Source organism: Oncorhynchus tshawytscha, linkage group LG33 (assembly GCF_018296145.1).
Source record: "Oncorhynchus tshawytscha isolate Ot180627B linkage group LG33, Otsh_v2.0, whole genome shotgun sequence".
Classification (NCBI taxonomy): domain Eukaryota; kingdom Metazoa; phylum Chordata; class Actinopteri; order Salmoniformes; family Salmonidae; genus Oncorhynchus; species Oncorhynchus tshawytscha.
The window spans coordinates 32,656,661-32,778,556 of record NC_056461.1 but is presented as its reverse complement, the minus strand read 5'-3'; the positions used below and the strand labels follow the sequence as shown (position 1 = coordinate 32,778,556).

The window sequence follows — 121,896 nt, the reverse complement described above, 5'->3', positions numbered from 1 at the left end:
CTTCAGAAGTCAATTAAAGTCCACCTGTGTGCAATCTAATTGTCACATGATCTGTGTGTGTGTGTATATATATATATATATATATATATATACACCTGTTCTGAAAGGCCTCAGTCTGCAACACCACTAAGCAAGGGGCACCATGAAGACCAAGGAGCTCTCCAAACAGGTCAGGGACAAAGTTGCGGAGAAGTACAGCTCAGGGTTGGGTTATAAAAAAATATTGAACTTTAAACATCCCACGGAGCACCATTAAATTCATGATAAAAAAATGGAAAGAATATGGCACCACAACAAAACTGCCAAGAACACCATCCCCACAGTGAAGCATGGTGGTGACAGCATCATGCTGTGGGGATGTTATTCATTGGCAGGGACTAGGAAACTGGTCAGAATTGAAGGAATGATGGATGGTGCTAAATACAGGGAAATTCTTGAGGAAAACCTGTTTTTCTTCCAGAGATTTGAGACTGGGATGGAGGTTCACCTTCCAGCAGGACAATGACCCTAAGCATACTGCTAAAGCAACACTCGAGTGGTTTAAGGAGAAATATTTAAATGTCTTGGAATGGCCTAGTCAAAGCCCAGACCTCAATCCAATTGAGAAGCTGTGGTATGACTTTTTACAGATTGCTGTACGCTAGCAGAAGCATTCCAACTTGAAGGAGCTGGAGCAGTTTTGCTTTGAAGAATGGGCAAAAGTTCCAGTGGCTAGTTGTGCCAAGCTTATAGAGACATACCCCAAGAGACTTGCAGCTGTAATTGCTGCAAAAGGTGGCTCTACAAAGTATTTACTTTGGGGGTGATGAATAGTTATGCACACACAAGTTCTGTTTTTTTGTGTCTTATTTCTTGTTTGCTTCACAATAAAACATATTTTGCATCTTCAAAGTGGTAGGCATGTGTAAATCAAATGATACAAACGGTTGTGAGGCAACAAAGGGGGGTAAATACTTTTGCAAGCCACTGTATGTACATACCCAGCGTCCAACAGAGCTGCACGAGTTGTGACCCGTTTTTGTTGGTTATGTTGTCGTAGTTGTGTCTATGGGGGCATATGGGAGAGGGAATGCTGTCCCCCCCAGGTACCCCCTGTGTGCTGAGGGTATCAGGTTCTTGTCCAGTTCTGAGATTTAGGTCACCACAGACTAGTATGTGTCCCTGGGCCAGGAAATTGTTGCTCTCCCCCTCTAGGATGGAGAAGCTGTCATCCTTAAAGTATTGGGGGTATGTGGGTAGCCTATCAGGTGTAGGCTATATCATACTTCCAAATGAAGATAGCCTAAACAGAATACAAACGTAAAACATAATAATAAAATAATAATAATATCCACATGTTTTCTAATGGCAGCTGTTTTTCAGAGATGTGATCAACATTAATCAATCAATTGATCAATAAATCAATTCCAATTCTCGTTAATGCAATATACACTCTCCCACCACCATTTGCTACAGAAGTGTTTCTTAATCCTGTTCCTATGGAGAGCTGTGTACTGCTAGGGCAAAAACACAAATGTGCACCCACTATACAGTCATTAACAGAGGTTGTTCGGTGAATAACGCTCTGGTGATTAACCTCGTCCATCTGAGACCTGAAGACTTGTGTTAGCTCCCTGAGATGATGCCTTGCCTTTAGCTCAGCAGACTTGTGGCGCACAGGAGATCCTGGTTAGAACCACAGTCAGTCACATGGCGCCGTGACCCAAATGGGTGTCTGCAAGAAATAAAGGGAAAGGGAAAAGGGGATACCTAACCCCTTTGAATCAGAGAGGTGCGGGGGGCTACCGTAATCAACCATGTCATCGGCGCCCGGGGAACAGTGGGTTATCTGCCTTGCTCGGGGGCAGAACAACATATTTTTACCTTGTCAGCTCGGGGTTTCGATCCAGCAACCTTTCGAGATCAATGGTTGATGTCACTATGTGTTGGGGCCAAAGATCAAATTTAGCTTTAGGGCCACTAAAAACCTTGATCTATGGACCCATGATCTGTTAAGCAGTAGGCTTCATAGGAGCAAAGGGATGTGATATTAACCTCAGCAACGAAATGTAATCCACCATTTATAAAATTGTGTAGGATTTGGCAGAGGGAGACCTCGTGTGGCAGTCGTTGGAGCTTTTTACAGTCTGTGTTGGAGTCATTCGAAAAAATGTTAATGTTTTATTTCAGTGTAACTAGCTAGACACATTTATTTATCTGAATGTTTTTTTATATTTTTATTTCACCTTTATTTAACCAGGTAGGCAAGTTGAGAACAAGTTCTCATTTACATTTGTGACCTGGCCATGATAAAGCAAAGCAGTTCAACACATACAACAACAGAGTTACACATGGAGTAAAACAAACATACAGTCATACAGTAGAAAAATAAGTCTATATACAATGTGAGCAAATGAGGTGATATAAGGGAGGTAAAGGCAAAAAAAGGCCATGGTGGCGAAGTAAATACAATATAGCAAGTAAAACACTGGAATAGTAGATTTGCAGTGGAATAATGTGCAAAGTAGAGATAGAAATAATGGGGTGCAAAGGAGCAAAATAAATAAATAAATACAGTAGGGGGAGTGGTAGTTGTTTGGGCTAAATTATAGATGGGCTATGTACAGGTACAGTAATCTGTGAGCTGCTCTGACAGCTGGTGTTTAAAGCTAGTGAGGGAGATGTGTTTCCATTTTCAGAGATTTTTATGATGTATTTTTTATGGGGGAAAAAAATCATTCTGTTTGCGTTTGTCCGCTTTTGGTCCACCCGAGGGTATGCCTGGTTAATTTCGCAACGTTTTGGTAAATTTCGCAACGTTAATAACGTTGCAAAATTTGCATGTTTGAATGCATCTTTGGCTTGGTTGACGTCTACAGAATGCATAATGGCGGCTTCCTTGGTGAGACCACGAGTATCTTTACCATACGACAATTCTGGTGTTAGCCCGCTTTAAACAAGTTTTTGTCAATGGCTAAACGTGATTGTGACTTATCAATGGTGTTATTTTTGCCTACATTATTCAGGGAGTCGGGGCTATTTCGATAATGGCTGGTTCTGATGATTTGAAAACAGAAGATACCGGGGTAGCTAAGTTAGCTAACCATTCATACATGCTTCAGCTCTAGTCCGAATGTGTACATCACCACATTTAAACTATTTTATTAAGCCAATCTGACAGTCTTTTTCTGTCCCATTCTATAGGACGAGTCGGTAGAGGACACAAAAGATGATTTGAAAAAAGATCAAGGTTCTGAGGTAATTAACAATCATGCATGCAACTAGGTTATAAGGCTTATCCGCGCCTAATGTGCTTCGGTATCATCACATTTAATGACAGCCTATTATAGTAGTCTTTTCTTTATCAAATTCTCCTAGGAAGACGAACCGGCAGAGGAACCAAGAGAGCCAAGGATTCGTGAAACGCCAGAGGACATCAAACTCGACGCAATTGTCAACACATTGGCCTTCCATCCAAAACAAGATATTTTTGCTGCCGGGGATATTGACGGTGATATTTACGTGTAAGAAATATAACCACTTGTGATGCTTATGAACATTTACATAAATGTAAGTGCCATTGTGGACGTGAACGTCATTGTTTTACATCCCCAGATACTCCTACTCATGCACAGAGGGGGAGAGCAAGGAGCTATGGTCGTCTGGACATCACCTCAAGTCCTGCAGGGAAGTTGCATTCTCTCATGATGGACAGAGTAAGTGTGATCACTGGTAGGGTTTGGTTGCCTTGAATTTATTTTGCTTGTGATACATTTTTATCATCATGTTGGTCAACACAACTTGCTGGGCCCTTCTGTCTGTTATGTTTTAAATGGTTAAACATCAACCAGTAGTTCCTTTTCTGTGTATGTAGAACTGTTCAGCGTTTCAAAAGACAAGTCAGTCCATCTCATGGATGTGGAAGGGGGAAAACTTGTCACACGCATCGCCAAAGCCCACAGGTAAAGTCTCTTTAGTCCATTGATGTCACTAGTTTAGGGCTTTTTGTTTCTTTTTCTACACCATCACTTGTTCAATGTTCTGTTGTCCAATTGCTTAACTCTGAGACTGTCCGAAGCAGAGTTTGCAATGTCTGGTTTCCTCACCTTTACCCATATTTGACCAGTGTCCCAATCAATGCACTGCTGCTGGTGGATGAGAATGTGCTCGCCACCGGGGATGATGGGGGGACACTGAAGGTTTGGGACATGAGGAAGGGCACATCGTTCATGGACCTGAAGCATCATGATGACTATATCAGCGGCATTGCTATTGACCAGGCCAAGAGAATGCTTCTCACCTCCAGGTAAGAGTTCAGTTCAGACATGGGATGGGTATGGATAATTGAATAAGTGTTTTCAGTGGCTCTATTCATTGAGACTAGCATGTACAGATATGACTTGTCAACTGACATGAATTATGTTTTATGTCACAGTGGTGATGGGACGATGGGGGTCTTCAACATCAAGAGGCGGCGATTTGAGCTCCTGTCAGAGTTCCAGAGTGGGGACCTTACCTCGGTGGCCATTATGAAAGTGAGTGTCTCATCCTCTTTATCTGAAGGTTCAGGACTGGCTAGTCTACTGGCTGAGACACTTGAAATCCTTGCATTATCTAAAAAGAAGTTCAGAGTCAATAACTTAAGTTGTCCACTGTTCCCTGCCTCGTCACACAGCGGGGGAAGAAGGTGGTGTGTGGCTCCAGTGAAGGGACTATGTACATCTTCAACTGGAACGGCTTTGGAGCCACCAGTGACCGCTTCGCTGTGAAGGCAGAATCCGTGGACTGCATTGTTCCCATTACAGACAGTATACTGTGTGCTGCCTCCATGGATGGAGTTATACGGTGTGTTATACAAGTGTTCAGTTGGATTTTATATAGGATCTAAAGAGTTTAATGGTTTTGGAGACTTTAATTATTTAGAAGTAATATGTTAAGTTGTCATCTGCATTAGATGATAACATGCAAAGCACAGATTTGAGGGAGATTCTTTTGCAAGGCGTTGTTCTTCAAATCTCCTATAGAGGGCAAGAGTATGCCAAACATACTTATGACATGGCTTGATTTTCCCTTGGGACCATTTTTAGTTTTCAGTGATAAAGTACTGAAGTTTTTACTTAGACTAATTAGAATCTATCTCTCCCTCTTGACAGTGCCATAAACCTCCTGCCCAATCGGGTACTGGGCTGCATAGGGCAGCATGTTGGGGAGCCTATTGAGCAAATTGCCCGCTCTCGCGACTCACGTTTCCTGGCGAGCTGTGCCCACGACCAGATGATCAAGTTCTGGGACATTTCAAGTCTCCGCGACATGACAGTCAGTGACTACCGGAAGAGGAAGAAGAAAGATGGAAACCTCAAGTCCCTCAGCAAGAAAGCCTATGGGGGTGGGGATGACTTCTTTTCTGGACTGATGGAAGAGACTGAGGCAAAACAGGAAGAGAAAGAAGAGGATGAAGGAGACAGTGACAGCGACAGTGATTAAAAGATACTTGTGGAAGTCATGCCCATCATATGTTGCCAGAGGTGTTGTGTGCTATTGGTCAAACAACTCCTGGCCATTGCACCAATAAACTCTTCTCAGCCGGCACTGTTGAAAGAGGCATCTTGGCAGAGTGGAAGCTTTAGACGGTGTATGCTTGGGGCATAGCCTTGGAGATGAGAACAGCCTGTTTCATCCACTGCTTGCAGTGTGGTTTTCTCCTGAAACATGACTCTTCAAAAGTCTGGTGCAATCCCAGGTTAAAATAAAAAATGTTTATTAAATGTAGAGCCCTTAGAAATGTAGTCCCATAGATCTGGTTGGATTCTGCCATTGGAGAGCTGAGCTATGGGAACTCAGGATCAAGGAAGAGTCTGGGGCTGGTTATGGGGTCAGAGGTCACTGTTCAGATTCGTCTTGCAAGAGGAAACCCCTCGGCCTGGTTTGCTGTAGTATCTTTGCCTTATTGCCGGTATTGTAGCATGACATCATGTATAATGTACAGCATGACATGGAAATAAAATGTTTTTTTAAATTTTTTTTACATTCGATTGATGTATTGTTTTAAAGTATGACTCATTGGCATCTTGTACAAAATATTATTTACAATTTAGGGACCAGGTAAAGTGATGGCAGAAGTGTGGTGTTCTGTTGGCTGTTGGAGACCGCAATAGTACTAAAGAGAGCAGTGCCAGAATAGAAGACACATTCCAAGAGCTTTGTCTGTGCAAATAGACAAACTGACAACCAGTTCTTAGAGGACACAAACTCGGATCTACAGGACAACAGCATTTTCACGGTCCCATAAGGCTCCCTCAATAGAGCGTCTCACCATCTTGGTTTGTATCACATGGCCCAGAATTTGTTAAGGTGGCATCGTAAATCAAATTTTCAGTTTTGTCTAATCTACACTGTTCTTTTTTTTTTAGGGAAGTTTGACCAATGTTAACTAGAACAGATGTTTCTCAAGAATGGGGTGCCAAGTGGATACTCTACCAGTGGTGTAAAGTACTTAAGTAAAAATTTGTGGCGCAGCGGTCTAAGGTACTCCATCTCAGGGCTTGATGCATCATTACAGACACCCTGGTTCAAATCCAGGCTGTATCACAACTGGCTGTGATTGGGAGTCCCATAGGGCGGCGCACAATTGGCCCAGCATCGTCCGGGTATGGCCGGTGTAGACTAACATTGTAAATAAGAATTTGTTCTTAACTTACTTACCTAGTTATATATATATTTTTTTTTATACTTGAAAGTACTACTTAAGTTGTTTTTGGGGGTATCTGTACTTTGATATTTTTGGCTACTTTTACTTCACTACATTCCTAAAGAAAATAATGTACTCCATATATTTTCCCTGACACCCAAAAGTACTCGTTACATTTTGAATGATTAGCAGGACAGAAATTGGTCCAATTCGCACACCTATCAAGAGAACATCCCTGGTCATTCCTACAGCCTCTGAGCTGGTGGACTCACTAAACACACATGCTTCATTTGTAAATTATGTCTGTTGGAGTGTGCTTCTGGCTAGATGTAAATTAAAATAAGAAAATTATGCCATGTGGTTTGCTTAATATAAGGAATTTGTAATGATTTATACATTTATTAAGTATGGTATATTTGAGCAGTTCTAAATACTTTTGATACTTAAATATATTTAAAACCAAAAACTTTGACTTTTACACCAGTAGTATTTTACTGGGTGACTTTTACTTGAGTCATTTTCTATTAAGGTATCTTTACTTTTACTCAAGTATGACAATTGTGTACTAGTTCCAGCATTGCTCTCTACTTAGGACAAGGGGGCACCTAAAAGTAGGCTAAGGTAATTACATTTGCCCTGAGGGTGGATAGAGAGAGGGAAGTGAATGAGTAGAGTGCTTTGGTGTGTAATGACTCCTAACTTTTCCTGGGTTAGTAACGATTTGGGGGAGCTGGGTATGACTTAATCTGACGAGTGGGTGGACCCTGGCCGTGTTTCCTTAGGAACACAGCACAAAGACAGCAGTCATGATGCTGAGGGGGGGCGGACTAGTGAAATCACCCAGCACCGTAACACGTCAACAATGAGTGTTTTAGAATATCCTTATTGAACAGCACCACGGTTTCTTAGCATACTACTACCGTAATGTGTATGGAATGAGGGACTACGATTGGGCTGTGAGACAATTCCCATGGCTTTTATTTGCAAATGCGTACTTACGAGCCCCTCCCAACAATGCAGAAAGAAAAATATAGAATAACAGGATATGAGACGTACTGTTTTTCTCTCCACCCAGCTGAGTTACTCGCTCTATAATAACAACGGGAAAGGACACTGCTGTGGTCTGTGCATGTCTGGTCTCAAATTAAGCTGGGTTGTGCCTCGCGGTTTACGATTAAATCATTACGATGAGTGGATTGCTTTGGTGACACTGTTACAAATTCCACTGCTTTTCTATGCTGTTCTCCATTCATCCGTCAGTGTGATGGAATTGTATTATCATTGGACTAATATAATATAGTACACTCCCACCTCCCATATCAATCTCATCAATTTCCTTCTGCTATAGTTGTCTTTTGCTCAGCTTCATGTTTTGTCTCCAAGGTTTATAAATAATACTCAATATGTGAAATGTGTTTTCAATACATTTGCAAATGTTTCTGTCACACCCATGTACTAACTAGTGATAGGCAATCAATACTTAGCCTACATGAATTGGATCTCAAATAACTAAATCCTAAACCTCTTCGAACACGATTTTTCAGCCACACACTGGCATAACAATGTAATTACCCGGTAATAAATTGTATAATATGAACTTCTGTAACTTTGTGCCATAGACTGAATGGTTGCGTCTTCTTAAATTAACACATTTCTGGTAAGCATCAGTGGGGATGTGACGCTAAAGGAATGTGAAACCCCGCCGCCCTGTTTGAGATTTAGATAGAAGTCTCACGGTGGCACTCAGCATACCAAACTCTTTTCACTGGAGCATGCGTCCACACCACTTCTGATCATCATCACCACAGACCAGCAATCATACCCCTGGAAGAAAATAAAACGGAATCACTTTAATGTGGTTGATAGTCTGTGAAATTGTATTCGGTTGAACAGCGCACCCATCATTAAACACTGGTAAGTGTTTAGTGGGCTAGCTAGTTAGCCCCACCAAAATAAGCTATCCAAGTTGGCTTTGTAACGTTAGCTAGCTAAACACATTGATGATCGACTAGATGGGGATACATTCATGTAAATAACAGGTATGGATAAATTATAGGTGGCTGGTGTACAGGGGCAAATTACCGAGATACCGTTAGGTAGCTAGCTAGCAAATAACATCGAAGTGTTGGCCCCCACCTGAAACGTGTGGCCAAGTTTTAAACTAAATTACCGTGTGGGAAGTTTTAAACCCACAGGTTTATACGTTACAGACTCTAGTTGGTTCCGGAATTGGATCCCTTGATAAAGATGTTGAAATAAGACTGTATAAAATAAATACAAATACTGAGCTACAGTAGCTATATTGTATGCTCAATTTTATTTTATACTTAAACAAAATCTTTCTCGGAGCAATTGTATAACAAGTTAAGAGTCTCTCCTGTAATCGATACTTCAGCACCCTCCACTTATGAGGACAACCACGCGGAGCTTTTTTCTGAAAGGTTTTATGAGATTGGAGAACACATAGGGAGAAATCTTAGACCATTCAGAATCTTTCCAGATCCTTGATATCCTTCGCCTGCGCATATGGACTGCCCTTTTCAATTCATACTACAGGCTTTCAGTGGGGTTCAAGTCCGGATACAAATAACCATAGCGAAATATAGGTTTTTGTGACCAATTAACCATTCTTTGTAGATTTAGTTGTGTGCTTGGTTCCTCACCGGCCACAAAAGGGGTTCTGATTGTGAAATGCAGTTTTGTTCACTGAATCATTTTCCATGGTTTCTTTTGGTCGTTCAATATCCAGATCTGTTCCTAATCATCCCTCGAAAGATTCTTGACTTTGGTCTGGTTACTGTGATGATTGGTCTCCCGAGTGGTGCAGCAGTCTAATGCACTGCATCTCAGTGCTGGAGGCGTCACTACAGACCCTGGTTCAATTCCAGGTTGTATCACACCCGTCTGTGATTGGGAGTCCCGTAGGCCGGCGCACAATTGGCCCAGTGTCTTTAGGGGTAGACCTACATTGTAAATAAGAATTTGTTCTTAACTGACTTTTTGGAAAAGTTTTGAGATCCTGTACACGGTAAAAGTTGGGAATAATGTATAATTTGTATCTAGTGCGGTGGAGGGCTAGGGGCCAATTATGTGTGCGCACGGTCGTGTGTTGACTGACAGTAGTCCCAGGAAGGTCCATCTGACTGCACATAGAGCCCTCTGTGATTTAGAGACAGCGTGGCAGCATAGGTAGAGTGAGGGGAAAACTGGTCAAATAGAGGTGGCTTAATTTGCTACACAGAATTTTCCTTTAAATTCCATTGATACCCACTGGGGAATTCAACTCAATCTTGAAGGTATTGCCATGAAACATTCAGATTATGCTTTGAAAATCATTGTAGTTTTGATAGTCAGTATTGACTTTCAAATAGCACAGCACATAAAGCCAACCAGGGTTCTCACCAAAAAATGAGAGGCACTGTGCCATCTTTTGGACTGGCTGTGCCACTAAGTAAAACAGCTATTTATATGGCAGGTGTTCAAAAACACAAATCTCTCGGGCCTCCACCCCAGCCATATTCGGCAGCACCACCTTGTTAAAAAATCCCGGTGAGAACCCTGCCAACGTTTTGACCTCGAGGCTGGAGCCCTTCTCAATGACGTGCTGGATACCAGACATCCTTGGGAAAGGACAAACTCAAAGGCTTGACTGAAACCATGGGTTGATGTGCTGGTCTAAAAAATATATATTTTCGAGGCTTTAGTTTATTACTTTGTTTATATAATTATTAAGGCATGGACTGTACACTGCAATTCAGCTCTTATATTCCAATGTTGTACACCATGACAAACTAAACTTTACTATTACGGCAAGTTATTAGAAAATGCATATACAGAGCATTCGGAAAGTCTTCAGACCCCTTGACTTTTTCTAAAATGTAGTAAATAAATGTTTTTCCTAATAAATCTACACACAAGTTTTGCAAATTGATTAAATATATAACAGAAATACCTCATTTACATATTCAGACCTTTTGCCATGAGACTCGAAATTGAGCTCAGGTACATCCTGTTTCCATTGATCATCCTTAAGATGTTTCTACAACTTGATTGAAGTCCACCTGTGGTAAATTCAATTGATTGGACATGATTTGGAAAGGCAAGCACCTGTCTATATAAAGGTGACAGTGCATGTCAGAGCAAAAACCAAGCCATGAGGTCGAAGGAATTGTCCGTAGAGCTCAGAGACAGGATTGTGTCGAGGCACAGATATGGAGTACACCAAAAATGGCCTCATCATTCTTAAATGGAAGTAGTTTGGAACCACCAAGACTCTTCCTAGAGCTGGCCGCCTGGCCAAACGGAGCAATCGGGGGAGAAGGGCCTTGGTCAGGTAGGTGACCAAGAACCCGATGGTCACTCTGACAGAGCTCCAGAGTTCCTCTGTGGAGATGGGAGAACCTTCCAGAAGGACAACCATCTCTACAGCACTCCACCAATCAGGCCTCTATGGTAGAGTGGCCAGACGGAAGCCACTCCTCAGTAAAAGGCACATGACAGCCCATTTGGAGTTTGCCAAAAGGCACCTAAAGGACTCTCAGACCATGAGAAACAAGATTCTCTGGTCTGATGAAACCAAGATTGAACTCTTTGGCAGATGAAAACCTGCTCAGGACCTCAGACTGGGGGCGAAGGATCACCTTCCAACAGGACAATGACCCTAAGCACACATCCAAGACAACGTAGGAGTGGCTTTGTGACAAGTCTCTGAATGTCCTAGAGTGGCCCAGCCAGTGCCCAGACTTGAACGTTACAAGCTTGTAGCACCATACCAAAGAAGACTCAAGGCTGTAATCACTGCCAAAAGCATTTCAACAAAGTACTGAGTAAAGGGTCTGAATACTTATGCAAATGTGTTATTTCCGTTTTTTTTTTTTTTTTTTTTTAATTAAGTGGTTTTGCTTTGTCATTAAGGGGTATTGTGTGTAGATTGAGGAGGGGAAATTATTGTATCAATTTTAGAGTAAGGCTGTAATTTAACAAAATGGGGAAAAAGTCAATGGATCTGAATACTGTCCGAATGCACTGTATGTAATTGACACCCTGCTTGGTAAAGGATGTCAGTTGTGCCAGGGGTTAAAATAAATGACAGGCCCATCTGTATTTGCTTAGTTTCTGTTCAATGGAAATGTTGGAAAAAATAGCTATTTTATCACTCAATCCATTGAAAAAATCTGTATGTAGACCCCCGTCTTACATGATTGTATTTTCTTTCTCGAGAGGGAGAATGATGGAGGTGAGGAGGATCTGTTGTATTGGGGCTGGCTACGTGGGCGGTCCCACCTGCAGCGTCATCGCCCAGATGTGCCCTGAAGTGACGGTTACCGTGGTTGACGTGAACGAGGACCGCATCCGTGCCTGGAATTCTGATAGCCTTCCCATCTTTGAGGTGGGTGGGAGACAAGATTATTTCAAAGAAACTATCGGAATAGATCTCAACTTAGTAGAATTTGTCTCAACTGCAGGAAATTAAGTAAAACTATATTACTCATTCATATCCAGGTTTCTCAAAGATCTGTCCTAACTTGTATCGGTCTTTCCAATATTTCCAGCTTCTAGTGTTGCCACGTAAAGTCATTCATTTTGTCCACTTGACTTTTGATCTCTCATGATACTTTTGACACTTGTGCTCTAACAACCTCTCTCTCTTTCTAGCTTGGACTCCAGGAAGTGGTGGACTCATGCCGTGGGGTCAACCTTTTCTTCTCCACAGACATTGATGAGGCCATAAAAAATGCAGACCTGGTCTTCATATCAGTAAATACTCTTTTTCTTTCTTATGTCAATTGCTTTCATTGGAAGTATTGTTGAGACATGTGTCTCAGTTTTGCTTTCTTTGAAGGTAATAGTAATCATTTGGTGGTTGTTTATATTTGTCCTACTTCACACATGTACAAGTGTATATTTATTTATTTTAAATAAAAAAAAGTTTTTTTTTTTCATATCTCTCCCTAAGACAACCTCTGGGGGTCACGACCAGGGTCAGCAATTAGGGTTAAGTGCCTTGCTCAAGGACACAGACAGATATTCCACCTTGTCTGCTCGGGGATTCGACCTAGTGACCTTTAGTTAACTGGCCAAATGCTCAAACCACTAGGCTACCTGCCGCCCCAAAATGCAGTGATGGTGAAAGATCCATGATTGAATCCACCTGAAACATTTCCCCTTTCCTTTGCCAGGTTAATACGCCTACCAAGACATTTGGGATTGGTAAGGGTCGAGCAGCAGACCTGAAGTATATAGAAGCATGTGCCCGGCGTATTGCCGATGTCTCCAGTGGCTGTAAGATTGTTGTGGAGAAAAGCACAGTTCCTGTACGTGCTGCTGAGAGCATCCGCCGCATCTTCAATGCCAACACCAAGAGTAGCCTCAGCTTCCAGGTGATTTCAGGGGACAGGCTTGCATGGGTGGATGGACTGCACATCAAACGTCTACTTTCATCTACCTGCCATGTCTTCAGGTCTTTAAAAGTATGATCTTGTTCTCCTGCAGGTTCTCTCAAACCCAGAGTTTCTTGCTGAGGGAACAGCCATCATTGATCTGAAGAATCCAGACAGGGTATTGATTGGGGGGGATGAGACCCCTGAGGGCCAACATGCTATTCAGGCCTTGCGGAGCATCTATGAACACTGGGTCCCCAAGAACAAGATCATCACCACCAATACCTGGTCCTCTGAGCTTTCCAAGCTGGTATTTATATGTCCTTCTATGTCCTGTACATTACTGTATAACAAATCTCAGGTCCGCAGCATTACGATCTGAGACTAGAGGTCGACCGATTATGATTTTTCAATACCGATTATTGGAGGACCAAAAAAAGCTGATACCGATTTAAAATTATTTTTTATTTGTAATAATGACAATTACAACAATACTGAATGAACACTTATTTTAACTTAATATAATACATCAATAAAAATCAATTTAGCCTCAAATAAATAATGAAATATGTTCAATTTTGGATAAAATAATGCAATAACGTGTTGGAGAAGAAAGTAAAAGTGCAATATGTGCCATGTAAAAAAGTTAACGATTAAGTTCCTTGCTCAAAACATGAGAACATATGAAAGCTGGTTGTTCCTTTTAAACATGAGACTTCAATATTCCAAGATAAGAGGTTTTAGGTTGTAGTTAATATAGTATTTAAAGGACTATTTCTCTATACAATTTCTATTTCATATACCTTTGACTATTGGATGTTCTTATAGGCACTTTAGTATTGCCAGTGTAACAGTATAGCTTCCGTCACTCTCCTCGCCCCTACCTGGGCTCGAACCAGGAACACATCGACAACAGCCACCCTCGAAGCAGCGTTACCCATCTCTCCACAAAAGCCACGGCCCTTGCAGAGCAAGGGGAACAACCACTCCAAGTCTCAGAGCGAGTGACGTTTGAAACGCTATTAGCGCGCACCCCGCTAACTAGCTAGCCATTTCACATCGGTTACACCAGCCTAATCTCGGGAGTTGATAGGCTTGAAGTCATAAACAGCTCAAAGTTTGAAGCACAGCGAAGAGCTGCTGGCAAACGCACGAAAGTGCTGTTTGAATGAATGCTTACCAGCCTGCTGCTGCCTACCACCGCTCAGTCAGACTGCTCTACCAAATATCAAATCATAGACTTAATTATAACATAATAACACACAGAAATACGAGCTTTTGGTCATTAATATGGTCGAATCCGGAAACTAATTTAGAAAACAAAACGTTTATTATTTCAGTGAAATACGGAACCGTTCCGTATTTTATCTAAACGGGTGGCATCCCTAAGCCTAAATATTCCTGGCATCCCTAAGTCTAAATATTCCTGTTACATTGTACAACCTTCAATGTTATGTCATAATTACGTAAACTTCTGGCAAATTAGTTTGCAACGAGTCGGGCTACTCAAACTGTTGCATATACCCTGACTCTGCGTGCAATGAACGCAAGAGAAGTGACACAATTTCTACTGGTTAATATTGCCTGTTAACCTGGATTTCTTTTAGCTAAATATGCAGGTTTAAAATATATACTTCTGTGTATTGATTTTAAGAATGGCATTGGTGTTTATGGTTAGTACCTAACGACTGTGCATTTTTCGCAAATGCCCTTTTGTTAAATCATCCCCCTGCTTATATGCAACGCAGGACACGCTAGATAAACTAGTAATATCATCAACCATGTGTAGTTAACTAGTGATTATGTTTGATTGATTGTTATTTATATGATAAGTTTAATGCTAGCTAGCAACCTACCTTGGCTTCTTACTGCATTCGCGTAACAGGCAGGCTCCTCATGGATGAGAGGCAGGTGGTTAGAGCGTTGGACTAGTTAGCTGTTAGGTTGCAAGATTGAATCCCGGAGCTGACAAGGTAAAAAACAAAAAATCTGCCAAATCGGTGTCCAAAAATACTGATTTCCGATTATGAAAACTTGAAATCGGCCATTCCGATTAATCGGTCGACCTCTGAGACACCTCCTGCAATGTTTCCTGCCTTTATTCATTGGCTCACTTCTCTATCCTTGGTTTTCCCCAAAAAAAATTATAGGCAGCCAATGCCTTTCTTGCCCAACGTATCAGTAGCATCAACTCTATCAGTGCCCTCTGTGAGGTAACCGGTGCTGATGTGGAGGAGGTGGCACATGCCATTGGGACAGACCAGAGAATAGGCAGCCGCTTCCTGAAGGCCAGCGTAGGTGAGTGGGAGAGAAGCAAGGCGGGAGTGGTTGAGTTGTGGGGTAGTAACAGTTAAGTTGTGGTTGGATGAGATCATTGGATGACTGAGTGATTGTGTTTCAGTTATGGAAAAGTGGGATGTGAGTGGATGAGTTCAGTCATGATACATTCTGTGTTTTTGTTTCACAGGATTTGGTGGCAGCTGTTTCCAGAAAGACGTTCTCAATCTTGTGTACCTATGCGAGGCGCTGAACTTACCCGAGGTTGCAAGATACTGGCAACAGGTGTGCTTTTATCAACAACTCAAAGTATTGCAATACAGAACTCGCTTCTCATTTGATAAGACATTCCTGTAACACTTTTTTGTTTTACGGTCAGTAAAATACAGTATCACAATGACAAATGTTGAACATCTCATTGTGTCTCCCAGGTTATAGAGATAAACGACTACCAGCGAAAACGATTCTCCTCACGGATAATCAACTGCCTCTTCAACACAGTGACAGACAAGAAGATAGCCTTGCTCGGATTCGCTTTCAAGAAAAACACTGGCGATACAAGGTATGGAGGGGCATTTAAAATATTTCTGCTTACATCCAAAGCTCTGAGCGTATTGTCCTGTTGCCCCCTCCAAGCTCATATACTCATATCCTTGTGTGCATTTTGTTTTTAGGGAATCCTCTAGTATCTACATCAGTCGCTACCTGCTGGAGGAGGGAGCCTGTCTACACATCTATGACCCAAAGGTTAAAGCTGAGCAGATCATGCAGGACCTGACTAAGCCCACACCCTCAGAAAGACATGACACTGCCACAGGTAGCCACAGTGTTCTTTCTGTAAATTAATATAACAGTAAATCCTAAAGAAGATTAACAAGAATACCTTTATTGAATACATGATATTTCAAGGGGTGTTATGTTCTGTGTTAGGTGTTAGTTGCCATAACGTGGGAGACTTTTTTCGCTCATTCTAATGAGATGGGATTAATGTTTGTTGTTCAATTGTGTGAAAAAGTTGTATTTATATGCATGAAGTAATCCTTGTTTATTCTCGCTCATCCTAGTTTCTCGTCTAGTCACCATCGTCACAGACCCATACAAGGCTTGTGAGAATGCCCATGCAATTGTGATCTGCACAGAGTGGGATATGTTCACGGTGTGTATTTACATTTTTAAGCTACTCACTCATCAAATGGCAAGGAGATGACTCTGGCCACACAGATATTTTGGTGCCACTTATATAATAACATTCCGTTGCACTTTTCATTGATGAAAGGGAGCTCTCAATGTAAACCATGAAGTCTATATTTGTATTGCAGGAACTGGACTATGAGAGGATCCATAAAGCCATGCTGAAACCTGCCTTCATCTTTGACGGCAGAAGGATCTTGGACAGCTTGCACGACCAACTCCAGCATATTGGCTTCCAGGCGAGTAACCACGGCCACAGTAAAAAGTATATGTTTTGTAACATACACAGGATAGGTGCAGTGAAATGTGTTGTTTTACAGGGTCAGCCATAGTAGTATGGCAAATTAGGGATAAGTGCCTTAGTCAAGGGCACATCGGCAGATTTTTCACCTTTTCGAACTGGTCCAACACTCTAAGCGCGAGGCTAATAGTCATCCTACAGTAAGACGTGAACAATGTCTAGGACTCTGATGAGATTATGAAAACACCCTAAGACCAAAAAAAGGTTGTCTTTTCTTTTGGAAGGCTGTGCTGACAAAAAGCCAAATATCCATTCACAGCAGCATGCTTAGTGAGTCCCATTAATATTTGAAAAAAGTTGAGTAATAGACAGTCCAGCAGTTTCCAAAGTAACTGTTTTGTCCTTTCCAGGTGGAGACTATTGGGAAAAGAGTTAACCAAAGAATCCCTTTCACTACCAGTGGCGACAGGTCAGAAATGGACCAACCGCAACCATTGAAGAAGAACAAACTGTGAAGTGTTCTTTACAGGACAGCAGCGTCAGAGCAGGCTCAATGCAGTAGTAAATTAAACCAAGTTATAATTTTGCTGTAATATTAAAATCAGTCATTTCAGCACCTGCATCAACTAGATGGGATGACTTCAAACAAATAATTATGTTAGCTACAATGAAAGAGGCCTGGATAATGTTTTGGTTAGGGTTCAAGATCTGGTTTGTCGGCTACATGCGGCAACAATATCCCTCCAAACTTATGCTTAATTTCTTTGTTTTGTGCATGTTGGACAACTACCAGGGTTTGGATGTTTTACTTACACAAGGGGTAAAACAACTTAAACTGATTTCATAACTTTCTGTATTTGCCCTTTTTTCAAGTTTTCTGCCTAAAAGTATTCCTGTATGAAAGCAATTTTTAAAGGACAGATTCCATTTTTCTTACTGAAGATAATGTATTTAGTTTTTATTCATTTCAAAGCAACTTTTATACAAGATGGTGCTAGTTGAATGTGAACTTAAGCAGTGTGAACATGAACCCGAAAATGCAATATTCTAATTATATCTATTATCTTTATGCATGAACACTGTAAAGTAAAACATTTATCTATAGTTTTTACATGCAGAATAAAAAGCATTTTTAGTATCTGGAATTTAAAAAATAATAATTTGCAGGCCCAGAATCAATAGTACTGTACAACAATTATGTTACTTTCTCTCAAGTGTTGTGTACTATGTAGTGGTGTCCCCCTCTTTATTAGTTAGAGGTCTCATGGATGGTCAGGCATTCGCACGGTCATTCTGTCAGCTAATTCTAGGACACTGCATACGGAACTGCATACCTCGGTCGACAGTCTTGATGCACTGCTGGGTTCTCCATGGAGCAGCGGCTTTATTTGACACATGAACCTAATCCTCAACCTCTGTTCTGCTCTGACAAATGCACTTTAGCAACAAGGCCCAAATTATGACGCACATGTAGTGCCTTCAGAAAATATTCATACCCCTTGACTTATACCACATTTAGTTGTTGTTACAGCCTGAATTCAAAATGGATTCAATATTTTTTCCCTCCCCCATCTACACACAATACCCCGTTATGACAGTGAAAACATGTTTTTAGATTAAAAAAATAAAAAAATGAAATACAGAAATATGTAAGTATTCACACCCCTTTGCTATGGCACTCCAAATTGAGCTTAGGTGCTTCCAATTTCCTTTGATCATCCTTGGGATGTCACTACAACTTGATTGGAGTCCAATTCAATTGTTTGGACATGATTTTTAGAAAGAAACACACCTGTCGTGCGGTTAGGCAAGGTTAGAACGTGGGCCGGTAACCAAAGGTTGTTGGTTCAAATACTGGAGCTGACGAGGTCAAAAATATATAATCTGTCACTGTGCCCTTGAGCAAGGCACTTAACCCCAATTGCTCCAGGGGCACTGTACAATGGCTACCCATACTGTGACCCCAGAAAACAACATTTAGATTACACACTTGCCTGCAACAGGACAGATGTAAGCACCCCCCAAATTGTTATTATATAGAAGGTCCCATAGTTGTCAGAGTAGAATCTATACCTTGAAGTCCAAGGAACTGTATGCACAGTACCAGTCAAAAGTTGACACACCTACTCATTCAAGAGTTTATTTGGACTATTTTCTACATTTGTAGAATAATAGTGAAGACATTAAAACTATGACATAACACATATGGAATCATGTAGTAACCAAACAAAAAGTGTTAAATAAATAATTTATATTTGAGATTCTTCAATATAGCCACCCGTTGCCTTGATGACAGCTTTGCACACGCTTGTCGTTCTCTCAACCAGCTTCACCTGGAAAGCTTTTCCAACAGTCTTGAAGGAGTTCCCACATATGCTGAGCACTGTTGGCTGCTTTTCCTTCACTTTGCGCCCCAAATAATCCCAAATCATCTCAATTGGATTGAGGTCAGGTGATTGTGGAGACCAGGTCATCTGATGCAGCACTCCATCACTCTCCTTCTTGGTCAAATAGCCCTTACACAGCCTGGAGGTGTGTTGGGTCATTGTCCTGTTGAAAAACAAATGATAGTCCCACTAAGCTCAAACCAGATGGGATGGCGTATCGCTGCAGACTGCTGTGGTAGCCATGCTGGTTAAGTGTGCCTTGAATTCTGAATAAATCACAGACAGTGTCACCAGCAAAGCACCATCACACCTCCTCCTCCATGCTTCATGGTGGTAACCACACATGCGGAGATAATCCGTTCACATACTCTGCGTTTTACAAAGACACGGCAGTTGGAACCAAAAATCGCAAATTTGGAATCATCAGACCAAAGGACAGAATTCCACCAGTCTAATGTCCATTGCTCGTGTTTCTTGGCCAAGCAATTCTCTTCTTATTATTTGTGTCCTTTAGTAGTGGTTTCTTTGCAGAAATTCGACCATGAAGGCCTGATTCATGCAGTCTCCTCTGAACAGTTGATGTTGAGATGTGTCTGTTACTTGAACTCTGTGAAGCATTTATTTGGGCTGCAATTTCTGAGCCTAGTAACTCTAATGAACTTATCCTCTGCAGCAGAGGTAACTCTGGGTCTTCCTTTCCTGTGGTGGTCCTCATAAGAGGCAGTTTCATCATAGCGCTTGATGGTTTTTGAAACTGCACTTGTAAGAACTTTCAGAGTTCTTGAAATGTTCCAGATTGACTGACCCTCATGTCTTAAAGTAATGATGGACTGTAGTTTCTCTTTGCTTATTTGAGCTGTTCTTGCCATAATATGGACTTGGTCTTTTACCAAATAGGGCTATCTTCTGTATACCACCCCTACCTACCTTGTCACAACACAACTGATTGGCTCAAATGCATTAAGGAAAGAAATTCCACAAATTAACTTTCAACAAGGCACACCTGTTAATTGAAATGCATTCCAGGTGACTACCCCATGAAACTGGTTGAGAGAATGCCAATAGTGTGAAAAGCTGTCATCAATAAAAAGGGTGACTACTTTGAAGAATTTCAAAAACAAAATATATTTTGATTTGTTTAACACTTTTTAGGTTACTACATGATGTGTTATTTCCTTGTTTTGATGTCTTCACTATTATTCTACAATGTAGAACATAGTAAAAAAATAAATAAAAACCCTTGAATGAGTAAGTTGACTGGTACTGTACATCTCCGAGATTGTGATGAGGCATATATTTGTGGAAGTGTTTAAAAATATTTCTAGTGTTGAAAGTTCCAAGAGCACAGTGGTCTCCATCATTGGGAAGTTGAAAAAAATATGGAACTACCCAGACTCTGCCTAGTGCTAGCTGTCCGACCAAACTGAGCAACCAGGCAAGAACGACCTTGGTCAGGGAGGTGACCAAGAACCCAATGACCACTGACAGAACTACAGAGCTCCTTGGCTGAGATGGGAGAACCGGCCAGAAAGACAATAGTCTCTACAGCACTTCACCAATCTGGGCTTTATGGGAGAGTGGCCAGACGGAAGCCACTCTTGAGAAAAAGCCACATGACAACAAACCTGGAGTTTGCAAAAAGGATGTGAAAGACTCAAGAGCATAAGGCAAGATATTCTGTGGTCTGAAGAGACAAACATTTAAATATTTGGCCTGAATGCAAAGCGCTGTCTGGAGAAAACCAGGCACAACATCACCCGTCTAACACCATCCCTACTGTGAAGCATGGTGGTGGCAGCATCATGCTATGGGGATGCTTTTCAGCGGTAGGGACTGGGAGACTGGTAAGGATAGAGAAAACAATGAATGGAGACAAATACAGGCAAATCCTTGATGTGAACCTGCTTCAGAGTGCAAACGACAGACTGAGGGCAAAGATTTACGTTCCAACAGGACAATGACCCCAAGCATACAGCCAAAGAAATGCTGGAATGGCTTCAGAACAAGAATGAGAAAGTCCTTGAGTGGCCCAGCCAAAGCCCAGACTTGAATCCTATAAAAAATCTATGGAAAGACTTGAAGATTGCTGTTCACTGCCACTCCCCATCTAATTTAGCAGAACTTGAGAAAATCTGCAAGGAAGAATGGGAGAAAATCCCCAAATCCAGATGTGCAAAGCTGATACAGACATACCCAAGATGACTCAAAGCTGTAATCTCAGCCAAAGGTGCTTCTACAAAGTGTTGATTTAGGGATGTGAATACTTATGTAAATTAGATATTTCTGTATTTAATTTAATAAATTTGCAACCATTTCAAAAAACATGTTTGCACTTTGTCATAATGGGATATTGTGTATGGATGGGTGGTGAAGAATATTTAATACATTTTTAATTCAGGCCGTAACACAACTAAATGTGGAATAAGTCAAGGGGTATGAATATGTTCTGAAGGCACTGTATGTGTTGTCCACTAATCATAACCATAAGTATGCAATTTCCTTTCAATAACAGCGGAGCAAAAACCATTGATGATCATGCCAAAGCAGATTGAATGCATTCAGTCACCACAGTTTATATTGCTCATGCAAAGAGGGGAGGATTTAAACTTTTATGCAATCACTACCACTAAATATTCAGAGACAAACAGTATTTCAATTTCATGTAAGCTATTCATGCCATTGGTATTTACAAATACTCAAAATACATCCCTCATAGGGACTGGGGGGGGTGAAATAACATGTAGCTAGCTAATCTTCCTCTATTTCTGGACTCAGGTGAGAGTATTTGTACTGAAGTGAATGGGAAAACAAACTGAACAAAATATATCTATATATATATATATTTATTGCCATTATTAAATTTGTGATTGTTTTAATAGTTGACACAATTAGTACAGTTAATATATTGTTTTTGTTGAATTCACAATTAATTAATTTGGGGGCTTTTATTTTGAAGATGTCATTCCGGATATTCCGTCAGCAGAGAAAACAAATGAACGTTTTGTCCATCCACGAATTTTGCTTTGAACGATGGCGTGCCCTTTTTTACGAGATCCAATTGACATCGGGGCACAAGTTGTGAGAAAAACAATACGAACTAAGCGTTTGTTCAAAGACAGACAAAATCCTCTAAGTTTTTCCGAAGAATACATTAACGAGAGGTATCACTTCTCGTCTCATTGTATAGTATTCCTGGCGGATCTGTTGACACCTTCATTGAGCAACGATACACTCCGCAGCTGTGCGCTTACAGTAATGCAAACACTCTGCATCGGTTTACATTTTTTCGCATGTGGAGAATATATGCATGCAGTCGGTGACGCTGAAAATTTGAGCGTATCCACAGTTTGTCGAGCCATACGGAGAGTATGCATCGCACTGACGAGAATTCTCCCGGATTTCGTGAAGTTCCCTGGTCATTGTTCTCAACAAGAAGTTAAAGACGGCTTTTATAGAATAGCAGGTTATGTATATCATAGTAGGCCAATGCTTTTGTTAGCTTACAGTTTAACTTACTAGTACTATCTAAATAATTTAACGCCTGTGATCGTTGCAGGACTACCTAATGTAATTGGTGTGGTGGACTCCACTCACATATCCATCAAAGCGCCTTCAGGACCAGAGGTATCTGATTATACTAATCAGAGATCATTTCACAGCATAAATGTGCAGGTAATACTGGGGAAGGTGTAAATGCTTAACTGTGATAAAGAAATCATATTTAAAAAATATATTCCTAGAGAATGTAATTTGAAAACTCACTGCATTGTAAATCTTTTCCAGATGGTTTGTGATTCGCAATGTCTCATCACAAACATTGAGGCAAAGTGGCCTGGATCTGTGAATGACTTCCACATACTCCAAAAGAGTGTGCTGTACCATCAGTTTCAGCAAGGTGACATTACGCAATGACAAATGTTACAACTTCCAAGTTCTATGATTTCAGCATGTCTCTCTTACCTCCCTTACTTCTCAGGTTGTTTTGATGGGCAGCTTGTGGCTGACAATGAGTATCCCTGTCTTCCATTCTTGATGACGCCATACCTGAATCCTAAACCAGGCGCAGAGAGCTGCTTCAACGAGGCACTGTACGAGACAAGGGCATGCATTAAGACAACATTCACCACGTTACGGTCCCGATTTGGTTGTTTGAAGGGTCTCAGAGTATCGCCACAGAGAGCTTGTGACATAATAGTGGCATGCATGGTCCTTCATAACGTTGCAATCATTCGTAAGGAGGCTCCACCCTGTTTCAGTTGGATGCCCCGGAAAAACCCAGAGCCTGTTCACTGTGATTACCAAGATGGTACAGCAATCAGGGATAGCATTGCTGCTCAGCTCTTTTTGTCATGCAGCCAAGTGTTATGACAATTTCACACAATTACATTTTCTCCCCTAAGTGATTGAACCACAGTGGCCTTTTCTCAATTGGATTTGCTCAACTCCTGGATCCCATGTCCTCTGTTCTCTCTGGCCCCCATTTTTTTTAAAGTTAAAAGCTAATGAGATTTGAAAATGTGCTTATATGAAATGATTCCTCCAATCATGCATCATCAGGCAAATTACATTTACAGGGTGGAATCCCAAAATACATGTAGCTAGTTGTACAAGCTATTTTATAGATAAAAGGATAGCATATTGTTTTTAAATGTTTGCATGCTTTTCTGATTTTAGAAAACAATTGGTGATTCATAGGGGGTGTGGCAGATGTCAAAACTTTTCTGAAAAGGACTCCGGTAAGCTACACTTGTGCTTCCTTGCCAAAAGGAGGCTATTGAGGAGGGGAGGACAGTCTTCCGTTTGCCTACTAACAAATTAACATGCTCCTCGACCACTTTCTGGGTCACGGGAGGAGGGTAGACTTCTGCCCAAATGAGAAAAGGCCACTGACTACATATAGACACTGCACCACTCCAGAGATATGCCCTCCAGAGATCAGTAAATGGAAGAAGGAATCTGACACACCTTTTTTTTTGGGGGGGGGGGGGGACATTTATTCAATAAGTAAAACTGAAAGATTGCAATAACTGTACATAAGCATGATTCATTTCCGTTCACGACTGCAAAGAAAAGAGAAACATGTAAACATGAGCTAAGGTTGATAGATATTTCATGAATAAATCCAAAATTTGGTTAAATTAGAAATATGACAACTGGTTGTTGAAGTGATGTGGATGGTTTTAGGTTAATTTACATTCTGAACAGCCTTCCTGTTAGTTTTCCCCAATCCTGGGCCTTTTACCACCAAGTTTGACTTTGTTTATGCAAAAGTTCTAAGTTGATTGTTTATTTAACTGTTCTACAATTCTACTAACATGATGCTGCTTGTGTGACATGACATCTTGTAAACATTAAGGTGTGGAACTTACATTTAATTGTTTCTCAAGTAATTTCATCTCCAAGGACATCTTTTGCATCTTTAATCTCCTGTAGTCAATCTCCTGTTGCAAGTATTTCATATACAAGTCCTTCACTTTGACATTTGAGGGCTTTCTTTTTTTGTCCCCCTTAAAAACATTGAGATTTAATCAAATGCATAATTTGTATTAATGGCTGCCATTACACCCATAATTTTCTCAGTATATTGTATTCATAATGTAGAAATATTAGACCTTACATGGCAAACACTTTTTTTTGGTGTAATCTTACCTCTCTGTCCCATGTTTTGGAAGTGGATGGTGTGGCCTCAGGTGACGTCTCGTTTATGCCTGGACCCTATGGAGGTGTAATGTTTAGGCCATTATCTTTATCTATGAAGTCCGATAACTGATTAGGCCACTTCCAGAATACTTTATATAATAACTATATACGCATCAAATACATTAATTTAACACATTCCACTTGAACATTTTCCAACCACACATCTCTTCTGAATAAACCATATTAGGCCTACCTCATGTATAGACGAATCTGACGTGATATCTTCAGCATTGTCAATGTATACGACTGGTACCTGAAACATACAAAGTAGTCAAATTAACAAAAGTACAGTAGGCTGAGAAACAACTGCTTGAATGTTATCTGTAGCTTTTGACAACTCACATTATTCATTGACACTTCGGACCCAGATTCTGCAGTGATCTCCTCTGATGTCATGTGGTTTGCTAGCACTGCAAATGTATAATGCTTGTGTTAAAAAAAATGGTGAGATCAATGCCAGATCTAAAAAGATGCAGTGGTGATCTCAATGGATTAGACTTGCCTCTCACAAAGTTTGAGCAGGAGAGTGTTGACTCGAGTTCTGTGGAAGAGGTTTCCTTTGTGATAGTGTCTATAGTGGAACAGAATTTATGGGTTTCAGCCATCAGGTCCTCTGCAGCAGAAAAGACAGGTTGCAGTGGGCCTTCCTTGATCTTCCGCCTATCTGCTTTTTTGGCTGGAATCAGAGATTACATTGTAAATTAGTATCTTGACAAAACGTCACAGTGGAGTCTATGGGGCAGTGCACGGACTGTGCAGCTCACCTGTTTGTACCATGTTCTTGTATTTCACCTTGACCTGCAGCCAACTTCGTTTTACTCCAGATGGATTAACCCTGTCAGGTAGGTGAAATAGTTTAATCTGAATCAATGAGTAGTTACAACATCTTCTCTACACACAACAAATAGCCTATCCAAAAACTGGATTGTTTACTTTGTGTTTATGTTTAACTTTCATCTCCACTGACTGTTTGACTTGAAATTGCAATATTGTCGCAAGCCATAGGTTGACATCTTGCAATTTCAATGGATAACCACAGATGAGATGGATGAGGGAAAGCATGTAACCTTAACAGTAACCGTTATCTTTAGAATAATGTTAGCTAGCTAGCTATACCAGCTGTTCGAAGATGCTGGTCAGACAGCTAACTTAGTTAGCTAAATTTGTTATCAGACAGGAATTACAAAGCCATTCATGGTTCCTTGTCAGACTGTACTGTAGCTAATGAACTACTGAACGTAGCTAGAGTAACAAGCTAGTTAGTCAGCCCACTTCTTTACCCAGAGAGCTATCAACCAATTCATCACGCTACACTCACTGGGTACTGTATTTAAAATCTATGGCAGCTCACGTTACTTACGCGTTGACTGAATCGGCAATTTTCTGCCATGCTGCCTGTCTCGCTTTACCAGCAGCAGTTGTATTATTTTTGTGATTGAAAATATGTTTTAGGTCCTCAAAACGCTGAAGTATAACTTGCTGCTCTGCAGCACTGAAAAAGGCTGCCCTATCTCCTTTTTCCATTTTTTAAAATCACGTGGTGTGGTCGTTGTCATGGAGACTTACACATCCTCCTAGCTCAGGCTATTTATTTATCTTTATTTGTTTATATTATTTGAATATGATGCCCTACCTAAACAGATTCTGAAAATGAGAGAAAAGTAGATGCATATGATATTGAGAATAAGAACATTATGCCCTCTAAGAGGTCTTGACCTTTATGGCACACGTGCAAGCCCTGGCCTGTACAGGGTTAGTCTGAGACATTTCAAACTTTATGTAACATTATTTTGTTTGTTATTTTTAGTTTATAATTTTGTACAATTTTTTTTGTCTTATTATGTATTTATTTTTTATTTATTTTTTTACCCTTTTTTCTCCCCAATTTCGTGGTATATTGGTAGTCTTGGACAGTCTTGTCTCATCGCTGCAATTCCTGTACAGACTCGGGATAGGCGAAGGTCAAGAGCCGTGCGTCCTCTGAAACACGACCCAACCAAGCTTCTTGACCCAACCACTGATTCTTGACACAATGCCCGCTTAAACCGGAAGCCAGCCAATGTGTTGGAGGAAACACCTGGTATACCTGGCAACCGTGTCAGCGTGCATGTGCCCGGCCGCCACAGGAGTCGCTAGAGCAAATAGGACAGGGACATCCTTGTCGGCCAAACCCTCCCCTAACCCAGACAACGCTGGGCCAATTGTGTGCCGCCCCATGGGTCTCCCGGTCACGAAAGAGCGTGGACTCGAACCAGGATCTCTAGTGGAACAGCTAGCACCTGCGATGCAGTGCCTTAGACCACTGCGCCACTCGGGAGGCCCAAACTGTAAAGTTGTTAATGTGGGAGCCAGTCCTTCTGCCTAGGCCTAGGGAGACTAGCCTAGAGGTTAGAGTGTTGGGCCTGTAACCAAAAGGTTGTTGGTTCGAATACCTGAGCTGACAAGGTGAACAATCTGTCGATGTGCCTTTGAGCAATGCATTTAACCCTAATTTGCCTCGGGGGCGCTGTACTACTATGGCTGACCCTGTAAAACAACACATTTCACTACACCTATCCAGTGTATGTGACAATGAAAAGAAAACATAAATAAACAGATTTAGTACACAACTTGTTTCAAGCAGACCACCATAGTCCTGTGCCCAAGAACGCACTCACATCTGTAGCCATGAAAGGCTGGTCATGGCTCACATCAACACCCTCACCCTGGACCCGTTCACTCCAATTTGCATACCGCCCTAACAGATCCACAGATGATGTAATCTCTATTGCAACCAACACTGCCCTCACCCATCTGGACAAAATACCTATGTAATAATGCTGTTCATTGACTACATACAGCTCAGGAATTCAACGCCATAGTCCCCCCCAAGCGCAGGACCCTGGGACTGAACATCTTCTGCAACTAGATCCTAGACATCCTGGCAGGACGCCCTCAGGCGGTTAGGGTGGGCAAGAACACATCAGGGGTGTGTGCTTAGTCTCCTACTGCACTCTCTGTTCACCCACGACTGCAAGGCCACATAAATCAAACACAGGGCATGCGCCAGAATGAACCAGTTGGAATGGCCTTTGACTTCCATAGGTGGCAAACTTTTTTCACAGGACCTCCTATGTGTGCACAGGCTTGCTTGCACAGGCGGGTTCACCATTTTTTAAATGGATGTAATAGTAAAGACCATAGGCAGTTTGTCACGATCATCGTAAGAAGCGCGTAAGAAGCGGACCAAAGCGCAGCGTGGTGTGAATGCATCATTTAATAGATGACGAAAAACACGAACAAATACAATAAACGACCGTGAAGCTATCATAAGAACTGTGCTGACACAAGTAACTAACATAGACAATCACCCACAAACAAACAGTGAAATCCAGGCTACCTAAGTATGATTCTCAATCAGAGACAACTAATGACACCTGCCTCTGATTGAGAACCATACTAGGCCGAAACATAGAAATCCCAAAATCATAGAAAAACAAACATAGACTGCCCACCCCAACTCACGCCCTGACCATACTAAATAACGGCAAAACAAAGGAAATAAAGGTCAGAACGTGACACAGTTCCTGAGTTTCAAGTTTGTGGAAGCTTACAATTTAATTTACCATTTCAACCGATCTGTGTGCCAGTTATGATTATTTTTATATGCGTATTTTCGTGGAATAGTTTCATTTCAATAATAATGTTTCAAAATCATTGTCACGTGGTTAATCATATAAATCTGAAGTCAAATGATAAAAATCTAAAAGTTAAAATTTAACTAAGCTGAGAGAACCAGCCTAATATGGACACATTGATACACTGTGGTCCATTGTTGGCTAAAGAAATAAAAGAATAGAACTCAGTGATAGCCTATGGCCAATGCAGCAGTAGGGCTATAACGTATATGGTCAACTAAGTAAAATACATAGGCCTAAAGCCAACAAATAAAAAAAGTAGAAAATATTCTGGTTCTTTCAATCACATTCATCTCTCGACTCTGCCTGTCTACTTCCCTTTCTATCTGTCTTAACTTGAGCTATTGCTAGTGAAGTGCAACATTGTAATAAATATTCACTGGGTTCGCCAGAAGCTGTCGCTAGCAAATTTGACATTTTTATCAACTAGCCTATTCCGGGTGCTCAGAATCTCCTGTGTCAGTGAGCTCAGGACAGACATGTGTTTTTTATGACGTTTCCACTGGATATATCCCGTACAAAAAGCTAGTTTTGAAACTGCAGTAAAAAAAAAAAAGTGTTATTGTGGACGCAGTATTTGCAGCAATACTGCAGTTATAATGCACTCATGATATTTTGGTCTTTCCCACTGAGGTTTGGTGATCATCGAGGTCGGGAGTGTTGGCTAAGTCATCCTCCCTGGTGAAGTATTTTGAATGATTTTATTTAGACAGGAGTAATTATATAATTTTGGCGAAACATCCATTTACTTTAGGGCAATCCAAGCATCCTGACAGTGCACTGATCATCCGCTAACTATCTTTTCCAATTCTGACTCTTTAGGTCCAAACAGCATCAGATACGTTGTCTACACATACTGAGAGAGAAGGGCGCCGTTTCCCTTGCTGGAATGCTTTAACAATGTCTGGTTTCTCTGTCCTAATAATGTTGAGGGAGTGTGTGCACCTGAGCACGCACAGAAGTAGGCCTGCTGCATACAAAAGTAGGAAAAGTGCCATTTTTTTAATGTTATTCTTATTTAACTATTTATTCAAAACAAATTCTTATTTACAATGAAGGCCTACCAAAAGGCAAAGGCCACCTGCCGGGACCGGGGCTGGGATAAAAAGAAGAAGAAAGGACAAAACACACATCATGACAAGAGAGACACCACAACACTACATAAAGAGAGACTAAGACAACAACACAGCACGGCAGCAACACATGATAACAACACAGTAGCAACACATCATGGCAGGTGCACAACATGGTAGCAGCACAAAACATGGTACACACACTATTGGGCACAGATAACAGCACAAAGGGCAAGAAGGTGGAGACAACAATACATCACACGAAGCAGCCACAAGTGTCAGTAAGTGTGTGCATGATTGAGTCTTTGAATGAAGAGATAAAACTGTCCAGTTTGAGTGTTTTTTGCAGCTCGTTCCAGTTGCTAGCTGCAGCAAACTGAAAAGAGGGGTGACCCAGGGTTGTGTGTGTTTTGGGGACCTTTAACAGAATGCGACTGGCAGAATGGGTGTTGTATGTAGTGGATGAAGGCTGCAGTAGGTATCTCAGATAATTGTATAAATAAGCATCAAACAGTAGGTCTTGCGATGGGTATACAGAGATGACCAGTATAGAGTGGAGTGATGTGTCCTATAAGGAGCATTGGTGGCAAATCTGATAGCCGAATGGTAAAGAACATCTTGACGCTCGAGAGCACCCTTACCTGCCGATCTATAAATTACGTCTCCGTAATCTAGCATGGGTAGGATGGTCATTTCAATCAGGGTTAGTTTGGCCCCTGGGGTGAAAGAGGAGCGATTACGATAGAGGAAACCAAGTCTAGATTTAACCTTAGCCTGCAGCTTTGATATATGCTGATATAACAGTATAACTTTAGACCGTCCACTCGCCCATACTCGGGCGCGAACCAGGGACCCTCTGCACACATCAACAACAGTCACCCACGAAGCATCGTTACCCATCGCTCCACAAAAGCCACTACTTCAAGGTCTCAGAGCAAGTGACGTCACAGATTGAAACGCTATTTAGCGCGCACCACTACTAACTGGCTAGCCGTTTCACATCCGTTACACTGAGAGAAGGACATTGTACCGTCTAGCCATACTCCCATGTACTAGTATGAGGCAATGTCTGATTTCTGGTTGTCATAGCTCCCCATGTCCACCACTAATAAGGTGAGCTTCTCAATAATGTTTTCTTCACCTCACACAGTAAATCAACAAAGTCTGTTTGTTTTTTACATCCATTGGCAATGATAGTTCCTCAGTATTTGAAAAATCTTTCCAACACCAAGCCTCAGTGTGAAAGAGCAAAATATATTGATCTGATGATTCCATATATCCAGCGAAAACTTCCTAAAAAGAACAGCTGTCCTGAACTCACTGGTGTGAGAAACTCAGAGTGCCGGAATAGGCTAGTTGATACAATGTTGCAAGTTCGCTATAGTGACAAATTCAGGCTGGACCCAGTTGATGATTTAAAACAATGTTGCACTTCACTAGCAATAGCTCAAGTCAAGAAAGATGGAAAGGAAGTCAGACAGGTGGAGTAGAGAGATGAATGTGATTGAAAGAGACAGAATTTTCATCAGGGTATTTTATACTGTTTTTACTTGTCAGCTTTAGGCTTTAGTTGAAGATGGATCACAGTGTATCAATGTGTCCATATGGCAGAGGTTGGTGCTCTATCCTTAGATTACTTTTAATTTAGAGATTTTTATATTTTACTTCAGATTTGTATTATTAACCACGTGACAACGATTTTGAAAAAGGTCAATTGTATTATTGAAATGAAGTTGTTCCATGAAAATGCATATATAAAAATAATCATAACTGTCACTCAGATCGTTAGAAATGGTAGGATAAATTGTAAGCTTCTCCAAACTTGAAATTCACGAGCTGCCTGGTCTTTACTACAACACTTTACTACAACGTGCCAGCCTATGGAAATCAACAGCTCATTCAACTGACTTGTTCTGGCCAGATATAGTCTACACATACTGAGACAGAGGGGCGCTGTTTCGCTCGGTCGGATACTTAAACTAAGATTGATGCGTCTTTCTGTTGGCGGGGTCAAATAAATTATCAATAATTCAATATTTTATTTGGATGGGCAAGAAGGTACAGTAGGGCAGACAAGGCCCCCTTATACCCACCCATAATGCATCATCAAGTTTGCTGACCACACAACAGTGGTAGGACTGCTCACAGATGATGATGATGATGAGACAGCCTATAGGGAGGAGGCCAGGACAACAACCTCTCCCTCAAAGTCAGCAAGACAAAGGAGTTGATTGTGGACTACACAAAACGGAGGGGCGAGCACACTCCCATCCACATCAATGGGGCTGTAGTGGAGCAAGTAGAGCTTCAAGTTCCTCGGTGTCCACATAAATAAGGAATTAACATGGTCCGCACACACCCACACAGTTGTGAAGAGGGCACGACAGCGTCTCTTCCAACCTCAGGAGGCTGAAAAGATTTGGCATGGGCCCTCAAATCCTTAAAAAGTTCTACAGCTGCACCATTGAGATCATCTTGACTAGCTGCATCACTGCTTGGTATGGCTACTGCAAGCCACTACAGAGTGTGGTGAGTAAGGCCCAGTACATCACTGTGGCCGAGCTCCCTGCCATCCAGGACCTCTATGCCAGGTGGTGTCAGAAGAAGGCCTAAAAAAAATGGTCAAAGATTCCAGATACCCAAGCCATAGACTCTTGTCTCTGATAACGCATGGCAAGCAGTACCAGTGCCTCAAGTCTGTAACCAACAGGACCCTGAACAGCTTCTACCCCCAAGCCATACGACTGCTAAACAAGACTGCTTAATAGCTAATCAAATGACTACCTACTGCTGCCACTGTCTTATCTATCCTGTTGCCTAGTAACTTTAACCCTACCTATATGTACATAGCTACCTCAATTACATCATACCCCTGTACATCAACTCTGTACTGGTACTCCCTGTATATAGTCATGTTATTACATCATACCCCTGTACATCAACTCTGTACTGGTACTCCCTGTATATAGTCATGTTATTACATCATACCCCTGTACATCAACTCTGTACTGGTACTCCCTGTATATAGCCATGTTATTACCTCGTACCCTTGCATATCAACTCTGTACTGGTACTCCCTGTATATAGCCATGTTATTACCTCGTACCCCTGAACATCAACTCTGTACTGGTACTCCCTGTATATAGTCATGTTATTACCTCGTACCCCTGTGCATCAACTCTGTACTGGTACTCCCTGTATATAGTCATGTTATTACATCATACCCCTGTACATCAACTCTGTACTGGTACTCCCTGTATATAGCCATGTTATTACATCATACCCCTGAACATCAACTCTGTACTGGTACTCCCTGTATATAGTCATGTTATTACATCATACCCCTGTACATCAACTCTGTACTGGTACTCCCTGTATATAGTCATGTTATTACATCATACCCCTGTACATCAACTCTGTACTGGTACTCCCTGTATATAGTCATGTTATTACATCATACCCCTGTACATCAACTCTGTACTGGTACTCCCTGTATATAGTCATGTTATTACATCATACCCCTGTACATCAACTCTGTACTGGTACTCCCTGTATATAGTCATGTTATTACATCATACCCCTGTACATCAACTCTGTACTGGTACTCCCTGTATATAGTCATGTTATTTTTTACTCGTCAGTGTTATTCGTTATTCACTGTGTATTTATTCCTTGTGTCATTATTTATATATTTAAAAAAATCTTTAACTCTGCATTGTTGAAAAAGGACCCATAAGTTAGCATTTCACTGTTAGTCTACACCTGTTGTTTATGAAGTATTTGACCAATTCAATTTAATTTGATTTGAGGACCAGACTCTAGCCCTACCTGAACCTTTCATTCCTGCTAGAGTTTAGAGTAGGGATGTGCGACTGGTGGCTTGTGCTCCCCTTTTGATGGCAAATGTGGAAAAGTGTGTGGAATTGCAGCACACTATACTGTAGCTTATAAATTGCAACAGTTTCATGCAACAGTTTCAAATATTTTACTGAGTAACAGTTCATATAAGGAAATCAATCAACTGAAATAAACGAATTAGCCTCTAATCTATGGATTTCACATGACTGAGATTACAGATATGCATCTGTTGGTCACAGATGTCTTAAAAAATGGTAGGGGCGTGGATTAGAAAACCAGTTATCTGGTGTGACCACCATTTGCCTCATGCAGCGCGACACATCTCCTTGACATAGAGTTGATCAGGCTGTTGATTGTGGCCTGTGGAATGGTGTCCCACTCCTTTTGGCTGTGGGAAGTTGCTGGATATTGGCGGGAACTGGAACACACTGTCGTACACGTAGATTCAGAGCATACCAAACATGCTCAATGGGTGACATGTCTGGTGAGTATGCAGGCCATGGAAGAACTGGGACATGTTCAGCTTCCAGGAATTGTGTACAGATCCTTGTGACATGGGGCCAGGCATTATCATGCTGAAACATGAGCTGATGGCGGCAGATGAATGTCACGACAATGGGCCTCAGGATCTTGTCACGATATCTCTGTGAATTCATTTTGCAATCAATAAAATGCAACCAGGATTCATCCATGAAGAGCACACTTCTCCAGCATGCCAGAAGCCATCGAAGGTGAGCATTTGCCCACTGAAGTCGGTTACAACGCTGAACTGCAGTCAGGTCAAGACTCTGGTGAAGAAGATGATAACGCAGATGATCTTCCCTGAGATGGTTTCTGACAGTTTGTGCAGAGATTCTTCCGTTGTGCAAAACCACAGTTTCATCAGCTGCCCAGGTGGCTGGTCTCAGACGATTAGGTGAAGAAGTCGGATGTGGAGGTACTGGGCTGGCGTGGTTACACGTGGTCTGCGGTTGTGAGGCCGGTTAGACGTACTGCCGAAATCTCTAAAATGACATTGGAGGCTGCTTATGGTAGTTAATGAACATTCAAATCTCTGGTAACAGCTCTGGTGTACATTCCTGCTGTCTGCATGCCAATTGCATGCTCCCTCAAAACTTGAGATATCTGGGGCATTGTGTGGGACAAAACTGCACATTTTAAAGTGGCTTTTTATTGTCCCCAGCACAAGGTGCACCTGAGTAATGATTAATGCTGGTTAATCAGCTTCTTGATATGCCACACCTGTCAGGTGGATGGATTATCTTGGCAAAGGAGAAATGCTCACTAACAGGGATGTAAACAAATTAGCTTGCAGAATTTGAGAGAAATACGCTTTTTGTTGTTGTGCATATGGAATATTTCTGGGATATTTTATTTCAGCTCATGAAACCAACACTACATGTTGCATTTATATTTTGGTTCAGTATAGAATGAAAGTCTATTGCTTATTTTGTGACAGTCTCTAACAAACACAAGACTGCACCTTTTGGAGATTGGACAGCACTGCCTGAAATGGTCTATGCATATTTTTACCATTAGCTTATAACATTACATTGTAAAACTTTTTGTTTGACACATTTTTGATTTGATGATGATGAGTGATTTTCACTGACAAATCGATGAGTCTGCAACACGGAAGTGACGTTTGATGCCATGCCATTGGTTGTTTCTTTGGTGACACATTTAAAATCCATTTGTCTACTCTCTTTAGCTACGGATATTGTTGAATCGTAAGTTATTTAGCTTAATATATTATGTATCATTTTTGATTATATAACATAACTAACGTTTTATGTAATAATTGTGTAATGATGAGTAAGCTATAGTAGCGCGCTAATAATCTCTAGCTAGCTAGACAACAAATCTACAGTAGCTAGCTAGATAGCTAACGGTAGCTAACTACATCACTCAGTATCTATCTACGTTTAACTGAGGTAGGTCTGCTCCTGCTCTAATGAAAATATTTAGCTAACAACATAATGTGTTTCCCCCTTCTCACGAAGCCTACCGATGGATGGTTACAGTTTATCTATGCCTGGCCCTCACTCACCGGACTACCATGCCTCCCCAATGTCAGAACTCGCCAACTGCTTTACGGGACTCCGCGCCTTTCACACAGGGTAAAAGCTATTATCCTCGAACTACATTAGTTGGCTAACTGATTTCAAGTGTAGGTGGCTATCTGACACTCGAGGGAAAGGCTACTGGACACTCATACTCTGCCATGATCATGTACCATGTTTACATGGATTGTGAATAAGATTAGGCAAGGATTGAGAGTCCAAAATGCCTTGCAGAAATAAACCACACCCATGGCCTTTATACTACTATATTTACCCATGTGTATCTTATGCATTACTCAGTGACACTCCTCGGAGATGTCTGGACCTGTCCAACCTCAGCACTGGGAGTGTAGACGATGCTGCTGCTGCACAGGGATCACCACACAAAGGTGAGCAATGCTTTTTTTACATACTGTAGGTATATTCATTCATAACAACAACAACAAAACAACCCAGGGGGACACCCCAAAGAAAAATCAGAGGCGACAATGGCAAGGCAAAACTCCCAAGGTTAGAAACCCTGGGAGGAACCAGGCTCCTCTTGACTGGGTAGAAGTTCAGTGTGACTATTTTATCTATGCTGGTGTGCAATGCATATTCTCTCCACCAATTTAGCTAGGTACTGTTGCAGAGGCTTTTCAGTTTCAGCTACTTTTTGCACCATTTTTAATTTCAGTTGACACTGCTTTTAAACTTTTGTTTGTCTTTGATTGTCATTGCATTTTTGAGCTCATCGCGACATATTGTTTTCACTCCGTCCTCAACATTTTTATTTGCACATTATTTCCTGCTGGTTTGCAGACAAGCCTACTTCTCCAGTGGCCTTGGACTCTCCTGCACCAAGGTACCAGGCTTATTCCTCTCACCTTCAAGAACACTAACTTGAAGCCTGTGTTTAAAATAAAAATGCCATTTAGCAGACACTTTTATCCAAAGTGACTTAGTCATGCATGCACACATTTTACGTATGGGTGGCCCCGGGAGTTGAACCCACAAACCTGGCATTGCAAGCCCTGTGCTCCAAACATTCTGGAAACACAAATATAATTGTTATAATTTGTTGAGGGATGAGTACCTGCTCCCCATGGGCCCTGTGGATGACAGTGGTACTGTGTTGCTACCTGCATCATCCAAAGTAATGTTCTCCTTTGTTCCCTGGAACAGTCGCATGAAGACGTTGCAGTCCTTCCTGGTAAAGAACAGACTAGATTTACTCTCCATATCAATGGGTTTTGTATGATTATCTCAGTGTGAGTTTAATTAACACACTCTTTCCTGTCTCTTAGCCCAGATTGCTGTGTAGCAGTCCAAAGCTTCACCCCAGTGAACGTCCATTAAGTAACAAGGAGAATGTGAGCGGATGTATTTTCACATTCAGGATTATTTATGATTAACTTATATTCACATGCAAATGCTGTCCAGTTTCTTCTACTACAATACCCTATTTCAATTGTGCCATCAGTGATTGCACCTCTCAAGGGCATATACTGTACAAGATTTTTTAAATCAATAAAGGGGGCGGCAGGTAGCCAAGTGGTTAGAGCATTGGGCCAGTAACCAAAAGGTTGCTGGATCAAAACCCCGAGCTTATAAGGTAAAAATCTGTCATTCTGCCCCTGAACAAGGCAGTTAACCCACTCTTCCCCGGTAGGCTGTCATTGTAAATAAGAATTTGTTCTTAACGATCTTGCATAGTTAAATAAAAAAGTGTCTAGTGACAGCTCAGTGCCCTTTGTGGCTTATTCAATTATGGCCACTAGATGACAGTATGTGATTGCTCAATTTTCTCACTTCTTGCTCTTGTATAGCCATGTGACTTCCAGACCTAGAGCAACAGCACTATGTGGGAACATTCATTGGTAACATTGTGGGAGGCAACCTGTCTTTCTAGAGACTACCTCTTGTTGTATGTAACAGAGAATTGCATGTGGATGTGTTTTTTGAGGACTTACTCAACGCATTCTCTCTCTCTCTCACCTGAATTACAATTACTGCATTGCTGTGTTTAAAAAAAAAATGTTTAGGTGGCCCCAGGGCAGAGAGCGCAGGGCAAGCCGGAGTGTTTGCTGCCTGCTCCAGACTCCCAGCTCCAAGGTGACGGTGAGCCCTGTGCCCTGGGGAGCCCCATCTTCCCTGCACCTCCCTCCCGAACCCAGCACTCCCCAGGGGATGCAGATGGATTCATGGAAATCCTGGAGCAGGAAGCTGATGAGGTGATTTGGGTCTCATAGACGGACGTCTTTACCTCTTGTCCCATTCTGTTAATCCATGTCACTGAACGGTTCATGCAGCGAGGTCTGCACCAGTGTGACTCCTGCTCCTGTATTCAATGCACGGTTCAATCTCGGTTGCTACATCTTTAATGCTTCCTACTACTACTTTTTTTTTTTCTGTCTTACAACATGACTCCTTTCTTTATTTTGAATATCTCCACTGCCCTGCCCTTTCCTCATGTACATTCTCTCCCCCAGGGTTCTATTGCTGTCGCCATGTCATGTAGCATGGCACAGTTGCTGTCTGAACCCCTCATGAACCAGGAAGTGGATCTCTCCTCTGTAAGTCTCCTCTTCTCACATCCACAAACTTGCAGTTGGTTTGAACTTTACTTGGGTGCGAGGAGTAACAGGATATGTACCGTCACTAGGTTTCAGTGTGTCGCCAGGGGGGACGCCGTCTCTTCCGATCCCCTTCCATGCCAGAGCGGTTGGCACGTCCACTGAAACGCACCTCCACCTCCCCCTCCCCAGCCAACCCCCAGCCACTCAAACGACATTGCACCTTCTCCGCCGTCTCAGAGGAGGTGGGCCAGGGAGAGGGAGACCAAGGGGCTGGAATCAACAATGATAGGAAGGTAAGGGTGGGTCAGGAGTGCTATGCTGTATATTGGTAGGGGAGGAGGGTTGTGAAGGTAGGGGTGGGGGAAGGAGGGTAGAAGGGGTGGGGGTTGTGAAGTTAGAGGGGGGTTGGAAGGGAGGGTTGTGAAGGTAGTTTATTTTCTGACTCGTATTCCGCTCACTAGCACCACCTGCATAAGAGGACCCACTCTTTGTGTGATGTGGAGCAGCAGCTGGGTGGGGATGGGATCAATGCAGAACTCATTGGAGACTTCAGCAAGGTAGTATATTGAGACTACAACTAGTTATCCACACTAAAAACAGTTTCACAATCACATGGTCCTGTGAATTAAAATTACTGTTGCATTTTAGGTGCATGCCCTACCCACTGTGACAGGGAGACATCAAGGCTTGAAGTACATCACGGTTGACACAGTAAGCCCAATGATATGTAGTGTGCCAAACAGTGCATGTTACAGGAAGAGCAATTATATTAACAAAAAAATGCAATTCTCTCATTGTCCCAGATGAGTGCTCTTCTGGAAGGGAAGTTCAGCTGTTTGGTTGAGTCTTTTGTTGTGGTGGACTGCCGCTACCCATATGAGTATCAGGGAGGACACATTAAGGTGAGAGATGAACAGAATAAGTCCCTGGACAGTTCTGACTTTTTATCTCAATGTGGGAGATGGTACTGTGTGTGTTCTTCTGAGGTAGTGTTATCCCTGACTTCACCTGCAGGGGGCGCTGAGCCTTCCCAACACAGACAAGGCAGTGGATCAATTGCTATCCCAGAGGCTAAAAGCCCACTCTCCTGATAAGAGGCTTGTGCTAGTGCTGCACTGTGAATTCTCCTCTGAAAGAGCACCCAGAACGTGAGACATGCAGACCTTTCAGTCACGTGTGTGAAATCAGCAGAAATGAGGCTTTTCTGCATGTATTCCATTTGAGATGAAGTCCTTCCTCATGAGTATCCGTCTCACTCTGTAGGTGTCACCTCCTGCGCAGTGTGGACCGCAGTATGAACGAGTACCCAGCCCTGCACTACCCTGAGCTCTATGTCCTCAAGGGTGGCTACAGAGACTTCTACCACTCTCACCAGGTATGGACCTGACCAATACAGAAATGGACTGTGGTCTGTTGGGCGAGGCTGTAGTCAGTTTATTTCTCACTCCTCTGTCTGTGTGTCTGTCAGGAGCACTGTGAGCCCCAGGCCTACTGCCCCATGCACCACGAGGACCACAGAGAGGAGCTTCTGCGGTGCCGCACACACAGCAGAGCCTTGGCCGAAGAGCGCCGCAGACGCCACCACATTCAAACTCTCGTCAAACTCTGAGGCAGTCATGTTGGGGGGGCAGGAGAAGAACAGCCACTCAGAGGGACAGCTGAGTCAAAACGGTGACCTAGAGATTGTCAATTTAATTATCTTTGTCAAAAGAACATATGTGATAACAAATTGGCTTTTTGTTGTTTGATAGCTTTCCAAATATAACCTTTTTCATATGCTGCCATGGAAACTGTGCATATGATCACTGCTGCCTAGTTTTGTCTATTTTCTTTGGATGGCCATGAATAATAACAACACTGGCCATGCATATTCATTACTGCCTGCCAGTTGAACAGGATATGTAATCCACTAATCTCACTGTAGTACCTTTTAATTACAGTAGAGTCCACCGGTCAAGGGCTTTCATTTTTCAGCTTTTGATATGGTTTTAATTTCATTTCCACCTTGTAGAGCAGAAAGGGTGGCATTATTTCCAGTGTCAATCATGGATCTATATATTTGTATTATTATTGGGGATCATGAATCATGATTTTATTTTAACTGTTCTGAATAATACTTTTTTTTTTTTACCAGGGTGAATGACCTTGGAGTTTAGGTTTAATATTTGTTAAATAACTCTGTTTTTAATGTTTTGATTGTCAGGTAGTTGAAAATGTAATTGCTGCATTAACGATTAACGAATGATTTATAATTAAAAAAACACAACCAAATGTAACTATTTTAATGGGTATCATATGAAATGGTCCCTGGACTGTAGAAACCATAACATAATAGAGAAAAATCTTGAGTGGTATTTTTGAAGAAGCTTTGTTGTGTGAATATGCTTAGTCCTGATCCCTCCCTGCCAGTGCTGCAGGTGTGTCTAGTTTGCAGCTGTGATTCCTCCCCCAACACAGCTGGGTTAACTCTATGCCCCTCTCTGTTAAAATCTCCTCCCCCTCTTCTTTGCACAGCAGCTGTAATGCGGAACTGTGGGATTTCACAGGCCCCAGAAAGTGGGATCTGGCTATGCTGAAAGCGGATAGGGTGGGAATGGCCATGATTCAGACTTCAGACCTGTCCCAGGAGGAATGAAGTGGTGCTGGCTGTTGGAGTGGTGGGCCTTTTGGCAGTCAGAACTTTTTGTGGGTTTTTAATACCACCTATGGGGCTGCCTACATACTCCGATCCCTGATTGCTGCCAAAAGTCACTGGCAGCAACAACTCCGAGTCCCAGGCTAGGCAGTCAGAGGATGGCCTTGTTGAGTGGGGAGATGAGGATATTGGTGGAAAGGATTGTCAATTATGAAATCGCATGTTATCAACCTTTATGTCCAACAAATCATCCTGAAGGCTACCATGACTGTCTGTCTAATAGTGCTTTTTGGCATAGTGTAATGTATGGAATATACAAGCGGAGTTCCACTGAGCCAATGGATTTTGAGAGTTGCTTAATCCCTGGTCCACATGCCCTGCAGTCCAGAATGGAGCAGTAGGGAAAGGGAAGTGATCCATTCCATTTTATTAAAGTGGCATTATTACTGTGGCGGTGATGGAGAGATTAGTTGTCCATCAGCACAATATGCAGGAAGCCCAGTTGAAAAGCCCAACTGCTAACAGTGAGAGGAAATCCAACCTAATAGCTGGCTACAATTTGCTAGTTTTTTTTTTTCTGCAGGGTCTAATTACATTTCAATAGAGAAGGCCATCATGTTTGTAATAATTGTAGACGTCCCGTATGTAAGATTTTACTATGGCCTCTGCCAAGAGGTTCAAGCCCTGCTCTTGCTGTTACACCTCAATCACTAGTTGATTGGTGGCAGTGGTGTGATAAACCTGTATGGTAGTTCCACCTCAAAAAGCACAAGAAAAAGTATTTACACACCCTTCATCTCAGATTGTTCTGAAATTGTTTCTGTTAGAAACCAATAAGATTATCATTCCTGCAACATTTTTTGTTGAAATATAACTTTCTCTGTTAAATTAAGTTAATTCATTGTGCCCAGACTGGCCATTTTTAATTTATAGGATTCATATAATATTCAATTATTATAGTACCTAACATCTGATTTGGACCACACTTTTTTTTCTAACAATGAGCTAGACATTCCAGAAGAATCCAAAGAAATGGTCAAAAACTACCCATGGAAACTCCCATACCCCATGTCAATCACACCTCAAAAATGAATATATCATCTCGGTTCTCTGTTTGGCAAGTAGTATAGAGCTGTGGCTCTGAGTGTTGTTTTTTCATACTATGTAATGCATTCTTAGTGAATTTGGTGATGTGTGTCCCCCCCCCGTCCCCAGTCATTGAAGCTATTGGATTCAATACTCTGAGCCGCAGCAATGGACAATGATTACAGGTAACTTATGAGATATTTTGTAGTCATGTGGCGCGAGTTGGAACCAGTGTTTTTCTGGATCAAACGCGCCAAATAAATTGACATTTTGGATATGTATAACGACGGAATTAATCGAACAAAAGGACCATTTGTGATGTTTATAGGACATATTGGAGTGCCAACAAGAAGCTCGTCAAAGGTAAGTCATGAATTATATCTTTATTTCTGGGTTTCGTGTTGTGCCTGGTGGGTTGAATTATGATTGTCTTTGTTTTATGGGGTGCTATCCTCAGATAATAGCATGGTTTGCTTTCGCCGTGAAGCCTTTTTGAAATCTGACACAGCAGCTGGATTAACAAGAAGTGTATCTTTAAGATAATGACTCAAGTAAAAGTGAAAGTCACCCAGTAAAATACTACTTGAGTAAAAGTATTTGGTTTTAAATGTACTTCAGAACAAAAGTAAATGTAATTGCTAAAATATACTCAAAAGTAAAAGTATAAATAATTTCAAATTCTTTATTAAGCAAACCAGACGGCATGATTTTCTTGATTTTAAAAAAATATTTTTTTTATGAATAGCCAGGGGCACACTTCAACACTCAGACCTCATTTACAAACAAAGCATTTGTGTTTAGTGAATCTGCCAGATCAGAGGCAATAGGGATGACCAGGGATATTCTCTTGATAAGTGCATGAATTAGACAATTTTCCTATCCTGCTAAGCATTCAAAATGTTACTAGTACTTTTGGGTGTCAAGGAAAATGTAAGGAGTAAACAGTACATTATTTTCTTTAGGAATGTAGTAAAGTAAAAGTTGTAAAAAATATAAATATTGAAGTACAGATATCCCAAAAAATGACTTAAGTAGTACTTTCAAGTATTTTTTACTTAAGTACTTTTCACCATTGGCCAAAATAGTTGGGGTTAGGGGAAGGGTTAGCTAACATGCTAAGTAGTTGCAAGTGTAACGGATGTGAAACGGCTAGCTTAGTTAGCGGTGGTGCAGCGCTAAATAGCGTTTCAATCGGTGACGTCACTTGCTCTGAGACCTTGAAGTAGTATTTCCCCTTGCTCTGCAAGGGCCGCGGCTTTTGTGGAGCGATGGGTAACGATGCTTCGTGGGTGACTGTTGTTAATGTGTGCAGAGGGCCCCTGGTTCGCGCCCGGGTATGGGCGAGGGGACGGTCTAAAGTTGTTACACAATGTAGAAAGTAGTTGATAAAATGCTAAAGTTGTCTGGTGAGATTCAAACTCCCAACCTTTGGGTTGCTAGATGTTCCTGTTATACGCCCACCTTGACCAACCACCCTACTTTAGTTTTTGCCTTAAGTGACAATCTGTCTCATGCAACCATACCAAATGTAACATATCATACACATTTGAGTGTTCCAGATTTACGTTTACTATATTACGTCTAGTCTATGAGACCAGGCTGCACATCGGGGTATGCCTATTCACACTTTTTCTGTCTGTGTATTACATTTACTTGGGGGCCAATCACAACACTGCTTGATGTTTGAGATGCGCCATGCAGTCTGACTAATCTATTGCAACCGCAACTACGGACCGATAAGTGCAATTGATAATTATTCATAACGAATTCAAGTGGACTAGCCTCTGTGTCGCTTGACAGCTTCTAGAAACTTTGGAGGGACATTTTTCTAAATTGGTGGTGACACAAGACCACGGAACGCTTGCACGGGTTTTTGAGTATTCTTGACCACTGCAGGCTAATCAAAATATACATGTAATTTATTTTACTGCCACCCTCTCTTAAAAAAAAACACGTGACAACTGCAATCACTGCATTCCTGCGAGTCCAGGTTTAGGAATTGTCACACATTTGCAAGTATCGGCTACCTTGTTTCAGTCGATCCTGGGACAAACGCGGTGTGGCTGGATGTTGCAGGCGGTGGGTCAGTGAGCGCGAGGACCTCTACGAAGTCCCCAACTCCCGACCTATCTTACCTGATGCCGTGCATGATGATTGTCCTTGGAATACTTATGAATGTCCTCAGTCATGGTAAGCGAAATTCGACACACTCAGCCACAAATAGTATTTTTTTTCTCCATCTTGTACTTGTGTATTCTGAATTGATTAAAAAATTACCCAGCGCATTTTGCACTTCAATGTGCACCTCGTTGAGAAAATCCAGTCTTTCCTAAACTGTTACGCTGTAAAAGCCTTTAACACCATTTCTGGTTGTCTGTCACTTTCGAATATAGGGGTTCAACCGACGGACAGTCGGTCAGGGGACACATTTTTTCTAAGGGATCTCCAGAGATCATAATTGCGGTGCTTCTATTTCCAAATATAGCAGGTCAATGGTTCAGAAAGCACTCATTGGATGAGACAAAAAGTTAAATAGGCTACAATGGTTTTACTTTACTTTTTAACAATGCAGGCCTGGCTAGAGTATTGACAATCCTTTATAGTAAGACGATATGAATCATTTACAGTAGGCTAGGCCGATTATTAGTCTTAGCTAAACCAATATCAATTTAATTTAAGCCCATATATATATATATATATAAGCTTTATAATTTGTACTCTTTTTGGAGCAATATGGATAAGTGTTACATTTTTTTTTTTAAAGGAAATTGCAAGTCACATAAGAATTTTATTAAGTGTTGTCCTTAGTTTCAAGTTCATGATGCCTATACAAAATTGCATTCACTATTGTGCTCATTTTAATTTAGCATATTCTATGTCTAGGAAACTCATGTATGTGTCCCCTCTTTCTATTGGTGACAAATTAGCTATATATTTAATTGCTGGTCCTATAAAACGTCATCTTTCATACCAAGACTCTGTATCTGAAACGGAAGCACTTAAATCAAGGCATGCGAGATGGGGTGATCTATGGTTATAGATATAGTTATGACCATAGCTCGATGACATCATTTTGAAGGTTTATCCTGCCCTTATCCTTAAACAACCACACAGGAACAAGTGTTCTGCCTCATCCTTTAACCGTTTTACCCTGCTTTTCTGTCTTGTTTTCATGGCGTTGTTTTACTGATCTAGATAGATACCAGATAGATATCAACATTATACACCTACCTTAGTTAATTGTGATTTATTGGAAAAACCACTGGCTTGCTCTTCCAAGACAAATTCTCACAAAGGTGTGAGCCAGAAGGCTGGTATAATTAAGCAATAAGGCCAGAGGGGATGTGGTATATGGCAAATATGTTATGTATGAAGCAACGCAGAGTGCTAGGAGACAGCCCTTAGCCGTGGTATATTGGCCATATATCACAAACACAGAGGTGCCTTATTGCTATATTATAACCTTGTTACCAATATAATTAGATTAGTAAAAATACATGTTTTGTCATACCCATGGTATATGGTCTGATATACCACGACTTTCAGCCAATATGCATTCAGGGCTCGAACCACCCAGTTTATAAAACAATTTAACTGCATTCTGCCATGAGGCCTGCTCTTATTGTATTGTGACTTAAAGAGAAAGGGGATACCTAGTCAGTTTCACAACCTAATGCATTCAACTGAAATGTGTCTTCCGCATTTAACTCAACCCCTCTGAATCAGAGAGGGGGAGCAGGGGTGCAGTTGTTGGGGTTAACTGCCTTGCTAAGGGCAGAATGGCAGATTTGTCCACCTTGTGGATTTGAACCAGCAACCTTTTGGTTACTGGCCCAATGCGCTTAACCACTACTACCTGCCACCCCAAAACAAACTTACTTGGAAGCACTGCTATCAGGCGCTTGCCAGACGGATCGTTTAGATTGTGGCTATAAATACAGCCTGGTGAAGAATGCATTATAATGACCCAATAAATCACATCCCTTCAACATTCACATATTTTAGAGTATTCAAATTGCTGTGTTTGTTCAGGATGTTTCTCTTGGAATGATTACAATTTGTCTTGAAGAATAAACCATGTTGTCGTTGTCATTATTCTTTGATCTGGAAATCAGTCACTACCCTACTCTGAGATCAATATAATAAAGTTAGAAGTATGCTTGAATCAAACTTAGAATACCTCCAAACGGGAAGGCACGTCACCGTGCTTCGACTAAACTCAGCCCCCACATGCATCCCGGGCTGTGCATTCCCATTGGCCATGGCCACCATCCCACTTCTGATGCCAATATAGCAAACAGCGGGAGTGGGGTGCAAACCCGGGTCACTGGTGTAAAATGCAAACACCATACGCAAGTTCGCACCAATACGGTTAACCCAGTTGTAATGTGGGGCCTCTGGAGTGGAGCAGTGGTCTAAGGCTCTGCATCACAGTGAAGCTGTGCCACGAGAGATCCCGGTTTGAGTCCAGGCTCTGTTGCAGCCGGCCGCGACCGGTAGACCCATGGGGCGGCGCACAATTGGACCAGCATCGTCCGGGTTAGGGGAGGGTTTGGCCGGCAGGGATGTCCTTGTCCCATCGCGCACTAGCAACTCCTGTGGCGGGCCGGCGCAGTGCACGCTGACATGGTCGCCAGGTGCACAGTGTTTCCTCTGACACATTGGTGCGGCTGGCTTCCGAATTAAGTGGGCATTGTGTCAAGAAGCAGTGCGGCTTGGTTGGGTTGTGTTTCGGATGACGCACGGCTCTCAACCTTCGCCTCTCCTGAGTCCGTACGGGAGTTGCTGTGATGAGACAAGATTGTAGCTACCAATTGGATACCACGAAAAAGGGTAAAAAGAACAAAAATTAAAATAAAGAATAACCTCACAACACTACCACCTTTGTTTACAAAGTCCTGCTCCACAAACGTCAGACTTCCCTAACATCACTGTTAAGATTTGAAATGACAAGTTATCAAACCCGTTCACAGGGTTGGTTCACTTTGGACACTTTGGTGTCTGGAGAGGAAGGTATCTTCCTTGCACCTTATGTTTGGAATGATCGACAATACACTTAGGGGATATTTTTACTGAAATATGTGTCCGTTTTTTATGATTATGTTTGCTTTTCTTGTGTTGTGTATAATAATGTTGATTTTATTGTGTATATGAAAGTGTAGTTTTAATGAGTATATTGTATTTTGATGTGTATTGTGGTGCTGTATAGGGCTTATCTGGAAAAGAGACCTTGGTCTCAGCATCGACTCCCTGTCAAAATGAAAGGTTAAATAAAAGTACAGTCAGCACAACAACACTACCACCTCAGTACACCGTCAGAATAACACCACAACAACAATACCACCTCAGTACACAGTCAGAATAACACCACAGCAACACTACCACCTCAGTACACCGTCAGAATAACACCACAACAACAATACCACCTCAGTACACAGTCAGAATAACACCACAGCAACACTACCACCTCAGTACACCGTCAGAATAACACCACAACACTACCACCTCAGTACAGTCAGAATAACACCACACCAAAACTATCACCTTAGTACTCCATCAGAATAACACCACAACAACACTACCACCTCAGTACACAGAATAACACCACAGCAACACTACCACCTCAGTACACCGTCAGAATAACACCACAACAACACAACCACCTCAGTACACAGTCAGAATAACACCACAACAACACTACCACCTCAGTACACAGTCAGAATAACACCACAGCAACACTACCACCTCAGTACACAGTCAGAATAACACCACAACAACACAACCACCTCAGTACACCGTCAGAATAACACCACAGCAACACTACCACCTCAGTACACAGTCAGAATAACACCACAGCAACACTACCACCTCAGTACACAGTCAGAATAACACCACAGCAACACTACCACCTCAGTACACAGTCAGAATAACACCACAGCAACACTACGACCTCAGTACACCGTCAGAATAACACCACAGCAACACTACCACCTCAGTACACAGAATAACACCACAACAACACTACCATCAGTACAGTCAGAATAACAACACAGCAACACTACCACCTCAGTACACCATCAGAATAATACCACAGCAACACTACCACCTCAGTACAGTCAGAATAACACCACAACAACACTACCACCTCAGTACACAGAATAACACCACAGCAACACTACCACCTCAGTACACAGTCAGAATAACACCACAGCAACACTACCACCTCAGTACACAGTCAGAATAACAACACAACAACACTACCACCTCAGTACTCCATCAGAATAACACCACACCAACACTACCACCTCAGTACACTGTCAGAATAACACCATAGCAACACTACCACCTCAGTACACCATCAGAATAACACCACAACAACATACTGTAATTGTGTCTTGTCAATATCTCTTAAAGTCAAACCTGTTACAGAAAAGTAGACTAACATAAGCAGCAGCGGCAGTGTGTGTCCATCGTATCCGATGAGGACTTCCTTTGTATCTATTTGTTGTTGTTGTTAAACAGTAATCTGACTGCATTCATACAGGCAGTCCAATTCTGATCTTTTTTTCCCACTAATTGGTATTTTGACCAATCACATCAGATCTTTAAAGATAAGATATTTTTCTGAGCTGATCTGATTGATCAAAAGACCAATTCGTTTAAAAAAACATCTGAATTGGGCTGCCGGTCTAAACGTAGCCGTAGTGACTAAAAATCCCATCCGTAAACCCCTTTGTCTATCGCAGACAGGACATGTCAAATCTTGGTTTGGTGGGGCGCGCACACACACTGTGATACGATTACTTCACTGCACGCTACCAGGAGCCATGTACAATATGCACTAATCTCTGGAGATTGATACACAGAATGATGTCACCTTTAAAGAGTGCCATCAAAGACTTCTTGGACACCACTGAGTCACAAACTGGGTGGCAGCTGGCAGTAATGTTGATATGATGTGTAAACCAATAAACGCAGATGTTTGAAAATGAGTTAACCAGTAGAGAGAAAAAGACATACAGTCAGTCAGGCATTCAGTCGATAGAGGGAACATTTGCGTGTGTATTTTGTTGATAACCTTGATTTGGAACTCTATCCATGGTTGGGAGTGTAGCCCAGAGTGGCTGTGTGTGTGTGTGTGTGTGTGTACCTTCTGTGTGTGTCTTGCATTTGTATGTGTTTGTGCGTCAGGTGTTTTCTGAGAGATGTTTTGCCATCTTTGCGTGTATGTATTTGTGCACATCACACACTGCTCACAGTTTAGGCCTAGGTGAGTATTTGTGCGCTCTTGTGAGTGTGTGCCAGTATTTGGCTATGTATGACCCCCCCCACAAGATGCACCCTACATTCCCTGCCCTATCAAGGGCTGCTGTAATGTCTTGGCCAGTCTTATTAAAACCACAAGTCTTGTATGTATAACACTTACAAGAGCACAAGACCAACTTCCACAAATCCCAGTAGATGTATTTTCATGTTTCTTTTCATCTGACTAATCATTGCATATTTCCTCCCCTTTTTTTAAAGACCGTTAGGAACACAAAGTAAAGGAGTAATTATCTTTTTACCCTTCCTCTTATCTCTGTCCCTCTTATCTTCATCCTTCCGTCTTTCTTTGTCGGTATGAATAAGCAAATAGGCCATATTGGCTTTGCCTGTAAAATAAAATGAATGATCAGTGATTACAGGATGCGGTTTTCTTTTCCATTCAATCATTTTTCAACGTCCTTATGGTTCAGGTCAAAATGACAAAACAAATGATCTACCTTTTGTGTATATGTCTACAGGTTTAATGACTTTACTTTGCTTTTCTTTTTGAAACCAAATAACTCAACTCACCCTAGGTATTTGAAGGCTTTGCTATAAGAGGAAGGACTGCTTGTTCTGCTCATTATTGTATATCTATGTCTTTTCCCACGACAAAGAGTTGTTATTGAAACCTCATACCGACCTTGTAGCCCTGTGATATGTCAACCCCGGGAGTGGGAACCTCTGAAGTGGACCCTCCCAACATGTTTGTCATCATCACCACTTTACAGAGTTCACTAAAGTTGGGCGAATTTCTTTCATTTTGTTTCTCTTTCACCGTATGTTTGTAGCAGTTATTATCCAATAGTCAACCCTCAATTACTCCAGAACAACAAGGCTGATGTGCACTGAGCATATTAGATCCTGAAACTCCTCCAGTGTTTCCATGTTACCAAAATGCCTCCTAAGGAATTGTTGTAGACGAGAGAAGCTCAATGGTGGAATCCACAGGTTGCAGAACTACTCCCTTTTTCAATTGTTATTTTATTTATTTCACCTTTATTTAACCAGGTAGGCTAGTTGAGAACAAGTTCTCATTTGCAACTGCGACCTGGCCAAGATAAAACAAAGTATATATACAGTGAGTGCAAATTAGGTCAAATAAGGGAGTTAAGCATGCCTATTTAAGATGGTGAGGAAGGCACTTTTAAAGAATAACCAGGCATCCTCTACTGTCAGGATGAGTTCAATTTCATTCCAGGATACCCCGGCCAGATCGATTAGAAAGGCCTGCTCACAGAAGTTTTTTAGGGAGCGTTTGACAGTGATGAGGGGTGGTCGTTTGCTCGCAGACCCATTACGGATGCAGGCAATGGGCAGTGATCGCTGAGATCTTGGTTGAAAACAGCAGAGGTGTATTTGGAGGGTGAGTTAGTTAGGATGATATCTATGAAGGTGCCCGTGTTTACGGATTTGGGTTAATATCTGGTAGGTTCATTGATAAATTGTGTGAGATTGAGGGCATCAAGCATAGATTGCAGGATAGCTGGGGTGTTAAGCATGTCCCAGTTTAGGTCACCTAGCAGCACAAGCTCAGAAGATAGATGGGGGGCAATCAAATCACATATGGTGTCGAGGGCACAGCTGGGGGCAGAGGGTGGTCTATAGCAAGCGGCAACGGTGAGAGACTTGTTTCTGGAAAGGTTAATTTTTAGAAGTAGAAGCTCATTGTTTGGGTACAGACCTGGATAGTAAGACAGAACTCTGCAGGTTATCTTTGCAGTAAATTGCAACACCGCCCCCCTTGGCAGTTCTATCTTGTCGGAAAATGTTATAGTTAGGAATGGAAATTTCAAGGTTTTTGGTGGTCTTCCTAAGCCAGGATTCAGACATGGCTAGGACATCCGGATTGGTGGAGTGTGCTAGGGCAGTGAATAAAAACTTAGGGAGGAGGCTTCTAATGTTAACATGCATGAAACCAAGTCTTTTACAGTTGCAGAAGTCAACAAATGAGAGAGCCTGGGGGATGGGAGTGGAGGTAGACACTGCAGAGCCTGGATTAACCTCTACATCACCGGAGGAACAGAGGAGGAGTAGGATCCCTCTGTGACTAGTCAGTGTAGTTTTTTTTGTGTGTTTAACTTACTGTGTATGGGTAAGAATGGATGAATAAATAAATAAATGTGTGTGAACTTCAAATGATGTGGAACAGTGTATGTGTTGATATGTGGTTTGTGGCTGCTCTTATGACATTAACCTCAAGCGGGTCACTGAGCTAGAAAGCCATCAGCTTTGCCTCACAAATTCTATAACTCGCCCCACTGAGAAATCAATAGAGCGCATTAAGCCTTACATATCACAGGTATTCATCTCTCCTCCTCACTCTTAAGATGTTCAGTCCTTTCCTCTTACACCTTACCTTTCCCCCATCACACCCCTCCCTCCCTCCACCCATTTTGTCGTCAGTGAAACTGCCCAATGTAGCGTGGCGACTGTTCATCATTGTGTCAATAAAGAACGCTCAAGTCATTATCATAATTATCACTTCTCTGCCTGACAAGATTTAACCGAGCTGGTCTGTACCTGATATAGGTTGTAATGATGTGTTTGTGTATTAAGATAGGCCCTCTGAAACAAAAGTTGCTGATGGTGTCTATCTTGGGCCTGGTCAGCCTTAGGGAGCGTACATGCTGGAGTGGAGAGTAATGAACAAACCACTGTCCATAATGGAGATTACTGGCAGGCTGTTTAATTGCACAACCTAAGCCGGGGGCCATGCCTGCTTTTCTGTGATTCTACTTTATTATGGAGGTGTGTGTGTGTGTGTGTGTGTGTGTGCCACATCTCCTAATACTCCTCATCCACCACATTTTTCACGGGGACATGAACATGGCAGTAGCTAAAAGACAACAATAACAATGTCTTCTCCAAATTGACGAGTTAAACTCTTTGGGAATTAATGTTCTTCACGTTTCAATTTATTCAATAACTTCTCTCTGTAACCAGAAGACTTTGAAAAGGGCAGCGCTCTCATCTGTATGAACATGCTGGCTGCCCCACAGGACTCCATATTCCCCAACATATCAAATGAGCTTAGAATGCATGTGATTTATTCCATTGACTGTGCTTCATTAGGATGTATATGGCATTTTAGATGTTCATAAAAATGCACATTTTGCAGTTAGTTTAATATTAATGTATTTAAGTGCTTGGTGTCCTTAATATGATCCGTTACACTTACATTCTGGATCTCATTACCATATAATGTTACATGGCTCGTGGTCCTGTATCTTGCTGGGAGAGCCAGAGTTTAAGCGCTTGCCTTGCCAGTCTCGTCTGCAAGGGTCCCCTGCCTGCAGTGACGGACCGTATCCCTCTGGTTTTGATGTGTCTCCTGCCCGATTGAGATGTGGACCTCATGGGGCGTCTGTGATTGTAACCACACGCCACTGGAATCTGATTTCAGCTGTACTGTGCGCTCCCAGCCAGCATGGGCTTAATTGAAGCGTGTGACCATTTAATCAGGATGCCCCTTAGTGTGTGAGTGTAGGAGCGTGTGTGTGTGGGCCTATAGCTATATACATGGTTTGTTTGTTTGCAGGTATGTGTGGGTGTGAGCAAGAGAGAGAAAGAGTCTGAATAACATGTTGAATGAGGATATACAGTGCCTTGCGAAAGTATTCGGCCCCCTTGAACTTTGCGACCTTTTGCCACATTTCAGGCTTCAAACATAAAGGTATAAAACTGTATTTTTTTGTGAAGAATCAACAACAAGTGGGACACAGTCATGAAGTGGAACGACATTTATTGGATATTTCAAACTTTTTTAACAAATCAAAAACTGAAAAATTGGGCGTGCAAAATTATTCAGCCCCTTTACTTTCAGTGCAGCAAACTCTCTCCAGAAGTTCAGTGAGGATCTCTGAATGATCCAATGACTAATGATGATAAATACAATCCACCTGTGTGTAATCAAGTCTCCGTATAAATGCACCTGCACTGTGATAGTCTCAGAGGTCCGTTAAAAGCGCAGAGAGCATCATGAAGAACAAGGAACACACCAAGCAGGTCCGAGATACTGTTGTGAAGAAGTTTAAAGCCGGATTTGGATACAAAAAGATTTCCCAAGCTTTAAACATCCCAAGGAGCACTGTGCAAGCGATACTATTGAAATGGAAGGAGTATCAGACCACTGCAAATCTACCAAGACCTGGCCGTCCCTCTAAACTTTCAGCTCATACAAGGAGAAGACTGATCAGAGATGCAGCCAAGAGGCCCATGATCACTCTGGATGAACTGCAGAGATCTACAGCTGAGGTGGGAGACTCTGTCCATAGGACAACAATCAGTCGTATATTGCACAAATCTGGCCTTTATGGAAGAGTGGCAAGAAGAAAGCCATTTCTTAAAGATATCCATAAAAAGTGTTGTTTAAAGTTTGCCACAAGCCACCTGGGGGAGACACCAAACATGTGGAAGAAGGTGCTCTGGTCAGATGAAACCAAAATTGAACTTTTTGACAACAATGCAAAACGTTATGTTTGGCGTAAAAGCAACACAGCTCATCACCCTGAACACAGCTCATCACCCTGAACACACCATCCCCACTGTCAAACATGGTGGTGGCAGCATCATGGTTTGGGCCTGCTTTTCTTCAGCAGGGACAGGGAAGATGGTTAAAATTGATGGGAAGATGGATGGAGCCAAATACAGGACCATTCTGGAAGAAAACCTGATGGAGTCTGCAAAAGACCTGAGACTGGGACGGAGATTTGTCTTCCAACAAGACAATGATCCAAAACATAAAGCAAAATCTACAATGGAATGGTTCAAAAATAAACATATCCAGGTGTTAGAATGGCCAAGTCAAAGTCCAGACCTGAATCCAATCGAGAATCTGTGGAAAGAACTGAAAACTGCTGTTCACAAATGCTCTCCATCCAACCTCACTGAGCTCGAGCTGTTTTGCAAGGAGGAATGGGAAAAATGTCAGTCTCTCGATGTGCAAAACTGATAGAGACATACCCCAAGCGACTTACAGCTGTAATCACAGCAAAAGGTGGCGCTACAAAGTATTAACTTAAGGGGGCTGAATAATTTTGCACGCCCAATTTTTCAGTTTTTGATTTGTTAAAAAAGTTTGAAATATGCAATAAATGTCGTTCCACTTCATGATTGTGTCCCACTTGTTGTTGATTCTTCACAAAAAATGCAGTTTTATATCTTTATGTTTGAAGCCTGAAATGTGGCAAAAGGTCGCAAAGTTCAAGGGGGCCGAATACTTTCGCAAGGCACTGTAGCTGCAAATCCGGATCCCATTTGTAGTCGGACCTTTAAAACCATCTGGGAAAAAGCTGCATTTGCCACTTGGCAAAACATTTTTCAATACTACCATGAATGAGCTGAATTGACGTTCCCCTTAACTGAACAGTTGTGAATTAAACAACGTTGCTATCCACTCTTTTACTTAACCTCTTCAGTCTGTGACTCTGCCTGACCTTTATCCTGACAACTGATGGGGCTGTCAGTTCTTCACAGAACATAATCAATACTCTAAAGTGTTTTATACACTGTCACTCGACTCCATCTCTGACGTCTACACGGTCACTCGACTCCATCTATAACTGGTCAGGACCACCGGTGACCAACTATAATCATGTTCCCCATCCTCCACCTCTTCCAGGCAGCGTGCTGTCAGGCTCCATAGACTGTCAGGAGGCTGAGCGAGGCTGTGTACAGGATCAGGACTGTACGGCAGTGTACAGGGTGCTGGAGTACTGTGCTGCTGAGGAGGCCGTGTCGCCCCTGGGCCCAGACTCCCGGGGGGAGTGTCTGGAGGCCCAGAGCGCCCTGCAGCAGTACCGCCCCCTCCAGGCCTGCAAGTGCCAGCGCGGCTCCCGCCGGGAGGAGCTGTGCCTCAGGGTCTACTGGACCGTCAGATTCGCTGGTGAGTTTCACTGTGTGTGTTTTTTGTATTTTTATGTGTTTCATTGTATCTCTGTGTATGTGAGATGTTTTTCTCTTGAATGTCTTTGTGTTGTTGCTGCAGTGTATAATGAGTACGAGGTGTCTCCGTATGAAGATCTGGAGGTGGAGTTTGTGAGGCACATAGAGATGTCACGCATGGCCTCCATCATGGCAGGTACTGCTTCACACCCGTCACTACACAGCTCGCTCTTATTGGAACATCTGCCTCCTCTCTGAAGAATGACTAGGACAGTCTGGGATGTCCAGAATCATGTATTTCATGATTTTGTCTTCCTTTCTCTCTTATTCATGGCCCCCTTTTTCCAAACCCCCACCTTCCTCCATTCTCCTCTCTGTTTTCTTCCTCTCCTCACCCTACCACTCCTCCCTCCACCCAGCCTCCTCTTTTCCTCTGGATGGGCAGAACCAGTGTCTGAAAGCAGCCCAGGACTGTGGTCTGTATGAGAAGTGTGGTTCTCTGAGGTCGGAGTATGTTGTAGCCTGCACCAAGCGGGCTCCGGGCTCCGACGGCAGCTGTAACAGACAGAAGTGCCACCGGGCACTGCGGCGCTTCCTGGAGCGGGTACCAGAGGAGTACAGCTTCGCCCTGCTATTCTGTCCCTGCTCTGATGCCCTCTGTGGGGAGCGCCGGCGGAAGACCATCGTACCATCGTGTTCCTATGAGGAGAGAGACAGCAAACCCAACTGCCTCAGCCTGCAGGGCTACTGTGCCAGGGATGAGCTGTGTAGGTGAGCTGAGCTGGTTGGGGAAACATGGTTTCTGGGAGGTGTGTGACATCAGGCTAAACTTTTCCACTCCACATTAAGTCCTGAATCGAGGCACATTAACAGTTATAATCACAATGCAAATAGGTTATAGAGTGTGAGGTTAGACAGAGGCGGAGAGGACAGGATGTATCTATTTCATCAACCATTTGAATGTTTGTAATCCTCTCAGCGCAAGAGGTTCAGACAAATAGTTACAGTACAAACAGTTCCGAGGTTTGAGTTCCCTATAGGGAAGAGGTTGTTCACTAATCTTCATCATTGATAACATCCAGAATAATAAGGACCAATGATACGTCGATAAGGCTCTGCAATGACTCAGGCTGCAGTGTTTTTATCCCACTGGCTACTCAGTGGTGTTTTGTATGGTTGAGTATGCCTGTGGAGCAGGTGAGAGGTGTTCATGTGACCTAGATGAAAATTATGAATACACAACTGGGTTTGACTAGCAGACTCTAAGTCCAAGTGTGCTTATCAAGTCAAATCAAATCAAATTCAATTTGTCACATGCGCCGAATACAACAGGTGTAGCCCTTACAGTGAAATGCTTACTTACAAGCCCTTAACCAACAATTAAGTTAAGAAAAATACCTACAAAATAAGAAATAAAAGTAACAAATAATTAAAAGCAAGTCTATATTCAGAAAATATGATACATATATATATACAGTGGGGAGAACAAGTATTTGAAACACTGCTTATTTTGCAGGTTTTCCTACTTATAAAGCATGTCTGCAATTTGTATCATAGGTACATTTCAACTGTGAGAGACGGAATCTAAAACAAAAATCCAGAAAATCACATTGTATGATTTTTAAGTAATTAATTTGCATTTTTTTGCATGACACAAGTATTTGATACATCAGAAAAGCAGAACTTAATATTTGGTACAGAAACCTTTGTTTGCAATTACAAAGATCATACGTTTCCTGTAGTTCTTGACCAGGTTTGCACACACTGCAGCAGGGATTTTGGCCCACTCCTCCATATAGACCTTCTCCAGATCCTTCAGGTTTCGGGGCTGTCGCTGGGCAATACGGACTTTCAGCTCCCTCCAAAGATTTCTATTGGGTTCAGGTCTGAAGACTGGTTAGGCCACTCCAGGACCTTGAGATGCTTCTTACGGAGCCACTCCTTAGTTGCCCTGGCTGTGTGTTTCGGGTCGTTGTCATGCTGGAAGACCCAGCCACGACCCATCTTCAATGCTCTTACTGAGGGAAGGAGGTTGTTGGCCAAGATCTCGCGATACATGGCCCCATCCATCCTCCCCTCAATATGGTGCAGTCGTCCTGTCCCCTTTGCAGAAAAGCATCCCCAAAGAATTATGTTTCCACCTCCATGCTTCACAGTTGGGATGGTGTTCTTGGGGTTGTACTCATCCTTCTTCTTCCTCCAAACATGGCGAGTGGAGTTTAGACCAAAAAGCTCTATTTTTGTCTCATCAGACCACATGACCTTCTCCCATTCCCCCTCTGGATCATCCAGATAGTCATTGGCAAAATTCAGACGGGCCTGGACATGCGCTGGCTTGAGCAGGGGGACCTTGCGTGCGCTGCAGGATTTTAATCCATGACGGCGTAGTGTGATACTAATGGTTTTCTTTGAGACTGTGGTCCTAGCTCTCTTCAGGTCATTGACCAGGTCCTGCCGTGTAGTTCTGGACTGATCTCTCACCTTCCTCATGATCATTGATGCCCCACGAGGTGAGATCTTGCATGGAGCCCCAGACCAAGGGTGATTGACCGTCATCTTGAACTTCTTCCATTTTCTAATAATTGCGCCAACAGTTGTTGCCTTCTCACCAAGCTGCTTGCCTATTGTCCTGTAGCCCATCCCAGCCTTGTGCAGGTCTACAATTGTATCCCTGATGACCTTACACAGCTCTCTAGTCTTGGCCATTGTGGAGAGGTTGGAGTCTGTTTGATTGAGTGTGTGGACAGGTGACTTTTATACAGGTAACGAGTTCAAACAGGTGCAGTTAATACAGGTAATGAGTGGAGAACAGGGGGGCTTCTTAAAGAAAAACCAACAGGTCTGTGAGAGCCGGAATTCTTACTGGTTGGTAGGTGATCAAATACTTACGTCATGCAATAAAATGCAACTTAATTACTTAAAAATCATACAATGTGATTTTCTGGATTTTTGTTTTAGATTCTGTCTCTCACAGTTGAAGTGTACCTATGATAAAAATTACAGACCTCTACATGCTTTATAAGTCAGAAAACCTGCAAAATCAGCAATGTATCAAATACTTGTTCTCCCCACTGAATATATATATATATACTGTATATATATACATACATACATACATACAGGAAAAATCGAATATTCAGAATAATATTGCAGCACCTCGAGTCTCATGTTTCAGGTCAATGTTTTGAAAAATGTGTATTAAGAAACATTGCGGGTGCTCACACAATTCCAAGCTTGAACGTTCTCCTCCTCTATGTTTTCCTGTGCTTCAGATTCTGCCTTTCGCTAGGTACTGCATCCAAAAAACATAATTGTAAAGACGCCCTCAGAAAATTACACTGCCAAGTTGCCAACCCAGTATTGGCACCTGTGTACAAATATGTTTTTCTCTTTTTGTGTGTCTGTGTGAATGTGTGTGTTGGTGTGTGTGTGTCTATCAGATCTCGTCTGGCTGATTTCCAGCACAACTGCCAGCCCTCGTCACATTCTCCCTCTGGCTGCATGAGAGAGAGTGGAGCCGTCTGCCTTAAGGCCTACGCCGGGCTCATAGGTGAGCTGGAGAGAGAAAGGGATTGAGGGGGAGGCAGAAAGGAGATGGAGGGAGAGGATGGAAGAGGGATTAACAACACAAGGAAGGAACAATGTTAGAGAAGAAGTGCTGAGTTGGCTTCAAGGGCCTTTTAATCATGTCATTGTTGTTAGCTTTTGCTAACCTTAAGGTGTAGGTAGGCACTCATTTCATTTCCAATTGGCTTGTTTGGCTTTTCATCATACGCTCCAAGTTTGTATGGAAGTCAGGTCTGCTGACACATCTCTGTGAACCCAACCTGCTCCTGTGTGTGTCTTTATCAACCAGGCACCATCATGACCCCCAACTATGCCAACAATCTCAGTATGGACGTGTCCCAGTGGTGCACCTGTGAGGGAAGTGGGAACCAATGGCAGGACTGTCTGCGCATCATGAACATGTTCCACAGAAACGTCTGTCTGCGTGAGTCATACTCCCTCCCTCCCTCACCCACCCACAATGACACCCCCTACAGGCTGCTGCTGCAGCAAGAGCACTGGTCCTGTGAGCCTACTTGAAATCAGCAGATTACACACATACATTAGCGGGCGGTCTGTAGCCCAGTAGCCCTAGAGAGCTGCTTACTTTTTCTGTATGGTATACTGTAGCACAGCGCTTAATTACAAATGTTGATGGACAGCGTTGATAAATGAAAAAGTTTTATTCACATGATATGTGAATAAAATATGTGATTCATATGGTTTTACACATCGAGCGCAGCACAACGGTATATTCTGCACAGATCCTACCGAAAAAAAATAACATTTATGAAGAAAACATAACTAACCTGCAACTGAGGTAAATAACGAAATAACTTAATTATTGCCAAGCCTTATTAAAGAGCGACTGCCCCTAAAAAACAACTTCTCGTATTGAAAAACGGCCTATGTGGCATCGATATGAGCCAGAAGTATTTATTCTAGTGTCAAAATGTACTACAAGTAGTAATTGGGTTCAATTTGGTCATAAAGTCAGTCTCGTCCAAAACTGAGATGTATAAGATGATAGAAAGAAATGGTATGTCACAGAATGAAGGGTACTGCAACAGAATGAAGGTTACTGCAACAGAATGAAGGTTACCGTAACAGAATGAAGGGTACTGTAGCAGAATGAGTGTGCTGTAACAGAATGAAGGTTACTGTAGCAGAATGAAGGGTACTGTAGCAGAATGAAGGGTACTGTAGCAGAATGAAGTGTGCTGTAGCAGAATAAAGTGTGCTGTAGCAGAATGAAGGGTACCGTAACAGAATGAAGGGTACCGTAACAGAATGAAGGGTACCGTAACAGAATGAAGGGTACTGTAGCAGAATGAAGTGTGCCGTAGCAGAATGAAGGGTACCGTAACAGAATGAAGGGTACCGTAACAGAATGAAGGGTACCATAACAGAATGAAGGGTACAATAGCAGAATGAAGGGTACTGTAGCAGAATGAGTGTGCTGTAACAGAATGAAGGGTACTGTAGCAGAATGAAGGGTACTGTAACAGAATGAAGGGTACCGTAACAGAATGAAGGGTACCGTAACAGAATGAAGGGTACCGTAACAGCATGAAGAGTACTGTAGCAGAATGGGTGTGCTGTAACAAAATGAAGGGTACTGTAGCAGAATGAAGGGTACCATAACAGAATGAAGGGTACTGTAACAGAATGAATTGTACTGTATCAGAATGAAGTGTACCGTAACAGAATGAAGGGTACCGTAACAGAATGAAGGGTACCGTAACAGAATGAAGGGTACCGTAACAGAATGAAGGGTACCGTAACAGAATGAAGGGTACAATAGCAGAATGAAGGGTACTGTAGCAGAATGAAGTGTACTGTAACAGAATGAAGGGTACTGTAGCAGAATGAAGGGTACTGTAGCAGAATGAAGGGTACCGTAGCAGAATGAAGTGTACCGTAACAGAATGAAGGGTACTGTAGCAGAATGAACGGTACCGTAACACAATGAAGGGTACCGTAATAGAATGAAGGGTACCGTAGCAGAATGAAGGGTACCGTAGCAGAATGAAGGGTACCGTAACAGAATGAAGGGTACTGTAGCAGAATGAGTGTGCTGTAACAGAATGAAGGGTACTGTAGCAGAATGAAGGGTACTGTAGCAAAATGAGTGTGCTGTAACAGAATGAAGGGTATCGTAGCAGAATGAAGGGTACCGTAACAGAATGAAGGGTAACGTAACAGAATGAAGGGTATCGTAGCAGAATGAAGGGTATCGTAGCAGAATGAAGGGTGCCGTAACAGAATGAAGGGTAACATAACAGAATGAAGGGTACCGTAACAGAATGAAGGGTACCACCGTAACAGAATGAAGGGTACCATAACAGAATGAAGGGTACCACCGTAACAGAATGAAGTGTACTGTAGCAGAATGAAGGGTCCCGTAACAGAATGAAGGTAACAGAATGAAGGGTACGGTAACAGAATGAAGGGTCCCGTAACAGAATGAAGGCAACAGAAATGGGTACCGTAACAGAATGAAGGGTACTGTAACAGATTGAAGCGTACCGTGACAGTTTTCCTTTGGTTGGGTTTATTTCAATCCTGCCCACAGCTGGCAGCATCCAAATACGACTGGATCATAAAGCCCATGGTCAATTTGGTTTGACATAAGATATCCTTATGGGGCTCGTTAGGGACCATAAGTAAATTACACAATGTACATGGGACAATACTTTAAAATGTCAATAGCTCCAAATTTCTATGAAAACCTCAAACCAACTGTATATTGTAGAAATTCATATACAAATATTTAAAGGATTTAATGAGACAGCCAAAAGATGTGCAATATGAAAACATTGTCTCATTTACATTGACGGTGCCTGACTAGCCCCAGAGATAGACTATCCAATGTTAAACCAACTTTGCCACGATCACACACCAGCCAGCTGAAGCTAATTGGCGAAGGAAGTTGGCTATCACTAGCTATCCTAGGCGACTTCAAGACGCAATACCTGTTTAGACTGTTTCAAGTTATCTAGAAGGGTGAATGACTGTAACTGTGCTGTTTAGGCAGAGTGAATGTACAAATGCTTGCCACACCCATGAGTGAACACACCCATTAACCCCCCCCCACCTTTAAGGGTTCAATGCCCAGTTGATTAATGAATTCATGACTACTATGAATAATTCTGAGGACATTTGCATCATCATCAGTGGGTAAAATAGAGGTGATGATCATTTTTGCACCTTTATTTAACTAGGCAAGTAATTTAAGAACAAATTCTTATTTTCAATGACGGCCTAGGAACAGTGGGTTAACTGCCTGTTCAGGGGCAGAACGACAGATTTGTACCTTGTCAGCTCAGGGATTTGAACTTGCAACCTTCCAGTTACTAGTACAAGGCTCTAACCACTAGGCTACCCTGCCGCCCCAGGGTGGCCTGGTGGTGATGATGGTGATGTGACAATGATGGTGGTGACGATGATGATGATGATGTGATGATGGTGACAATGTTGATGGATGGTGATGGTGATGATGGATTGTGATGATGATGGCTGGTGATGATGATGATGATATGGTGATGATGGATGGTGATGATGATGATGGATGGTGATGATAATATGATGATATGGTGATGATGGATGTGATAATGGATGGTGATGGATGGTGATGATGATAATGGATGGTGATGATGATGATGGATGGTGATGATGATGATGGATGGTGATGATGATATGGTGATGGAGATGATGATATGGTGATGATGGATGTGATAATGGATGGTGATGATGATGATGGATGGTGATGATGATGGATTGTGATGATGATGGATGGTGATTAAGATGGATGGTGATGATGATAGTGGATGGTGGTGATGATGATGGATGGTGATGATGATGATGATAACGGATGGTGATGATGATGGATGGTGATGATGATGTCTGTTGTATTCTCAGGTAATGCTATCAGTTATTTAGGTGGCTCTTCCCCTCGCCCTGTGGAGAGCACCACCCTGCCCCCTCGTCACCACGCATCAGCCACCCCCTCTCCACACATCTTTCAGGACAAGGACAAGATCAATGTCAACGTCAACATTTTATCAGAACGCAACAGTGTAAGTACTCTTCATTGCCTTACCAAACCCAGTCTGCATAAAGTCTGTACACTAACTTAAAAACAATGGTGGACAAAAAGCTTGTTCCGTGGGTTTTTCTAAAGTTTCTTCTCACTGGGTCAGGGATGCTCTGTGAACTGCATGATGACCTATGGTGTGACATGAGTGCCAACGGAGCTGCCTGAGTGTCAAAGCTCACTTACTGACCTGACCTGAGATACACTCCCAACACATCTGTCTCAACACAAGGCTCACAGTCAACACATTACTGACGCATTGAACAGAGACCCAGGATTTCCTTCTTACCTTTTTTCTCACTATCTCTCTGTCCCTAGCTTCCTCTCACTCCCTCTCTCACAGTGTGTGAGGATTAGGCAGAGGTGTTTGCAGGAGGGAGCATCAATCCTCTTGAGTTGTTGATATTCATTTATTCACACCCATCTGTCTCCTATCTTCCTTTCTCTTGCCATCCTAATCCTCCTCACTCCCTTTCTCCTCTCCTTTACACAGTTCCAATCCCTCCTTCTCTTCTCTACTGCTAACCTCTAAGTCTCTATTCCCACAACAAGATATGAAGGAGCATCTGAGGAGCGGAGTGGCGAAAGAGAATTCTACTTTTCAATTCACATTACCTCCTTGCCTTACCTTTCGTTGTCACTGACAACACAACATTCTTGGTATGCAGCTCAAATTGACTGTAAATATCACAGTAGCCACAAGCCAGTAAGCACAAACTATTCAACAATGACAGAAACTTATCTTGTAAAACATATTACACTATTGAATAATGCAACCAAACCATATTACACTCTTCAATAATGCACCAATTCAAAGCATGTATGTGCAGACAATTAAAGGGTTTATTTTTGTTGTCTGTAGGCTAACCCTAACCCTTACATTTTAACTTCAAGACAAAGGCACAGAGTTACTATGACAGCCTTCATCAAGTACGGTTAGCCTATCAAAAATGAATGATTGATTGATTATGATTGATCACACAAATAGAAAAGTACAGTAGGCCTACCTTACAACAAACCAGGCTTCATTTAGATTAATATGGGTCTTTCGAGTGGTGCAGTGGTCTAAGGCACTGCATCTCATTGCTAAAGGTGTCACTACAGACCCTGGTTTGATTCCAGGCTGTATCACAACCGGCCGTGATTGGGAGTCCCATAGGGCGGTGCACAATTGGCCCAGCGACATCCGGGTTACGGTTTGGCTGGGGTAGGCCGTCATTGTAAAAAATAATTTGTTCTTAACTGACTGAAAACATGGTTATAAGTGAATTCACCACGACAAGCTATTTTATATGGAAGCCCATACCTGCCACCAAAAATATAAATAAAATAAAATACCTCATGATTTGCCAACTTGCACAATTAGTCTGTGATTCAGTCTGATCAACTGTAGCCTACTGTTAACAACTACAGCTGCAGGCAGCTGAGAGAAGCCAAGGCACTCTGATCCTATCTGGGCCTGGCCAGGGGAAACGTAATGTGATATCTTTATAGCCTAAGCTACAGTTGAAGTCCGAAGTTTACACACACCTTAGCCTCAAGGTGTTCAAACTCAGTTTTTCACAATTCCTGACATTTAATCCTTGTAAAAACCCCTGTCTTAGGTCAGTTAGGATCACCACTTTATTTTAAGAATGTGAAATGTCAGAATAATAGTAGAGTGATTTATTTCAGCTTTTATTTCTTTCATCACTTTCCCAGTGGGTCAGAAGTTTGCATACACTCAATTAGTATTTGTTAGCATTGTCTTTAAATTGTTTAACTTGGGTCAAACGTTTCGGGGTAGCCGTCCACAAGCTTCCCACAATAAGTTGGGTGAATTTTGGCCCATTCCTCCTGACAGAGGAATAACTGAGTCAGGTTGGTAGGCCTCCTTGCTCGCACATGCTTTTTCAGTTCTGCCCACAAATTTTCTATAGGATTGAGGTCAGGGCTTTGTGATTGGCACTCCAATACCTTGAATTTGTTGTCCTTAACCTCTCTGGTACAAGTGGGATGCTAGCGTCCCACCTTGACAACAGCCAGTGAAATTGCAGGGCGCCAAATTCAAAACAGAAATCCCATAATTAAAATTCCTCAAACATACAAGTATTATACACCATTTTAAAGATAAACTTCTTGTAAATCCAACCACAGTGTCCGATTTCAAAAAGGCTTTACTCCGAAAGCACACCATGCGAATATGTTAGGTCAGCACCTAGTCACAGAAAACCATACAGCCATTTTCCAGCCAAGGAAAGGGCTCACAAAAGTCAGAAATAGCATTAAAATTAATCAATTACCTTTGATGATCTTCATCTGGTAGCACTCCCAGGTCTCCATGTTCGACAATAAATGTTTGTTTTGTTCGATAATGTCCCTCTTTATGACCAAAAACCTCCTTTTTGTTTGCGCGTTTTGTCCAGTAATCCGAATGCTCAAGGCGCGTGCACTAAGTCCAGACTAAACGTTTTTTAAAAGTACAATAAAGTTAGTAGAAACATGCCGAGCGATGTTTAAAATCAATCCTCCGGTTGTTTTTCTCATAAATAATCAAAAATATTTCAACTAGACAAAAGCTTCATCAATAGAAAAAGATAAACAGACTGTTTATCGCACATTCCCGATCAGGCGCATGGCTGATGTCTGGAAATTTCCACTGGCCACTGATTGAAAGTACTGTATCTCCCTAATATTTCAGAGTAAAAGCCTGAAACAATGCCTAAAGACTGGCCACATGGTGAAGAAGCCATAGAGCACGTGAACTGGATCCTAAGTCTTTATATGGTGGATAGGCTTTCAATGGAAAAACAGCCTTTCAAAATAATAGTACTTCCGGTGTCACGCCCTGGACATAGAGAGGTTTTTATTCTCTATTTTGGTTAGGCCAGGGTGTGACTAGGTTGGGCATTCTAGGTTATTTATTTCTATGTTGGTGTGGTTCCCAATCAGAGGCAGCTGTCTATCGTTGTCTCTGATTGGGGATCATATATAAGTTGTCCTGTTTCGCTTGGGTTTTGTGGGTAGTTGTTTTCTGTTTAGTGTCTGCACCTGACAGGACTGTTTCGGTTTTCCTTCTTTGTTATTTTGTTTGAGTGTTTTGAGTATTAAATTTATCATGAACACTTACCACGCTGCGTTTTGGTCCACTCCTTTATAAGATGATCATTACATCCTGGTTGGATTTTCCTCTGGTTTTCGCCTGCCATATCAGTTCTGTTATTCTCACAGACATTATTTTAACAGTTTTGGAAACTTTAGAGTGTTTTCTATCCAACTCTACTAATAAATCTACTAATCTACTTATATGCATATCCTATCTTCTGGGCCTGAGTAGCAGGCAGTTTAATTTGGGCATGCTTTTCATCCAAAATTCCAAATGGTACCCCCTACCCTAGTGAAGTTGAGCCATTTTGCCACAACTTTGGAAGTATGCTTGGGGTCATTGTCCATTTGGAAGACCCATTTGCTACAAAGCTTTAACTTCCTGACTGATGTCTTGAGATGTTGCTTCAATATATCCACTTAATTTTCCCCTCATGATGCCATCTATTTTGTGAAGTACACCAGTCCCTTCTGCAACAAAGCACCCCCACAAAATCATGCTGCCACCCCCGTTCTTCACGGTTGGGATGGTGTTCTTCGACTTGCAAGCCTCCCCCTTTTTCCTCCAAACATAACGATGGTCATTATGGTCAGGTTATGTCGATATAGAACTCGTTTTACTGTGGGTATAGTTACTTTTGTACCTGATTCCTCCAGCATCTTCACAAGGTCCTTTGCTGTTGTTCTGAGATTGATTTGCACTTTTCGCACTAAAGTACATTCATCTCTAGGAGACCAAACGTGTCTCCTTCCTGAGCGGTATGATGGCTGCGTGTTCCCATGGTGTTTATACTTGTGTACTATTGTTTGTACAGATGAACATGGTACCTTCAGGCATTTGGAAATTGCTCCTAAGGATGAACCAGATATAAATTTTTTTTCTGGGGTCTTGGCTGATTAATTTGGATTTTGCCATGATGTCAAGCAAATAGGCACTGAGTTTGAAGGTAGGCCTTGAAATAAATCCACAGGTACACCTCCAATTGACACAAACGGAATTTCTGGAATTATCCAAGCTGTTTAAAGGCACAGTCAACTTAGTGTATGTAAACTTCTGACCCACTAGAATTGTGATACAGTGAATTATAAGTGAAATAATCTGTCTGTAAAACAATTGTTGGAAAAATTACTTGTGTCATGCACAAAGTAGATGTCCTAACCGACTTGTCAAAACTATAGTTTGTTAACAAGAAATTTGTGGAGTGGTTGAAAAACAAGTTTTAATGACTCCAACCTAAGTGTATGTAAACTTCCGACTTCAACTGTATGTATTTATAGCCTAAAATAGGCCCAGTTATTTGTATTCTGAGAAAATGTGAATTTGATCAAATGTGGTTTATATTCACACTTCGGGGGGCTAGGCGACCTAGGCCTTTTTAATCCAAAGTTATTGACTGGAATGAATCAATCGTAAGCTATAAAAAACAAAGAGAGTCGCACACTCCATACATATATAAACTCCCAGTAATTTATTGGGTAAATCACCAACGTTTTGGCATCACTGTGCCTTCTTCAGGGTGATGTCATGAGTGCTTGTGCAACCAATGACAATAGTGAGGGGTGTGTCATAATCATTAGATTGATTAATTCAATCAACACAATAGTGATGACATACTGTATGAGTGTCTTTTTAATTACCGATCAAAGACCTAACGATGCAACCCTGCATACAGCCAGCTCAGCCCTGTTCATTTTTTGTTTGTTTTTGTCCGATCGCAATTGTTGTCTTTTTGTCTGTGTAAAGGGTTTTAATGTTTTCGTCCTCCCTTGGACGAGGAGTTTTTCCAGGAGTTTATTAAAAACCATATAACCTGATTAGAAAAGTAATCTGGTCCCATCATAGCCCGTATCACAGCCCATATAAAATTGTTGTTTTTTTTACAGCTGATTTATTACTATGACCTATGCTGTAACTAGGGTCCGGAGTTGGTTAGGTTAGCCTACGAACAGAGCAGGAAAACAATTTCCCCCCCTACCGCTCGCTCCAGGACCTGCCACCTCTGAAATCACCACACAATGTTACAAATGAAAGTCTCAAAAATAAGGAAATTGTCTAAACATTGCTGCTGTTTCAAAAACATTGCTCTGCTTTTACCATTTATACTGTAGGAGTGTTGGCTCAATGAGACAATTCTTTTTACGCTGTCCTGCTTCAAGGGAGCAAGTGTCGGGGGAGTGTCGTTCGCTACCTCCGGCGGTAGCGTTCAAGACATAGCAAGTACACAAGTTTACATTTGAGTAATATGTGTAGCCGATGGTTTTACCCTACTAGTGTATTAAGTGTGAAGAGGCTGTAAGCCTCCCTCCCCCTCAGTGCAGGTTCAAGATCTTCCTTTGTAATACACTTCTCACTCGGTTGATCCAATACCATGACCAAGATTCTCACCTTTCTTTTTAATAAAAAAAAGATGCTGACACCTTTTGGATTCTGAATTCAACACCTAAGTACAACATGTTTCGTTTAATGCTGAGTTGCCATTCGTGTCTTTTAGGAAGCTCATGACTACTCACTGCAAATAATGGATCTTATTTTCTTCCAAGCTTGATTTTCTAATCCAATTTTCTATCACTATTTAGTTCTACCAAGCAGATACAGCATGCACAATATGCGGTAGTTACCTGCAAGTTTATTTTAAACTAACTGCCCAGTGTTTCCAGATTTCCATGAATTAAAAAACAGCTTTTCTGTGTTGGAATGTTGCGGACGTATACCGGTTGTATTAACGCGAGTAGACTAGTGATTGGCCAGCTCATCCTCTAGAGCGCTGATTGGCCAACTCATCCTCCTCAGGGAGATGACATGTTCTATGAGGAAATAGCAAACCTTTTTTAAATGGTAAGTTTGAGATACATGTTTGAGTTGTTGTTTTTTTTAATGTGTTTTTTCTCCAATTTATGCTTTGGCCACAAATACGAGTATAGGATGAGCATTATTTGGAGATAAATGAACAGAATATGAACTATTAAAAGTGAGATTTTCACTGGGCAGTTACTTTAATAACAAATGATTTATTATATTACATCCTCTCTGTCTTTCAGGTGGAGGACAGCGAGGAAGAGGAGGTAGAGGAGGAAAGCCAGGAATTCAATGTTATCCCACTGTATTCTGAGAAGGAGAAGTCTAGTGTGGGCTCCGGGACCCGAGGAGGCCGTAGAGGAGCGGCAAGCCAGACAGCACCCATGCTGCCCCTGCTGCTGCTGCCTGCTGCTATGCTGGGCTGGTGGTGTCCGGTATAACGAGCCCCCCTACTACCCCTCTTACGATCAGCTACAGTATCACATTCACTGGGTCACCTCCACCATGGCACTGAGACTGATGAGGAGACTTAAGGCTGAGGGAAGAACAACCACAATGAGGAAATGGACATTCACACCTTTCTCCTATGGCACTCTGTCTTCCATTCATTTCATGCTTTCTGTTTTCCTTTGTTACTTTCCATCATTATTTTTCTGCAATCTCTATCTCTCCTGCTCTGACTGCTCATGGTCTTTAGTAGTCCTAGCTGCCCGTCTCTTAGCTCTTCTCTCTCACATCAGTACACATGGAGTTGAACAAGCTGTGCAGATAAATAAATAAATGGATGAATTAATAAGGTCTGTCTGGATGAATCGATGTGGCTGTCTGTCCAGTGCCTGCCTCAAGATTGGGCATCCAGCTCCACTCTCCCTCTTCATGAGGAACCCACATCGCCCAAGGCCAGTAACAACACCTATCTCAAAGAAAACATGACCAATGATTGGTGGAACCATGATAGTTCATTCCTTTTGATATATCTTGATATATCTTCATATCTTCTCTCTCCATTGTTATCTTCCCTTATTTCATCATGCTATGCTCCCTTGGATAGCAGGGTTGTTGGGTAAGCCACTTTGTCTATGTTGTCTTTGCCATAAGCCAATAACTAAAGAAAAGATAGATTGAGGGATGATGTTGTTTTGTAGTTCTTCCTCCCATCTCTATGTTGCTCCCTTTGTTTGCTTCCTTCTTCATCACTTCAGACTAGATGCCACTGGCCCGTTGTTTCCCCTCTCTAGTTCATACACCACTTATTCTCCGCTTAGTTGAGGTCTGAAAAATCCACCACAGGCACAATGAGACAAAATTCTAGTAATGACAACGGTCGAGGAAAGCGGAATAAGCAATAAAACATGAAATCAGATAGCTCAGCGGGCAGGTGCTGAGGCCGTCTGGGTTTGGGCTCAGGGGAGAGAGGAACCAATTTACTGCTGTCTGAGGTTCACAAATGCTTTCTGTCCCTAGGTGTTGTTATAGTTTTGGAGAGACAATATCACACTTAGCCATGCTTTTCCTGACTGTGTTTGATCAGGGAGAAAGTGGGGAGATGGGGTACTATAGAGCCTCTGGCAACTCTGATCATTGAGCATCACATTGAGCCTTTCTCTCTCTCTCTCTCTCTGTCTCTGTCTCTGTCTCTCTGCCTGCCTGATAAATCTTTTGCTGATGTCAATGTTCTTTTCTTGCATCACTCATTTTCTTGTGAACTTGGAGAATTAGCTCCCACCTGAGTGGAAGTAGGTAAAATACTGTTGGTGATGGTTAAAGGGGGACCTACTTTACTGTGGAATTGTGAACGTGACGTTTATTTATCGACATCTTTCCCTTCTTGAGGGAGATGTTAGATAAGACTCATGTTCTCACAGATAATACATGATGCTTAAAAGAGATAAATATTTACTGGGCATATCAGTGCTACAGATGTCTCTGCCAGCAGCATACCACCCTGCATCCCACTGCTGGCATGACTCTGAAGCTAAGCAGGGTTGGTCCTGGATGGGAGACAAGATACTGCTGGAAGAGGTGTTGAAGTACCAGTAAGGGGTGCTCTTCATTCTAAGGAGATCCCATGGCTGTGAAGGGGACACTGCCCTGCATATGGTGCTGTCTTTTGGATGGGTCTTTAAAACGTCCTGACTCTCTGTGGTCAATAAAGATCCCATGGCACTTATTGTAAGAGGAGGGGTGTGACCCTGGTCTCCTGGCTAAATTCCCAATGTCATGCCATCAAATCAAATTGTATTTGTCACATGTGACGAATATAACCTTACCGTGAAATGCTTACTTACAAGCCCATAACCAGCAATGAAGTTTTAATAAAAAATATGTGTTAAGTAAAAATTAGATGAGTAAAAAATAAGAAATAAAAGTAACAAATAAGTTAAAGTGTTAAAGTGACTATGTATAGATAATAAACAGAGAGTAGCAGCAGCGTAAAAGAGGGGTCTGGGTAGCCATTTCATTAGCTGTTCAGGAGTCTTATCGCTTGGGGGTAGAAGCTGTTGAGAAGCCTTTTGGACCTAGACTTGACACTCCGGTACTGCTTGCCGTGTGGTAGCAGAGAGAACAGTCTGGAACATCACTGGCCACAGTGATGTACTGGGCCGTAAGCACTACCCTCTGTGGTGCCTTGCAGACAGAGGCCAAGCAGTTGCCATACCAGGCAGTGATGCAACCATGCTCTCGATGGTGCAGCTGTAGAACCTTTTGAGGATCTGAGGACCCATGCCAAATCTTTTCAGTCTCCTGAGGGGGATTAGGTTTTGTAGTGCCCTCTTCACGACTGTCTTGGTGTGCTTGGACCATCATAGTTTGTTAGTGATGTGGACACCAAGGAACTTGAATCTCTCAACCTGCTTCACTACAGCCCCGTCAATGAGAATGGGGGTGTGCTCGTTCCTCCTTTTCCTGTAGTCCACAATCCTCTCCTTTGTCTTGATCATGTTGAGGGAGAGGTTGTTGTCCTGGCACCACGCAGCCAGGTCTCTGACCTCCTCCCTATAGGCTGTCTCATCGTTGTCTGTGATCAGTCCTACCACTGTTGTGTCATTAGCAAACTTAATGATGGTGTTGGAGTCGTGCCTGGCCGTGCAGTCATGAGTGAACAGGAAGTACAGGAGGCGACTGAGCATGCACGCCTGAGGGGCCCCCGTGTTGAGGATCAGCGTGGCGGACGTGTTGTTACCTACCCGTACCACCAGGGGGCGGCCGGTCAGTAAGTCCAGGATCCAGTTGCAGAGGGAGGTGTTTATTCCCAGGATCCTAAGATTAGTGATGAGCTTTGAGGGCACTATGGTGTTGAACGCTGATCTGTAGTCAATGAATAGCATTCTCACATAGGTGAGATGTATGGAGTGCAATAGAGATTGCATCATCTGGGCGGTATGCAAATTGGAGTGGGTCTAGGGTCAATGGGAAAATGCTTTTGTGAGCCATGACCACCCTTTCAAAGCACTTCATGGCTACAGACGTGAGTGCTACGGGTCGGTAGTCATTTAGGCAGGTTACCTTAGTGTTCTTTGGCACAAGGACTATGGTGGTCTGCTTGAAACATGTTGGTATTACAGACTCAGACAGGGATAGATTGAAAATGTCAGTGAAGACACTTGCCAGTTGGTCAGCGCATGCTCGGGAGTACACGTCCTGGTAATCCATCTGGCCCTGCACCCTTGTGAATGTTGGCCTGTTTAAAGGTCTTACTCACATCGGCTACGGAGAGCCACATTACCTGGTAAAATAAGGGTCAATAAATAAATAATTGCATCATCTGCCACCAGTGTCTAAGAATGGATGGGACCAGGGTGAGGGGGAGTAGCTGTGACTTCATTCTGAGTGTTAATTAAGCAGGCAAGATGGCATAAGTGGAGCTCAACACCCTCTCCAATCTGGACAGTGACGTTCATGATGACTGTTGTTGTTTTTTAATAGGCAGTCATTTCTCACTGCTTGGCAATGGATCATTATGCTAGTGATCGTCAAAGTGAATGACAGCACCAGAGAGGATATGAGAGCGGCAAGCCTTGATTTACACACTGAAACATCCTAAGTAAATATGAGCATAAGCCATACAAGCAAACAGCAAGAGTTATCGAGCGTGCCAACTCTGAATTTTTAACGTTTGTACAGCTGTACACATATTTCCCTCCCCGGCCCAAATGCTTTTAATAATATCCAAAGATGTCTGATTTTGCGTTCTATTACCATACCCAATGCAGAGTTGATATAGTTTTTTCATACTAAAATAAATCCACGGATAAAGGGAGAGGTAGGGAGGGAGGGAATGAGAAAGTGAGACAGTGGGGGATTTGGGAGAATGACCGACATAGATGCAGAGAGACTTAGAGAGAGAGAGAAAGACGGTAATGGCTCCTAAGGCTCTCAGTAGCATTAGTGTTGTCGTCAAGCCTCTGAGATGTATTTTGGTGCCTGTGGCTACGAGGTGAGTGTCTGTTCCACTGCACTACCTCTGTGCTTTAATGTGCCTTCACCTCAGTTTCTCCTCACAGACAGACAGTGCCACTCTCCCATACATACTGTACATTCCCATCACTGTCTGTCCTCAGGTCCATGTTACGATCAACTGCTACCCCTCACAGACAGACAGCGCCACTCTCCCATACATACTGTACATTCCCATCACTGTCTGTCCTCAGGTCCATGTTACGATCAACTGCTACCCCTCACAGACAACATGCCTCTACGTCTACTACAACTTCTGCCCATCTTTTCCTTTCATGTGGAAACAACAAACACTGCACCATCAAATATGTGCAAAGATTGTCTTTGTTATTGTTGGTATGTATACTTTAAACCAAAAATGTATATACATTTGTGTGGTTTTGTTTTCTCTTGTTGTCGTTATAATACTTGAGATTGGACTGTGCCATATAGGGTTGTGTCTTCCCTGTTACATCCCATATTGGATCTTATGTAATTCTTCTTGTAACTGTTTATATGCATTGATTGTGGTCAAGCATCTGTCAGAGTCTCTGTGTCTGTAACAGTGTAACCCTGTTGTTCTGCAGTGTTCTGTTTGTGTTGCTGGCATTGGCACAGGTATAAAACAGTAACAACAGCACCTCCATAGCTTGACCTTGATGTCCATGTTGATGGTCATTTTAAGTCGGGTATATGATGATCATCATGTACCACATTAGAATCAAACTGCTCATTTACTCAGCCAATGCCACCAAGCCCATCTCAGTCGTGTGAAATAGGATTAGCGGTCTGAATCACACCACTCCTGAGAGTTGTTGCACTCTGTGGAAACGGTGTAAGACCACTTCTTGAACGTGATCCTCAGTTGGCAGGCTGGTTAATACATTCAACTTGAGCAGTTGCCTGCCTCTCTGCCAGCCTTCTAGAACAGTTTTGGGCTCTGTCCATTAGTATCAAAATGGTTGACATTTAGAAAATGGACCCGTTATTTATGGCTGAGGCCAGTGAAAGACTTAGAAATGATACATGTAACAGAGTAAAGCGCATTGCACTGAAGTGCCTATGAATACTTCAGTTGGAGAGAGGAACGAAGGACTCTAGGTGGTCTGAGTTGAACATGAAACAGCCACTGGATTAGCAGAAACATTAATCCTTGTTTTAATAATGAGGTTTTCTAGAACTTCAGAGAGTTCAGGAATGCCAAAATGTCCCAGCCATCAGCGCTGTTTTAAGCCACACAGTGCACTGCTCACCCCTACCTGTGGCACCATCCATCCACTTCTTTGGCCATGAGTTCAGTCTGGCCCGATTCCTAACTGGTCAAATTGGTTTACAATCAGGTGTGAGCTCTGTGTGGTTCTTCATTAAGAGTGAGAAATGTACAATGCTGTGTGAAAAAACAACTACATACAATAATAAAAAAAATTATCAATGAATGTTTTCTATGTGCATTCGTTTGCACGTCTAGCCTTTTTGGGGGATCTGAAGCTCATGTTTTTACCAAAATTCCTACCCATTTCTCTGGAACATAGATCAACACTGATCTGCAGCTTTATCTGAGCAGATTGAATGTTAGAAGAATTGATGGGTTTGATGACTGGGTGATGCAGTTTTATTGCAGGTGCATTAAGTACACTATTCAGGACAAAGGCAGGGGATGGACCTTGCCAAACCCCAAAATCTATGAATTGAGAAATATCATATTTCGAAAAGCTTTAAGGACAAATCTCGAGGACATCAGCTTAGATTCATGCATTAAATAATTACCCACTCATTCGAGATACCCCCTCCCCAAGGTTACAAATATTTTCACATGACCCTCCCCTTGTACTGTAAAATACATGGAACACCCTCCCCCTCATAGAATGAACAAAAAAGAATGTTTACGATCGCAAATAACAATAACTGTGGTGACCCTGTTTTTATAAACATTGAGATTTACTTTGCCACTTCAGCATGCTTTTGTGGCACAGTCGATGCCACGCAGGGCTACAGCCCAGAAGGTTGAGGATTTGCCGACCACCATAGACGAGCTCATGACAAACAGAAAATACATCCCTCCCTACCTTTCAGTATCAAAGGCTTGGCTTGACAATCTCCGAATGCCATGAAACTTTTTGTAGTAGGGAATCTGGACTGAGGCTGGGGGCAAGGAGATTAGGTAAGCAGGTTTGGAACGGAATTCAATGAAGGAGTAGAGCTGGGATCCAGGGCAGGGAAGCAGGACTGAGGAGATGAGTGACTGGAGACAGTGACCAGAGTCAGAGCAGACGGACTGTAGCGGAGAGAAAAAGCAGCGTGAGGCCAGGGAAAACGGGCACAACAGGATAACAAAATCTATGCAGGAACAAACAGCTAGAAATGCAGACTCCTCACACAATCACATGCACAGAGAGAGAGGGGGAGAGAGAAAATGAGAGCACTGGGGGAGTGGTGGCAGGTTAGGAAGGTCCAGGATGAGAAGTAGAGGGTGTGGCAGGAGCAGATGTAACAGTATCCTCCCCTCCACGGACGCCACCTGGCGCCCGACCGGGCTTATCTGGGTGTAGGGTATGGAAATCACGTAAGAGTGAGGGGTCCAGAATGTGACAGCGGGGCACGCAGCAGCGCTCTCAGGCCTGTATCCCTGCCAGTCCACCAGGTACTGCCAGCCATAACCTAATGGCGCACGTCCAGAAGCTGCCGGGCGGTGTATGCAGGATGGTCATCGACGATCCGGGGGGTGGCGGAGCTGCTGCAGGAGGAGAAGGGGCTTGAGCAGACAGGTTTCATCAGGGATACATGGAAGGTAGGGTGGATCCTGAGAGAGGCTGGGGGTTTCAGGCGCAAAGCAGAGGGGTTAATAACATGGTCAATTTCAAAGGGACCAATGAATCGGGAGTGAAAGTTTCTTCATTGCCACCTTCAATGGAAGGCCCTTCGATGAGAGCCATACCTTTTGACCTGGGGTCTAGACTGGACCTGAGGCCCGGTGACAATTGGTTTTGGACTGGGTCCTGTCGGAGGCATGAAGAAGGGCAGCCCGGGCCTCCCTCCAGGTACGATGACAATGGCGCAGATGGTCCTGGACAGAGGGGACCGCAACCTCGACCTCTCATTCGAAAGGTGACATACCTGACGAGGCATTGATGAGGGTGTTGTGGGCATGTTTAACCCAGGGTAGCTGAGCACTCCAGGAGGATGGGTTAGCAGAACTCACGCAGCGTAGGGCAGTCTCCATCTCCTGGTTGGCCCGTTCGGTCTGGCCGTTGGTCTGGGGGTGATATCCAGAAGAAAGACTGACATTGATACCAAGAGCTGAACAGAAGGATCTCCATACCTGGAAGGTAAACAGGGGTCCCCTGTCGGAAACGATGTCAGTGGGAATGCCATGCAGACGAAACACATGGGATACTAGCAGGTCCGCAGTTTCCCTGGAGGACGGGAGCTTGGAGAGGGGAATTAAGTGAGCCGCTTTGGTAAATCTGTCAATAATGGTAAGGATGACAGAGTTACTGTTAGATGGGGAAGGCCAGTGACGAAGTCCAGAGCTATGTGTGTCCAGGGGCGACTGGGTATGGGAAGAGGGCGAAGCAGCACGGAAGGGGTTTAGTGAAGGTTTTGTTCCGGGCACATACCGAGTAGGCTGAGACAAACTCCCGGACATCTCACCATTGTGGGCCACCAAAAGCGCTGACGCAGGAAGGCGAGGATCCGGTTCATACCAGGGTGACAGGTGAGGTGAGGTGAAGAACATCAGAGCGAACACAATCTGGAACAAACAGAGCATTACTAGGACTGTTACATGGGTCAGGCTGGTTCTGCTGAGCCTGGCCGATACGGGACGCGATCTCTCAGGCGAAAGCGATGCAGGTGGATGGCACAATGGCTTCTGGCTCGGTACCCATGTTGCCGGTGGTGAACTGGCGGGAGAGGGCATCAGGCTTGGTATTCCTCGAACCGGAGCAATTAGTGAGTGTGAAATTGAATCTTCAGAAGAACAAGGCCCACCTGGCTTGCCAGGAGTTCAGTCTGGATGTACAGTCTGGATGTCAGTCCACACGATGAAGGTGGGTACAGAGCCATCCAGCCAGTGATGCCATTCCTCAAGAGCCAGCTTAACTGCCAGGAGTTCCCGGTTTCCAATGTCAGAATTCCTTTCTGCAGGTGAGAGCTTACGGGAAAAGAATGCACATGGGTGGACCTTCTGATCAGAGAGGGAATGTTGAGACAGAACATCACCTACCCCGGTGTCAGTAGGCTTCCACCTCCACAATGAACTGGAGTTCTGGGTCGGGCTGAGTGAGGACCGGGTGGAAGTGAAGTGACGCTTGAGATCCAGGAATGCTGCCTCTCCCTCAGGCGTCCAGTGGAACGGAGTGGAGGTGGAGGTGAGAGTGGTTAGAGGTGCTGCCAGACAGCTGTAGTTGCGAATGAAACGTCTGTAAAAATGTGCAAACCCCAAGAAATGGTGTAGCTGCTTCAGGTTGGAGGGAGCAGGCCACTCTGTGACTGCCATGACCTTGGCGTCATCCATACGTAACTGTCCCTGTACAATAATATAACCCAGGAATGACACCGAGGCAGCATGGAACTCACATTTTTCAACTTTAACAAAAAGCTTATTCTCCAACAGCCATTGAAGAACTTGGCAAAATTGTTGCTGGTGAACCTCAGGGTCTTTGGAAAAAAATCAGGATGTCATCTAAATAGACAAAAACGAAGCGTCCAATCACATCCCTCAGCACATCATTGACTAGATTCTGGAAAACAGCAGGGGTGTTAGTAAGACAAAAAGGCGTGACCAAGTGGTGTGTTGAACGCCGTCTTCCACTCGTCACCCTCTCTGTTGCGGACAATATGGTAGGCATTCCCGGAGGTCGAGTTTGGTGAACACCGTGGCACCATGGAGGGGGGAAAAAGCAGAGCTGATGAGTGGCAAGGGGTACTTGTTCTTTACTGTGATATTATGCAGCCCACGGAAGTCTATGCACGGCCTCAGTGACCCATTCTTCTTCACAAAGAAAAACCCAGCACCCACCGGGGAGGAATAAGGCTTGATAGGTCCTGTAGCCAGAGAATTGTGGATATACCTCTCCATAGCCTCCTTCTCGGGGTGAGAGAGGTTAAATAACCGGCTACAGGGGAGAGGAGCTCCAGGCTGGAGGTCAATGGTGCAGATGCACAGCCGACGAGGCGGCAGTGACAGGGCGTGGTGCTTGCTGAACACAGGAGCTAGATCGTGATACTCGGGAGGAACTGATGACAGCTCCGTAGGTTCTGGAATGAACTGGGGCACAGACAAGGCAGGGGCCAGGCAGAATTTAGACAATTAGAGTGACAAAATGAACCTTTCCGGCGGTCCTATCAGTCTGTGGGTTGTATTTTTACAATGGATGGTCAAGAACCAGGGGAGAGTGAGGACGATTATGTGGAAACTGATTTTTTGGTGGTTTCCTGGTGGTTTCCAGAGAGAAGCAGGATGACACGGATGGTTCTCTCACAGACACAGACAAGGAGTTGTCCGTTGAGAGCATTAGCATCGGGGGGTGAATTGACTGGGACGGTGTCCAGGCCCAACTGGGTAACAACATCGCGGTCCAGGAAGCTCTCGTCGGCGCCCGAATTGATGAGAGCAGACAGAGGAAAATCCTGGCTCTGCCACACAAGGTTTCCTTCAAGCAGGGGTCTGGGGGAAGATTGGCAGGCGATTTGGCTCAACAGTATATCCCCCACTGCTGCTGAGCGTCCTCTTTTGCTGGACGCAGGGAACAAGTGGATACAAAGTGACCAACCTGGCCACAGTATAGGCAGCTCTTAACGCTAATTTGCAGCTGCCTCTCCTCTGGAGAGAGACGGGCCCGGCCGAGCTGCATGGGTTCAGGTTCTGGAAGAGCCTTGGGAAGGGATGCAGTCAGAGGAGGACAAGGCAATGAAGCAGATGTTGTTATGGGGCATGCAACCCCACCTACCCTCTCCCTCCGACACTCACAAAGACGGTTGTCAAAGCAGATGGCGAGAGAGATGAGTTCATCAGGCTCATCCCTGGACACCAACTCTTCATTGATGGTTTCAGTGAGCACGTTCTGGAATGCTCCCTGAAGGGCCTCCTCATTCCAGCCACTCTCACCGGCGAGGGTGCGAAACTCAATTGCCATCTCAGCAACACTATCGGTGCCTTTACGGAGGGACAGGAGTCGTTTAGCGGCATCCTTACAGCCGGCCGGGGGGTCGAAGACTTTCTTCATCTCCTCTGTGAAGCTGGAGTAGGAGAAGCAGGTGGGGGGGGGACTTATAAGGGTTTATAAGGTTCTAGTTTATTGTCTTTAATATTTTATTATTTTTATTGTATTCTACATAACTGAAATAACATCGGGCAAAGCAAAGAAATGCATGCACATGCTTTTACGCTGTATGTTAAAGGACAATTGACTTGAGGATGGATCTTTTACTTCTTTCTAGCTATATGTGAAAATCGATATTTGGTCCTGATTCCCCAGTATGAATGAGAAAGTGAAGGAAAGGTTGATAAGGTGAAAGGGAGTCAGATTGTCTCCATAGCAACATAGAAGGTGCCTCCCTTCTCACTTGTACTGGAACAAACTTTAAGGTTTGGGACTTAGTAAGTCCCATAGGGATATATTGGGAATTGTCCAGTACATGTGTGCCATTATACATCTTAGAGTAGGAAGCAGAATCAATACAAGCCATATGTGTATGGGCCAATAGACACTATGAAGCCATTAATTAGTAGGTAATTAGGCTAAGGGAAGCCATATGTGTCCGGGTCATTAGGCTAAGGGAAACCATTAATCAATAGGTTATTAGGCTAAGGGAAGCCATTACCTAGTCCTGTGAGGTTCATTAGACGTGCAATAGGAGCATAGATTTGTATTACTCAAAGCACCGTTAGACATGCACCTGCATGTCTGTTTCTGTTTGTATCATTGCTATGGTTATGCCACCAATATAATCTCAAATCAAATCAAATCAAATCTATGCCCTAAGGTCTGTGCCAATAAGAAAATGGAAGCCAAGCTGAAACAAGTGCAAGGCAAAAAGATCATGGTAAAGGGGATGAATCATTAACATAAAGTGGAGTGACTGTGTGTGACGCAAGGATGAAAACTGTATAGAAAGTGTGTGCCGAGGCTGGAAAGTCAGTTAATCCATGGACCAGCTTGGCTTGTTACTTTGCAATGAAGTATATTTGAATTCACAAGTTCCGGAATCTGAGAAATATTACTGAGCAAATATTTCTACGACATTATCTAGTGTTTTCTGCTGATATCTACTGTTATCTAGGGTTATCTACTGTAATCTGCTGTTATCTAGGGTTATCTGTTATCTGCCAGTATCTACTGTTATCTACTGTCCCTTTAACACATGAACTGTTATCTTTACATCTTAATGAAATCACTGTCAATTATAAAATGGTAAATAAATGTTATTGCATTTAAAAATGGAAGCCATTCTTCACTTTACAAAAAACATCTGAAAAGTTGTACACGAAAATGTAATGATGATTGCAAAGAAACGACCTCTTGGATTATTGCTGAACTATGCTTTCCCAGGTGGCTAAAATCTCTTGATTAATGTCTCGGTGCTGAACTAAGGTTGTTATACTATTTTAACAAGAGGGTCTACTTATAATTTTGTATTCGCTCGCTCGCCTCACTTTTCAACAGATGAAATCCATTAAACATTTTATACTTTTTTAATTAAAATGAATATAAATTATACTGATCTGTTGAATAATGAACAGATTAATAACACATCAACCACAAATGATACTGAAGTGATATTAAGATTTAATACAAATATGCTCCAAATACAAAATTAACATCAGATAAACAGTTAATGCAATATGATTATAATGAGAGTAAAACACATGTAGTCCTGAGATAGAAAAACATAAAAAATGAAATAAATCTATTAAAGGATTTTAAAAAGTTATACAAGGATAATCTGCGATTACTTATTGTCCTTGTAGCAAGCATACATTTCTCACACACTTGCACATTCTGAATAGATAAGTTACTTTAAAAAAAGACCACGTTCTAATCATTCTAATGCTTAAATGTTTGTTGTTGTTGAAAAGGTAGAAATGAAAACGTCACAGGAAAGAGGAGAGGGTTTGAATGAGCCAGTTGGGAACTGGTTTAGAGATCTGTTGATTCTCTGTCTACAGCTCAACTCTCTCACTAAGCTACTCCTCTAAGAGCTTTATTCAATCATGTATCGCTGAAGTTAAAGCTAATGCGCAATATACAGTGCATTCAGAAAGTATTCAGACCCCTTGACTTTTTCCACATTTTTTTTACATTACAGCCTTATTCTAAAATGGACTAAATATGTTTTTTTCCCTCTTCAATCTATACACAATACCCCATAATGACAAAGTGAAAACATGTTTTTAAAACCAGTGCATGTCAGAGCAAAAACCAAGTCATGAGGTTGAAGGAATTGTCCGTAGAGCTCCGAGACAGGATTGTGTCGAGGCACAGATCTGGTGAAGGGTACCCAAAAATGTCTGCAGCATTGAAGGTACCAAAGAACACAGTGGCCTCTATCATTCTCAAATAGAAGAAGTTTGGTACCACCAAGACTCTTCCTAGAGCTGGCCGCCTGGCCAAACTGAGCAATCGGGGGAGAAGGGCATTGGTCAGGGATGTGGCCAAGAACCCGATAGTCACTCTGACAGAGCTGCAGAATTCCTCTGTGGAGATGGGAGAACCTTCCAGAAGGACAACCATTACTGCAGCACTCCACCAATCAGGCCTTTATGGTAGAGTGGCCAGATGGAAGCCATTTATCAGTAAAAGGAACATGCACCTACAAGCTTCTCTGGTCTGATGAAACTAAGATTGAACTCTTTGGCCTGAAGGCCAAGTGTCACGTCTGGAGGAAACCTGATACTATCCCTACAGTGAAGCATGGTGATGGCAGCATCATGCTGTGGGCATGACTGTTTTTCAGTGACAGGGACTGGGAGACTAATCAGCATTGAGGAAAAGATGAACAGAGCAAAGTACAGAAAGATCCTTGATGAAAACCTGCTCCAGAGCACTCAGGACCTCAGACTGGGGCTAAGATTCACCTTCCAACAGGACAACTATCCTAAGCACATAGCCAAGACAACACAGGAGTAAACTTGAACCCGATCAAACATCTCTGGAGAGACCTGTAAATAGCTGTGCAGTCGATGCTCCTCATCCAACCTGACAGAGCTTGAGAGGATCTGCAAAGAAGAATGGGAGAAACTCCCCAAATACAGGTGTGCCAAACTTATAGCGTCATACCCAAGAAGACTGTAATTGCTGCCAAAGGTGCTAGAACAAGGTACTTAGAAGAAAGCCCAGAAAATTGTCAGAGACTCCAGTCACCCAAGTTATAGACTGTTTTCTCTGCTACCGCACGGCAAGCGGTCCTGGAGTGCCAAGCCTAGGACCAAAAGGCTCCTCAATAGCTTCTACCCCCAAGCCATTAGTCTGCTGAACAATTCATAAAATTCATAAATGCTCCAGTTTCAACTGACCTGAGCCCTAGGACCATGCCCCAGGACTACCTGACATGATGACTCCTTGCTGTCCCCAGTCCACCTGACCGTGCTGCTGCTCCAGTTTCAACTGTTCTGCCTTATTATTATTCAACCATACTGGTCATTTATGAACATTTGAACATCTTGGCCATGTTCTGTTATAATCTCCACCCGGCACAGCCAGAAGAGGACTGGCCACCCCACATAGCCTGGTTCCTCTCTAGGTTTCTTCCTAGGTTTTGGCCTTTCTAGGGAGTTTTTCCTAGCCACCGTGCTTCTACACCTGCATTGCTTGCTGTTTGGGGTTTTAGGCTGGGTTTCTGTACAGCACTTTGAGATATCAGCTGATGTACGAAGGGCTATATAAATAAATTTGATTTGATTTGATTTGATAAAAATCATCTCCAGACAATTTACATTGACACCCCCCTTGTATACTGCTGCTACTCGCTGTTTGTTTGTTACCTATGCATAGTCACTTCACCCCCACCTTCATGTACAGATTACCTCAACTAGCCTGTACCCCTGGTACTGGTGCCCCTGTATATAGCCTCATTATTGTTATTCTTATTGTGTTACTTTTTATTATTACTTTTTCTTTTAGCCTACTTGGTAAATATTTTGTTCTTCTTGAACTGCACTGTTGGTTAAGGGCTTGTAAGTAAGCGTTTCACGGTAAAGTCTACACTTGTTGTATTCGGTGCATGTGGCAAATCAAGTTTGATTTGATTTGAGTAAAAGGTCTGAATACTTATGTAAATGTTATATTTCAGTTTATTTTTATTTTTATACATTTGCAAAAATGCCTAAAGACCTGTTTTTGCCTTATTATGGGGTATTGTGTGTAGACTGATGGGGGGGAAAAACGATTGAATCCAATTTAGAATAAGAATGTAACGTAACAAAATGTTGAAAAAGTCAAGGGGTCTGAATACTTTCCGGATGCACTGTAAATTCTATTCAATCATGTATCACTGAAGTAAGCGCTAATGCGCAAAAAAAAAACATTTTAAAGCAACGTTCTGTTCGCGGAGACGTCATTCACGGTAAATGCTGCATAATGTGGGCTCAATCGCAAATTACCTTTGAATATATATTGCGCATTAGCGCTGAACTTCAGCTATACAGATTGAATCAAGCCCTAATTCTTCCAAGGTAGAGTACGGTCCTTTTCAATCTTGTCAGACAGTGGGAATCTGGCCTGGACACCAGGAGACATGGTCCTACCAAACTGGTATACATAAGCATCATAGTCTGGTATGTCAGACTGAATTTCCTTGGAGAATTTATTGGTCCATTGCCACCTATTGTTATCATACTCCGTGGTGGCTTTATTTTCGTTGGAGTAGAAACCAACCTAGGAGTAGTAAAACTTACTCTCCCAGTCAGAGGACTTCTTAATGTACAGGCGAGCACAGGCCTTGTTGCCTTTAACGAAGAGCTGCAGAAGGGCATCCTAACCGTTTATATCAACAGGAGACTTACTATCAGCAGGTCTCTGTATTTCCCAGGGTAGAGTACGGGCCATTTCATTGTCATCCAGTATGAATCTAGCCTGGACATCAAGAGACATGGCTCGATGAGACTGATACACATAGACATCATACTCTGGTATGTCCGAGCGGGTTTCCTTGGAGAAATACACTGCCACGTATAACACTTGTGTTTCCATTGGAGTAGAAACCAACCCAGGAGCTCTTAAACACATCCATATAGTCAGTGAAAGAGTTCCTGACGTACAGGTGAGCGCTGGCCTTGCTGTCTTTAACGTAGAGCTGCAGACTGGCGTCATAACCTCTTATGTCAACAGGAATCTCCCTGTTGGTGTCGTGAAACTCAAGACCTCTCCAGAGCTCCTCCCCGGCAATTTGCGGTCTCTTCCAGTTGGTTTTGCTCTTGTGAAGGCTGACCTGCAGGCCGGGATTCAGCGCTTCAGTGGTGTTGAAGTTCCCAGAGGCCTCGATTATCTTGGTGTTGGCTAGCTGGATCTCACTGTCCTTGTTCTGATAAAGCACCACAAACACATCCCGGTTCAAGTGCTTCTTAGGGATGTCATCCCAGCTGATCCTGGCTGTCCCTTCACTTGTTGTCTTTACCTCCAGCTTAATCTTCAAATCATCACACTCTCCATTACTATGTAGTTGTTGTTGTCTATGTAGTTGATGTTGCTGGTGAGCCAGTAGAGCAAACTGAGCCAAGGTGGGGGGATGGGATAATCAAAATCTAAGTCCTTTAGATCTTGGATTGAGTTGAGGGTTTTATTAGGGTATGAATAGAGGGTAGTCAGGGTAAAGAACAACAGGAGAGACCAGATAAGGATTCCGCTCTCCATGGTGAAACCTACAGAAAATAAGAACAAAAAGTTAACTCTTTCTCTTTCTTAATTTGTAGGTAGCAGTTGACTACTGAATTCTGATGGATGCCTTTGATATAACAAATATTTTCATTATTTTTTACATTATGAATATTGAAACAGTGAGAAATTATGACCCAAAAATAATTAATCAGACATGTACTGTATATGTACTGTATGTTGTTGAAGAAGATTGAATGAGATTGACAGGAAACTTTGGATAAAGTTTCAAGTTTCAAGTTTTATTGTCATGTGCACAAGAACTGTGAAGTGCCTTTCTTGCAAGCTTCTTCCCAACCAATGCAGTAATCAATATCAGTATTAAATATATTATACTATAAAATAAAGTAAAGGAGAACAAAAACACACGAGAAATAGAAATAAAAGAACACGAGAAAGTAAGTAAGCAAAATGCAGGGTCAGTTCCAGGGTCAGTAGTTACAGTTTTTAACAATGACTTTGGCACTAATTTCAGAACCTTGTGGTCATTTTTCAAAACTCTAGACACAAAACTCAAAACGGTCATCACTTGTAATACAGGCTGTCCAATGTTTAAAATATTGCATTGTGCATTCATATCTTTAAAGAAACCTTGCACTTGCAAAATCATTGGTTCAAATAACTCATTTGTCATGAAATACCATAGGAACATTCATTTAGATCACCCACACACAAGATACTGATAGTTTCACTGTGTCGTTGTTCGTACAATCATTAAATATTGTAGTACAACATGTGATACATGTTTCATTATGCCACTACACGTAAATACATCACTGTAAAAGGACTAGTAGAGAGAATATTACAGACACAGTGGAATCATTGAACAAGATATGACATTTATTGATGAAATACAATAAAATCACAACATAGGTTTCTTTGAATCAAAGCAAAAATAATTAGCAACAAAAAAAGAAAAAACAGTTAAAGGTCAACTGCAGTGTTCCTCACCTGGCTTACTGTAAAACATCACTGCAGTGTTCCTCACCTGACTTATTGTAAAACATCACTGCAGTGTTCCTCACCTGGCTTACTGTAAAACATCACTGCAGTGTTCCTCACCTGGCTTACTGTAAAACATCACTGCAGTTTTCCTCACCTGGCTTACTGTAAAACATCACTGCAGTGTTCCTCACCTGGCTTACTGTAAAACATCACTGCAGTGTTCCTCACCTGGCTTACTGTAAAACATCACTGCAGTGTTCCTCACCTGGCTTACTGTAAAACATCACTGCAGTGTTCCTCGCCTGGCTTACTGTAAAACATCACTGCAGTGTTCCTCACCTGGCTTACTGTAAAACATCACTGCAATGTTCCTCACCTGGCTTACTGTAAAACATCACTGCAGTGTTCCTCACCTGGCTTACTGTAAAACATCACTGCAGTGTTCCTCACCTGGCTTACTGTAAAAAGAAAAACAAAATATTGATTACTGTACTTCTATATTTCCCTCAACCCTGTCTTGTGGATTTGGCCACAGGTTCTCATCCACATCACAATGGATGTTTTCATTAGCCAAACATCTTGGGAAGAATCTTCGGGCATGGCGAATCCAGGCCTGACACTGGTCTGCCGTGATGTCATTGCTTGCGTCATCCATTGCCTGGAGAAGGGCGGCTTGTTCGTGAGGGCGCCTATCATACACCTTCCACCTCCATGTGGAGAAAGGAGATTTTGGGGGTAAGTACAGGGTGGTAAAATTGTGGATGGGCCTGAAACCATGCTTGCACCATTTGAGCATGGTGGAACCTGACATTATCCCACACAATGACATAGGTCATGCCATCAGCTCTACAGACTTGAATTAGCTCATCAAGGAAGGTTACATTCGAACAGCGAATCATGTGGCTGCCTGCAACTCAATATATAGAGTATACAGAGTAGAGAGCTTTAGATGTTGTTTGACCAAACATTAGAATGGGCAAGATGCGTTATCTAAGCAACTTTGACCGTGGTATGAATGTTGATGCCACACATGGTGATTCCAGCATCTCAGAAACAGCTGCCTTCCTGGGATTTTTATGCACTACAGTCTCTAGAGTTTACAGAGAATGGTGCGATAAACAAAACACATTCAGTGAGCGGCAGTTCTGTGGGCAAAAACACCTTGTTAATGAAAGAGGTCAGAGGAGAATGTCCAGACTCATTCAAGCTAACAGAAAGGCCACAAATGCTCAAATAACAGCTGTTTAAAACAGTGGTGTGCAGAAGGGCATCTCTTAACGTACAACACCGTGAATAATTCAGGCTGTTGTGGAGGCAAAAAGGGGTCCTACCCAGTACTAGATAGGTGTACCTACTAAATGTCAAATCTGAAAACATGGTCTGGAAAAGTAGTACATGGGACCATAGAGACAGTGATGAAGAATGATGATGAAATATTACATCCATAGATAATGTAGGCCAATTGGTTCATGTTCCACGGTAATTGGTGTCAATGGATCTCGTTATCCTGAAACTTTCATGATCTAAACATAGAATATTGTTCCTCAGTTTCCACAAAACTATGCATTAAGAGTAATGCAACAGTTACTTATCATTTTGAGCAGTTGTATCAATTGATAGTTAGATCATTGTAATGAAATGAGTAGACAGTCAGATGTAATGATGTAATGTAATGTGTGAATTACATTTTGAAATGGTAATACTTTGATGTTATGTTGTGTCATTTTGAACTGGCGATTTTAGTTCAATGAACAAATGATCTTAGCTTTATGTGTATTGTATCCAAGCAATTGGATACAAAACTGTTAGAATTTTGAAAAATTTGCATTTTGATCATTGGTTGTGAGTTTTGTGTCTAGAGTTTTGAAAAATTACATCAAGGTTCCGAAATTAGTGCCAAAGTGATTGTAAAAAACTGTAAATACAGGGTCAGTACCAGAGTCAGTGCTAATACCATATTTACAATGTGCAGGGATACTAGAGTTGTAGAGTTAGATATGTATAGGGGTAAGGTGACTAGGCATCAGGATATATGATAAACAGGGTAGCACCAGCATATATGATAATTGCATGTGAGTGTGTGTGCGTGTGTGTGTGTAGAGTCCTGTTAGTGTGCATAGAGTCAGCGCAAAAAGTCATGGCTTGTTATGGCTTGGAGACAGAAGCTGTTCAGGAGCCTGTTGGTGTCAGACTGGTTGCTCTGGTACCGCTTGCTTGCCAACGCGAACGATAGCGTTGCAGATGCCATACCGTGCAGTGATGCAGCCAGTCAAGATGCTCTCAATGGTGCATCTGTCATGACAATGCCATGACAAAGACCACAAACTGGAGAATAGTTTTTGCCGGTTGACTTTAGCACATACTGTATGTTTATGTTTCCTCCGATTGTGAAGAGGATGCTGCAGCTAACCAATTTATCTGGTTTTCAATGCACTTCATTTAGCAAGTCGTTGTGCTGTTCTATGCTCTAATATTGTCATGGCCTGTTTGGTTGTTCTGCTTGGGAAACATTATCATACCATTCAAAACTGATATGGGGAAAAAAACAGGAAATGGCAGTAATGAATTACAGTACACTGAAAGTTCTTCTTCTGGTTATAATTATCAGACTCCTCTGGAGTCAGTCAACGATGGTTATAAATGTCGTTCCAACAATAATATCTCCTTAGAAATCCTAACTATGCTATTCCTCTAGGGCTGTTTCCATTATTCATGGTTTCCAGATGGTGACTGTTATATAACTGGTTGAACGAACTCATGGTCTAACGCACAAAGAAACATTTATTAGAACCCCCTAGACTCGATGTCCCCGCCCCCACGGAAATTTCATTAGCATAATAATAAAAAAATCCCCATTTAAAAGACATCAGTATAAGCTAGAGATGTCTTATATTTTTTGCATTGGATGCACCTCCATATCTGCGGTGAAAGGTGACAGAGCTAGAGCGATGTTTGTTAGACCATAAGACATCCCGAAATTGGTCTTCTCACAAAATCATCTGTAGCGTCCGAAAAGTTTTGGCTACAAACAAATACCCCTTTGTGGAAAGGTGAGACTCTCACGAACACGCACACGTCAGTTGTTTTGCTCTAGGATGCCCACAGGCCTCACAAGACTCGTCTGAATGTCCCCCAGTACCAGTTGAAAAATGAATGGAGGTATACTGTATATGGAGACTGCTTAGTGACACAAATAAGGGGTTAAATACATGTAAAAATAGGACAGACACTTCAGACAAACTTCCTTTAGATTTTGTGGGGGACTATCTGTTGTTCCATGTATTGACTCTGTTGTTCAATGCGTTTGTATGGGCTAATAGCAGTAAGGACCCAACATTTTTGTAAGCAAATTATTTTGGTTTTGGGAATAATCTTAGGACCTCCAGGAAAATGACTGTTTTCATTCACATTATTACCCCCTGTCAACGCATGAAAAAAATCTAATTGATATTTAAAAGCCTTGACATGATTTTCCCTGTGTTTTATAGATTTCCACAGTATCAGGTTGAAATAATACTGTGAAAATTATGATAATGCCCTTTTAATGTAAGAGCTGTTTGAAAAGACCACCTGCAATTTCTGTCTGTTTTGGTGGGATGGAGTTTTGGCCTGCCTGGTGATGACATCAGTGAATAGCGAATAACAGGCACCAAACAAAACGAAACTGACAGAAACAGGGAGGGACTACCTGAACATGTCCAATAAGAAATGCTCATTTTTGTTTCCCGTTGTATAATGTTTTGCTACAGTGTGCCCTAATGAATAGGACCAGTATTGGCATGATGATAGATCAAATAAATGTTAAAGGCACAGTGCTGTCAAAAATGAGATTTTATTAAATATTTCCTCAGTATGAGTTTGAAATAATACTGTCAAATTGAAATTGTTTTAGTGTAAGAGCTATTTGAAAAGCCTAAAACCTTTAGCCTGTTTTGTGGGGTGGAGTTTTGGCCTGCCTGGTGACATCATCAGCAGACCAATAAGAAAGAGTTCCAAACCTCTCTGCCAATAAGAGCTAGTTTTCAGTTTCCTCCTCCCCACTCAGACCACTCCCAGACTTAACAAAATTCTTGCTTGAGAAATTACTCTTTGCTTAGAAGCTATTTTGTTTATTTGTGACAATTTTAAATGAAAGCAATCACAGTAAGGTACTTAATTGTTACCCCAACATTTTATTGAGATAAAAATAGCTGCATTGGACCTTTAACTTATTTAAAAGCTATGTGTCTACATTATATGTAATATACACTGAGTGTACCAAACATTAAGACCCCCCCCCCCTCATAACAGCCTCCATTTGTCAGGGGCATGGACTCTACAAGGTGTCGAAAGTATTCCACAGTTGTGTCAAGTTGGCTGGATGTCCTTTGGGTGGGGGACAAATCTTGATACACACGGGAAGCTGTTGAGTGTGAAAAACCCAGCATACCCCGTTCAAATACACTTTTTTGTCTTGCCCATTCACCCACAGAATGGCACACATACACAACCCATTTCTCAATTGTGTCAAGGGTTAATAATCCTTCTTTAACCTGTGTCCTCCCCTTCATCTGCACGGATTGAAGTGGATTTAACAAGTGACATCAAAAAGGGATCATAGCCTTCACCTGAATTAACCTGGTCAGGGGCGACAGGTAGCCTAGTGGTTAGAGCGTTGGGCCAGTGACCGAAAGGTTGCTAGATTGAATCCCCAAGCTGACAAGGTAAAAATCTGTCATTATGCCCCTGAACTGTTCCTCGGCCGTCATTGTAAATAAGAATTTGTTCTTAACTGACTTTCCTAGTTAAATAAAAGGTTAAATTATTATTAACATTTTTTTTTAAATGTAATGGAAAGAGCAGGTGTTCCTAATGATTTATAAACTCAATGTATCTATGAGCATGAACAACTACAGCATACGTCTACATACAATACAGGTACAGTACATGTACAATACAGGTTCAATACATGTACAATACATGTACAATACAGGTACAATACATGTACAATACAGGTACAATACATGTACAATACAGGTTCAATACATGTACAATACAGGTTCAATACATGTACAATACATGTACAATACAGGTTCAATACATGTACAATACAGGTTCAATACATGTACAATACAGGTACAATACATGTACAATACAGGTTCAATACATGTACAGTACAGGTTCAATACATGTACAATACATGTACAATACAGGTTCAATACATGTACAATACATGTACAATACAGGTACAATACATGTACAATACAGGTACAATACATGTACAATACAGGTTAAATACATGTACAATACATGTACAATACATGTACAATACAGGTACAATACAGGTACAATACATGTACAATACAGGTACAATACATGTACAATACAGGTTCAATACATGTACAATACAGGTACAATACAGGTTCAATACATGTACAATACATGTACAATACAGGTTCAATACATGTACAATACAGGTACAATACAGGTTCAATACATGTACAATACAGGTACAATACATGTACAATACAGGTACATTACAGGTACAATACATGTATAATACAGGTAGGTAGGTAGCAGAGGAGGCTGGTGAGGGAGAGCTATAGGAGGATGGGCTTATTGTAATGGCTGGAATGGAATCAATGGAACGGAGTCAAACATGTGGTGTCCATATGTTGATGTGTTTGATTCCGTTCAATGTATTTCATCCAGTCATAACAATGAACCCGTCCTCTCATAGCTCATCCAACCAGCCTCCACTGGTAGGTAGGTTACCATGAAACTCTTACCTTGTTTAAGTCAGAAGCCAGATATCAAATGAGGTGACCAGCTAGTGAGTCTCTCTATGTACTCTACAGAGGGCTGTCGTGTCTCTGCTGGCCACTCCCTTCAGTGAAAATGAAAGGGGTTTGTTGAAGTAAACACTACCCACTGGGCACACCACCGAGGGGACCATTTCATAACAAGGTAAACGTGATCGTGCCAATCAGGACGTTATAACAAAAACAAGAAACTGTTTAGGAAATGTTTAGGCAAGCTTCCAGTACTCGAGAGTAGAAGTAGTTCATCATTTCACCTTTCATCATTTCAACGTGGATAGTTGAGTAATATGTGGTTGAGACGTTGATCCATGAGATTACAACCTACAGTACATTTACCCACTCAAAAAGAAAGCCAAAAGTTAGTTGAATTTCCAATGTGTTATCACCATGCTTTCAACTATCTAAAAGCACAACTGACTTCCAATGGTTTAGTTCTCACCCACATGTCTATCACTGTGCTTTCTCACCCACATGTCTATCACTGTGCTTTCTCACCCACATGTCTATCACTGTGCTTTCTCACCCACATGTCTATCACTGTGCTTTCTCACCCACATGTCTATCACTGTGCTTTCTCACCCACATGTCTATCACTGTGCTTTCTCACCCACATGTCTATCACTGTGCTTTCTCACCCACATGTCTATCACTGTGCTTTCTCACCCACATGTCTATCACTGTGCTTTCTCACCCAAATGTCTATCACTGTGCTTTCTCACCCACATGTCTATCACTGTGCTTTCTCACCCACATGTCTATCACTGTGCTTTCTCACCCACATGTCTATCACTGTGCTTTCTCACCCACATGTCTATCACTGTGCTTTCTCACCCACATGTCTATCACTGTGCTTTCTCACCCACATGTCTATCACTGTGCTTTCTCACCCACATGTCTATCACTGTGCTTTCTCACCCAAATGTCTATCACTGTGCTTTCTCACCCAAATGTCTATCACTGTGCTTTCTCACCCAAATGTCTATCACTGTGCTTTCTCACCCACATGTCTATCACTGTGCTTTCTCACCCAAATGTCTATCACTGTGCTTTCTCACCCAAATGTCTATCACTGTGCTTTCAACTATTTAAATACACATGGTTTACATTAAAAGTACATAGTGCAAGTAATTAATTCTGTTTGAGATCCTGCACATATTATTACATATATTGTGAAGATCTCCACAGACCTGCAATGACCTATGCATGCTATCTTGAACATGCACACTTTATATGATTACATAAGAAGCATTTACACTGAGTGTAAAAATCACCTTCCTAATATTTAGTTGCACCCACTTTTGACCTCAGAACAGTCTCCTTAGGGATTTAAAACGTTGCATATGTATTCTATGAGTTTTATTTGCCCATATGAAGTCTGTTATGGTCGAGTATACTTTTTTAAATAATGTCTTTAGTGGGGTAATTGGTATTAGCGAAAATACATTTTAAAAAATGTGGGAGCCATGCCATTCTAAAGAGGTTAATTCTACCTGTAAGATTTATGGGAGATTGTTCCATTTAATTAGATCTGATTTCATGTTGTTGAGCAATGGGATAAAGTTATCTTTATATAGTAGTTGTTTGTTGTCACTTAGTAAGCATCCTTTAATATTGTTTTGTGGTCCACTTAAAGGATTGCTGTAGATCATGAGTTATTATTTTTCTTATTCCTATTCCTATTCAATTTTGTCCACGTTGATTTTATATCCTGAGATTTTTGAGTATTGTGAAAATATTTTTAACAAAGGGTGCATTGAGTTTTCAATATTAGTCAGATATATGAGGAGATCGTCTGCAAATAAGTTTAGTTTATATTCATGTTTAACAATACTGATACCTGTTAGTTTGAGTCCTGTCTAATTCTTTCTTCAAGCGGTCAATTGCCAGTGCAAACAGGAGGGGGGAAAGAGGACATTCTTGTCTTGTGCCCCTTTCTAAAGATATTTAATCAGGTAATGTATTAGTTGTGTATATTTTTGCTTTAGGATATTTATACAATATTTCTATGAAAAGTATTTCATCTGGAAAGTTGAATGCTTCCAAGGTTTTGTATAGAAAAGGTCACTCAAGATGGTCGAAAGCCTTTTTTCGGCATCAACAGCCATTATTGATGAATCTAAATTTGGGTATTATATTATACTGAAACATATTCTTGTATTTGTTTGTGTCTATTATTTTTTATAAATCTTGTTTGATTAATATGTATCATGTCTGGTAAGATTTTTGCAATTCTGTTGCTTATGAGTTTTGTTATTATTTTCTTGTCGCAATGTATTAAATGTATGGGTCTGTAATCTGCAGGGGACTCTCCAGATTTTCCTGGTTTTAATATAACTGAAATAACTGTTTGATACATTGAACCCTGAAGCACTGAATTGAATGACGTGTGTTTTCATTTTTGTAAATAGGGGGGCTACTTTGTCCCAGAATACCAAATGAAATTGTATGGGAAAGCCATCCATCCCTGGTACTTTTCTCTTCGCAAATGTCTTAACAGTGTCTAATATTTAGTTTTGGGTAATTTCCATTTTTAGTGATTATCTTTTATCTGCTGATGGTTGCTTCAGGGTCATTGAGTCTAAGTAGGTTGTAGGATCAGTCCAACTGTTATTTAATTATGATTTATAGAGATTTTCATAGAAGCTTTTACCATTTTTATTAATAGCGTTGTTATTACTATTTAAAGCATTTGCATCCTTATCTTTTACAATTATAACTGGTTTGGCGTGTATTTGTTTTGTGAGGGCTGCAATGTGTTTACCAAGTTTATTTGCCTTTAAATAGTATGCTTTAATTGAGTTTAACCTGTAGTAAATTCAGATATTTTATTTTCTTCTTTACCTTGTAAAGATTTTTTGTGGGCTTTTTCTAAGATAGTGATTTATTTTTTATTTCATTTTAATTTCTAATGTACGCCTTAAAAGCATCTCAGATTATGTCGGACACAGCTTTTCGCTGGCCTCTATGTCTATATTTGTAAAGGTAAAGGTCTTAATTTCTTGTTTACGTACAGTATTTAATACATTTTGGGTCTTGAAAATGCGCTCTGTTCATTATCCATATTCCGTCAATAAGTGTATTTTCTGTTGGTATAAATAAGCACGATACCGGAGAATGATCCGATATCACTATATCATGGATTTTAGAACCCAGTATATTGTTGAGTGCATTTTTGGAAATAAAAATGTAGTCAATTCTTGAATAGCTTTTCATACTTTGAGAAAAAAGGGAATAGTATTTTGTAGTTGGGAATCATAATCTCCAGATGTCCTGTAAATTATATGTAGAGATGAAAATATTAAGCCTCTTTGGAGCCTCCTTGAAATTCCCTTTTTTTATTGCTATGTCTGCCTAACTTGCTGAATGCTTGATTCAGGTCACCTGCCAAAATCAGAATCATAAAACACGGGACGAGATGTTAAAAACTGTCCATTGTGCCAATAGATGGAATGCACTCACATGAGATTTGCCGTGATGTTGACAGAGTGGCATGGGAGGTTTATTTCTTAGACTGGGTTAAGATGTCATTTTTGGGACACATCCTCAGTAGTGTGCCTTCGAATCAGTGGGTGTTTCGGCCTTTAATCACTAAACACCCTCATCAATGGTGGCCAGCTAAAGGGTGATCAAGCCTTAGCTTGTGTCCCATGCCCAATTAAGATGTCCCACGGGACTATGCAAGGCAGGGGCGTCCTCTTCCCTGAGCCAGCCCTACAGCTGACCGCATACCTCATATGCCCTCCTCAAGTTGGAGGGATCTGAATTGGGTTCTCAGGTGGGGGTGGGGGTCATGAAGTTATAGCCCAGCAAGGGTCCTTCCGTTTGATCCAGATCCACTGGCTGCCTCTTTCAGCTGCTTGAGAAACTGCTCTGACGGTCTGCCGCAGAGCCTGTCCATGGATTCCAAGTTCTTTCAGCAACCTGATGGTGGAAGAAGCCACGAATCCTCTGCATCCCACTTCAACTGGCCAGACTTTTGCATTCCAGCCACGCTGAGTTGCGTCTGCTGCCAACTCTGTGTAACGCAGTTTCTTACGCTCGTAGGCCTCTTCAACAGAGTTTCCCACGGGACTGTGAGCTCTATGATGTACACAGCCTTTCGTGAAGGGGACCAGAGTACCATGTCTGGCCTAAGGTTGGTAGAAGCAATCTCAGATGGAAAAATTAGTTGCTGGCCAATATCGACAAGCATCTTCCAGTCCCGGGCCATGGCTAGGTGTCCAGTTTCTGGCTTCGTAGGAGGATACTTGGGCCTTTTCTTTCCCTCCCGGGTGAATGTTGTTGTTTTGACGGGATTGCTTGTTTTTGGAGGTAATGAATTGGTTGCACTCCTCTTGGTCTCAAGTGCTGCAGAAAGGCTCTTGAGGACCTGATTGTGCCTCCAGGTGTAGCGGCCTTGTGAGAGGCTGGTCTTGCAACCTGTCATTATATGCCTGAGAGTCGCTAGAGCTGGGCAGATGGGGCAGGTCGAGTCCTCGCCATACCATTGATGTAGATTTTTTGGTGATGGAAGCACATCATAAACAGCTCTTATGATGAAGCTGATGTTGCTTGCCTCTATTTGCCAAAGCTCACTCCAGTTGATCTTTCTCCTCTCCAGGCCTTCCCACCGCGTCCATTGCCCTTGTTTGGCAAGAGAGACAGCCTTTGCACTTCTTGCAGTCTCCTCCTGTCTGCGCACCTCCTCGACCACCAGCTTCCTGCGTTCAGATGTTGTTGCCTTATGGAACGTTGGTTTGCTTGCTGCCAGGCCAAAGCCTCCTCTTCAATGCTGGATATTCCCCACAATGTCTTGGTGTCTAAGGGCTGATGTTGCTTGCTGCACAGCCTTGGATGATGTCCATTTCCGTCCAGTTTGTAGGGGAGGTGTGGCCTTGCTAATCGTCTGGTCTTTGGAGTCCTTCAATGTCATCTGAAGTCTTACTTTAGAGCACTTGTACTCCTCCGTTAGACTTGTAAGAGGTAGTTCAAGGACCCCTTTGCCATAGAGGCCGATGTTACTCAGGCATCGTGGGACACCCAGCCATTTCTTCACGTATGAGGTAATGGTTCGCTCCATCTTCTCCATTGTTGCTATTGGGACCTCATAGACGGTGAGTGGCCACATTACCCGGGGGAGAAGTCCAAACTGTAGGCACCAAAGCTTGAGCCTCCCAGGCAGTAGGGTCTTGTTGATGTTCTCAAGACCGTCGGCGATATCCTGCCTTACTTGCTGAACTTGATCTTTATCCCGGAGGCTTTCGTTGTACCATCTACCCAGGCTCTTGATGGGTTGCTCAGACACCGTTGGTATCGGGTCATCTCCAATGCAGAACCTCACATCTTTAAGCTGTCCCTTGACTATGGAGATGCTTCGAGATTTGCTTGGCTTGATTTTCATCCGGGCCCACTTGATGTTATCCTGCAGTTTTGCAAGTAGCCGCCTGGTGCATGCTGCAGTGGTGGTCAGTGTAGTCATGTCATCCATGTATGCTCGGATAGGTGGGAGACGGAGCCCTTCCTTAGTTCTCTCACCGTCGACCACCCATCTCGATGCCCTGATGATGACTTCCATGGCCATAGTGAAGGCCAGAGGAGAAATTGTACAGCCTGCCATTATGCCTACTTCCAAGCGCTGCCATGTTGTTGTGAAGTCAGGTGTTGTGAAACACAATTGCAGGTCTTGGAAATAGGCCTTTACCAGTGTAGTGATGGGTTCTGGTACGTGGAAAATGTTGAAGGATTCCCAGAGGAGTTCATGGGCCAAAGGCATTGGCCAGGTCGAGGAAGATGACATAGAGGTCTCTCTTGTCTTTCTTAGCTGTTTGGATCTGGTGCCAAATCATACTAGTATGTTCCAGGCAACCAGAGAAACCAGGAATGCCTGCTTTCTGCACAGATGTATCAATGTACTTGTTCCTTTCCAGATAAGTGGACAGCCTCTGTGCTATTATACTGAAAAAGATCTTCCCTTCGACGTTGAGAAGGGAGATTGGTCGGAATTGACTGATGTCTGTTGCATCCTTCTCTTGCGGGATTAGCACACCACCAGCCCTTCGCCATGCCTTTGGTATTATTTCCTTCTGCCACACTATCCTCATGAGCCTCCAAAGAAAGCGTAGAACATCTGGGGCGTTCTTGTAGAGCTTGTATGGTACTCCATTAGGCCCAGGAGCCGAGGCCGCTCTTCGGACAACGTTCTCTACTTCCCTCCATTTTGGAGGGTCAGTGTCCAGATTGAATTCTGGTGATTGAATAGGTGGGATGTCATGTGGGATGATTATCTGCTCATGCCTTTTCATGTCCTGGTGGACCTTTTCCAGATGTTCTTCCAGTTCAGGCTTTGTAGTTTTTAGGATTCCGCACTTTTCCTTTGCAAAGAGATCTTTGACAAACTTAAAGGGTTTTTTATAGAACCGTGTTCTTGAGTGTTCCTTCTTCCTACGAAGTTTCCTTAAGTTTTCCGCTCTTCGCAAGGTTGCCAGCCGACATTTAATGTCTGCTTGGAGTAGCATGAGACCTTCTCTCTCTGCATCAGAGGCCTTCTTCCACTGCTTCCTCAGCTGCCTTCTCTCTCTGCATCAGAGGCCTTCTTCCACTGCTTCCTCAGCTGCCTTCTCTCTCTGACAAGTATCTCTATCTCCTGCTGCCTCCTAGATTTGGCTGGCGCGGGTGGTGTCTTGCCACTTCTCCTTTCGTTTACTCCAAAGCACTCTTCTCCGTAGTGGTAGATAATGTCTCCCATCCTTTCAAGTTTTTTCTCTGCTGTTCCTACCTGTTGTTCCAAGGCCTTGACTTGTATGTTTGCTGTTAATCATCAAGGCCTGGACTAGTATGTTTGCTGTTAATCATCAAGACCTTGACTAGTATGTTTGCTGTTAATCATTAGGCCTTGACTAGTATGTTTGCTGTTAATCATCAAGGCCTTGACTAGTATGTTTGCTGTTAATCATCAAGGCCTTGACTAGTATGTTTAATGTTAATCATCAGGCCTTGACTAGTATGTTTGCTGTTAATCATCAAGGCCTTGACTAGTATGTTTGCTGTTAATCATCAGGCCTTGACTAGTATGTTTGCTGTTAATCATCAAGGCCTTGACTAGTATGTTTGCTGTTAATCATCAGGCCTTGACTAGTATGTTTGCTGTTAATCATCAGGCCTTGACTAGTATGTTTAATGTTAATCATCAAGGCCTTGACTATATGTTTGCTGTTAATCATCAGGCCTTGACTAGTATGTTTGCTGTTAATCATCAAGGCCTTGACTAGTATGTTTGCTGTTAATCATCAGGCCTTGACTAGTATGTTTGCTGTTAATCATCAGGCCTTGACTTGTATGTTTGCTGTTAATCATCAAGGCCTTGACTAGTATGCTTAATGTTAATCATCAGGCCTTGACTAGTATGTTTGCTGTTAATCATCAAGGCCTTGACTAGTATGTTTGCTGTTAATCATCAGGCCTTGACTAGTATGTTTGCTGTTAATCATCAAGGCCTTGACTAGTATGTTTGCTGTTAATCATCAAGGCTTGACTAGTATTTTTGCTGTTAATCATCAAGGCTTGGCTAGTATTCTTGTTGTTAATTATCAAGGCCTTGACTAGTATGTTTATTGTTAATCATATGTAATACCCTTGTTAGAGCCAAGTATTGAGTTTATTCTTCTTAGAACCAAGTATTGATTGTATTTGTTATAATTAATTGGTATTAGATTTAAAAGGTGATTGAATTGCTCTGAATTGTAATGTTAATGCATTTCTTTTAAATACATTTATCTTTAATGTATAAGTGAATAGGTTGGTTTATTTTTAAGTTTAAGTTTTGACAAATAAGGTTGCTTGTTAAGCTGTGGCCAATGGGAGTTGACCTGGTTAAAGGGAGGCCTGGGGAAAAAAGAGAGGGAGGGAGACGTTGAGAAAAAGGATGGATATAAAAATGTAAAAAATTTGATAAATAAATAAATAAATAAAGGATGGACGTTACATTATGACCGATGGTGAAGAAAAATTATAAAAGAAGACGATAAAAATAGAACAAAACCCATACCTACCGAGTTTTGAAGGGTAATGCTGATTTTATTTTAGTTAGGAAGGACTTAGTAAAGACTGAAGCTACCGTCTCATCGTGGAGGTATTTGACAGCCTTGAGGTTAGCCTAGCATCGTGTGAAACCCGAGAGAGAGAGTTGCTTGGGAAAGATTAACGAGTTCATGTTCCCATGGGATTTCGGTTACTCCTAAAGAGTCTGCATTGATAGCTGTGCTTGCTGTGGATCTTGTGAGGAAACCTGCAAGGAACTGCCAAACTTTGCTGAAGGAATATCTATAAGGAGTGTCGTGTCTTTGGGTATGCCGGATTAAGTGATATGACATGCTATTCTATCAAATCATTTCTCCGTAATTAATATCACCTGATTGAGCTAATCATGTAAATGTAATTAACTAGAGAGTCGGGGCACCACAAAATAATATTTATAGAACTGTTATCTTCCGAATAAACTCTTAAAGACCTAGTAATATTTTACATCAATAGCAGTCAATATTAATCGTCATCTTAATTCAGTCTCATCTGAAAGTTGTAAATTCTTGGTTATCTGCGCGAACCCTGGCTAACAAGTTGAATCAGCAATACAAAATTGGGTTTAATTATTTATTTACTAAATACCTAACTAATCACACAGAATTACACATACACATAATTAAATCATAACTTGATTACAAATTACGTCATAAAGGAAAACATCCCTAGCGGGCGTGACAGATATGACAGCTTGTTACACAAAAGAAAAGGGAAGGGTTTAGGGGAAGAGCGGGAAGATTGGTGGTAGATAGAAGACCGTGCTGCTAAACCGAGTCCTTTGTCCATTGAAGAATGTCTCTGGTGGTCAATTGGATAAGTTGTAGTAATGTCGTTGTCTGATAGACGGGATACTCTGTCTGTTCCTTCCTAACCCTCATTTGCAGCAGCTGTTGCTAACTCAACAGCTAGGAGGTATCACTTCTGTAGTGAATAAGAGTTCAAAGTTCATACCATTCGCAACCAAAGCTCACGCTGATGTTGTCTTCGTTCTGTAGTTATTATCTGAACAATTCTGACATCGGACCGTCGTCCTCACATCCTCGGAACAGTAGGTTATATTGTCGTCAAGGCTTTATATAGGAAGGGAGAGGAGGGCGTGTTTGAAAGGCTTTATAGCCCATGTCCCTTCACAGGGGCGGGCCACTGATTGAGCAGAGCCCTAACTTATGAAAACCCAAATTTCACATTTTGGAAGCTAAAATCACATTTCATCCCATCACGAATAATTTCATATTCAAACATTTAAATTGAACAACAATTCCATGTGAATCCGATAACTCTGATGTGTAGACTTTCCACTGTTGGGTTTATGTCATCTTATCATTGATGAGAATGTCTCAGATGACAACCGAACTGACATCATATTCATTAAGTACCACCGCATATGTTCAATTGGTCGGATTTCCAGAATATTGTTAATTTCCCCCCACCTTCTGATGTTCCCAGAATCTCTATGTTAACCAGGGGTTTTGCAAATGTAACACCAGTAGGGTAGAGAGAGAGGAAAAAGGGGGGGAGAGGTATTTATGACTGTCATAAACCTACCTTCAGGCCAACGTCATGACAGTAGTGAGTAACCACAACGGTGGTGTAACGGTTTTCTAGTGGTGATGAAGGAGAGTCGGACCAAACTGCAGCGTGTCGATTGCGATCCATATTTATTAAACAAAACGTAAACACGACTAAACACTAAACACGACTAAACACTAAACACGACAAAACAATAAACGTAATGAAAACCGAAAACAGCCTATCTAGTGCAAACTAACAGAGAGTACAAGTAAGACACTAAGGACAATCACCCACGACAAACTCAAAGAATAAGGCTGCCTAAATATGGTTCCCAATCAGAGACAACGATAAGCACCTGCCTCTGATTGAGAACCACTCCAGACAGCCATAGACCTTGCTAGACAACCCACTAAGCTACAATCCCAATACCACCACCAAAACCCCAAGACAAACACACCACAATTACAAAAACCCCATGCCACACCCTGGCCTGACCAAATACATAAAGATAAACACAAAATACTTTGACCAGGGCGTGACAGAACCCCCCTAAGGTGCGGACTCCCGAACGCACCTCAAAACAATAGGGAGGGTCCGGGTGGGCGTCTGTCCATGGTGGCGGCTCCGGCGCGGGACGTGGACCCCACTCCTTTAATGTCTTAGTCCCCTCTCCCTTCGTCCCTGGATAGTCCACCCTCGCCGCCGACCATGGCCTAGTAGTCCCCACCCAGAATCCCACTGGACTGAGGAGCAGATCGGGACTGAAGGACAGCTCGGGACCGAGGCAGCTCGGGGGGACTGAGGGGAAGCTCAGGAGTGAGAGAAAGCTCAGGAGTGAGAGGAAGCTCAGGAGTGAGAGGAAGCTCAGGAGTGAGAGGAAGCTCAGGAGTGAGAGGAAGCTCAGGAGTGAGAGGAAGCTCAGGAGTGAGAGGAAGCTCAGGAGTGAGAGGAAGCTCAGGCAGGTAGATAGATCTACCAGCTCCTGGCTGGCTGGTGGTTTCAGCAGATCCTGGCTGACTGGCAGATCCTGGCTGACTGGCAGATCCTGGCTGACTGGCAGATCTGGAAGAGTCTTGTTGACTGGCAGATCTGGAAGAGTCTGGTTGACTGGCAGATCTGGAAGAGTCTGGTTGACTGGCAGATCTGGAAGAGTCTGGTTGACTGGCAGATCTGGAAGAGTCTGGTTGACTGGCAGATCTGGAAGAGTCTGGTTGACTGGCAGATCTGGAAGAGTCTGGCTGACTGGTAGATCTGGCGGCGCTGGGCAGACTGGCGGCGCTGGGCAGACTGGCGGCGCTGGGCAGACTGGCGGCGCTGGGCAGACTGGCGTTGCTGGGCAGACTGGCGGCGCTGGGCAGACTGGCGGCGCTGGGCATACTGGCGGTGCTGGGCAGACTGGCGGTGCTGGGCAGACTGACGACGCTGGGCAGACTGACGACGCTGGGCAGACTGACGACGCTGGGCAGACTGGCGATGCTGGGCAGACTGGCGATGCTGGGCAGACTGACGGCGCTGGGCAGACTGGCGACGCTGGGCAGACTGGCGATGCTGGGCAGACTGGCGATGCTGGGCAAACTGACGGCGCTGGGCAGACTGGCGACGCTGGGCAGACTGGGGGCACTGGCGGCGCTGGGCAGACTGGCGGCACTAGCTGCTCCATATAGGCTGACAGCTCTGGCGGCTTCTTACAGACTGACCGCTCTGGCGGCTCCGGGCTGACTGGCAGCTCCTTGCAGACTGGCAGCTCCTTACAGACTGGCAGCTCCGTGCAGACTGACAGCTCCGTGCAGACTGACAGCTCCTTGCAGACTGGCAGCTCCATGCAGACTGGCAGCTCCATGCAGACTGGCAGCTCCATGCAGACTGGCTGCTCTATGCAGACTGACAGCTCTGGCTGCTTCATGCAGACTGACATCTCTGGCTGCTCCATGTAGACTGGCTGCTTCATGCAGACTGGCAGCTCGGGCTGCTTCATGTAGACTGACAGCTCTGGCTGCTCCATGCGGACTGACAGCTCTGGCTGCTCCATGTAGACTGACTGCTTCATGCAGACTGGCAGCTCGGGCTGCTTCATGTAGACTGACAGCTCTGGCTGCTCCATGCAGACTGACAGCTCTGACTGTTCCATGCAGACTGACAGCTCTGGCTGCTTCATGCAGACTGGCAGCTCTGGCTGCTCCATGTAGACTGGCTGCTTCATGCAGACTGGCAGCTCGGGCTGCTTCATGTAGACTGACAGCTCTGGCTGCTCCTTGCAGACTGGCAGCTCCATGCAGACTGGCCGCTCTGGCTGCTCCATGCAGACTGACAGCTCTGGCTGCTTCATGCAGACTGGCAGCTCTGGCTGCTCCATGCAGACTGACAGCTCTGGCTGCTCCATGCAGACTGACAGCTCTGGCTGCTCCATGCAGACTGGCTGCTTCATGCAGACTGGCAGCTCTGGCTGCTCCATGCAGACTGACAGCTCTGGCTGCTCCATGTAGACTGGCTGCTTCATGCAGACTGGCAGCTCGGGCTGCTTCATGTAGACTGACAGCTCTGGCTGCTCCATGCGGACTGACAGCTCTGGCTGCTCCATGTAGACTGACTGCTTCATGCAGACTGGCAGCTCGGGCTGCTTCATGTAGACTGACAGCTCTGGCTGCTCCATGCAGACTGACAGCTCTGACTGTTCCATGCAGACTGACAGCTCTGGCTGCTTCATGCAGACTGGCAGCTCTGGCTGCTCCATGTAGACTGGCAGCTCTGGCTGCGCTGAACAGGCGGGAGACTCCGGCAGCGTAGGAGAGGAGAAAGGCTCTGGCTGCGCTGAACAGGCGGGAGACTCCGGCAGCGTAGGAGAGGAGAAAGGCTCTGGCTGCGCTAAACAGGCGGGAGGCTCCGGCAGCGCTGTAGAGGAGGAAGGCTCTGGCTGCGCTAAACAGGCGGGAGACTCTGGCAGCGCTGGAGATGAGGAAGGCTCTAACAGCGCTAGATAGGCGGGGCGCACTGTAGGCCTGATGCGTGGTGCTGGTACTGGTGGTACTGGACCGAGGACACGCACAGGAAGCCTGGAGCGGGGAGCTGCTACCGGAGGACTGGAGTGTGGAGGTGGCACAGGATGGGCTAGACCGTGAAGGCGTACTGGAGATCTTGAGAGCAGTGTTGGCACAGGATGTGCAAGGCTAGGGATGTGCACAGGAGGCCTGGTGCGTGAGGCTGGCACCAACTTCACCAGCCGACTAACACGCACCTCAGGACGAGTATGGAGCGCTAACCCAGGTGCCATCAAATCCCCAACACGTTCCGTCGGGCGAATTCCATGCAAAAAGCACCAACACAGCAACTCCCTCATTTCTCTCTCCTCCAATTTCCCCATTAACTCCTTCACAGTCTCTGGTTCTGGTCTCCTCCTTGGCTCCTCACGATAAACAGGGAGAGTTGGCTCAGGTCTGACTCCTGACTCTGCCACACTCTCCCTGAGCCCCCCAAGAAATTTTTGGGGCTGATTCTCAGGCTTCCATCCGCTACGCCGTGCTGCCTCCTCATATCTGCGCCTCTCAGCTTTCGCCGCCTCCAGTTCTTCCTTGGGGCGGCGATATTCTCCAGGCTGAGCCCAGGGTCCTTTACCGTCCAGTTCTTCCTCCCATGTCCATTTCTCCAGGTGGTGCAGCCTCTCCCACTGCAGCTGCTGCTGCTCCTGCTGCTGCTGCCTCTGTTGCCTCTCCTGTGGTTCCTGCCTGTTAACACGCTGCTTGGTCCGTTGGTGGTGGGTGATTCTGTAACGGTTTTCTAGTGGTGATGAAGGAGAGTCGGACCAAACTGCAGCGTGTCGATTGCGATCCATATTTATTAAACAAAACGTAAACACGACTAAACACTAAACACGACTAAACACTAAACACGACAAAACAATAAACGTAATGAAAACCGAAAACAGCCTATCTAGTGCAAACTAACAGAGAGTACAAGTAAGACACTAAGGACAATCACCCACGACAAACTCAAAGAATATGGCTGCCTAAATATGGTTCCCAATCAGAGACAACGATAAGCACCTGCCTCTGATTGAGAACCACTCCAGACAGCCATAGACCTTGCTAGACAACCCACTAAGCTACAATCCCAATACCACCACCAAAACCCCAAGACAAACACACCACAATTACAAAAACCCCATGCCACACCCTGGCCTGACCAAATACATAAAGATAAACACAAAATACTTTGACCAGGGCGTGACAGGTGGGGTGCTTCGGGACTTTATGTGTCGTCTTTTTTTTTTTTTTTTTTTTTAGCTCCAAAGCGCTCCAACATGTTAAGCAAGCTTGAAGTAATTTGGACATGGGTTGTGCACGACTCATTGGGGTTTATTATTATTATTTTTTTGATATGGTGCTTTGAAAATGTAATAATACACATCTTGAACCTTATGTATGTTGCCTTGGTGGAGTCATTTACTGTTTCAATTGAATGCATTGGAAAGGATATCCTTATACAATAACAAAAATCTATAATCATTCCATCTGAAGTTGATACCCTATTTTTCATCACCCATAGTTTACAATAGGGATTCTTATTGGAGATGTCCTTCTCACCTAACATCCCATGCTGTTGAGATATTCTACATAAGTTAAGTGAGTGAGTGAGTCAAGTGAGTCAAATTCGAGCCTGGTGAGAGGGTTACACATAAAAGCCTTGACTAGTATGTTTGCTGTTAATTATCAAGGCCTTGACTAGTATTCTTGTAGTTAATCAGCAAGGCCATGACTAGTATGTTTGTTGTTAATAATCAAAGCCGTGACTGGTTCTTAGTAAGCTCTAAAATGAAAGATACCCTATTTAGGTCTAGGAGTAGAACTAGTCTCGCATGGCCAATGCCATCCTTCCAAATCCTGTTTGTTTCCATGACTATTGGCCAGTGCAGCACTGACAACAACCTAAAAATTCTCTGTTAATTTGTGTCAAATGCAACCACGTAGAAAACGGAAAAGTTAATCATGTACCCAAAGTGGTGACTCTGCTAGTAGTCTAACCCAATCTACAACCCATAGCTCTAGAATGCAGAGAAGCTGGATTTAATTCAACTACTGAGCATCTCCCCGCGTCCATATCGCTGCCATGGTGGGGAACGATGATTTACCCTGCGAAAGTGCTTGATAAGTACTTATCATGGTAATTTGCTAGACGAGGGAGCCTCCACACCTGGGATCTGTCCCGCCCTTTTCGAGCTGATTCACTCCCTCCATCAACAGTCTTCACCTCGCTCAGAGTGAAATATCTTCTGATTGACTTTTTGCTCAACTCTCCTGCGAGTCCATCTTCTACTTTGACTGTGCTAAAGCATGAGGTAGGTGACTCAACCAGAAGACGACGGAAAGCTTTTAATCCGTTAATGGCTTTGTGTAATGGGCACCATTCTATCAGAGCTGCCTGCATCTGTGAGACTAATTCTCAGACTAGATGTAGGCCTTAGAGCCACATCACGTGCCTAATGTAGGTTATAGGCCCTTATTTGGTTATATATCCTTAATAAGAGCATATCATTCTCTTGGATTCAAATGGGCCTATGCATGCAGGGTGGGGGAGTGACCACATAAGAGTATCCTAGCCCAAATATTGTAGGGATTTTCAGATGTTGGTGAGAGACTGGGTGAATAACTCCCTAAAAAATGTTTTATTGTGACAGTATGTCTGTCTGTACAGATATTGTACTATCAGCCTGAGGTGAGGAAAGTCCAAGGATTGGTGGGCACACAGCCAGCCAGCCAACCAGCCAGCCAGCCAGCCAGCCAGGTGTGTACAAGAGGATGGGGCATGCATGATCCCCGCTGCACATCTGTAGTTGGAGTTGGCCTGATTAAACGGGTGGATGGAGGAAAACATCACGTAGAATCACCTGCAGACTCTTTCACTGAAGACGTTAGACACAGTACCCACTGTGCACAAACTGTTTAAATCAATTTTGTTTCAACTTAATTTGTCACCATATTGTGACATGGAATCTACGTGGAAAATACACTGGAAAGCCATCAACTGTTGTTTTGAGGGTGAAATTTCAACCACAGGATTATGTAACATGGTAGCCAATGTTCAATATAGGCAAACCCTGTATAAAATATGTTGAAATTTTACCTTTGAAAAAACATCAGATCTTCAACGTAATATCCACTATAATAAAAAAACAATAGGCTGGGCAGCACCTCCTACTGGAGAGTTGATCTATCTACACCTATCCCTTCGGTCTCCCATCCAGGGTTTTAACCAAGCTCAGCTTTGATATTTGTCACTAACTATTACCAATGTGCTATCGTGAAAATGATTGTTGCGAAATCTCCACTTAATAGATTAATTGTTGCTATCAAAGTAATTCCAAAGGGTAGGTTTAACAGAGCAAATTAAATGTAACCATACTTTGTCAATCATGTATCATCAATAAGGCTATTTAGGCCTATATGGCATTTTGGGAGTTATCAACAGCTATTATTTAAATTCAGCTCAGGATTCATCTAAAAATAGACAATACATATACTGTAGGCCTAGGTTTTCAAGCTTTAGATGATTTCAAATGGAATCTACAAGTTAATGATAAATATGTTGGATTCACATCTCCATCTCAACCATAAATCTAAGAAAATTAATAAATAAAATAAAATTTGATTGATCACATCCGCCGAATACCAGAGGTCAGCTTTGACCTTACCGTGAAATGCTTACTTACAAGCCCTTAACCAACAATGCAGTTCAAGAAATAGAGTTAAGTAAATATTTTAATAAATAAACTAAAGTCAAAGAAAAAGAGCACAATAAAATAACAATAACGAGGCTATATACAGGGGGTACCAGTACTGAGTCAGTGTGTAGGTGTACAGGTTAGATGAGGTGACTATGCATTGATTAAAAAAACGGCGAGTAGCAGCAGTGTAAAAAAAAGGGGGGTAGCAGAGAGAACAGTCTATGACTTGGGTGACTGAAGTCTTTGACAATTTTTTGGGCCTTCCTCTGACACCGCCTAGTATATAGGTCCTGGATGGCAGAAAGCTTGGCCGCAGTGATGTACTGGGCCGTACACACTACCCTCTGAAGTGCCTTATGGTCGGTCGGGTGCTGAGCAGTTGTTAAACCAGGCAGTGATGCAACCGGTCAGGATGCTCTCGATGGTACAGCTGTATAACTTTTTGAGGATCTAGGGACCCATGGCCAATTTTTTCAGTCTCCCGAGGGCGAAAAGTTGTTGTCGTGCCCTCTTCACGACTGTCTTGGTGTGTTTGGACCATGATAGTTTGTTGGTGATGTGGACACCAAGGAACTTGAAACTCTCGACCCACTCCAATACAGCCCTTTGAATGTTAATGGGGACCTGTTTGATCCTCCTTTTCCTGTAGTCCACGATCAGCTCCTTTGTCTTGTTCACATTGAGGGAGAGGTTGTTGTCACCTCCTCCCTATAGGCTGTCTCATCGTTGTTGGTGATCGGGCCTGTTGTGTCGTCAGCAAACTTAATGACGGTGTTGGAGTTGTGCTTGGCCATGCAGTCATGAGTGAACAGGGAGTACAGGAGGGGATTAAACAACCACCCCTGAGAGGCAGCAGTGTTGAGGATCAGTGTGGCAGATGTGTTGTTACCTACCCTTACCACCTGGGGGCTGCGTCACTGGGCAGCTCACGGCTGGGTTTCCCTTTGTAGTCCGTAATAGTTTGCAAGCCCTGCCACATCCGACGAGCCTCAGAGATGGTGTATAAGGATTCACTCTTAGTTCTGTATTGACATTTAGCCTTTTTGATGGTTCGTCTGAGGGCATAGCGGGATTTCTTATAAGCGTTCAGATTAGTGTCCCACTCCTTGAAAGCGGCAGCTCTAGCCTTTAGCTCAGTGCGGATGTTGCCTGTAATCCATGGCTTCTGGCTGGGATATGTACGTACGGTCACTGTGGGGACGTCGTTGTCGATGCACTTATTGATGAAGCCAGTGACTTGGTATACTCTTCAATGCCATTGGATGAATCCCGGAACATATTCCAGTCTGTGCTAGCAAAACAGTCCTGTAGCTTAGCATCCACGTCATCTGACCACTTCCGTATTAAGCGAGTCACTGGTATTTCCTGCTTTAGTTTTTGCTTGTAAGCAGGAATCAGGAGGATAGAATTATGGTGAGATTTGCCAAATGGAGGGCGAGGGAGAGCTTTGTATGCTTTTCTGTGTGTGGAGTAAAGGTGGTCTAGAATGAAATTTCCTCTGGTTGCACAAGTGACATGCTGGTAGATATTAGGTAGAAAGGATTTAAGTTTGCCTGCATCCCCGGCCACTAGGAGTGTCGCTTCTGGATGAGCATTTTCTTGTTTTCTTAAAGGCTTATACAACTTGTTGAGTGCGGCCTTAGTGCCAGCATGGGTATGTTATGGTAGATAGTGATATACTTATCATATATCTTATCATGATATACTCTACCTCAGGCGAGTAATGCCTTGAGACTTCTTTAATATTAGACATTGCGCACCAGCTGTTATCGATGAATAGACACCCCCCCCATAGAAAATCAGAACATAGAATGCCCACCCAAATCACACCCTGACCAACCCAAAATAGAGACTAAAAAGCTCTCTAAGGTCAGGGCGTGACAGTACCCATTCGTGCCATGGATCATCACCGGCACATGCGGGTCGCAGGCACAGGACGCACTGGGCTGTGCAGACGCACCGGAGACACAGTGTGCAGAGCCGGCGCAGGATATCCTGGGCCGCAGAGATGTACTGGCGGCCAGATGCGCTGAGCCGGCACCCTCCGACCTGGCTGGATGCCCACTGTAGCCCGGCTGATTCGGGGAGCTGGAAGGTAGCGCCCCGGGCTGTGAACGCGCACTGGAGACACCTTGCGCTCCACTGCATAACACGGTGCCTTACCAGTACGACGCTCGCCACGGTAAGCACGGGGAGTTGACTCAGGTCTCCAACCTGACTCAGCCAAACCCCCCGTGTGCCTCCCCCAAAAAAATGTTTGGGGCTGCCTTTCGTGCCTGCTCCATTGCTGTGACTCCTGGTAGCGAAGTCGTTCCTCCCTCGCTACTTCAGCCTGTTTCCATGGCAGGGTCTTGTCCCCTGCCATAACCTCCTCCCATGTCCAAGATGTCCTCCATTCTCTCTTCTCCCGGGCCCAGGATCCCTGCTCCTCCTGGCCATGCTGCTTGGTCCCTTGGTGGTGGGAAGTTCTGGCATGGGCATCGTAAGAAGCGAACCAAATCGTAGCCTGGTGAGCATACATTTTCTTTTTATTTGATAATGTTGCCAACAAAAACAATAAACAATACAAAACGACCGTGAAGCTTAACAGGGCATTAGTGCCACTAACAAAGATAACTTCCCACAAAACCAACAGGGGAAAAGGCTACCTAAGTATGATTCCCAATCTGAGGCAACAATAGACAGCTGTCCCTGATTGAGAAGCATACCCGGCCAAACACAAAGAAATAGAAAACATAGAAAATTAGAACATAGAATTGCCCACCCAAATCACACCCTGACCAACCCAAAATAGAGACATAAAAAGCTGTCTAAGGTCAGGGCGTGACAGCCGATGCAAGGAAAACCCAGCCAGCTCTATATTATCCATGTCATCGTTCAGTCACGACTCGGTGACACATCAAATATTACAGTATTTAATGTACCATTGGTAGGATAGTCTTGATCGTAGATCATCCAGTTTATTTCCCAGTGATTGCACATTGGCCAATAGGACGGATGGTAGAGGCGGTTTACCTACTTGCCGACGAATTCTCACAAGACACCCCAACCTCCGCCCCCTGTATCTCCGTCTTTTCTTTACACGATGACAGGGATTTGGGCCTAGACTCGGGGGAGAAGTATATATTTTGCTTCGTCCAGTTCGAGGTGAGTAATCGCTGTTCTGATATCCAGAAGCTCTTTTCGGTAATAAAAGAACAACATTATATACATAGCAACATTATATACAAAATAAGTTACAAAAATGCGATAAGACACACAAAATAGCACAGTTGGTTAGGAGCCCGTAATACAGCAGCATTCCCTGTATTTAAAGTGCATTTAAAGTTGGATTTGATATTTGATTTGATTTACATTTTACTCCGATTTTTGGTTGTAATGGAGACGTGAATCCAACATGTCAATTATTAATTTGTAGACAAATTGGAATTAAAGCCAGACTCAGTGGCACAGATGGAAGTATCCAACCAGAAAATATATCTCGTTCAAATCTTGATATTTTGTTGCATTGACAACCAAACACAATTCAACACCATTTTTGCAATACAGTAAATAGCCTATTATCTTGTCAGCTATACAACAAATGATATGTTGGATTCACATCTCCATCTCAACCAAAAATCAAAGTTAAAGAATGTGATTAAGCCAGTGGCTCAGATGGAACCATCCACAGAGTGGATACACTTCCTTTAAATGTTCATATTTGGTTGCTTTGTCATCCAAACACAATTCAATATTACTTTTGTAATACATTAAATAGCCTAAAGTTAAGGCCATCTTACATTTAAGGCTAACCTTTGAGGTTACCGTAACAATAAATGTCTTCTTATGCAATCATTAAAAAAAGATTTTCAATTGGAATTTGGTTTTGCTTTTAGATGGTTGAAATCATAGTGGTAACACATTGGGAATTCAACAGCATTTAAAGTTGGTGGAAAGAGGTTGCAATCACATTGATCAACGTGTCAACCAAATATTATCCACATTGAAATGAGGTGGTGTTCCCAGTTGGTAGGCTAATCCCTTTCCCCCCCATTTCAATGAGAATATAGGTGAGCCTATCTATTCTATACAAATCATAGCTTCCAAAGTATCCTTTTGGATGAGTGCTCATATCCTCATTTTTGTTTAAGCTAATTCAGGATGCAGAAAAGACTAAAAGTGGAATCAGGAAAAAAGAAGAAGGTTAAAGGATGAGGGTAGTGTGATCATAGCCCTTGTTCATGACGGCAGGCAGAAATGGCTGGGAGGCACACGTGTAAAAGATTCCCACTGGGCACAGTCATCAATTCAACGTCTATTCCATGTTGTTTCAAAGTAATTTCATTGAAATGACATGGAAAGAACATTGATTCAATCAGTGTGTGCCCAGTGGGTTGTTTCCACTTTAACTTAAATTGAGTAGTACCATGTGAGTGTCTTATGAAGTTTTCTAACTGCACATGTTTTGTATCACATCAGGAGAGACAGACCGACTCCCACCAGGAAATGCATGTCCCAGGGAGAAAGGAAGGGGAACTGGGTGTGTTCGTGTGTGTGAGTGTGTGTGTGTGTGTTTGTGTGTGTGTGTGTGTGTGTGGGTGTGTTCGTGTGTGTGTGTGTGTTCATGTGTGTGTGGCACGTGTGTGAGTATGTGCCCTGCATGTGTGTACGTGAAAGGGTTTGAGAGTTATCTATCCTTGCAGTCGCCAAGTGAAACCCTTACAAATTCTCAGAAGAAAACCAAATTGATAAAATGTAAAGAAATTAAATTTACCTGCTGGAGCAAGCAGAAAAAGATAAATAAGTGAACGAATAACTTACTTCAGAGAGGGAGCTGGGTGAGGGGCGAGGGGTGAGGGGAGTACAGAGGGCCACTAGGGCCTGGAGAAAGCGATATGAAGGATGAGGTGTAACCCTTCGGGTGCTGGTTGATGGTAGCCGAGTGGCTCCTATGCTGTGCTACTCTTAGAAAAAAGGGTTCCAAAAGGGTTTTTCGACTGTCCCCATAGGATAACCTTTTTGGTTCCAGGTAGAACCATTTTGGGTTCCATGTTGAACCCTCTTTGGAAAGGGCTCTACATTGAACCCAAAAGGGTTCTACCTGGAACCAAAAGCTTTCTACCTGGAACCAAAAAGGGTTCTTCAAATGGTTCTCCTATGGGGACAACACTGAATTAGCCACACATTACTCTGGATGTGTAATACCCAACAGAGCACAGTTCTGTTTTGATGGGCTGTAACAGCCACTTACTTGGTTCCCATGCTTTTGGTCAGTTTTTCTGTCTATCACTTGATACATCTTATGAAATTTGAGTACAGCTACAGCGATGACAATTTCTGATTCCGCTACTGCTTTTCTGAGTGGATGCCTGATACTAAAACTCAATATAACTCTCCACTGGCCAAGAGCTAAAAGTCATGTCTACAACCATGAAAAGCAAGCAGTTTCTTCTCCTCTTGCTATTTGGAATGAACTCTTTACCTCTGACTCAGTTCTTTTCCAACTTCCATAATAGTGATTCCTATTTGGGAGTGTTGTAAACTCAACCAGGGGAGATTAAACAGGTGAATACCATGTTTTGCACATTCAGATTGCCGTCTTGCCTGGACAAGATACAAATCCCCCACAAAAGAAGACTTGGGTTGGAATGGAATATATTTTTCAATTAGAGGGTGATGACCTCCAATCTGTGTCCAGACCTGAGTTCCCTCCCCTCAGATGACCCCATCACTGCTACACCAGGCTCTGCCCTTGCAGTATTTACCAAATGGTGCTTTCTGCATTTTAGCAATTTTCGGATTACATGAGTTGTAGAGCTATGCGATTGCTGTCTGTCACTTGCTTAATTTAAAGACTAGCCTACCTTATTATGAATCTATTAATCTGATTACAACACATCCATTGTTGTACTACTACTTTACTGCCACAACCGTTTATTAATACAAGCTCAGAGTAGCTACTAAGGATATTGTTATAGTAATATCATCGCAATACTGGCATCAACATAAACAACTCGTTTGCTAGGTGTCTAGATATATGACTCATAAATGTATCAGCACAAGAGTAGAGGCAAGTCACTCCATAGGAACAGGAGTCGAGCTGTCAATTTGCAGATGTTTTGGCAGAGCCACAAGATTGTTCCCCATCATTACAACTCACCTATCGTGACAGGTATTTTTTATTAATATTGTAAATTCTGGAGTGTTTGCTAACCCCTGTTATCTCTCAAGTGTTTGTTTATAACATCTGCCGTCTCTAAAACAAACATACTTTGTCTCCCACGCGTTCCACCAGCTCTGTTTTCTCGTAGTAAGCTCTTTTCCTCTGGTGTGTGTAATAAGGTGAAACAAATCTATTCTAACAATTTAGGACATTTATGATTTAGTCTCTTTCTCTCCGCTACTCTCACACCTGATCTATTTCACTGCCTCACCTGCTGTGACTTCTCCCTTTCTGTATAATTCTACATGTAGGTCTCAATCTCTCTCTCTTCTTTACTCACTCTCTCTCTTCTTTACTCTCTCTCTCTTTCTCTCTTTCTCGCTCACTCCTTTAATCTCTCTGGAGAGTCACCTCTCTGTCAGCCCTCTGGCTGGTTTCACTCCATCTGTCACCTCATGTCTCTCACTCCTCTCACGCTATCACTTCTTTCCCTCTGGAGAGTCACCTCTCTGTCAGCCCTCTGGCTGGTTTCACTCCATCTGTCACCTCATGTCTCTCACTCCTCTCACGCTATCACTTCTTTCTCTCTGGAGAGTCACCTCTCTGTCAGCCCTCTGGCTGGTTTCACTCCATCTGTCACCTCATGTCTCTCACTCCTCTCACGCTATCACTTCTTTCTCTCTGGAGAGTCACCTCTCTGTCAGCCCTCTGGCTGGTTTCACTCCATCTGTCACCTCATGTCTCTCACTCCTCTCACGCTATCACTTCTTTCTCTCTGGAGAGTCACCTCTCTGTCAGCCCTCTGGCTGGTTTCACTCCATCTGTCACCTCATGTCTCTCACTCCTCTCACGCTATCACTTCTTTCTCTCCCTCTCTCTCTCGTGTCTCATTAACTCTTCCTGCTAGTCTTTCACTAGGTACATCTGTACCTTTGGCGACCTGTATATGCAGAGGCAATGTACTGCATTGATGAATGTCTGAGAAACAGAGAAGGATTTTTATTTCCCTCCTACTCCTTCTCTCTCATGCTGTTGCTTTAATATAATATGTGGAAATGTTTTGCTGCTCTTATCCTCTGGGTGGCCTGACTTATTCAGTGGGCAGCTGCGTTTGGAATGCAGGCTTCTCTGTGCCTGCCCTGCGTCCAGGGCTCCCAACCCTGGAACCCCTCTGACTTCTACCACAGACAGCAGTGTTGTTGGAGTCAGGGACTCTCCTTCTACCACAGACAAATCAAATCAAATTGTATTTGTCACATGTGCCGAATACAACAGGTAGACCTTACAGTGAAATGCTTACTTACAAGCCCTAAACCAACAATGCAGTTTAAGTAAATGCCAACAAAAGTACAAAAAAGTAAGAGATAAGAAAAACAAATCATTAAAAAGCAGCAGTAAATAACAATAGTGACTTGCAGTCAGGGCCTCTACTTCTACCACAGACAGCAGTGTTGTTGCAGTCAGGGCCTCTACTTCTACCACAGACAGCAGTGTTGTTGCAGTCAGGGCCTCTACTTCTACCACAGACAGCAGTGTTGTTGCAGTCAGGGCCTCTACTTCTACCACAGACAGCAGTATTGTTGCATTCAGGGCCTCTACTTCCACCACAGATGGCAGTGTTGTTGGAGTCAGGGCCTCTACTTCTACCACAGACAGCAGTGTTGTTGTGGTCTGGGTCTCTACTTCTACCACAGACAGCAGTGTTGTTGGGGTCTGGGTCTCTACTTCTACCTATCATCCTCTTCAGCAGTCTGGGTCTCCTGCTGAGTCAGTAGAATAATGTCACGCTGTTCAGATAGGAAGTTTGCTTTGAATTATTCACTTCTTTTCATCAAAATAAAGCCTAATAAAACCTGCCGATTTATGACATATAGTAGTCGGAAGTTTACATACATATAGTCGTACACTTACATATACTTAGGTTGGGGTCATTAAAACTAGTTTTTCAACCACTCCACAAATTTCTTGTTAACAAACTATAATTTTGGCAAGTCGGTTAGGACATCTACTTTGTGCATGACACAATAATCTTTCCAACAATTGTTTACAGACAGATTATTTCACTTATAATTCACTGTATCACAATTCTAGTGGGTCAGTAGTTTACATACACTAAGATGACTCTGCCTTTAAACAGCTTGGAAAATTCCAGAAAATTATGTCATGGCTTTAGAAGCTTCTGATAGGCTAATTGACATAATTTGAGTCAATTGGAGGTGTACCTGTGGATGTATTTCAAGGTCTACCTTCAAACTCAGTGCCTCTTTGCTTGACATCAAAATCAAAAGAAATCAGCCAAGGCCTCAGAAAAAAAAGTGTAGACCTCCACAAGTCTGGTTCATCCTTGGGAGCAATTTCCAAACGCCTGAAGGTACCACGTTCATCTGTACAAACAATAGTAGGCAAGTATAAACACCATGGGACCATGCAGCCGTCATACCGCTCAGGAAGGAGACGTGTTCTATCTCCTAGAGATGAACATACTTTGGTGCGAAAAGTGCAAATCTCAGAACAACAGCAAAGGACCTTGTGAAGATGCTGGAGGAAACAGGTACAAAAGTATCTATATTCACAGTAAAACAAGTCCTATATCAACATAGCCTGAACGGCCGCTCAGCAAGGAAGAAGCCACTACTCCAAAACCGCCATAAAAAAAGAAGTTAAAGCTTGGTCGCAAATGGGTCTTCCAAATGGACAATGCCCCAAGCATACTTCCAAAGTCGTGGAAAAATGGCTTAAGGACAACAAAGTCGAGGTATTGGAGTGGCCATCACAAAGCCCTGACCTCAATACTATAGAACATTTTTGGGAAGAACTGACAAAGCGTGTGCGAGCAAGGAGGCCTACAAACCTGACTCAGTTACACCAGCTCTGTCAGGAGGAATGGGTCAAAATTCACCCAACTTATTGTGAAAAGCTTGATGAAGGCTACCCAAAATGTTTGGCCCAAGTTCAACAATTTAAAGGCAATGCTACCAAATACTAATTGAGTGTATGTAAACTTCTGACCCACTGGGAATGTGATGAAAGAAATGAAAGCTGAAATAAATAATTCTCTCTACTATTATTCTGATATTTCACATTCTTAAAATAAAGTGGTGATCCTAACTGACGTAAAACAGGGATTTTTACTACGATTAAATGTCAGGAATTGTGAAAAATGGCTTTGACTAAGGTGTATGTAAACTTCCAACTTCAACTCTATTTTGGGTCAAAGTTGAAGACTAATGATGTGAATTCAAAATGTAATTTAACTACATTATTCATGATCTCACTTTGACGCATCCTGACTAGAAAAACAGAGTGTAGTCTTTTTGTAGAGAGTCCTGGATGAAGATGTAATCAGCCAGTTTCTTCATCTCTTCTGTTTAATAATTGCATCACTCCTCATGCCTATCCATTGTTTTTCTTCACTGCACTTTCTGTTGTTATGGTAACACTTACGTGTACAAGAACACCTATACACACGGACAGCGATGGTATGGTTAATACGCCAGTGTGAGTGATGGTATGGTTAAAGGCCAGTGTGAGTGATGGTATGGTTAAAGGCCAGTGTGAGTGATGGTATGGTTAAAGGCCAGTGTGAGTGATGGTATGGTTAAAGGCCAGTGTGAGTGATGGTATGGTTAAAGGCCAGTGTGAGTGATGGTATGGTTAATACGCCAGTGTGAGTGATGGTATGGTTAAAGGCCAGTGTGAGTGATGGTATGGTTAATACACCAGTGTGAGTGATGGTATGGTTAAAGGCCAGTGTGAGTGATGGTATGGTTAAAGGCCAGTGTGAGTGATGGTATGGTTAAGGCCAGTGTGAGTGATGGTATGGTTAAAGGCCAGTGTGACATGGTATGGTTAAGGCCAGTGTGAGTGATGGTATGGTTAAAGGCCAGTGTGAGTGATGGTATGGTTAAAGGCCAGTGTGAGTGATGGTATGGTTAATACGCCAGTGTGAGTGATGGTATGGTTAAAGGCCAGTGTGAGTGATGGTATGGTTAATACGCCAGTGTGAGTGATGGTATGGTTAAAGGCCAGTGTGAGTGATGGTATGGTTAAGGCCAGTGTGAGTGATGGTATGGTTAAAGGCCAGTGTGAGTGATGGTATGGTTAAAGGCCAGTGTGAGTGATGGTATGGTTAAAGGCCAGTGTGAGTGATGGTATGGTTAAGGCCAGTGTGAGTGATGGTATGGTTAAAGGCCAGTGTGAGTGATGGTATGGTTAAAGGCCAGTGTGAGTGATGGTATGGTTGAGGCCAGTGTGAGTGATGGTATGGTTAAGGCCAGTGTGAGTGATGGTATGGTTAAAGGCCAGTGTGAGTGATGGTATGGTTAAAGGCCAGTGTGATTGATGGTATGGTTAAGGCCAGTGTGAGTGATGGTATGGTTAAGGCCAGTGTGAGTGATGGTATGGTTAAGGCCAGTGTGAGTGATGGTATGGTTAAGGCCAGTGTGAGTGATGGTATGGTTAAGGCCAGTGTGAGTGATGGTATGGTTAAAGGCCAGTGTGAGTGATGGTATGGTTAAAGGCCAGTGTGAGTGATGGTATGGTTAAGGCCAGTGTGAGTGATGGTATGGTTAAAGGCCAGTGTGAGTGATGGTATGGTTAAACGCCAGTGTGAGTGATGGTATGGTTAATACACCAGTGTGAGTGATGGTATGGTTAAGGCCAGTGTGAGTGATGGTATGGTTAAGGCCAGTGTGAGTGATGGTATGGTTAAAGGCCAGTGTGAGTGATGGTATGGTTAAAGGCCAGTGTGAGTGATGGTATGGTTAAGGCCAGTGTGAGTGATGGTATGGTTAAAGGCCAGTGTGAGTGATGGTATGGTTAAGGCCAGTGTGAGTGATGGTATGGTTAAGGCCAGTGTGAGTGATGGTATGGTTAAGGCCAGTGTGAGTGATGGTATGGTTAAAGGCCAGTGTGAGTGATGGTATGGTTAAGGCCAGTGTGAGTGATGGTATGGTTAAGGCCAGTGTGAGTGATGGTATGGTTAAAGGCCAGTGTGAGTGATGGTATGGTTAAAGGCCAGTGTGAGTGATGGTATGGTTAATACGCCAGTGTGAGGATGATATGGTTAAAGGCCAGTGTGAGTGATGGTATGGTTAATACACCAGTGTGATGATGGTATGGTTAAGGCCAGTGTGATTGATGGTATGGTTAAGGCCAGTGTGAGTGATGGTATGGTTAATACGCCAGTGTGAGTGATGGTATGGTTAAAGGCCAGTGTGAGTGATGGCATGGTTAATACGCCAGTGTGAGTGATGGTATGGTTAATACACCAGTGTGAGTGATGGTATGGTTAATACGCCAGTGTGAGTGATGGTATGGTTAATACGCCAGTGTGAGTGATGGTATGGTTAATACACCAATGTGAGTGATGGTATGGTTAATACGCCAGTGTGAGTGATGGTATGGTTAAAGGCCAGTGTGAGTGATGGTATGGTTAATACACCAATGTGAGTGATGGTATGGTTAATACACCAGTGTGAGTGATGGTATGGTTAAAGGCCAGTGTGAGTGATGGTATGGTTAAAGGCCAGTGTGAGTGATGGTATGGTTAATACACCAGTGTGAGTGATGGTATGGTTAAACGCCAGTGTGAGTGATGGTATGGTTAAAGGCCAGTGTGAGTGATGGTATGGTTAAAGGCCAGTGTGAGTGATGGTATGGTTAAAGGCCAGTGTGAGTGATGGTATGGTTAAAGGCCAGTGTGAGTGATGGTATGGTTAAAGGCCAGTGTGAGTGATGGTATGGTTAATACACCAGTGTGAGTGATGGTATGGTTAATACACCAGTGTGAGTGATGGTATGGTTAAAGGCCAGTGTGAGTGATGGTATGGTTAAAGGCCAGTGTGAGTGATGGTATGGTTAATACGCTAGTGTGAGTGATGGTATGGTTAAAGGCCAGTGTGAGTGATGGTATGGTTAATACACCAGTGTGAGTGATGGTATGGTTAAAGGCCAGTGTGAGTGATGGTATGGTTAAAGGCCAGTGTGAGTGATGGTATGGTTAAAGAACAGTGTGAGTGATGGTATGGTTAAAGGCCAGTGTGAGTGATGGTATGGTTAAAGGCCAGTGTGAGTGATGGTATGGTTAAAGGCCAGTGTGAGTGATGGTATGGTTAAAGGCCAGTGTGAGTGATGGTATGGTTAAAGGCCAGTGTGAGTGATGGTATGGTTAAAGGCCAGTGTGAGTGATGGTATGGTTAAAGGCCAGTGTGAGTGATGGTATGGTTAAAGGCCAGTGTGAGGGATGGTATGGTTAAAGGCCAGTGTGAGTGATGGTATGGTTAAAGGCCAGTGTGAGTGATGGTATGGTTAAAGGCCAGTGTGAGTGATGGTATGGTTAAAGGCCAGTGTGAGTGATGGTATGGTTAAAGGCCAGTGTGAGGATGATATGGTTAAACGCCAGTGTGAGGATGATATGGTTAAAGGCCAGTGTGAGTGATGGTATGGTTAAAGGCCAGTGTGAGGGATGGTATGGTTAAAGGCCAGTGTGAGTGATGGTATGGTTAATACGCCAGTGTGAGTGATGATATGGTTAAAGGCCAGTGTGAGTGATGGTATGGTTAAAGGCCAGTGTGAGTGATGGTATGGTTAATAGGCCAGTGTGAGTGATGGTATGGTTAAAGGCCAGTGTGAGTGATGGTATGGTTAAAGGCCAGTGTGAGTGATGGTATGGTTAAAGGCCAGTGTGAGTGATGGTATGGTTAAAGGCCAGTGTGATGGTGCACTTGGTTCTATTTGAATGTGTTTCACAGGAACGCCAGCGTCATCCTGTCACCAAAGATTTCACGCTACTATACTAGAGTATACATATGTAAAGGACATCATGGTATGGCTTGTTTAGCGAGGACCACTGATTTGGCTCACACCAAGGCTCGAACCCAGGACCGTTGCCTTGCTAGCACACGGAACCGACCTCCTGAAGCGTCGTATCATGTGGCACCGCGCAAAAATCTAGCGATTGATGGCGGAAGTGGGGAGATTTCAGGCTGAGGAGTTTCACACAGCCCCATGTGCTACACACACACACAGGCGCACACACACACTTTTCTTATACTGCTCTAAGGATATGTTGCTATTGTACACCCCGTGATTTTCTATTGTGAAATCAATTTGTGCCAAACTTGGGCCATAAGTGATTTAATCTCTGTCTGAGCATTACGTACTCTGTGAAGATGGGGTGAGTGGCCGGGTGGGGATTTGGCTTCCATGTCTGAGGGTTGGCCTTAATGCTACACCTTAAATCCTCCTGCCTAGGTTGGTGAGTGGTGCACAAAAGCACATTTACAGTAGTGAAATGCACTCAATTGAATGGAATTGAGACTTTTTGCTTTGTGGGTAAATTAAACAATTTAATAGACCCGTCTCTGTGCTTCTCTGTTGAGATGGAGAGAAAGCACTGCATTTTTGGGGATTATAGAGAGTTGCAGGGGGATGAAGGGATACAAGCAAGGGAGAGAGAGAGAGGAAGGAGGAGGGGAGATGGGGTATCTCAGGGGTAAAGATGGAGCCAGGGGCTTTAGAGACGTAATCCTGCCGAGAAGTCTGTCTCGCTGTCTCTCTCTCACACACACACACACACACACACATATACACACATGTTACACTGCTACACTGCCCATTAGCATCTTGCACTTTCACATGGAGGGGCACAAAAGGATTAGGAGAAGCAGAAAAATGTTCTCAAGTCGATGGCAAAAGGGAGTGGAGCTCAGCGCTGGTGTCATTATCTGATGACCTCAGAGTACCCAACTACACAACGGACTCGTGGTCAATACCAGTGGTTAAACCACTGGACCAGAAAGCTTATGTCCATTATGAAGTTCATTGAGATCCTCCCAGCATGTCTCCAGGGCTGCCTGCTGTAGATGTGGTCAGGTGTTCACGGTCCTCCTGGACTAACCTGCTT

General features: G+C 42.9%; 6 protein-coding genes across 8 annotated transcripts; 5 read left to right on the top strand and 1 right to left on the bottom strand.

Moving 5' to 3' along the window:
* Positions 1-2,658: 2,658 nt before the first annotated feature.
* wdr55 (WD repeat domain 55) lies at positions 2,659-6,000 on the top strand. Of its 2 annotated transcripts, XM_024397815.2 has the most exons (10): positions 2,659-2,881; positions 3,006-3,065; positions 3,184-3,237; positions 3,358-3,503; positions 3,595-3,695; positions 3,854-3,941; positions 4,106-4,285; positions 4,415-4,514; positions 4,655-4,824; positions 5,133-6,000. In XM_024397815.2, exons 1-10 carry the CDS (start codon positions 2,687-2,689, stop codon positions 5,461-5,463), a joined length of 1,425 nt encoding a protein of 474 aa, XP_024253583.1. In that variant the 5' UTR covers positions 2,659-2,686; the 3' UTR covers positions 5,464-6,000. The 2 variants fall into 2 exon arrangements, with proteins under 2 accessions (XP_024253583.1, XP_024253584.1); XM_024397816.2 differs by having other exon boundaries at positions 2,661-3,065.
* Positions 6,001-8,353: 2,353 nt separating this feature from the next.
* On the top strand, positions 8,354-17,894 carry LOC112231195 (UDP-glucose 6-dehydrogenase). Its single transcript, XM_024397814.2, has 12 exons — positions 8,354-8,581; positions 11,888-12,056; positions 12,323-12,424; positions 12,847-13,047; positions 13,160-13,357; positions 15,198-15,345; positions 15,515-15,609; positions 15,756-15,886; positions 15,999-16,141; positions 16,389-16,480; positions 16,644-16,754; positions 17,167-17,894. The coding sequence occupies exons 2-12, from the start codon at positions 11,895-11,897 to the stop codon at positions 17,269-17,271; spliced, it is 1,488 nt and encodes a 495-aa protein (XP_024253582.1). The 5' UTR covers positions 8,354-8,581; positions 11,888-11,894; the 3' UTR covers positions 17,272-17,894.
* A 4,220-nt stretch (positions 17,895-22,114) lies between these two features.
* LOC112231193 (putative nuclease HARBI1) lies at positions 22,115-24,513 on the top strand. Its single transcript, XM_024397810.2, has 4 exons — positions 22,115-22,606; positions 22,700-22,815; positions 22,927-23,038; positions 23,120-24,513. Exons 1-4 carry the CDS (start codon positions 22,174-22,176, stop codon positions 23,509-23,511), a joined length of 1,053 nt encoding a protein of 350 aa, XP_024253578.1. The 5' UTR covers positions 22,115-22,173; the 3' UTR covers positions 23,512-24,513.
* Positions 24,115-26,470, bottom strand: LOC112231194. Of its 2 annotated transcripts, none has more exons than XM_024397813.2 (8): positions 26,204-26,470; positions 25,608-25,678; positions 25,346-25,519; positions 25,186-25,253; positions 25,037-25,096; positions 24,793-24,858; positions 24,513-24,584; positions 24,115-24,203 (listed from the first exon to the last, which is right to left on the bottom strand). In XM_024397813.2, exons 1-8 carry the CDS (start codon positions 26,365-26,367, stop codon positions 24,198-24,200), a joined length of 681 nt encoding a protein of 226 aa, XP_024253581.1. In that variant the 5' UTR covers positions 26,368-26,470; the 3' UTR covers positions 24,115-24,197. The 2 variants fall into 2 exon arrangements, with proteins under 2 accessions (XP_024253581.1, XP_024253579.1); XM_024397811.2 differs by having other exon boundaries at positions 24,513-24,650; positions 26,204-26,468.
* Positions 26,471-35,072: 8,602 nt separating this feature from the next.
* On the top strand, positions 35,073-40,348 carry LOC112231192 (M-phase inducer phosphatase 1-A). The gene is made up of 15 exons (XM_024397809.2): positions 35,073-35,181; positions 35,455-35,571; positions 35,815-35,903; positions 36,316-36,358; positions 36,679-36,706; positions 36,801-36,866; positions 37,539-37,727; positions 37,986-38,069; positions 38,159-38,365; positions 38,534-38,629; positions 38,721-38,783; positions 38,876-38,974; positions 39,087-39,220; positions 39,336-39,447; positions 39,541-40,348. The coding sequence occupies exons 1-15, from the start codon at positions 35,105-35,107 to the stop codon at positions 39,679-39,681; spliced, it is 1,545 nt and encodes a 514-aa protein (XP_024253577.1). The 5' UTR covers positions 35,073-35,104; the 3' UTR covers positions 39,682-40,348.
* A 3,064-nt stretch (positions 40,349-43,412) lies between these two features.
* Positions 43,413-70,827, top strand: LOC112231190 (GDNF family receptor alpha-4-like). Its single transcript, XM_024397808.2, has 8 exons — positions 43,413-43,983; positions 54,722-54,985; positions 55,088-55,180; positions 55,404-55,755; positions 58,425-58,534; positions 58,841-58,975; positions 62,452-62,609; positions 68,750-70,827. The coding sequence occupies exons 1-8, from the start codon at positions 43,932-43,934 to the stop codon at positions 68,945-68,947; spliced, it is 1,362 nt and encodes a 453-aa protein (XP_024253576.1). The 5' UTR covers positions 43,413-43,931; the 3' UTR covers positions 68,948-70,827.
* Positions 70,828-121,896: the final 51,069 nt, after the last annotated feature.

Coding starts and splice junctions, on each gene's coding strand:
- LOC112231194 (XM_024397811.2), bottom strand. CDS start 26,367: ATGGAAAAAGGAGATAGGGCAGCCTTTTTCAGTGCTGCAGAGCAGCAA. Junction 25,679..26,203: donor ATTGCCGATTCAGTCAACGC/GTAAGTAACGTG, acceptor CCTACCTGACAG/GGTTAATCCATCTGGAGTAA. Junction 24,859..25,036: donor CAGATTCGTCTATACATGAG/GTAGGCCTAATA, acceptor ACACCTCCATAG/GGTCCAGGCATAAACGAGAC.
- LOC112231190 (XM_024397808.2), top strand. CDS start 43,932: ATGCCGTGCATGATGATTGTCCTTGGAATACTTATGAATGTCCTCAGT. Junction 55,181..55,403: donor CATGGCCTCCATCATGGCAG/GTACTGCTTCAC, acceptor CCCTCCACCCAG/CCTCCTCTTTTCCTCTGGAT. Junction 58,976..62,451: donor CCACAGAAACGTCTGTCTGC/GTGAGTCATACT, acceptor TTGTATTCTCAG/GTAATGCTATCAGTTATTTA.
- wdr55 (XM_024397815.2), top strand. CDS start 2,687: ATGATGTATTTTTTATGGGGGAAAAAAATCATTCTGTTTGCGTTTGTC. Junction 3,066..3,183: donor TGAAAACAGAAGATACCGGG/GTAGCTAAGTTA, acceptor CCCATTCTATAG/GACGAGTCGGTAGAGGACAC. Junction 3,504..3,594: donor ATTGACGGTGATATTTACGT/GTAAGAAATATA, acceptor TTACATCCCCAG/ATACTCCTACTCATGCACAG.
- LOC112231195 (XM_024397814.2), top strand. CDS start 11,895: ATGATGGAGGTGAGGAGGATCTGTTGTATTGGGGCTGGCTACGTGGGC. Junction 13,048..13,159: donor AGAGTAGCCTCAGCTTCCAG/GTGATTTCAGGG, acceptor GTTCTCCTGCAG/GTTCTCTCAAACCCAGAGTT. Junction 15,610..15,755: donor TTGCAAGATACTGGCAACAG/GTGTGCTTTTAT, acceptor TGTGTCTCCCAG/GTTATAGAGATAAACGACTA.
- LOC112231192 (XM_024397809.2), top strand. CDS start 35,105: ATGCCATTGGTTGTTTCTTTGGTGACACATTTAAAATCCATTTGTCTA. Junction 35,572..35,814: donor CTCCGCGCCTTTCACACAGG/GTAAAAGCTATT, acceptor TGCATTACTCAG/TGACACTCCTCGGAGATGTC. Junction 38,630..38,720: donor TCATTGGAGACTTCAGCAAG/GTAGTATATTGA, acceptor GTTGCATTTTAG/GTGCATGCCCTACCCACTGT.
- LOC112231193 (XM_024397810.2), top strand. CDS start 22,174: ATGGCGTGCCCTTTTTTACGAGATCCAATTGACATCGGGGCACAAGTT. Junction 22,607..22,699: donor CGGCTTTTATAGAATAGCAG/GTTATGTATATC, acceptor TGATCGTTGCAG/GACTACCTAATGTAATTGGT. Junction 22,816..22,926: donor TTCACAGCATAAATGTGCAG/GTAATACTGGGG, acceptor AATCTTTTCCAG/ATGGTTTGTGATTCGCAATG.